Below are 144,179 nucleotides of genomic sequence, written 5' to 3' on the forward strand. Positions count from 1 at the left end.
CAACCTCTTATCCCTGTGACTCAACCACAATCGCCAACTAGTGGAATGACACAGGCCCAAACGGGTACAATTACCCCTCATCTTGGTCAAACAACCAGTATTGGACAACAGCACATGGCTTCACAACCATGGCTGGTGTAATATCAACAACCACAATTCCAACAAGTTTACCAAGGATCTGAGCAAAAAATCTTTGCAAATAATGGGCAGCCGTATATTCAAAACGGTCAAAATCAACCATTCTATAATGGTTATGCCCATCAACCTTACCAAAGTTACCAACATCAAATGCATTATGCTGGTATGCAAAGACCAACTACTCAGGCAATTCCATCTTATCCTGGGTATGCTTCGCCAAACCTGAATCAACAGTTACCCTTCGTGGTGACTTTAGAGTTACCGGAGCTAAATCGGCTAACAAACGATCTAATTGCTCAAGCCCCTTGGTGGCCAGTGATTCCGCATAAACTTCCGTCAGATATTCCTAAATTTAATGGGAATCCAGGTGAAGACCCTTCGAATCATGTGATGACCTTTCATCTGTGGTGCTCATCAAACACCCTAAATGATGATTCGATTAGGCTTCGCCTTTTTCAGAGAACGTTAACTGGTCCAACAGCAAAATGGTATATCGAATTACCTAGAGCTTCGTTTGATAACTTCAGTACCCTAGCCACAACCTTTTTAACCCATTTTTAGTTACCCATAAGGTACGAAATGGGAATAGAACTTCTTACCAATTTTAAGCAAACGACAGCCACTCACATATCCGATCATATTCATGAGTGGCGACGTCGTAGTAGAATGGTAAAAACTTACGTTCCTGATCACATTTTAGCTGAATGGTTTATTAAGTCATTATTACCTTCCATTATAGAAGATGTGGCAAAGGGAGGAGTCGTCACTGAAGAGCAAGTTATTGCTCGTGCGCAATATTTAGACTTGATTTATACTCAGTCTGGTACGCTCTACGATAAAATCCCTGACACTCCCAGACAGGAATTTTCCATTCCTCCTCCTCCTAAATCGAACAATGACTCTCATGCCGGCGATGGCGTGATTGGTACTACAAACACGAAATCAACAAAGGCTACACCTAAAAAGGCCCGTAAGATTTCTAGTCAAAATGAAAATGAGGAAATTCTCGCCTCGGAAGTAAATTCCGTCTCAACTGACAAAGGCAAAGAAACCAAGAAACCAGGAGGCAAGAAGAAAAACAAAGGGAAGAAGAAGAAACAGGAGGAACCATCACCTGAAAAATCTTCTGCAAACCCTTCTGGAGATAAGAAACCAAATCATCCATGTCTTATATGTGATGAGGATCATTGGATAAGAGATTGTCCATATAAAGCTGAGCTTAAAAAATTCTTCAAGAATTCAAAAACCTCGGTGGTATTAACTGATCCGTTTCCAAATCCAAGAACAAATCTGGTTGCCAGTGACAATGCTTCCCCATCCCAAGTGCTGATGTTGTCGGTTTCGAAGCAGCAAAATGATGCTTTGATAATGACAAGGAATAAAGATTACGGGAATCCATAACTGTTGAACAACAAGGATAAAGATCAACCTAGTAGTTCGACAACAACTTCGACAGAAGTTATGCCACCCATCATTCCAGAGCTAACCATAAAACCGCCAAAGGGAGTAGTACACAAGTCGACATTTAATCCTCGTGCCAGAGCAGCACAACATTATAATATAGTGGAAGATCTGGCCCAATCACCATCCACTATGTCGACACTTGAGGTACTGCAAAATTGCCCCTCCCAAAAGCAGGATTTATTATCAGAAATAGGTGGGATTGAACCAAAGGATTCTAATCTTGTGTCCTTTAATCACAAAGGATATGATCCTCAGTTACCAGCTCAACTAGCTTTCCTCATTCAAGTGAAAGCCCTCAACAAAACTGTTCATCGAACAATTATTGATGAGGGGGCATCTACATGTATTATGTCGATGAGTTGCTGGAAGACTTTAGGATCTCCAACCTTATTGTGATCTTCGACGACATTAAAAGAATTTGATGGACGAACATATACGCCATATGGGATTTTAAGTAACTTGCAAGTTGAACTGGGGGGGAAAACAGTAGAAATAGATGTTGAAGTAATCGACGAAAACCTCGATTACAACATCCTACTGGGAAGGCCCTGGATATATGCTATGGCTGTAGTTGTGTCGACCTACTTCAGGAAGATTGCATTTCCCTTTCAAGGGGGAATTACAATCGTCGACCAACAAACATTTCTCCCCAATAGTTCCCAAGTTACAGGAAGCATTCCGAAGGTCCACGGAAGCCCCCATTCTCTTCAAAATATTGGAGTAGGCCTACTAAAAGACCCTATATTAATGGGGACTTTTGCCCTCCCACCTCCAATCAATATGGCGGAAGTGGCGAAGGTAGGAACCTGCAATATGATATCTTCTATTCAAAAGATCTCAGAAAACGATATTAGCATGGATCATCTGCAGGTATTGCCTCCAAGCCCAGTAGAAATATTGTAGCAATCAACGTTTTTGGCATGGGAGGCAAACCCAAATCAACGCTCATCAAGCGTTTGGATAGATAGGTCTAAGAAATATGACACCCCTTCAGGTCCTTGGTCGCAAGTACATTACACAGACGAAGGAATTGTTCAGTCAATGATAATTGATGGGGCACCATGGGAAGATTACCATCGTCGTTCCCATCTTCTGGATTGTCAAGAAGATACTCCTGATGACCTTCATCATCCTTCAGTTTTTGGTTTCCTATCAAATATTGTAAACACGGTGGATTCTGAGAGAAACTTGTCTAATATTGAAGAGACTATCGCCATAAATATCTCGACCAAAACAGATGTTCTAGAGAATATTTATGTTGGCAAATGTTGTTCTCCTTCAGAACTGGAAGTATACAAATTTCTTTTTCGCGAATTTAGAGATGTATTTTCTTGGTCATATGATGAAATGCTAGGCATTGACTCGAGTATAGTTGAACAGGAAATAAAGATGTATCCAGATGTCAAACCAGTACGACAACAACTACGGCAGGTGCACCCCAAGAAAGCCGCTGCCATCAAGGCAGAAGTTGAAAAACTTCTCCATGCTGGTTTTATTTACCGGGTTCCTCTAACCGATTGGGTATCGAACATTGTTCCTGTAATGAAAAAACAAGGAACGATTAGAGTGTGCGTCGATTATAGGGATGTAAATTAAGCTTGTCCAAAAGACAACTACCCTACACCCTTTATGGACCAGATAATTGATGAATGCGTCAGATGTGAAATATTTTCATTTATGGATGGATTCTCAGGGTATAATCAAATAAATATCCGCCCACAAGACCAGTCAAAGACTGCATTTATTTGTCCATGGGGCACATTTTCATATCGCAAGTTACCCTTTGGTTTAAAGAACACAGGAGCAACCTTTTAGAGGCAATGAATTATGCCTTCCATGACATCAAAAACATCATTCAACCATATCTCAACGATCTTTCGACTCATTCGTGAAAGCGGACCGATCATCCATAGCATTTGAGAGCGATATTTCTACGTTTCTAACACTAAAAATACGACTCAATCCACACAAATGTGTGTTCTGTGTTAGTTCTGGTCGTTTGCTTGGATTTGTAGTCTCAAAGGATGGGATTCGTCTCGACCCATGTAAGGTTCAGGCAATCATAAATTTTCCTCCACCTTCAAATTTGCTTCAAATTCAGAAACTCCAAGGGAAAGCAAAATTTCTGAGGAGGTTCATTCCAAATTACGCCGAACTTGCTAAAGGTTATACACGCCTATTAAAAAAAGAAGTACCCTTCATCTGGGATCAGGTTGCACAAGCTTCCTTTGATGCTTTAAAAGAATCCCTAATAAAAGCATCATTAATGTACGCTCCGGATTATCAAAAAGACTTTAACTTGTATCTGGCTGCAGCGGACACAACCATCGCAATGGTTTTAGTTCAAGAGGACAATGGAATTGAACATCCTATATATTATTTGAGTAGAAACTTAAATGATACAGAAAGCAAGTATTCCTACATTGAAAAGCTGGCTCTCGCAACTATTCAAGCAATACAGAGATTTCGACACTATGTCCTCTTTCGAAAAACTACCATTTTGTTAGATTGCAACCCCATGACTTATATATTGTCGCGACAATTGCTAGGGGGCAAATATTCAAAATGGATAGCAATTCTTCAAGAGTTTGATATGGAATTTGTAAAATCCAAATCGAAGAAATCCCTGGTTTTCGCGGAATTACTATGCGATCTCGCATCGTCGTCCAACAATGAAACATCCGAAGAAACCATCATGGATGAATCTTTGTTTCTGATATCTTCAAGCAATCCGTGGTATGGAGATATAATCATCTATTTCCAAACCCAAAAATATAGGTCTAATACCTCTCGCTCGGAACAAAGACGTATTCGATACCAATCAAAAGACTACATGATCGTTAGTGATACGCTTTACCGTTGTGGTGTCGATACAGTTCTGAGGAGGTGCCTCACACATGAGGAGGTCGAAAAAGTCCTGAATGATTGCCATTCAGGCATGTGTGGGGGGCATCAATCTGGTTACGCTACAACGAATTTTTTATTATGAGTAGGATACTTCTGGCCAACAATGTTTAAAGATTGCATGACCGCAGTCAGAAGTTTCCATGCATGTAAAATTTTTGATAGCAAAACCAGAAGACCACCCACATCCCTGCAACCAGTAGTTGTTGTTGGGCCATTCGCCAAATGGGGCATAGATTTCATGACATGTAACCCCACCTTGACCGGGGGGCATGGGTATATCATAGTTGCGGTAGACTATTTTACCAAATGGGCCAAGGCGATGCCTACATTAAACAACACTGGCGAAACGGCTGCCCTTTTCTTTTTCAATCATGTAGTCACCAGATTCAGCGTTCCACGGGCCATAGTCACAGATCATGGATTGCATTTTTGCAATCACATGATGGTTGAATTTGCTGCCAAATGAGGGTTGTCCCACGACAGCTCTACTCCATATTACCCGGAGGCCAATGGACAAGTTGAAGCAATCAACAAGGTCCTGAAGCGGATGCTGCAAAGGATGATTGGAGTCCACAAAAGGAGTTGGCACTTGATCCTGTACTCAGCCTTGTGGGCATACCGAACATCGGTAAGGAATGCAACCGGGTTTACACCCTTTCAACTGGTGTATGGCCTAGAAGCAATCTTACCAGTTCAGTGTGAAATCTCGTCCCTCAAACTCGCAGTCGACCTTCTCCTCGGAACTTCAGAAGAGGAGGCTCGTTTCTTGGAACTAATCCAATTGGATGAAACCCGTCGTGATGCCGCTTTGGCTAATGAAGCCCATAAGAAACGAGTCAAGGCGCAGTTTGACAAGAATGTCAAACCCCGTGTCTTCTCAGAAGGTGACTTGGTCTTACTTTATGACCAGGAATCCGATAAATTGGGAGCAGGTAAATTCAAGTCTTTGTGGATGGGCCCCTATATTGTTAAACATGTATTAGCAAAAGGGGCCTATGAGTTAGTGGATTATGATGGGATTCCACTGGCGCAACCCCGTAACGGGTTGTATCTTAAGCGTTACTATGCACGATTCAGTGTGGTAACCCCTATGCTTTTGTTAAATTTTTGTTTTCGCTAAGGGTAATTGTTTTGGTCAGGTAATCCATTTTTTTACATTTGTTGCAGATGTCAAACCTATTGGAATAATTTTTTGGATATGCCGACGGAGCGAGTCGTAGTTCGCGGAACCTATCTTCTACGGCCTGGGCCATTTTTGATCCAAGCAGCGAGTTAGTAAGTTTCAGAGGGGTATGTATTGGTCGGTCAACAAATAACATCGCTGAATATAGCGCGTTGATAGAAATCCTCTCTGATGCCATCACACATGGCATACACCAACTTGTAGTCAGGCTAGACTCACAACTCGTCATCCTACAACTCACTGGTATCTACTCCGTCCGAAATCCAGCTATCTATCGCATGTTCCTAAGGGTCAAGATTTTGGAAAGATAGTTTGATTCTATTCAATATCAGCATATTTCCAGAAGCTTAAACACATTAACGAACTCATTGGAAAATTATGTGTTAGATAGACATTTGCAACATTTATAAAAGAAGCATTTCATCAATATTTGCATCAGGATCATGAAACTTAACCAAAATAAAACTCCGAAAATAAAAAAAGATATAATATATATATATATATATATATATATATATATATATATATATATATATATATATATATATATATATATATATATAATTGTTTGTGGTTTACACATGATGTTCTGTAACCAAGACAAAATTGGTTAGATGACCCAAAACTCAAAATGCTAGGGGGCACCTAAGTCTAATGGTGCTGATGATAACAAGTCACTGCCTGTGCAATCATGCGTAAAAGACGAGTCCATCGACTTGGCACGCTAGTAGTATGTCACTGCAGCCTAAGAGGCAGCTCGTCGGTCCTCACATCCGAAATGCCAAGAGTGAGACCCTCGACCTGATCCTGCAATGCTGAAAGAGTCTCGGCCACATCAAGGTCATGAAGTATAGCCCTCCCCACAGCCTCTCCTGCCAGAGCGACAGCTGGCGCTCTCGGACGTACTGCTGGTCGGACTAGTCCAATGTTTGCATGAGCACATGAGTTTTGATTAGTCTTGAGTAAAGAAAATATAAGAACATTATGAAAAGAAATAAATAGGAATTTGGTCAGAGAATTTACCTATGGCACCCCACTGCTCACCAGCCGGCAGTGCCAAATCCGAATCACCCCGGAAATCCATACCAGCATATGGACACTCGGCAAAAACCATCTGCTGACGGTTGAACCACTCAAAGAAGGTATCAGAGAAAGAAATCCGGGACTGACCCGCATGTCGGGCCATGAAGTCAACCCATCTCTGCATCCGTGGCTCAGTCGGTGGAGGTAAACCAAGTGGAATATACTGTGGCTGCATCAGTGGGATCTTTTCCAAGGCAAAAGCGGTCAAAATAGAACCATAACCAAAGTTCTTCAATCTTCCGTTTTTTACCTTGGTCAGTTGTTCTTTCATCACAGAGAGTACTGCATCACACCAGTTGAACACCTTTGGTTCAAGGCATTCCAAGGCATACTGCATATAAGACCTGTTGGCCACATGAAGAGCCGCACTACCAGCCAGTCTAGCAAAAGTGAACAGAATGGTCCTCAAGGACCTATCAGTGACGTCTCGAATATTGATCTTTCCGTCCTTACTCGGTTGAGATCCTTCTCTGCAATAACAGCGAATGTAATCTCTCATGGATTCACCCCCACAGGCCGAACCTGATAATGAGATAGGGGCACCACACCTCGATAAACCGGTCAAAAAATAGATGTCCACGATGGTCAAGGGGATGGATTTGCCCCTAATCTGGAACACCTGGTCAGTAGGATCCCATGCATCGAGAAAATATTGCAACAAGTTGATTTTTTGCCTCATGCTAGAGATGCAAAAAAACTTCAGTAGGCCACAGTTCCGCAGTGCAGTTACCGTACCCGGATCATGTAAAGCAAGTATGTCCTCTTCTTCATGCTCACGTTCTCGCCATGTAACAGGCATTTTTCTCTGATGAATCTCTGAAAACAAACAAGAGAAGAGTCAGGATCTTGATTTGGTGAAAAACAGGCAAAAAATTCCATGAAAAACTGTGCACAAGTTTCCCTCCTTGCGCCCATCGCACCCCCAATAGTGTATTGGGTGGGATGCATGCTGACTGGCTAATGGCCAGGCCAGTATGCATCGCACTTTTCTATATAGGAAAGGTGCAATGGAGCCAGGGCGAATTCTTCAAACCCCAGGGGCTCAGAAAAACCAAGAAACTTGCTCAGAATTCAAAAAGGAAAGAATGAAACTGAAGAGCTTGGGTTTAGCTCTTACTTGGTCTAGACGGCGCCAAGAATCGTCCATAGAATCTCCTGGAATCAGCTAGTGAAAATCAAGGGGGAAAGCACCTCCAAAGCTCCAACAAACCAAAGTTCAAATGAAATGGTAAAATGAGAGGTAAAAACCACTTTTAAATTACTTTTCACGTAATTCAAGTAAAATATTAGTGTTTTGACTCATTTTTCAAGCATATATTATTCATTTCTAACTAATTTGATGAAGAAATTGAGTAGGTAGTAGAACCTTTGAAGGAACAAAGTTGTCAATGGTAAAATCAAGGTAATCAATGACCATTGTATCGAGCATTTTTTATGTGGAGTTCAAGCTCGTTAAAAATTAAACATAAGCAATGAGCAGATGTTTCCCCCAGAGTTTAAGCTCATTCATTAAAAAATGAACCAATTTCCAGTAAATAACCATCGTGAATGTAAATAACCATCGTGAATGCATTATCATCAAACTTTGAGCCTTGGTCGTGTTCTCATCATCACCTCCACTTTGTTTTGGCCGATCATTCACCTCCATTTGATTGTTTACCCCTTTTTGAGGAACAGCTGCGAAGAGTGATCTTGTTAGCCATCCTTGTGACACTGTCGTGATTGGAAAATTCCAAACCTTACCTGGAATTAGCTGCTACCCGAATTTATCACTCGTTCCTCGAAAAACGAGTCTCCTTTAAGCTCTTTTCGTCTGACTCGTAAAATATGAAAAGATTGTCGAGTAATTGGCCTCTCCAGCTCGTTAAAGTGACCGGAAGTGCTATCCCTCCTTTAGATTTTAATCTTTTTGGACCTGAGGGATTATTACACAAAAAGATCGAGTGCTTGTTTTGTTCGGCTCGTTAAAATTACCAAAAATTCATCCATTTTGTATTATTTTATACTTTTTCGGACTTAAGGGATTATATGACGAAAAAGGATTGTTGGAGTTTTCTTTACGTCCCTTTCAAACTCTCTAAAATTGAAAAGGACTGAGTTATCTTTGTCGTTAAACTCATTAAAACCAAATAGCGACAAACTTGTCCATACAAACAAGAACGAGTTTCACTATCGCTAGGCTCGTTAAAACATAGCGATGGGTTTGCCCGAAGGGAAAATTATAGAACAAGCATATGTTATCCTCCTCAAGCTTGAAAAAAATAAAGAGCTACTGGTAAGCAATGACTGGGGAAAATTTGGGAAGAAAACTTGAAGAAACTTTATTGGTAGCAAGTCACTCTTGAACATGACACTTTCACTCCGCATCCAAGTCGGGTTGGGTTGTTCCGTTCACTGGTCATATCACCATTGGTCCATCACACCATCCACATTTGGGGATAACGCTACCAATCTGTCATGTCAGTGTCACCGATATGTTCAAGAGAGTCGCTCAGAGAATTCACCTGTGTCTCATCCATTGGAATACATTTACGCTCCATTCTTTCATGACCGCCACCCTGAACCTTATATAATCAGATCGCTTTCACCTCCATTAAAATCATTTTCTCCAGTATGTGTCATAGATGTGGGATTCATTAAGGCCCTCCTACGACGGATCGCTTCTTGTCGACATCAGCTCATTATCCAGGAATTCAATCTAGGAACAACCCTTTCAGTACTTTGAAGCTTGCATGCCTCAATGGCAAGTTTCTCACTTCCGGCGACAGGTTTACATCAATGGCCTTCGACCGAAAGATTTTGTGTGGTGTTCGACACCAAGTCCCTTTTTCACACCACGTGAATTGTACTATCGTACCTTGAGGGTCATCATCATTATCGGTGATTCCTCTCGTGCCTGTTAACAGATTACATCACTGACTGGTAATCAGGCGATGTCATTCCATGTTCGACTCCAGAACATCTCTCACATGGATTGACTTGTACTTTGAGTAAAGATCGAACGAGATTGAAGACCCCAGATCTAGTTTCATCCATCCAGGCTACGATATATATTCAGGAAAATAAAGACATCAAATGTACATCATTGCTGCACAGATAATCATCCAATCTAAGGGATGATGGCTCTACCAGAATCATCAGTCTGCACACAGACGATTGTTTGTCTTATGTACATGAAAATGAATTTATAAAGCTAAGCATGGGAATGCCCACCTCAACTAGATCATGAAAATATTATGAAGATAATGTATTGTATTGTATCTTATTACAGGTCGCCTTCTAGCTTAAAAAAACTTTAGATCCTCATGATAAAGAATTTCACCCGACATCAAAAGATTAACGACCTCATGCTTTAGGGGGCAGCTGTTATAGACATTTTTGGGCATTGCAACCCCAATCAAACATTTCCATAAACCAAGGACTCCTAAGTCCCTAAAATTGTTGTTCCATCCCCTAAAAGAACAAGGTCAACTAATTACATCATCTCCCAGAATTTCTCCATGAAAAACTACTCAGAACTGGTCAAAGTTGGACCATCTCACCTACTCCATGGTTAAAGTGCGATGCATCCCACCTAAATGCACACGGGAGGTGCGATGCATACTGAAAATCCCTTTTATGGGGTGCGATGGGTGAGAGTGGACAAATGGAAGAGTCAATTTTCGAGGTGGATGATCATGGAATCTTCTAGAAACTTCTCCTGTGACACTTGCCTCTCTGAATTCGCCCAGGGATGAGTAAGAGATCATAAATCTCTAAGTGGAATCAAGAACTATCAGAGAGAGGACACTAATCAAATCTCAGAAGCTGACTCACCTCCCTGCAATCATCTATATATGGATCCCTCATCCCAGAGATCCAGGGGCTGGAATTTTGTATCTTGCAAGGAAGTGTTGCTGGTTTCTTGGTGTGACATCATAGTGTTGGGTGATCTAAGATTTTCATGAGGTGAAGAAGGGCTTTCTTGGTGAGAGGATGACGCTGGGTCAGATTAATTGGTTGTAATCCTCTTTGCTATTCTTGATATTAATAAAGCTATTCAAGTTTTCCTCCACATTCTTGTATGATTGATAATATATGCATTTGTGTGGTCAATATATATCTGGTCCTATATTGTTTGTGATAGTAGATCTCTGTTCTTGGATAGTGTTATGCTACTTTGATTCCATAGGTGCTCTTTGAAGCTGGGTAGACGAGGAAGCGAGTGGTAAATATCTATCAGAAGGGAGAGGAATCAAGCAAGGAACCAAGCGCAAGACAGAGGTTGGTCTCTTTTGTTCCCCTCTTATCTACTTCTCATAAAGGAAAATGAAAGTAGTTTTAGTTTGTTTGTTTCTAAGATAGCTACCAGTCTTAGTGGGACTAGCAGCTCTACATAGACACTAGATTTCCCGATAACATTGAGTGACTGCAGGTACAGGTGCACCCACAAACATGTCAAGATGATGAATGACATGAATGAAGGGAGAACATGCAGATGGACAGGTTCACCAACAAAAAAATGAACGAAGCATGTGAAGCGGATGAACGCGATGAACATGCACCTTCGGAAACAAGTGAGCTTGTCAAGCCTTCCAGCATGAAAGCAAGGAACAACATGCTAAAGCTTCATCAAGTGAATCGAGGACCATCGAAGACTCTGCGCACTTTGCCATGCGGAGTTGAAGCTATGATACACCATGAAGACATCGATCACTTAGCAGCATTGAAGCTCGACATGCACTCCAACAACAGCACAAATGTACTAGCATTGTCATGTCAAGTCATGTTGAGTCACGTCATGAGTCACGTTGCCCACATCTCTACTATGGGCTTGTTGTCAATCAATGTGATGTAATGTGGAAGTCCAAGAGACCCACTTGTTGAACATAGAGTCATGTAAGTCGAAAAGTCATGGAAGTCAATGGTCATGAGGGTAGTCGAACAACCACAAGGGTCAGTTTCACCCTTGGCTATAAATACCCCCCTCATTTGTACATGAAAGGACTTTTCACCTCAACTCCTCCCACATAACCAAGAGAGTCTATAATATTTTCTTTTAGGAGTGAGTAGTGGCTCCAACACCCCACTAATGGGGTTAGTGATGTATGGTGTAACGATGTGTATTGGAACTTTTAATTAATTCAGAAGCCTGTTAACAGGTCGACACGTTTTCACACATGTATTGTATTTGTTGTAAGACTGATATTTAACACTTGTAATGCATGTTTCTTTAACCCATGTTCTACATCTGAATTGCATAATCTATTAATGGAAATGTGTTGTATATGCTATTAATGTTGTCCCATCTGTGTCGATTGCTCTACTAGATATCGGGCAAACCTTTCACATGAACCTTGTTTTCACAACCGTTGCACTCGTTCGAACTGATCCATGAGTGTTATACGTGTTATCTTACCTTGTATGTTGTGACTACCACATCCGAGTGGACTGATCCACCAGAAGCTATGTATTTCCTTTGTGTTGTGTCTTCCTAGCCAAGTTGGGGCTGATCCCTTTCAACTTGGAACTCACCTTCACCTTTTCCCCTCACAGTGAAAGAACAATTGACGCAAGTACACTTACACTCACCAGGCACGTGAACCTCACTTCTCGAAGAAAAAGAGAACCACTCTCCTGTGCTGACAAGCAAGATTTGAGGCAAATCCTTAAGAAAATGGAAACCAGGTCATCATACCAGATGGGACTCCCACACAAAACAGTGTGAGATCTAGTTGGGACTTCATACTGGGGTGATCCCTTAAATGTTGGTGGGTCCTGCACCGTCAACATTTCTGGTGCTAGAAGGAGGGAAACTAGTTGTACATGGCTGAAATTCCCCTCACACTCACTCATCAATCATCTGGTCAAGGAAATAACTCGAAGTCCCTCTCTCATGACTCAACAGTTGGTTACTCCTCACCTCCCAGGATTGAACACAAAATTTCATATGAACACCTTCGCTCCATCTGTCCCATCACTCTCTATTTCGCGAAAGCAGTTAGACTGATCCCAAGCATACAATACCTTCCACATGCATCTAAGAAGCCAAAAGCCACTCCCATAGGGGTTGTTGTATCATGGGTGGAAGAAGCAGTCCTTGCTACACTTGAAGGTTTGGAAGAATCTATTGAAGACGGAGAGGAACCTCCAATCTTAATTTAAGACAAACAAGGCACTCTTGTGATCTTGGGATCAAACGTCAGTATAGGAGGTGGAGGGGAAGGAAGGAGAGGAAGTGGAGGCGAAGACGAACCAACAGACTTTGATCTAGAACCATCAGATTCTGAATGATAGGAAGAAGAAAAAGAGGACGAAGAGGATGAAGAGATAGCTGACCCAAATCTTGGATGGATGAATCAGGGTTCATTGACTCTCCCTGCTGTTCTGCACAAGATTTCAAAGCAACAGGAGATAATGAACTTCAAGTTCAACCCTGATAGCGTGGTGAAGGAAAAAGAGAATTTTAACAACTTCTACCTACAATTGTAGACCCTTGCAGTACGTTATCATGACATAGCATGTAGATTGTTTCCATGTACCTTAGACGACTGGGAAACTGCTTGGTATCACAACCTTCCACCCAACTCTATACAAAACTGGGGTTCTTTCAAACTTATGTTCCTTGAAAATTTTGCTGATGACAAGAGCCTAGCCATGTTACTCAAAGAATTGGGAAGCCTCAAGATTAAGGTAAAATGGAAAGTAAAATATTTCAATAAGAGGTTTACGCATCTATTGAACAAGTTTGCAGCAGACACTAAACGTCATGACTCCATCACTATCGACTATTACACATCTGCACTGCCAACCACCATTGCGCAGTTCGTCAAGCGAGCTGCGAAGCTAACACTGGTAGAAAGCTATGAAGAGGCTATTTCTGTTGAGAAAGATATGTGCACCATTAGAGTCATCAAGAATGACAAATCAATGAAGGACTCCAAGGATGCAATTAGAAATCCCCAAGCAACGACGAGCATAGGCAGAGACAAGGAAGCAACTGACATTGAGACCCTCACTCGCCTTGTCAAGAACTTGACCACCGAAATGTCTAAACTCAAGCAATGGAAGATGGACACATTCGCGAACAGTCAACTGTAACTGACTCATCAAGCAACAACCGGTATGGTTCCAAATCTCTGCAGAAGCCTATGTTCCAACTCGACCAATGCGCTAATCCTAAGTATTGTTCCTTTCATGAAGAATTTCATCTTGAGAACTCTTATTCAGATTGGAAGCGAGTTGTTACCTATGTCTGTACCCATACACTCGATGCAGATGGCGACATATAGGAGCAACCGGAAGACATTGATGATAACGAAGAGGTTGCATCGGATGAAGCACCAAGTTTTGGGCATGTGGTGAACACATATCAGTGCTCACAAGTAGTCTCGAAGATGAACACCGAGAAGCAGCCCCAAAAGAAAAATGATCGCTACAATCTTAGGAGTAAAGGGGATCCCCTGACACTTGAGGAGATGCAAGAGAAAGTGAGACGGCTGATAAAGAAGGCTGATACACCAGCTGCCTCAAAGAAAAAACACAAAGCAAGTTTCGGAAGACAATGGTGGATAAGAACACATCCGTGAGAAACAAATTGCAGAATAGTCCGCCAGACAACATGAGCATCCGTTCCACCCCGAACACCTCAGTGAGTCTACCACCTCTGGATTACAACATAGTTGATGACATGAATAAAACTCGAGCAAATGTCAGTTTTTCGAGTTAGCCAAAGTCCAGAGCTAGCGAGATATCCTGTTGCGCACATTAGGACAAATGGAAACAGACAGCGCGACCTCTACCAGCAAGGGATCATGCACACCTCCTAGATCATTATCCATTGTGCTCAATACACTCTGAATGGAAGAAGCAAACTCAGGTTTCCCCCCATTCTTGCTTTCATTCGAAGTTTTCAACTACAATGTCCACAACTGTTTGTTTGATTTTGGTATGACAGCGAATGTCATGTCGCTCTCCATTGCTAAGAAGATCAATGCACGATGGAGCAAAACATCTGCGAGAATCATCCAACTTGATAGAACATCATTACCAGCCATTAGTGAACTATGAGATGTGATCGTCTGACTATCCCATGATAGTTGAGTCCACCAGTGCATCAACATAATTGTTGTGGACATACTAAGAGCATATGGTCTGCTGCTCAGTAGAGACTGGTCCAATAAGCTCGAAGGATACTTTGCTACAGACTGGTCTCACTTGTGGCTTCTGTACAAGGTAAAATTCAACCAAATCTGGGTGTTATCCGAGAGGTATATGAAACACAATGTCACTCCCCTTGATGAAGAAAATGAACCATTGGCCTTCATATAACTCATGTTTGGCAACTGCTTCCTTGAAAAGGCATTGGAGTGTTATATCACATGGCCAACCCCAACCTCATCAGACAAGTAGTTGGGACTCCTTCCTCACCCAATTGATGATAATAAAACTTGTACAACTTGTTGTTCTGTTAGTAGTAGTAGTAGCGACAACAGTAGTAGCAACAATACTAGCACGCCAAACAGTCCATGTACATACAAGTTGTGGACCACGAGTCTTGATAAGTCATGAATGCATGATGACTCAAGGATCGAGTGCACCTCAGTCAGCCAAAACAATGAACTATGCATGATTTCGAGCTATTTGAAGTTCGGAGTCACAAACAATGATGTTGAAGCACTCATGTTGAACACACGAAAGGCCAAAACTATGAACAAACAAAGAAACTTGGGGATCCACCATTATCCGAAGATGGCTAATCTCAGTACAAGTTACACACTGCAGTAACGACCAATCGTCGACCTCTTGATTGAATAGTACCAGGCTGGGCCTGCATGAGTAGATGATGACCTGAGTACCCACTACATGCGAACAATCCAACACGAGATTCTAGGTAAAGGAGAAGACAAGCCATTACAACAAAGAACAGGTAACACATGCATGTTGTTTGTACTCCTTTCACCGAATAGATTGATTAACATTTTAAGTGTTTGGATTACTTGAAAAATTCATCATCACACTTGGTTTTCTGATTTAAATCCTCCACATAAGAAATCTGGGAAGATCCACTTACGCATTGACTTTAGAAACTTGAACCCTTCCCAGAGTAAAAACAATTACCCTGTGCCATCATCCGAGCCCATGTTGCACACAGTACTTGAGACAATAGTGTTGTCTTCACTTGAAGGTTTTCTGGAATGCCACCAGGTTCTGGTAGCGGAGCCCAGTGGACTGGCACTCGTCCACGAGAAATTTGGCTCACATACCTATCATTTACAATCACTCGATGTGAGGATTGATAATCTTCCTGTCAAATGGCCAAGTCCTCAAACATTGGTTCAGTAGGTCAGGCCACGCCTATGCCTTGTACATAGTCTACTTGTTTCTTGTTGTTTCATTTGGTTTGTTTTTCTTATTATCTTTGCTTTTGCCTTGTTTTATTCTGATTACTATTTTTGTTCATGTGCATTTTTTTTGTTTGATATATTACTATTTTTGTTTCCGGAAATAGTGTTTCCAACTACTACATTCTGACTTTTGAATAGAGTATGTGGCTGAAATTCAAAGAGACTTGTGACACTGCAACACTTGGCTAGCCTTGTGTCCATTTTCTCTGCGCTCAGTTACAACCTTCGGTCGATGAAGTCCTGATGGAAAATACAAACTGTTTGTAAGGGAAGCTTTGGTCCAATCGTGAACTTGTGTCCAAGCTAGGAAACCCCATGCCTGTACTAAGCCTTTTTCTCTATGTGTTGAAGCTAATCCAATTAGTAGAAATAGAGAAGGGGAAAAATATAAACGAGCAAACCTATGTCAGAGGTCTTCCATGCTTCTCTAAAGGAACAACCTCTTCTGCTCTCAATAAGTTGGGACCCCTCTTTTGCCCCAAAAATAAATAAGTTTCTATGCACATTTCTCTTAAAAAATACAAAGGCGAAAGAAAAGAAAGGCTTCCGGCACAGAGAGGTGAAGCATGCGACTCCATCGGGATACTGACCATGCTCGCTGGCAGTGGAGCAATGTGTGTGATCCTGTGTGACTTCGCCGGGGTACTATCGAGGCTTGCTGGCAATGGAGAAACACCAAAGATGAAAACTTATACTCTGAAAATCTTCAACTCATGAACTAAACTACCCTTCCTGGATTCAAAACACTGAGATATAAGCTAAAATTTTGATTACGTTTGACTGATTTGGCAAAGGGTGAACCATGTATATCCATGGGGTAAGTGGGGAAACTGAAGTAACCTTCATAACGATTCAATAGTTCCTAAAAGAAAAAGGCCCTGTGCTAGCAATGAACCGAAACAGAGAAACTGGAATTCTACCAGTGTGTCACCAAGTGTTGTAGCGGCTACAACCACCCTCCAAAATTTTTCCCTGCACCAATTTTGGAGACTCCCTTGGAGAGTTTCACTTGATGACTACACACACTCGGGTTCACTCTGTGAGCTCATGTGAGTCTTTAAATTTACCTTTCTTGTTTATTGCACTCAAGTCTCCGCATGTTGATGTCTAAGTCATGCTTGTGATCGTTTTCTGGTCATGCTCAAAGTATTTGCTTCGTATTTGTTTGATCGCACTCACACACAAAGTCACATTCACTATCACACAAGCGTCGTCTCAATTATGACCGATCAATCACGAGTGTCTCACTTGTCGCTCGCATCGTCGGTTAGTCATATTTAACATATGTATCTAGATGGGTTGGTCATTTTGTCATCAAGTCATGCGAGTGTGTGTCCGTATGATCAGCTATGCATCTTTCGACTATTCACACACTTAGTTATTTTGCTGAAGTTCTGACGACCAAACTCTTCATTGACAGCCGGACCATGACCCTACTTTCGACTTGATCGACTGTCAACCCGAGCAGTTTTGAAGCACCAAGCTAGTTCTTTCAAGTTGTGTTGCCTGCAAGCATTCTAATTGGCACTCATGCTGGCCACTCGGATAGTCGACCGGCTGTTCATCTCAGAAATTGCACAGTGCTCATGAGCAGGCCTCCTGCTGCCCATCAGCCAACTCATCTCAAAAATTGCACAAAGATGATAAGCAGGTCGGCCTCCTCACCTTAATACAGTTTTCCCAGCCAACAACTGCGAGCAGCAGACTCCCTGTTCCCTCTAGGAATTGCGTAGTTTCTGCTGCTAGTGACTGAGCAACCAACTAGTAGTTCCCTCTAGGAACTGCGCAGATATGGCTGTTAATGACCCTAACAACCAACTAGCAGTTCCCTTTGGTAATTGTGCAGATCTAGCTGCTAGTGACCCCAACATCCAATTGGTAGTGTCCTCTGGGAATTGCGCAGATTTGGCTGCCAGTGACCCCAATAGCCAACTAGGAGTTCCCTCTGGGAATTGCGCAGATTTGGCTACCAGTCTCCTGGGAAGTTCCCCAGAAAAATTACCCAATCCCTGCCTGTTGACCCTCATGAAGCCCAACCCGTTCCTATGGAAAATTGCTAAAATTTGGCTGTCTAGCCCCTGCTGAATGTTCGTCCCTGAAAATTCGTAGAGCATGCCTTCCTTGCCTTCCACCAGCCTGGACTATTCCTCCCAAACTTTGTGTAATCTTACCTCCCAGCCGAGCTAGACCTTGAAGTCAGTCATTGTCGACTTAGATCTCATGTCTCCATCTATCAGTGACTCTTTCATAGTTTTCATTAGTAGTTTCCCGGAGCCATCATCCCGCATCACGACCCTACTGCCTCTCTCGGTCACCCACATCTAAATGGTCATGTGTCGTGGTAGACTAGGAGGTTTTGGATTTGATGTCGTCTTGTCATGAGTGACTGCAAGTATAGGTACACCCACAAACATGCCAATATGAAGAATGGGACGAACGAAGGGAGCACATGCAGATGGACAAGTTCACCAATGGACGAACGAACGAATCATGTGAAGCGGATGAATGCGACGAACATGCACCTTCGCGAACAAGTGAGCCTGTCAAGCCTTCCAGCATGAAATCAAGGAACAACATGTTAAAGCTTCATCAAGTGAACCAAGTACCATTGAAGACTCTACACACTTTGCCATGCGAAGGTGAAGCTATGATACACCATGAAGGCATCCATCACTTAGCAGCACTGAAGCTCGACATGCACTCCAGCAACAACACGAATGTACTAGCACTGTCATGTCAAGTCATGTCGAGTCAAGTCATGAGTCATGTTTTCCACATCTGCACTATGGGCTTGTTTTCAATCAATGTGATGTAACATGGTAGTCCAAGAGATGCACTTGTTGAACATAAAGTCATGTAAGTCGAAAAGTTGTGGAAGTCGAACGATCATGAGGGTAGTCGAACAACCACAAGGGTTAGTTTCACCCTTGGCTATAAATATCCCCCTCATTTGTACATGAAAGGACTTTTCACCTCAGCTCCTCCCACATAGCCAAGAAAGTTTGTAATCTTTTCTTTGAGGAGTAAGTAGCGGCTCCAACACCCCACTAACGGGGTTAGTGATGTATGGTGTAACGATGTGTCTTGGAACTTTCGCTTAATTTAGAATCATGTTAACATGCCAACACATTTTCACACATGTATTGTATTTGTTGAAAGTTTTATCTTTAAAACTTGTAATGCATGTTGTTTTAACCCGTGTTCTACATCTAAACTAATACATTTGTTGTAATGCATAATCTATTAATGGAAATGTGTTGTATATGTTGTTAATGTTGTCCCATTCATGTCGACTTCTCTGCCGGACATCAGACAGACCTTTCACATGAACCTTGCTGTAATAACCGTTGCACTTGTTCAGACTGATCCATGAGTGTTGTATGTGTTATCTTACCTTGTATGTTGTGACTATCGCATCCAAGTGGACTACTCCGCTGGAAGTTGTGTATGTCCTTTGTGTTGTGTGTTCATAGCCGAGTTGGGACTAATCCCTTTCAACCTGGAACTCACCTTCACCTTCTTCCCCTCACAGTGAAAGAACCATTGATACAAGTACACTTACACTCACTAGGCACGCGAACCTCACTTCTCGAAGTAGCGAACCACTCTCCTATGCTGATAAGCAAGAGTTGAGGCAAATCCTTAAGGCAATTACAACCGGGCCACCATATTGGATGAGACTCCCACACCAAATGGTGTGAGGTCTAGTTGGGAATTCATACCAAGGTGATCCCATGAATGTTGGCAAGTCCATCACAGTCAACAGTTACAAAAAAATTTGGTTGTAGATCAGAGAAACAATCAATTTGCAGGTTTCAAGATTGGGAACAACCCAATGGTCAGGCACATGGTCTACGATGTTCTTGGCACCTCACAGGGAGGATGCCATCCCCATTTGAGCCAATGTTATGGTCCTATATTATAGGGATCTTAGTCATTTTAGTCTTTCTATGAACTTGAGGTCAATTTGTAAATGTTAATCTTGGTTTCATAAGTATTAGAGTTTAAAGGGGAATTTTGTAAATAATAGGTCTAAGTTTTAGGTATCAAATGTCATGTAAATTCTCTAAAGTCAAAAGGGATCATTTGGCATGATGAGATGAAGGTTCATGTGGTGTCATCATTAAAGGTCATGTCATGAAAGATTTTGGTCATCATGAGTTAGTTAGCTGAGTCGTGTCAGTTATGACAAGTCATGTCATGTTGCCATTATTTCAAAAACACCACTTACCATTATTTCACATCTAGAAGTGGGTCATCATTACTTCAAAAGAAGATCTTTGAAGTGTATGAAGGCTACAAAAGTCCATTTTCACTTTTATTTTAGCCATTCAAAGTTATCATCTACTCTGAAACACTTTGGATGACGAGAAGAGGAATGCTCTTATTTTCCATTGGGAGCTATTGCGTAACTGAGAATTGCTGCACATTTCAAGGAATCACCAAGCCAGTCACGAGTAAGGGTTTCTCTCGTTTCCCTGAAGATTTTTTTATGTTGTATGTGCCATATTTCATCTTGCATTAGGATATGATTGAGGTCTAAAATGGGCCTTCTAAGAAAAATGTACAACCAAAATAAACTTTATAATAACCAATAGGATTCAAGATGATGATGTCAACCATGGGGGATGATTCACCATTTTTGGAGTAAAAAAGTAAAAAGATGAAAAAATAATAAAATAATAAAACTATTTTTTTAACTCTTATTTTCAACTTATATCCCTAATGTTTTACTCAAATTTCAAGCGGGAGTACTTTTTGGATGAAAAAATTAATTCCCATTCAAGGAGTACCCATGTTACATACTTTTGATGGACCCTGCTACATGAAAAATGAGAAATACATGAAAACACGTGATTGCAATCACATTTTTAATGTATTTATCATTTTTCGTGTAGTGGGGTCTATCAAAACTATACAACATGGCTGCTCCTTGGATAAGGAATCAAATTTTGTATCCAACGAGTGTTGTCACTCTAAATTTGAGTAAACCCATAAGAAGATAAGTTGAAAATACGAGTTGAAAAAATAGTTTTTTCTTTTTCCCTCAAAAATTTGATGATGCAATCTAATTTTACTTTATTATTTCCACTATTATTTTATAATTTCCTTAGGAGGCCCATTTTAGACCTCAAAATTCCCATAATGTCAAACTGATCAGAGGCCTTCAGATTCCCTCCAACCATCCTAAGCTATGTCTGTTGTGTGTGTTGATGTGAAAAGCTCTTGCTACCTCCTGTTGTGCATAAACCCATTCTTCTATTGTGTTTAGTATTGCTGTGAGCCATACATGCCTCTTTCCATGAATTTCAGTTGAATAACACTGATCAGATCCTTGTTGTTGCTTCTCAAAGAAAAACCCTAGCTACATTTGATGCACATTTGTTGCCAAAGGGAGATAGTGTTTCAGAGGCATGTTTTCAGTTTCGAAGTTGTTTTATGAGTTCATAAGCTTATCATGGATATTTCAAGCCAATCCACATGCTCCAGAATGTAAGAAAGCTGTCGGAGATATGCAGAGCTTGGAGCACTGCGCTTTTGCACAATGCGTTCACAAAATAACCATATTTTCATCATATCTCTTTAACCCTGTACCCATTTTCCCTGAAATTTTTACAGTAGATGCATGGGGGTGAGATGAATAAACTCAGTTAATTTTAGCCTAAAATGCTTCACGGTTTTCAAGAAACAAGCTACTGTCACCTACAACCATTTTTTGAATTACTCGAGATCCATGAGTTGGATTTGGCTCAACAAATTTGTCAAGATGAGGTATGAGGATAGTAACTTGTTGTCAAAATTTCATCTCATTCAGTCTCATCATTTGGGAGATACAATTAAAATACAGTCTGTTGCGCAAGTTGTTGCAAAACTGACAAACATGTTGCGCTTTTAAACAATCAACCTTTTGACCAATGAATCTGACTCCAAAAATTCTATAGATAGCTTTTATGATTGTGAAAATAGTTCTTACCAATTTAGACATTCATTAATCATATTTTGGGAATGATTTAATGCATTTTGTTAAAAAAAATCCCATGTAATTAATGAGTCAAAACATTTTTTTTTGTTTTTTAGGGAAGTAGTTTGTTATCATTTCCATTTTGATGTAAACAATTCTATCTCTTGAGTATGGTTGAGCTCGACCCCCCAAGCCTAAAGAATGAGATTTTAGTATATATTTTATGAATCTAGATGAAAAAAGGGTTGGTCAGCGTGTGAGTGAAAGAAGTTGGTGCTCTATACATTTTGATTAATTTGTAGTGAATGAAAGAAGGTCGAAGTGACTTGCTGCAGGAATTCAAGTGTTAGTCCTCTACAGTCATGTGATCTCTTGTATTGTTTAATTTTCTTATGTAATTCCCATGCTTGAGTGTTAAGTATTCAAATGTTTAATTGAAAATAAATCTTTCATAATTCACTATATTTTCTCTCTTATGGTCAATTAAGCATTTTAATGTTTACTCCTCATTAGAACATCTGAAATTCACCCTTGGATAGGTGCTTTAGGTGTTGTTAAGTTCAATATTCCTCGGCTCACCCTCCTACAGCTCACCCTCCTACAATGATTTTTTCTTTAAACACTGTAAGACTACCTATCTTGCTCTTGTTGCAAGAACTCTTCATTATCCCACTTATTCACTGAATTTCAAGGGGAAAGAAGTAAAATGTTCCATCTTCCTTGGGAAATATCACCAAAGTTTCATATTTGATTGCTAATGGTAGACAACATTTAGACACATGAAGGTTGTACCATTGACCTGGCGACTCCATTCAAGTTTCAACCTGATCCAAAGACTCCATTGGCAGCATCATCTAGAAATCAGGGTTTTACTGGCAACTCTACGAGCTCAAGAAGAGTTCTATATATTCAAGGTATGCTCTTTTAAAACGAGACCATATTCCACGTTTTCTGAATCACATGCATGTGCGTAAGCTAAAGGTTGATTTTCATGAACATTGTCTCAAGAAGATATTCATGGTATCCTTAGAGGGAAATGCACAATCATGGTATGAAATCTTGCCAAATGCTTGTCTATATTCTCTTAGATATTTTAATATATTATTTTATGAGAGATATAAAGAACATCATCCTTCCTTTTTGCTCGTCAAAGACTATTACACACATTTTTACAATTTTATTGAGAATTTGGAAAGTTTTTATGAATATGATGAATTTATGGATGAAAAGATTATGGAGGCTATTCATTGGAATCCTTTTAACCTTAAGGAAGAATAATTAGAGACTAGTTTCCATCATATTCAAGAAAACTTCTAGCAAATAATAACTTTTCTCTTGCCTGAAAATTAAGTAAATCAACATCCTCATGTAGACAATTATGATTCATCTTCTAAGTTTGAAGAAAATTTGTAGCAACCTTGTCAAATGTTAAGTCACAAAGAGAAAGAATAGGATAGACAATCAGATTTTTCATCAACCCTTTTATTTCCTGGGTCTTTATTCCAAGAAAAATCTTACCAAATTCTGAGTTTTGAAATTCCATGTATAGAATCTCAAAACAATGAGCTCACTTTAAATGAAGATGAAGGTGTTATTTATAAAATAAGTCAACTAAATAATGACAAGTATACTCCACATTTACAAGAGAATAATGAAGAAGAGCAGGTTATTCTAGACCCCGTGGATGTAGACATTTTTGTTATCCAGGATGTGGCTGCCTCAATTGAAGATTTTCAAGAGCACAATATTCTTTTCCTTGATGCAAATGATAAGCCTGATGAATAGATTGTTTTCTTTCATTCTGACAAAGATATTGCATTGGATGACATAGATCAACTAGCGACTGAAAAATAAGGGAGTGCTTGTCTTTTTTTTTTACCTTCAAGACAGGGTAATGTTTCAGATTATTGAATCCCCCTTTTGCCAATTTGTTGTAGTCATCAAGGAAGATGAATTTTCTTATATTTATGGATTGTGATTATCAATTTCAATTAAATTTTGAGTTTCCAATTGTAAAAATATTCTTTGTATTTTAAAAAATGAAAGCAAAGTCTAGTCATCAAGCCATTTTCATTCATGGTTATACTAGTTTTTTGACTTCACTTGATCAAGCAACTTGTGGATCAGTTAGAGTGCGTAGGAGTGTGAATAAGCTCATCATTTTGAGCAAATTTTTCAACAATGTGATAGTTTCCAACAGTTTGTTTCAGAAGATGTTATGAAACCAACTCACAAAAAGATAGAAAAGATAGATAAATGCCTTCAAAATAAGCCTCTTCGAGGGGGAAACCTCCTTTACATTACACAAATGAACAATTCTTGGATGATACAAATGACAAGACCTTCTTTTTATATATAGAAGTCTAAGGGGTCATAATATAATCAAAGCCGACATAACAATAATAATGTAAGGGAACAATAATAACAATAGTGGGCTTCTATGGGGCACAATAATAACATTATGGGGACTACCTGGGCACAAAAATATAATTAGGGGTTTGTACTAATAACAATAAGGGGTTACACTAGTAGTATAGGGACCTAACATGCCCCTCTCCTTCAAAAAGTGTTGTCCTCAACGCTTGAGTAGTTCTTGATGCTTCTGTATAAAATTCGTGTCCTCCCATGTGGAATCTTCAGCAGGTAAGTTCTTCCACTTGATGAGATACTCTGAAATTGATTGATTTCGTAACTGTCGGGTTATTGTTTCTATGACTGCTCCAGGTTCCAATATGATTTTTCCTTCCTCGTCAAGTTCTGGCAATATTGTTTGAATTGGGATCTTCTGCAACTTTTGAATGAGTGGACACACTTCTTTGTCCTTCTTCCATTCATCCTTTGCTTCGTTTATCCAATCTGGTTGGATAATAAATTAGCACAAAACAATGCTTCCACATCCTCATACTTTCTTAAGAGTGCATCTGCAACAACATTTTGCTTCCTTTTTTTGTAGATGATTCAAAGTCATAACCCAACATATTTATGACCCATTTTTTTTTGTTCTTCTAAAGATAATCTTTGTTCTAAAAAGTATTTAAGACTATCATGATCCATCTTTACCTTGAAGTGTCTTCCCATTATGTAAGGTTGCCATTTCTTAAGTGCATGTAGTATTGCCAACATTTCCTTCTCATAAATAGCTTGCTTGAGATATAGTCGTAAAAGTACCCAATCACCTACATCAAAACTTATTTCACTGCGATGTTGATCTGCCTGTTGTTTCATTTGATTCTGCACCAAAGTGGCGTTATCCTTTAAAAGTTGGAGAATTTGTTGTTGATGCTTGATGTGATCATTCACTGCTTGAATCTTTTCCTTCTTGATATGTCCTTCAATATTGAGAGTTTGAGGAGTGGTAATTTCTTCCAATGCGTTACAAGATATGGTCGGATTCATTTCTTGATGCTCGATGTGATCTTTCACTTCTTGAACATTTTTATCCTTGATATGTCCTTCTATCTTGATAGTTTGAGGAGTGGTAATTCTGGCCAATGCATTACAAGATATGGTTGGATTGATTTATTCTTTATCAATGTGATTTTTCACTTCTTGAACCTTTTTCTTCTTGATATGTCCTTTTATCTTGAGAGTTTGAGGAGTGGTAATTCTTGCCAATGATTTACAAGATATGATCAGATTCATTTCTTCTTTCTCTGGGGTTGGTTTCTGGTGTATATCCTCTTCTTTTGATGTTTCTTGATCCTTTTCTTCCTCCTCTTCATAATCTATGTAAAATAATTTCTTCTCAACACACTTATGATCTTTAGTGTATTTGCCATCACAATTGCACCAAAGCTCTTTTTCTCTTTTTTCTTCCAATTGTTGTGGTGTAAACCTTGTAGGTTGTGGAAGGCTAGGATAAAAAACACTTCCATAATTATAGTCGTGAATGGTGGGATTCCTTGTTTCCATAATTTCGCTTTCAATTTTTCTTGCCAACCTGAATGAATTCTCTAATGAATTGGGTTCCCAAAGACAAACCTCATGTTGAATGTTATCCTTTAAAGTCCCTATGAAGACATCAATCCTTTGCTTTTCTAGAATATCGTTTACCCTTATATTCAATTTTTGAAAGTCCTCAATGTGCTTTTCCATTGAACCCTTTTGTTTGAGATTTATCAATTGGCTAAAGAAGGTGTTTCTCTTTGTGTCCTCATAATGTGCTATCATTTCCTGCGTGTAACTTGACCATGTGACAAGTGGTTTACAAGAACAAAGCTTTTCATACCATAAAAATTGATTCGGTTCTAAATATAAAGATTCAATACATACCTTTTGTAATTGTTACACCTCATGTAGATCAAAATATTGCTCCATATTTAGTACCCAATTTAACGGATCCTTGCCATCAAACTTCTTCATATCGCCTTTTCTTGAATTTAGGAGCTCAATCTTGAAACGACTATAAATTTGTAATTTAAGATCTCCAAGTTCTAAAATTGCATCCTGCAATAGCCCTCTGAGTCCTATTTCTAACCCCACAAGTCTAATCAGGATTGGATCCTACAAGGAAGAGTTATGTTAAATCTCCCACAATGTTCTACTTATAGAATGGTTCAGAAGAGCGAACTTGTATGAAGTGCCACGTGTCACTGTTTCAACCTTAATACTTGAAACCAATACACAAAAAACTTTAATCAGTCCTCTTTCTGTAACTTCTTATGAAATTTCAATCTAGTACTCAAAGGTAAAGTTATGACGAATTTCACAAGGTCACCTATTTGGGATGGAATTCGGGATCCTGCAGAAACCCTAAATATCTTGGATTGTATCTCTGAAAATATAACAAAACAAGATCTGAAATTCGAGCCCAAGCTTCACCAAGTTTTCGACTCAAATGAGTTTTAATTTTAGAGTTTGAAACTTTGTAGAAAAACAATTATAGTGAAAATTCCACGATGACCTATTTGAGATGGAATTCTGGAGCTTGCCAAAACCCTAACTTCCTCAGATCATATCTCCGACAATATAGTGAGACAAGATCTGAAATTTGGACCGGAGGTTTAGTACGATTTCATCTCAAATGGGTCTTTTTTTAGCTTTGGAAACATCACATAAAAAACATTATAGCAAAAATTCCACAACGACCTGTTTGGAGCAACGAAACCCTAGAATCCAAATCTCTGATACCAAATGTTATGAAACTAGCTCACAAAAAGATAGAAAATATAGATAAACACCTTCAAAATAAGCCTCTTCGAGGGGGCAACCTCCTTTACATTACACAAATGAACAATTCTTGGATGATAGAAATGACAAGACCTCCTTTCTATATATAGAGGTCTAAGGGGTCATAATATAATCAGAGCCGACATAACAATAATAATGTAAGGGCACAATAATAACAATAGTGGGCTTCTATGGGGCACAATAATAACAATATGGGGACTACATGGGCACAACAATATAATAAGGGGGTTGTACTAATAACAATAAGGGATTACATTAGTAGTATAGGGACCTAACAGAAGATTGGTACTTTTCAACATTCATTTTTAGTTTGTATAGTGATTTTGGTTTCAATGGATTTGATTACAGAATAAATTGGTTGGAGATTAAAGCAAAAATCAATTTGTAGGTTTCATGATTGGGAAACCCCCAATTGTCAGGCACATGGTCTATGGTGGTCTTGGCACCTCACAGGGAGGATGCCATCCCCACTGGAACCAATGTTAGGGTCCTATATTATAGGGACCTTAGTCATTTTAGTCTTTCTATGGACTCGAGGTAAATTAGTAAATGTGAGTCTTGATTTCATGAGTATTAGAGTTTAAAGGGGATTTTTGTAAATAATAGGTCTAAGCTTTAGGTATCAAATGTCATGTAAAGTCTCTAAAGTCAAAAGGGATTATTTGGCAAGATGAGATGAAAGGTCATGTGGTGTAACCATTAAAGGTCATGTCATGAAAGATTTTGGTCATCATGAGTCAGTTAGTTGAGTCATGTCAGTTATGGGAATCAGTTATGGCCAATCATGTCATGTTGTCATTATTTCAAAAACACCACTTATCCATATTTCACATCTAGAAGTGGGTCATAATTACTTCAAAAGAAGATCTTTGAAGTGTAAGAAGGCTACATAAGTCCCTTTTCACTTTTATTTTAGCCATTCAAAGCTATCATCTACTCTGAAACACTTTAGAGGTCGAGAAGAGGAACACTACTATTTTCCATTGGGAGTTATTGCAAAACTAAGAATTGTTGCACATTTCAAGGAATCATCAAGCCAGTCACAAGTAAGGGTTTCTCTCATTTCCCTGAATATTTTTTTATGTTGTAGGTGTCGTAGTTCATCTTATCAAACTGATTAGATGCCTTCAGATTCCTTCCAACCATCCTAATCTATGATTGTTATGTGTTTTTTCTGTGCAAAGCTCTTGATACCTCCTGCCGTGCATAAAACCCATTCTTCTACTATGTCCAGGATTCTTGTGAGCCATATATACCTCTTGCGATGAATTTCAGTTGAGTAACACTGATTAGATCCTTGTTGTTGCTTCCCAAAGAAAAAACTTGGCTACATTTGCTATACATTTGCTTCCAAAGGGAGATAGTGTTTCAAAGGCATGTCTTTAGTGTCAAAGTTGTTTTATGAGTTCATAAGCTTCTCAAGGATATTTCAAGTCAACGCACATGCTTCAAAATGTCAGAAATAGGTCGAAGATATGCAAATCTTGGAGCATTGCACTTTTTCGTTGCATGTTCACACAATCACCATATTTTCATCATATATCTTAAAAAATGTACCCATTTTCCCTGAAATGTTCATAGTATATGCATGGGGGTGAGATGAATAAACTAAGTTAATTTTAGCCCAAAATGCTTCACGGTTTCCAAGAAACAATCTACTATCACCTACAATCATTTTTTGATTTTCGTTAGATCCTTGAGTTGGATTTGGCTCAAAATATTTGTGGAGATTATGGATGATGATAGTAACATCCTGTCAAAATTTCAGCTCAATCGGACTCGTCGTTTGGGAGATACACAGAAAATACAGTTTGTTGCGCAAGTTGCTGCGAAACTAGCAAACATGCTACGTTTTTGGATAGTTAAACTTTTAACAAATGAAGTCGACTCCAAAACTTCTATAGATGATTTTTATGACTGTGAAAATTGTTCTTACCAATTTAGACATTCATGAATCATCTTTTAGGAGTGATTTAATGCATTTTGTTTTAAAAATCCCATGCAATTAATGAGTTAAAACAATTTTCTGTTTTTAGGGAAGTAGTTTGTTATCATTTCTATTTTGATGTAATCAGATCTATTTCTTGGGGATGGTTGAGTTCGATCCCTTGAGCCTAAGGAATAATCTTTTAGTATATATTCTATGAATCTACATGAACAAAGGGTTGGTCAACATGCGAGTGAATGAACTTGGTGCTTTGTACATTTTGATTAATTTCCAGTGAATGAAAGAGGGCCGAAGTGACTTGTTGCAAGAATTCAAGTGTTAGTTCTCTATGGTGATGTGATCTCTTGTACTGTTTAATTTTATTATGTAACTCCAATGCTTGAGTGTTAAATCTTCAAATGTTTAATTGAAAATAAATCTTTCGGAATTCACTATATGTACTATGTTATGGTCAATTAAGAATTTTAATGTTTACTCCTCATTAGAACATCTAAAATTCACCCTTGGATAGGTGCTTTAGGTGTTGTTAAATTCACCATTCCTCGGCTCACCCTCCTACAATGAATTTTATTTAAACATTGTAAGACCACCTATCTTTCTCCCGTTGCAAGAACTCTTCATTATACCACGTATTCACTGAAAATATCAATTGAGAGTGACTCCATTCCCAATGGATCTGTCTTCACACCTACCATCAAAACATAAAACAAACCCTTTCCTTTTGATCCTCATAACTAGCCTAAGATCAGAAATCATTCAGTCGTCTAATTGATTGAGAAAACCTTAGTAAGAGTGTTGAAAAATGTGTAACTAGGTTTGTTCTTCCTACTTCATAAGTATGAAATGTATTCTTGTAAGAAAAATTATTATTGTTGGAAAATGGATTTCATGCTCAGTTCTTTTATTTTATAGTTCAAGCACCTATTGAGTGCTTTTAGTGTTTTTCCTAGTTCTGAGAGTCATCTTCATATATTTAAGACCCTAATGGGCACATTGTATCTTGTAAAGAAAAAATATTTTTGTCTTTAAAGTGTCGAAATGCCCTCCAATATCAATTTGTCCTAAATGAAGAGCCACGTCTACCCTTGAAGGGGCCTATATAAATGGAGGAACTCATCCTCAAAAGGATCACTCACTCATCTCTCATTCTATGCGAAGACAAGGACCAAGAAGAGGTCGAAGGAAGTCAAAGCATTTGGGCTAGTTCTCTCTCCCATGTGTAAGACAAAGCTAGGGTTTCTGCGCAAGGGTAATCTTTGGTTCGATCTTGGAAGGAGGAGAATAAATAAGTCAAGAGAAGGTCACATAGGGTATATCTCTAGCCCTAAGTCTTAAGGAAAAGAAATCAAAGGGAAGAAGAGGATATAAGAAGAAGATCAAAGTCTTCTAGTGAGGCAACAATAGTTATAGTAGTTGTCAGGCAGTCAAAATTTCAGATCTACAGTAGGAGTTCAAAGTTCTTGTAGCAGGAGGCCAAGTTGATCTTGATCTTGGATGGTATTTGTCTGAGTCACTAGGTCATGGTATTCGTCAATTAAAGGACTTATAAGAAGAGAAGATATTTAAGGGTTTTCCCCTCAAGAGGAGGGGTTTTGCCCTGGCTTGCAGCCTATATACTGTGTCATTTTTCTTATCATTTTTTGTAGTTGTTTGACGTATCTAACATTATAATAACAAGGAACAAAGCTAATAAAGAAAAAGGTAACACAAACAATTATCAATTTAAAGAGAATTAACATATTCATTGCCCTATTGAATTCTCAACATGGTATCAAAATTAAGGTTGGAAAAGGGCATCATGAAGATCTCCTCTACAATGAAGAAGTTCATCAAGAAGTGTTCCAAGGTAGAAAGCCATCTCAAGAAAGGTATCAAGAAAGCATGGAGTCTCTTATTTTCTTCAAAGAAGGCATCAATTAAGGAAAATGATGAAGGTCTCTTCTCGGCTCTCTTTGGCACATTCTGTTGGACACCTAATCCTAAAGGGTTAGTGTGGAAGCCGAAAAGACTAAGCAGTCCAAGAGACCTTGGGATCTGAAACCCAAGAGTCACAACATTGTATTATAAATGTACACCTTCTGTTAATAAAAATGCACTCACTGATTTATCTTTCCTATTGTTTTTACTGTCCATGTGTGTTTAACATGGTATCAGAGCCACTTGTGTTTCTGTGGCCTGTTATGTGCACGTCAGTCCTGCACCTCTGCCCATAATTCTGTGTCTGAGCTGCTCATATCTGAGTGCTGCCTCTCTGTCATGCGTTTCATTCTCTGGGCTGTATACTTGAGTGTTTTTACCTCTGTCGCTGGACTGACATATCAGAGATGCGTTGGTTAATTCTCTGCGCATCTGTTTTGAACGCAGGGGTTATTCGAAACAGGGAGGCCGAGGACCGAGTCAGCGTTGAAGCGTTTGGGATTTCGTACGTCTGTGCCTACGCTGTAAGCGATATTGTTCACGGTGGAAACGTTGTTTGAGAAAGCAACTGAGGTAGTCTGCTTTGGGAGTGTTGATCCTTTTCAAAGCATCACATTACTAACGGGTAAAATAAACTATGAAAATAGAAATGGAGCGAAGACCCTGTTGCAGCATAACCGCTATCAATCCAAAAGCCTCATGACCTGGCCTGACAGTTGAGCTGGCGCCGTCGTGCAAAGAGGAATCGGTAGGGATTGATGATTTTGCTAATTTCGGCGGGAGAAAGAAATTCGGCAAAATTTGCGACACTGGCCACAACTCAGCGACTTCTGGTGTTCTCAATCTGTGTTCACGGGCATTTTCTTGGCCCTTTTTATACTTGCATAAACTGTGAACTAAAGTTTGTCACTCGTGGATGAGCTCCCTGTAGCTGTCAAAGATCTAGTTTCTACCAAGATATGTGCAAACTTTGTCATCACGGACGACCTTGAAACGGGCTATGGCGGAGGGGGAGTCCTCTATCCCGGTCTCAGCCTCGAAGACAACGCAATGCGATGGGATTTCCTGAGGAAAGCGTATTCAATCTTGAGCACGCAATTGTTTTTGACCGTAATTGTTGCTGCAGCCGTGGTTTTGTATTCACCCATCAATCTTTTCCTGGTTCAAACCCCGGGCCTCTTGTTGGGCATCTCCATCTTGCCTTTAATCTTGATGTGCCCTCTTTATGCCTATCATCAGAAGCATCCGGTTAATCTTGCATTGTTGGGAGTGTTTACTGTTGTTCTGAGCCTCACTGTTGGCATATCCTGTGCATACACAAAAGGAAGGATAGTTCTGGAGGCATTGATATTAACAGCAGCTGTGGTGTTCTCACTAACTGGTTACACATTCTGGGTGGCAAAGAAGGGCAAAGATTTCAGTTTCTTGGGTCCAATTCTATTTTCCAGCCTCATTGCCCTCATCCTATTTAGTTTTATCCAGATGAATGGTTTGTGTTCCGACGCAAAACAATATATGCACAGTAAATATCGATTCCAGACTGCGTAAAGTTCTACAAGAAGAAGCCGTGCAAGAAAGTCATTTGAACGTTGTCCAGATTTGATACCCGGGTGTACGAGATAATCTTCTCTGACAAGTGAGAGAATGTGTCAAGATCTTCCTGCACGTTGAAGGCCTAGTGCACTCCAGGATTAACAGACATAAAAGACTTGTATTGCGGTATTCAACGACATTTTTAACAGCTAAGTCTCAATGTTGAATAGTGTGAATGGGAACTATGAGCAACAAACAGTGGCATAATATTATACCAGAAGTGTTGATGGTTCTTTGCAACTAGAAGAAAATCAGAATAGCTTCTGAAGATTATAATTGGTCTCTACAGTGTGAAATTTCGATTCTATTTGTATTATGTTCTACTTTGCTGCGATAAAGAATAAAGTACACGGGTTCAGCTTACAGTCATTGTGTGTAAATATTCTGATATATTTGGTACATTTGAGTCTTTGACGGCATGACTAATTTCTCAAGCACAAAATGTGTAAACCAGAGAACTGTAAACGTGAATGATGTTCTCATCTAAAGGGTGCCAATATGTAGCCTTGGTAGTTTTACCAGTGAAAACTTGATAATTGAAAAATCTGTTAGTGATTGGCTAAATTCTTAGCTGGAATTAGTTGAGTGCCTTTTTCAAACTGATTTTTTGAAATCTTCAATAGCTGGGGTTTGTCTAGACTTGCTGAGTGTTCATTTCTTTGTTGAGACAATGGCTAGATTTCATGATGTATTAGAGTTACTGAATACACTAATACACTCCACTATTGGTGGGAAGGTAAATGTTAGCAAAGACACTCTTTGTGACATTCAGACCTGCCTGCATGATGCACAAGAAAAGATCGATTTTTTGCAGCTTGAATCACAGCTACAGCAAGAAGAGCTACATCAAAATAGACACCATTCTAAACCTGTTTCTGTTCAGAACATTGAGACAACCACCCATCAGCAGCATGTCAATAATGTTACTGTTCATTCAAGTAAAGCAGCAATTGTAAATGCAGATGCAGAAAATCAGTCTGCACTTCCCAAGCCCATCATCAGACCTTGGGAACAGCTTGTCCACAACAAGCACAAAACTGGTCTTGGATATGACAAGGACTTGTCCTTTCATATTCCAGACTACTCAAAGCCCATTCAGTTTCAGAGTGCTGGATTCATTGATGACAGTTCACCTGCTTCTCATGACAGTTCAGCTTCAGCTGTTCCAGAATCTGCCCCTCTTCTGCAACAACAAAAACAACAACAACAACAACAACAACAGATCGAGAAATGCCAACACTGTGACCGAGTTGGCCATCTGAAAGATCATTGTTTTGATCTTCATCCATGTAAGCACTGTCATAAAACCACTCATTCTTCAAACAGATGCTTCAGAAACAAATGTCCTGCAAGAACAAAGATTCATCTTGGATGGATCGCTTCTTGGCAATGGGCATCAACAGCCAAGAAGATATTCCAAACACATGTCAGAACTTGTTCCAGAGTATTGAACAGTCTTGCAGCTGAGTTTTCTCCATCTTCTCACCTTGTACCTGACAGGGGGGGATCTGATGGTCATCTACAAGCTTCAAAGTCACATCAAGCGAGCCTGAGCCACAACCTGCCACACTAGTTTCAGAGTTGTAGCCAGAGACAAGATGCCTGAACATGCCTTCAGTTGGCAATCTGGGACTTCCTCTAGCAGAAGACTCCAGCTTCTTGCCAGTTTTGGAAGAGTTCCAGCAGAGTTGTTGGTCATCCTTAAACCACCACAGATTGAGAACACTTCCTCTAGCAGAAGACACCAGCTTCTTGCCAGTTTTGGAAGAGTTCCAGGAATTGCATTAAGCATTCCAGAGTTGTTGGTCATCCTTAAACCATCACAGATTGAGAACACTTCCTCTAGCAGAAAACTTCAGTTTCTTGCCAGTGTTGGAAGAGTTCCGGGAACTGCACTAAGCGTTCCAGTGTTGGTGGTCATCCTTAAACCACCGCCCTTTTTACCAACATTTCATAGAGCACATTCAGCCTAGTGCTGCCATGTATTTTTTGCACATTTTGTATTACAGCTCTCTTCTTGGACTCATACATAACCCTTCGGATTAAGGGGGGGAATGTTGGACACCTAATCCTAAAGGGTTAGTGTGGAAGCCGAAAAGACTAAGCAGTCCAAGAGACCTTGGGATCTGAAACCCAAGAGTCACAACATTGTATTATAAATGTACACCTTCTGTTAATAAAAATGCACTCACTGATTTATCTTTCCTATTGTTTTTACTGTCCATGTGTGTTTAACACATTCCAAGATGAAGATATTTGGGTAATTGATATTGGTGCATCAAGACACTTGACTGGCCATTCCAAACAATTAAAAACCTTATCAAAAGAAAAATCCACCTATTCATTGGAATTTGGAGATAGCAAGATCTATCCCGTAAAGGGTATTGGATCAACATCCATAAAGCTGGAGAATGGAAGAAACATCCACCTCAACAACATTCTATTTGTTCCAGGTTTGCATAAGAATTTACTTTCCATTTCAAGCTTAGAAGATAAGGGTGATAAAGTAGCTTTCATTGATGGAAGGGTTGTTGTATGGAATAAATAATCAAGTATAGAACAAGCTAAAGTCATTGGCATTCGATAAGGAACACTCTACAGACTAATATCTCCTGTGGCCCAAGCCCTAGTTCACATTGAAATTGGCCCACGTGAACTCTGGCATACAATATTTGGTCATCTACATTTCAAGATCCTTCCAAATCTAAGCTCCATAGTAGATTTAATACCTTAACTAAAGGAAGATCATGGAGTATGTAAGGGATGTGCACCAACAGACCATTTGGAAGCAATGCTTCATGGTCAAAACAAATATTGGATCTCATTCACTCTGATGTATGTGGCCCCATAAATCCTAAATCACTTGGAGGTTATCTATATTATGTCACATGTATAGATGATCATTCAAGAAAGACCTAGGTTTACTTAATGAAAACCAAGGACAAAGTATTCACAAAATTTCAATAATTCAAAGTTGAAGTGGAGAACCTACAGAAAGAAGAATCGTGATACTAAGATCTGATAATGGAGGAGAATATACATCCAAAGAGATTATGGAATTCTGTAAGGAGTTTGGGATTAATTGGGAGTTGATAGTCCCATATAATCTCAAGCAAATGGAGTTTTAGAACAGAAGAACATATCCATTGAAGAAAGTGTAAAAGCAATGTTACACAGTCAAGATCTAACTAAGTTTATGCGGGGAGAAGCCACGAAGACAACTGTTTATATTCAAAATCGAAGTCGCCACAGGTCCCTAGGCAACAAAACTATAGAGGAAGTGTTCACTAGAAATAGGCCATATGTAGATCATCTTCGGATATTTGGGTGTCCTGTATCCACATGCCAAAGGACAAAAGAAAGAAGTTGGATTCATCAGGCATGAAGGGAACATTTGTTGGGTATATCAACTCATCAAAACCCTATAGGATCTACATAAAAGAAGGACATCACATAGAAGTCGGTTGTGATGTCATATTTGATGAAATCATATCATTCAAGAAATCAAAGGAACTTTCCATAGACTCTGATGATGAAGAACTTACGATATTTGAGGAAGATGTTGAAAAGGGAGAAGAAGAATCACACCATGAAGAAGAAGGTCCTAGTGATCCTGTTCAACATGTGGTCATCCCTAAAACAACGAAAAGACCTAATTGGTTGAAATATACACTACTTGATGTAGAAGGTCATGCGGCAACAAAAGGATCGTTTAGAGAAAGAAAGAAACCCAAGAGATATTTTGGGTATGTTGCATACGTGAAAAAACTAATAGAAGAAAAACAATCCACTTTTGAAGAGGGTTTAAATAAATAGGATTGGAAATATGCCATGAATGAAGAGTATCAATATATAATAAAGAATGGAGCCTCGGAGATCGTACCTAGGCCCGAAGAAAATTTGTGGCTACTTCCAAGTGGATATACAAGATCAAACATGTGGCAAATGCAAGTATATATAATATAAATAAATATTTGTGGCTAGAGGATTCTCTCAACTAGAAGGCATCAACTATGAAGAGACATTTTCTCCAACAACAAGATATACAACGATTCAATCATTAGCCTCTCTGGCAGCACCGATGGGATGGAACATTCACCAAATGGGTGTCAAGACTACTTTTCTGAATGGAACAATTGATGAATAATTCTATATAGAGAAACCCTTGGGATTCAAAGTTAAAGATAGGAAGGAACATGTTTTCATATTGAAGAAAGAATTATATGGCCTCAGACAAGCACCAAGGGAATGGTATGCTATAATGGATGCATACCTACAAAGAATAGGCTTCACAAAAAGTTCTGTTGATTTGAACCTTTATATTAATGTTGTAGATGGAGAACATGTAATCATTGTTCTGTATGTAGATGATCTTCTCTTGACATGTGTAGAAGGTCAAATTAAAGAATGCAAGAAGTAACTAACAACATAATTTGACATGAAGCATCTTGGGTTGATGCATTACTATTTGGGACTATAAGTCTGGCAAGAACGTGATGAAGTCTATTTGGGTCAAGGAAAGTACACAATCAAGATGTTGAAGAGGTTTGATATGATGGATTCCAAACCTATGACCACTACGATGATCAAAAACTTGAAGAGACTAAGGAATTATGAATCAAGCCCTGTGGATATTTCCAAGTATAGGCAACATATTAGCTCATTGATGTACTTGGTGAATACTTGATCATACATATGATTTGCAGTAAATGATCTCTGTCAATTCCAAGTGGAGCTGAAGCATGATCATTGGGTAGAAACAAAACATATTCTGAGATATCTGCAAGGAACCATCCACTATTGTATGAAGTATGATAAAAGGAATGATGTCCAACTGATTGGATATACAGATTCTAGCTAGGGAGGTAGTGAGCACGATGGAGGGATAACTATAGGAGGATGTTTCAATTTGGGATCCTCCATGGTCTCATGGATGAACAGAAAGCAAGACACAACTTATTTTAATAGTGTTGAGGTTGAATATGTTGTGGCCCGTGAAGTAAGCAAGGAAGAAATACGGTTAAAGAAGATGATATCTTCCCTATTTGAAGGACAGATGAACCCTACAGTGATACTTTGTGATAACACTAGTTGTATACGTTTGTATGAAGATCCAATGTTTCATGGAAAGGAAAAGCATATAAACAACAAGTATCACTATATTCGAGAGCTAGTGCAAATTAGTGTCCTGGAGCTACAATATATCTCCACTGACGAGTAGGTAGTTGACATATTGACAAAGTCACTTCCAATCAAGAAGCTTGTGTACTTGAGAGACAAGCTTGGTTTGGTTGATGCATCCTTCCTAATTGAGAGGGAGAGATAGACACTACATTCTTGTCTTCACTTGGGAAGAAAGAATGGAGGATTGTGTAACCATCTGGCATTCAATACTCTTTGAGAATGTGGTAGGGAATTCAAGACAAGAGTAGTCGTGGACCAATATTCTTTGAGGACTAGCTATCCAAGATAAGAATATTCCAAAGGAATTCCATACTTGATGAATACCCGAGTCGAGTATGTACCTTGAGAGACAACAATGATGGTGTCTATAAATCATTGGTCTCGCCAACATTGTGCTCTGATCTTGTGGATATATGGAGATGTTAGTCAAGGCCTTGCTATGTGACAATTATGGTTAAATATGATGCTAGATAGATGGGTTACTAATCCCACTCTTTTTATGAGATCTCTTCAGATTGAGAATGACCATGTACCTCTTATGAATACCTCCCTAGTTAATAGGGAGTGTTGAAAAATGTGTAACTAGGTTCGGTCTTCATAAGAATGAAATGTATTCTTGTAAATTATAAAATTAAAAAGAAATATTATTATTGGAGCATGGGTTTCATGCTGAAGTTATTTTATTTTATAGGTCAAGCACCCATTGAGTGCTTATAGGGTTTGTCCTAGGTCTAAGAGTCATTTCCATAGATTGAATACCCCAATGGGCACATTGCATCTTTTAAAGAAAAAATATTTGTCTTTGAAGTGTCGAAATTCCCTCCAAGATCAAGCCAGCCTAAATGAAGAGCCACATCTACCCTTGAAGAGGCCTATATAAAGAGAGGAACTCATCCTCCAAAGGATCACTCACTCATCTCTCATTCTATGCGAAGAAGAGGACAAAGAAGAGGTCGAAGGAAGTAGAAGTGTTTGGGCTAGTTCTCTCTCCCACATGCAAAACGAAGCTAGGGTTTTTGGGAAAGGGTCACCTATGGTTTGATCCTAGAAGGAGGAGAACGAAGAAATCACTCTAGCCCTAAGTCTCAAGGAAAGGAAATCAAAGGGAAGAAGAGGCTATAAGAAGAAGATCAAACTCTTCTAGTGAGGTCGCATTAGTTGCCGAGCAATCAAAATTTCAGATCTAGAGTAGGAGGTCAAAGTTCTTGCAGCAGGAGGCCAAGTTGATCTTAATCTTGGAGGGTATTTGTCTAAGTCACTAGGTCATGGTATTCATTAATTGAAGGATCTATAAGAAGAGAAGAGATTTAATGGCTTTCCCCTCAAGAGGAGGGGTTTTGGCCCTAGTTTGCAGCCTATATAATGTGTCACTGATCTTATTGTTTTTGGTAGCTATTTGATGTATCTAACATTATAATAAGGAGGAACAAAGCTAATAAAGAAAGGTAACACAAATAGTTATCAAGTTAAAGAGAATTAACATATTCATTACCCTATTGAATTCTCAACAGAGAGAGTCATATTCAAGGCTAGAAGGGCTAGATTCTAGCCTAAAAGTGGTATGCGGTTACCTTTGTAATGTTTTTTTCAACCTAAAGGAAATTACGGATTGCTAACGCAAGGGACCCCAGCCATAATGTGGCATGTTGGCTTGGCTAGAATTCAGAACAACAATGTGTGCCTTGGCCCCTAGATAAATTGATTTGGAAGCGTGAAAATCGTCAAGTAAAACACTAAATTTAACCAATTGAGTTCAAGTGACGCCCTGGATTCTCCTATCCAATTCTAAACCTCTTCATGCTGGTAAGATGCTCAACTATGATTCTAGTATAATATCCCTTTTATTTATTTAACTAATTTTCAAAGGGAAATAATTTTAGAAATTATACCAGAATTTTTTGCCAATAATATCAATGAAAGATGTGACTTAGGATCACAAAAATTCTAAAGAATAATTACTGGCATTTCTCAGCCTCTAACTTCCTGATTTTACAATTCGATCCTTACACAAATAAATCGTCCTCCTTGAAGTTGTTTCATTGTGGCCAATTAAATAAACCTCTGTAATGAAATTTCTCTTGTTAGAATAATCTCGAACTGTTGCAAGTACATTGATCTCTCAAACCTTAGTTTCTAGCGATTCACAAACCTCCTTCCTCATTAAACACCAATGAAGAACTTCAAGTGATTCTCTATCTTGACTAGCTAGTTTAGATGTCTCACCACTGAAACTAATCACCACTACAAGGGAATTATACAAGGGTTTCCTCTCACACAGTAAATTACTAGACCTCCAAATCCGATTCACAATATTCCCAATCCTCTCCTCCAAATGATCTCCTTCTTCTCTTTATTGTGGTAATTGGCAAAATAACATGGGTGAATTTTCTTCTTTTATTAAAGTGACTTTTATAAGGTTTATTTCTTAACTAATTGAAGTCACTTAATAATATAATTACTTAATCACTTTAGAAGTGACATTGAATAATTAAATTATTGAGACCTTTTTGCTTGTCCCCAAGCAATTTGACCATGGCACCATTCATAGGTCCTCCTCCTTAGTAAGGAACATCACAATATTACTTCTATACTTGAGCATTGGGAAGGTTCCAAGAAAAAATGGCTTTTGTTAAACAAGATAGACTTTATTACATAATCAAAATAGATATAATTAAAAAATGATTGATGTTATCATACTCTTGTGCCAAAGGTTTACTAGGATGACATGTCTCCTTGGAGTTTTATCCTCCTATATCAAGTAATATGAAGATTTGTTTTCTTAAAGAAAGGGGTTTTGAGTGCATATTTGCATAGGATCCCTTGATTGTGACATTGATTTATAAATCACGAGGCTCAACATGATTTGTGTAGTTTGAGGCATGTATTTTCCTTTAAGATCCTTAAGGGCAAAGACGTGTGAGGACCATGATAATGTCAACGCAACATTTTTTTTGTTAAGTCACTTCTCGATGATGCTGCATATTTCTAGATAACTATTTTTTCTCATTGACACGTCTGACATTTCAAGTGAACACTTCACCCATTTTCAGGGGATGAAAGCTTAATTTTATAATACGAAGGGTGCCAAACCATCAATAAATAGGGATATAATATGACTGTTAAATATAGGATATAAGCGTAAGGGATACCGAAAATCATTTGAATGTTGATATAATAATAAAATGATTTTATTTTATCATTAATTATTGAATATTTGGGGAATAGAAGAAATATAATACAATTAAATAAAAATGAAATCAAGTAATAAATAATAAATAATTTTTTTTTATGGTCAAATTCATATTATTGTTACAAAGAGTATAATTTTATTTGGAATCCAGAATGAGATGTATAATTTAGTGTCAAACAATACATTTAAAATAATATTATTTTTCTAATGGATTAGAGTGTTTTCAGATCTTGGTGGTCTATGTCAAATTCCAATTTAAAAGAAATTGCAAGATTCGAAATCCCGAAATTATAAAGTAGCTATAGTTTTTTTTAATTCAGTTAACATAATAAGTGGTTGTGGTTGATACAAAGGAGGGAGGGTCACAATCCATGTGGCCCTCCTCTCCTCCTTTCCCCCTCACCAAAATCACTACCCTATATCTCTTTTCAGAGTTTTTCATTCTCATAAATTCATTCTAATTTACACTCTGTAACAAATCTTCTGAAACCTCTCCCTCATTCCATCAGACCTTGGAACATTTATATATCGTAACTTTTTTTTTAAACAAACCTCTGATGCCCAATGCCTCCCGATCCTCCAATGCTATCATCGGAACAATTTATCAGGGCCTTTTAAATATGACCTCTAAAGTATAAAACTTCTGATGCCTGATGTCCTTCATACATTCTATGGGCTTGTATAAAATCTTGATTATTAGTTTTGTTGCATGAGGATGGTTCATATGTTGAACCTCAGAACTTTTATAATATGAGAGCTATTTTAAAAGAACCTTCAATGTCACTATACCCCCAATGCCCGATTTTCTTCAAACTCTGATGGGTTTGGTTATTCAACACTTAACATATATAAGGTTTGGTCATATAACATTTTAACATATATAGTGTTGGGTTGTTTTATATTCTTTCCATGGCTAGCCATCCTAGTTAACCGGGGCGTTAGAGGGGGGCGGAGCCCCCCTTTCGTTGTACCGATTGCACAGCAGGGGGTTCACAGGGGGGTGATTAGCCCCCCTCTACTAGGTCTTGGGCAACGCCCCGAAGACATTTTTTTTGGACCCTATATTAGGTGGCCGGACCTACCTATGGTTTTGAGCATGGTTTTCACACATGATTTTGGACGCGATGGTTTTCGGTCCATGGTATTGGATGCTTTGGCATGTATATATATGTATTGTAAACATAATGAAAAATCAAGCTGGTAGTCCCGGTTTGGGATCCAGGGGAAAATCTCTGTGTATATGTGTTTTATGTGTTATCCTCTCGCATTGTTTATTTTCTGTGTTTTAGAATTGATATGTAGGTAATTTCTGTACGGGGTTAAAACCTACATTTGGTATCAGAGTTGTTTTGGCTTCTAGGGGATGCGTTTGTTGCTGAGGGGTTTCGCTTGGGCCTGTGGTAGACCCTGTTCAATGGGAGATCTACAGGATCAATTCTGGTGGTGAAAGAAGATGGTGAGCAGTGGAAATATAGAGATCAGGAAATTTAATGGTCAGAGTTTTGAGTTACGGAAACTCAAGATGGAGGATCTGTTGGTGGATAAAGATCAGTGGATCATGGTAGATCCATGGACTAAACCAACAGGAGTGTCCGATGAAGAATGAAAGAAGTTGGATCGAAAGGCAAAGAGCACAATACGATTGTGTGTTTCAGATTCAGTATTTCTAAATGTATCAGGGGAAGCTACGACAAAGGCTTTGTGGGACAAGTTAGGAACTTTGTACCTGTTAGCACTTGAAATTTCACCTCAGGCTGAAAAGGCAAATCTCAAAGCTACATCAAACCATTCAGCCTCGTAGCTAGCCCTACGGGGCAGGAGAAGGCTCTCTCCGGTCAATCTCGGTAAATCTTCAATGGGATGAGATGACCAACAAGATAACACTGATATTAGGCTAGTAAACTGATCAGAAAGATTGATTTTGTGGTTTTTGGGTTTTTTGGTGGCAAATTGAGGAGCTGCAATTTTAGGGTGCGGGGATTTGACACAGTTTCTGCAGGGAGGTCTTTGGGGCGAGGTAGGAGCCTGTATTGATGCCTTTAACTGAAATGAATGGTCAGGAATGAAAGATGAGGAGCTAAAGAGAGCAAACAATCACTTTGAATTCTCTTTAGACAGAAGAAAACATTGAAATTAAACAAATTTAAAAGCAGAGCATGGCTAGCATGAATTCATACTTTATCACTTCATTTGTTTAATGTGCAGCAGTAAAGAAAGGAAATGAATCACATAAAAAAGCTTACAAGAACATGAAGAAACACACCATCAACACATGAGTCCACAAGAATCCCAAAGATGACTGCAAAACCCTGGTCTTCCTTAGCCAAAAATTGTAGAGATACAAGTGATAATACAATGATAGCTTCTCCCTCAAGAGTCCAACCATGAAAATGAGCAAGAAAGTACATAATATAGATGATCTAACCTCTTTCCCTGCCTCCATGGGTCGAGCTCACTATCCTAGGAGCTGTTTGAACCACTTCTAAACTAAGCACTACAAAATAGGCAGTCAAAACAACTTGCCTCTATAAACTTGGAAACCAGTTCATACATTCAATTTTTACCCTTTACATGCAAGAATCTTCTAGAAGAGTTAAACAAGAGTAAAAGTATCCAAAAAGTGTCACAATTACATCCAAGAGGACCACCATTAACCTCAAAAAGTCAAACTGGAGCCAAACTGCGTTTTCTGGGCTGAACTGGTCAAATCTGGCACAATTTCCTCAACGGGTCGCGCACATTTCCTCAACGGGTCGCGCACTTTGGAGCTCTGTTTGGAGGCCTTCCCGGTGTCAGAATGAGGTGTAGGATAGATTTTTGGAAAGGTCTCTGAGTCTAGTTTCCAACCCAACTGGAATGTTTGGATTTGGAGGTCATTTGCCTAGTAAAAAGTCAATTTTCCCAAGACTGCTTCTGCAACTCAAAAAAGGGGCAGAAAGTCAAATTTTGCCTGTATTTTGACCTTCTGGAGGCCCAAATCCCCATAAAAACTCAAGTCCATCCATAGGCACGTGTAACTTTGCATGAAAAATCTAGAAATGTTGAGTTTTTGCAAAAAGGAGCTACGATGACAAAGGGTCTCACCGGGGTGAGACCCGTTGAGGAGCCAAAACCTGTAAATTTCCAAAAAATGCCAAAATTACCCAAAACTTCTCAAAATTTTTTGGGATTTGTGCTATGGCTGAGCTAGTGAGTGCCATGATCCTTGAGTGAAGCCTCATCCAAGATACGGAGGGGATTTGGCCTCTTTCTCCGTTTTAGTGCCTCGGTCAACCGCCTTTGAAACATTTTCATTTTCGCCTTGTAAAATCCACCCCTGCAAATCGGTCAAGGAGGTGGGCTCCTCTCTCCTATGATGGTCACCTTTACCACCCTTATGAGGCCTCCTCTATACCTCAACCTCTGAAGATGATGACTGGTCATCACTTTGCTCATAAGTCTCGGTTTCTGACATTGTTTAGGAGCAAAGTGGACAAAATGTACTGCTGTTTCTGCCTTTAAATGCTGATTTCTTTGTTGTTTCAAGGGGATAAGGGAACACGAAGGGAATGTTAGGGGAGGGACATTTTTACAAGGAGAATGGGAATACATGTATATAACAGGGATTATAGGGAAAACATTTGCAAAAATTACTGTATATACATTATCAAATTCATGTGTTTACATGGGCATATGGAGAAGTAGGATTAGGGTTTGAGTTTTTAGTGCTTAGGGAGAGGGGTAGGGTTTATATTTATTTTACAATTTAGCAGGGGAAAATGCATGAAAATACAAGGGAAGTGAAAAGGGAAATAGGGAAACAATTACAAGGGAAAAATATGAAACAGCAATAACCCTAGCACATTTTAACAATCAAACATTGCAGCCATATGGAGTCTCTTTTCTTGCACAATTTGATCTTCAAAACAAATTCATGATGTCTTATAAACATGACCAGCAACCATTTCCAAGTTGGGGGACCCTACCTCAAGCGATTTGATGATTTGGAGGGTGTTTGAGCAAATTTGAAATAAGTTTGCGGGGAGACAGCTCAACGGGTCGCGCAGGCCGCCCAACGGGTCGCGCACGTTGAATTTTTGAACTGCAGAAAGGCTCTGGACGGGTCGCGCACCACCCAACAGGTCGCACACCTCTCTTGACGGGTCGCGCTTTTGCAGGAGGCTTTTGGAGGCCTTCTCGGTGTCGGAATTGGGCGTATGATAGCTCGTTGGAAAGGTCTTTGAGTCTAATTATCATTTTAGCCATCAAGAAAATCATTTGGCAAACCAAGCTAGGAGAAAACTTGATTTTCCCAGGGTCACTTCAGAGGTGTCTTTGATTCTCCTGAGGCAACGATATTCTTGACATTTCTCTCAAACCATGACACCTGTGCAAAAAGTGAAGGAGGTTTTTCTTCCTTGGCATGTTGTGGACAAAAAACTCTCTCAGTTTCCCAAAGTTCATCTTTGATTGCTCTGAAACATCATTTGAGTGAAACTTGCCTTGATGTGTGAAACAAGGAATTTTGTCGAAATGAAGCGAAATGAAGGGGATAGGGGTCTTCTAAATTCTTGGGGAAATTTTTGGAAGTAGGGAGGGATGTTAGGAAGCAGGGGAAAGTGGAATCTCAGGGATTGAGTGAGGGGCAGGGGTCCAAAAGGGCAAAACACAGGCCCAACCTAGAAAATTGCCAAGTTGTAGCTAGAAACTAGGGTTTGTGCAAAAATGAGGAATTTGGCGGATCTAAGGGATGGGAAGTGTTTGATAAGGTACTTTAAGGATAGGGGAAGGTGTATGAACATCAGGAAACAAGTTTTGCCGGTGATTTGACCATCCAAGAGAAATTGCCTTCAAAACCCTAGGAGAGGGAAATGAGCTTGCCTAGGCACAACTGAAGCATGAACAAGATGTAAAATGACTCATTAGATACAGACATGATAATGACAACCCTCTGAATGATGATAGGCTCAGCTGAATGATGACATGGACTGACATTTGGGCAAACCCTAGACCTAATGCCTAGTGACCAAATTTTGCTTGAAGACTCACTGAAATGACAAAATTTGACCTTGACACTTCAAAATCACTTTGTAAGAGCACATTTGATCACTGGAGGAAGGCTGGAAAGACTGACACTAACAGTACCAATCTAAGTCTGGTGAATAAAATTTTCCTACCGAAAAAGCTGTATAACCTGAGGATGAAAGATTGAGACTCGGTGACAGAGCATCTGAACACATTTAATATTGTGGTAAGTTAGTTATTATATGTTGATATTAAAATTTTAGATGAAGATAAGTGCATCGGTTTGTTGTGTTCTCTACTAGATTCGTGGATATTTTGGTTATTGAAATAGGTAGTGTTATCACCCCAAGAAACTCTCCTAGGTTGTATCTTAGAGATGCTTGGGAACATTACAAACTCAACAAAAATGTTGAAAATGGGTGGATGAATGGAAGGAATGATGCATATTCAAGCCAGATAACCACTTCTACTATGCTTAACCCCAGACATGGGTGAATACCCCCAGACTACAAGGATTTAGACCACCAATTACTCACAGTTTGAGGATTAAGTGGACATGGAGAATACTGACCACACCAGCAGATGCACAAGACCATGTGATGGCCAGCTGCAACCAGTAAACAGGTCTACAAATCTATTTCCTAACGCACAGACAGGATGGCAGCTCTCTAGCACTAAGTAAACAAAAACCTGCATAGCACATTCAATGATACATACTAGATTCTAACACAGAGGTGGGATGACAGCCCCTCTAATGCTAAAAATCAAGAGCACATGAACAAATGTACAATAGGCACATCCTAGAATAGAGCAGAAATGGAAAGTGAGTAATTAACATCAAAAGAAGCTTGTATTAGCTGAAAATGAAGACCAGACGCTGCAGGTATCACAGTAGTTACAGTCTCCAGAAGTTTAATCTTACATCAAAGCAACAACCATCAGCCCCCATTGCATCTATGGTTTGGGTATATATAGAGTTTGTTTACAAAACGCTCTGCTATTCTATGCATGGAGGGGTCATAATGGACTACCAACCACATTAACTATCTAAATGGGCCTCTGCTACAATCTACTGCTTCAATGAATGAATTTGACATTATTTGGTGCTCGGTTGTCCTTCCTGAATAGGTGGAGTGTTGTACAGAAGAAGTTTCATAACTGATAAATGCTTAACGTGCTCGAGGCTGGTCCTTTTTTCGCTCGGCCATTCTGTTTCTTGAATGCAGTAGTTGAGGATCTGCCACAAATGGTACCGGGGACTGATTAAGCTCATCCTTTGGGTGCACAGAGAAGTTAAGGAGCATGGACTTCATGGCGGGTGGATAGAGTGAATGGAGGAATGAGGCTATCTGTCAGATTGCACAGATCGACGGCGAAGACAGCACAATAAGAGCTATCGGGAAGGTGAGGCGGAAGACAATCGCAGGTTGTTGGATGAAACAGATGAACAGCGGCGATTGATTTGCAGTGGATATCGGGAGACATGAGATCGGTATAGACGAGGGTTGTTGAATCTCATATGGTTTGATCCAACAGTGATCAGGGTCAGAAGTTACGTGAATGATAGCGAGCGGGGGACGGTCGAATGGCAGTAAGCGGTATTCCCCGCACTGCTTTTAGAAGTGGGTGGTAAATGTACACAACCGAGCGATCACAATAGGAGGACGATGCTTGGTGGATGTGACAGCCAAAAAACCACTTTCCCCGTTGGTTAATGTGCGGGCAACTTATGGGTGTGGGAGGTATGAATGTTGTCCGATCGCAGTAGGGTAGATTGGATGGTACGGAGGAAATGGGCAAGTTTTGTTGCGGCGGGGACTGTTAGATTGGGTGATGGGTGATCGAATGGCTGGAACTTAATTGTACGGTTTTGACTGATGTGACAGAAAGGGCTTGTGAACAAGGCACGGTTATGGTATCGCGGTTACATAACAGTTCAAACATAGTGCCCACGAGCTAAGGAAATATAGGTTTATGCTAAGTTTTGGAGGAGAACAGGGAAAGAGGGGAGGTTATGGGAGTGTGAGCAGAGTGAGGGGAGTGAGGAGGATGACCGATACAGGCTTTCCTTGAACAGCAGCAGCACGGACAGATCTGCATTTGGCCCTCAAAATTTTCAAACATGTAGCAGAGCTAACACTGGCTCCTTCTGGGGATGAGATCCTCCCTGTGAGGTCTCAAGAACCTGCAGATCAATGCCTTCCTGATGAAAACAAATTAGAAAAATTCCTGGTGTTCCATTTGGCATGGAGTTTGACTAAAACTGATAAAACAACATATTTACAACTTTAAGGCCCAAAGACCTTAAATCACATAGATTTTCAGAAAATGCCCATTAACTGGGCCATCAAAAACTGCTTCTCCTCCCATGCTTTTCAGCATGAAGGAATTGTTCCCTTGGATCTGTGAAATAATAAAAGGGCCTGTCCAAAAAGCATCAAACTTCCCATGGTTTCCTTTCTTTTCCTTTAGTGCATCCCATTTTAGAACCAAGTCTCCAACTTGAAAATTATCTGCTTTTTTCCCTTTGTCAAAAGCTTGATTGATCTTTTTCTGATGTGTTGCAACCTTTTCAACCATCTATTCTCTAATTTGATGTACCTCTGCTGAATCAATGATCCTTCGTGCCATGTTTTCTTCCTCATTACATTCATCTTGCAGGAGCTTTGCCACAAGGAGAGTTAACTGGATTGGGAATACAGCTTCAGTGCCATATACTAGCTTGAATGGAGAATTGCCTGTGGATTTCTTAATGGTCACTCTGTCAGCCCACAATGCATACTTGAGCTTAGAATCCCAATTCTTTTTATTGTCTTCTAACAACTTCTTAATTATCCTTATCAGGCTTTTATTAGAGGATTATGCTAGACCATTGCCTTGAGGGTAATATGAGGTGGAATGAACTAGCTTAATGCCCATTGAATCACACATTTCCACCAATTCTTTTTCCCTGAAGGCTGCTGCATTATATGTGACTAATTTATGTGGACAACCAAATCTGGTAAAGATATTTTCAATTAAAAACTTCATGACCACATTATGATCAGCTTTCCTAGTAGGGATTGCTTCAATCCACTTAGTAAAATAATCAGTGGCCACTAATATCCATCTGTGCTGGCCACTGGAATGTGGATTGATTTATCCAATGAAATCCAAGCCCCACTGCTGAAAAGGTCCTTTTGCATGTATTGGTTTTAAGGGCAGGGACTTCAACTGCTGCTTTCCTTTAAATCTTTGGCACGTGTCACAAGATTTAACAAATGAAAATACATCAGAAAATAAGGAGGGCCAGTAATATCTAGCTCTGAGGATTTTATGGGCTGTAGTCTTCCAATAATGGTGCCCTCCACACATGCTGGAATGAAACTGCTACATAACTTCTATTGACTTTTCTTTGTCCAGACACCTCAGAAGGATCCCAGATGGGTCCCTCCAGTAAAGCAGATTTTCATGGATACAGTATTTTGCTGCCCTGAATTTAACAGTTCTGGCTTGACTTTGAGTAGGGCCTGGAGGGATTTATAGCTTCAACAAGAATATAACTATTGCAGAATACCAATCACAAAAAGCTAGATTTTTGGCCACTGACTGCTTTCTCTCTGGTTCAACTGCTTTCTCTTCTTCTGTTTGACCATTTTCTGCAATTGTGCACATGAAATCAATATCCAATGATCTGCAATTTTCTTTAGCCAATAACTTGGCAAGACCCTGACCTCTGACCAGCTTGGTGGACTTTAATTCTATATTAAATTCAATCAACTTTGCAATCCATTTAGCCCTTCTTCCATCAACATCAGATTGTGTTAAGACATCCTTTATTGCAGCAGAGGGTACATATGCAATTATCTTGGAATGCAGAATGTAAACCTTGAAAGCTTTCAAAGAATTGATAAGAGCATATGCTTGTTTCTCAATAATGTCATACCTCAATTCAACATCCCTTAATGTTTTGCTGAAAAGTGCCACCAGATGCTCTGAACCTTCTTCATCTGCTTGCAATAAAACTGCTGCAAGGGTGTCTTCAGAGGCAAATGAAAATATATGGAACTCCTTGCTGTAATTTGGACTGCTTAGAGTGGGAGCTTCCATAATGGCTTTTTTAGTAGACTCAAATGATTTTCTTGCTGCATCAGTCCACCTGACCTCTGACCCTTTCTTCAACATGGAGGTAATATGCTTCACCAGTTTTGCAAAATTTGGTATAAACCTCCTTACAAAATTAATTTTGCCCAGAAAGGATTGGATATCCTTCTTTGATCTTGGGACAGACAAAGTCTATATTACTTTTACTCTTTCTGGGTCAATTTGGACACCTGTAGCAGAAACAACATGTCCTAACAACTTGCCTTCTTCTAAAGCAAATTGTGATTTTTTAGGATTGACTGAAATCCCAAACCTTCTGCACTTCAGAAAAACTTTCTTTAAATGCTGCAAATGGTAATGATGGCTGCTGGAGTATACTGTTATGCCATCAACGTAGATAAGGAAAAATTTATCCTTCTCTCCCACAAATTCTATATCCATAGCTCTCTAAGAGGTAGCTCCAACATTCATCAACCCAAAAGGCATCTTGGCATACATAAAAGTACCCCAAGGAGTGGTGAATGCAGTCTTCTCTTGGTCATCTAGATGCACAACAATTTGATTAAACCCTGAAAATCCATCCAAGAAAGACATTACTTTGGCTCCTGAGACTTTTTGCAGAAAATGCTCCATCTTGGGTAGAGGATAGTTGTATTTCTTAGAGCATTTGTTTAAGTTTTTGAAATCAACACACAGTCTGATTTCTCTACTTTTCTTCCTTACTACCACCAAGTTGGCTATCCATTTCAAATATCTGAGAGGGACTATGATTTTGGCAGCCAGCAAATTTTTAATTTCTTTTTTAATCAGAGGAAGGAGCACAGGATTAATTGGTCTCAGCTTCTGTTTGAAAGGTATGGTGTCTTTCTCTAGAGGGATTTTATGCTGAATAATATTTTTATCATAGGTTTTCAAGTCACTATATTCCCAGGAAAACACATCATCGAATTGCTTCATTAAATAGCAGTATTCAGAACATTGATCAGCAGACAGATGAGTGGACATATTTATGTATCTAGGCTGACTTGGACTCCCTATGTCATGCTTACAGACTGCAGATTGATCTTCTTTTTGGGCAGCCTTGTAAGGCACATCATTCTGGTCAACCAGTCTTTCTAGAGGAATTAAACCCTTAGGTATATGATTGTTGGGAAGCTGGACAATGCTATCTTTAACAATTTTGTTTGTAAGATGGGATTGGGGACTCTCTTGCAAGGCTTCATTCTCTTGGTCAATTTGCATTTCAGAAAATTCATCAATGACTTGAAGGAACCTATTTAATTCATCATCATCTTCAAAAACTTTCCAATGGTGGACATTTTCAGGCAAGGATGGTCTGTATTTCATTTGGACTTCATAAACTAGTCTGGGAGGTATGGGAGGGATAAACATGCTAGAAGACATCGCAAGGGAATCAGCAAGATGATTTTTGGCTCTAGGGACATATGAAATACAAAAATGATCAAAAGAATCTCTAAGTCTCCATACCTCATCTCTGTATGCTTTCAACCTTGGGTGCTTTGCCTGAAATGTTTTATTTACTTGCTGAATGATCAGACCAGCATCTCCAAACACCTTTATGTTCTTAATTCCTCTGTCTTTAGCTACATTAAGGCCCAATAGCAGAGCCTCATACTCTGCTATATTGTTTGTGACTTGAAAAGCCAGCTTGAAATACAGATGTGTGCTTTCTTGCTCTGAAGATACCAGCACCACCCCTGCTCCTGCAGTCTCCCTAGAACATGCTCCATCAAAGAACATCTCCCAAACTTGACTTCCTTGCTCTCCCTCGGCCTGATTTGTTGGTTTCTTGAGCTACATTAGGGCCTTCTGGGATTGTTCTATTTGGAGGATACATGCTCCAAAATCAGTGTCCACAGCATATATGGGATGATTAGTAGGGTTCTTCTCATCACTAATGATGTATGCCAGCTGTGCTTCTCTGTACAATCTCCTTCTTTCTCCTCCAAAAACTGGGACAGTGGCATAAGATAGATCATTCTGTAATGTCCCACCTAGTCTCTTAATCCATCCTCTCAACAACAACATGCCAAACTTAGGAGGGACATCTGCTACCACAATATCCATCATCATACTCTTCATGGGCAACTAAGTTAAGGTAATGGCCAGGTCTTTGATTAATCCTAGGCATTTCACTTTCTTTGAATCAAAAGAGAATAAATCATGATATGGTCTAGTGATATCAAGGCCTAACTCTTCCATGACAGCTTTAGGCATCAGATTGTGGCTGGCCCCTGTGTCTAGCAAGCAATTGTGGAGGATTTTGTCATGAATGGTCAAGAAGACATAAAATGATGGAGAATTATTATCAGCAGCTTCAATCATGGGGCTAAGCACAACGATAGGCTTGTCATCTTGCAAATTGACAGAATCAGTGGAGGTCTATGTGGTTTCCAACTCAAGAGCTTCAAGGACAGGCTTTCTAAATACTTCACTCTTTACCAACTCTACCAGAGGCACATATATTTTTAATTTTTGGACTTTTGAATCAAGGCTGAAAGAGGAAGGTAACTTATCAGAACCTCTTACCTCTTGAACTGGAGCTTTGAGGATGACTGGGTCAGCTGCTGATCTTCTCTGTCTGCTATTCTATGACTCTGTTTAGACAACAGCTCTTTGGGTAGGATTCTCCTTGACATTTTTTGCATTTGACCTCAAATTGTATCTTTACTGTTCACCAGTCTGCAGAACAGCCTCTCTATCCCACTCCTGACTGTCTTGTTCCTACATCAATGATTCTTCATATGCAGCCAATGTAAAAAAGGCAGCACTACTTTTATCTTCCATGCAATGGATTTCATCCTCATTTTCAAACTATTCCTCCTCCATGACTACATTCTGAAAAGGAGCTTTACCCCTCTAATGATTTGCAACTGTTCATTTGCTCTTTTGAATGGATTTGGATTTCTTGGAGCAAATGTGTTCTTCTGCCTTGTCTTTCCTGAATTCTGCTCAACCTTCAGCGTAGATATTTCAGCAACCAATGACTCTATCATCTTAGTCATTTTGTCTAATTTGGGTTCTGAAGATGAAGCAGAGGAAGAAGAAGCCTCACCTCTTTGCCTCCTTCTATCAGCATGACTCTTTAGCTTTTCTGCAGCCATAATATTGGATTCCACCTCTAGTGCTGCATCCTGCATGTCAGCTAGAGTGGCACATCTTCTTTCTCTCAATAATAGGCAGAAATCAAAGTCAAAAGCATTGGCATAGGTGAGTTTGGTAGAGGTGGGGGTAGGCTTTACCTCAGCTGGTATCTTACTATACATACGATTGAATCTTTTATTAAAATCAGGCAATGATTCCCCATTTTCCCTCTTCAGGTTACCAAACTCAGTATGGTAATATAGCAAGTCCTTTTTATCTCCCCAGTGCTTCAAAAATGCTTCATCTAAGGCTTCAATATCAGCAATAGATCCAAGGGGCAATTCTCTGAACCACTTCCTAGCCTCTCCATCAAGGCGCTGCACAAAAACTCTTATCCAAACATCATTTTCACTTATATCTATGTTATCAACATAACTATAGAAAGCCTCAAGGTGTTCTTCGGCTGTTACTCCCTCTGTGCCAGTGAAATTGGGCATATACTTCTGATATTCTCCTGCAGGCATAGCGTTCAAAGGAACGGGCAAGACCAGAGGTCCATACCTGGCAGCTACAATTCCTTCTATCTTTGTAGGTGCTTGTTGTCCTGCCATAACTGGGGTATGTGGAAGAATACTAGCAGATTGAGCAGTATGAAACAATGAAATGGATGACAGAGACAAAGGGATGTTATGGACTGTATGGGAAGCTTTCTTTGGACTGAGATTCAAAGGGGAACTATTTGAACAAGGAGTTGTATGAATCTATGAAGGAAGTTTCTCACTAACAACACTAGGCTCAATATCTTCAAATTGTATATTATCAACTATGACCTTATCTTTCAGAGATGCATAATTTTTCTTAGGCTTACCTGATCCTGATGCTCCTTTCCGTGATGTTTTCTTCAACTTGACAATCTTCTCAGGGTCAGGCACTGGGTCAGCTGGTGATTTCTGAGGATTTCTTCGAGTGTGTCTAACAAACTGAGCCAGAACTGCAATGTGGAGTCGCCAAAGGTTGGTCTTCCTTCAGTGGAGTCGCCAGATAGATGATTACAACTAGAAATGTGCCTAGACCTTGTCTATCATCAAAATATGGAACCATGTCATCTCCCAGGGAAGCTGAGCTTCAATCTCCTTCCCTGGCAATGACGCTAATTAATGTTATCACCCCAAGAAACTCTCCTAGGTTGTATCTCAGAGATGCTCGGGAACATTACAAACTCAACAAAAATGTTGGAAATGGGTGGATGAATGGAAGGAATGATGCATATTCAAGCCAGATAACCACTTCTACTATACTTAACCCAGACATGGGTGAACACCCCCAGACTACAAGGCTTTAGACCACCAATTACTCACGGTTTGAGGATTAAGTGGACATGGAGAATACTGACCACACCAGCAAATGCACAAGACCATGTGATGTCCGACTGCAACCAGTAAAGAGGTCTGTAGATCTATTTCCTAACGCACAGACAGGATGGCAACTCTCTGGCACTAAGTAAACAGAAACCTGCATAGCACATTCAATGATACATACTAGATTCTAACACAGAGGTGGGATGACAGCCCCTCTAATGCTAACAATTAGGAGCACATGAACAAATGTATAACATGCACAACCTAGAATAGAGCAGAAATGGAAAGTGAGCAATTAACAGTAAAAGAAGCTTGTATTAGCTGAAAATGAAGATCAGACGCTGCAGGTATCATAGTAGTTACAGTCTCCAGAAGTTGAACCTTACATCAAAGCAACAACCATCAACCGCCATTACATATGTGGACTGGGTATATATAGAGTTTTTTTACAAAATTCTCTATTATTCTATGCGTGGAGGGGTCATAATGGACTACCAACCACATTAACTATCTAAATGGGCCTCTGCTACAATCTGCTACTTCAATGAATGAATTTGAAATTCTCTGGTGCTCGGTTGTCCTTCCTGAATAGGTGGAGTGTTGTACAGAAGAAGTTTCATAACTGATAAATGCTTTAACTGCTCGAGGCTGGTCCTTTTTTCGGTCGGCCATTCCGCTTCTTGAATGCAGTGGTTGAGGATCTGCCACAAACGGTACCGGGGACTGATTAAGCTCATCCTTTGGGTGCACAAAGCAGTTAAGAAGTGTGGACTTCATGGCAGGTGGATAGAGTGAATGGAGGAATGAGGCTGTCCATCGGATTGCGCAGATCGATGGCAGAGATAGCACGATAGGAGTTATCGGGAAGGTGAGGTGGAAGATGATCATAGGCTATTGGATGAAACAGATGAACGACGGTGATTGATTTGCAGTGGCTATCGGGAGACATGAGATCGGGATAGACGACGGCCATTGGATCTCATATGGTTTGATCCAACGGTGATCAGGGTCAAAAGTTACGCAGATGATAACGAGCAGGGGATGGGCGAATGGCGGTAAGCAGTATTCCATGCACCGCTTTTGGAAGTGGGTGGTAAACGTACACAGCCGAGTGATCACAATAGGAGGACGATGCATGGCGGATGGAATAGCCAAAAAACCACTTTCCCCGCTGGTTAACGTGCGGGCAACTTATGGGCGCGGGAGGTGCGAATGCCGTCTGATCGCAGCAGGGTAGATCGGACGGTATGGAGGAAACGGGCAAGTTTTGTTGTGGTGGGGACCGTTGGATCGGGTAATGGGTGATCGAATGGAAGGAACATACTTGTACGGTTTTGACTAATGTGACGGAAAGGGCTTGTGAACAACGCACGGTTATGGGATCACAGTTACATAACAGTTCAAACTTAGCACCCGGGAGCTAAGGAAATACAGGTTTATGCTAAGTTTTGGAGGAGAACAGGGAAAGCAGGGAGGTTATGGGAGTGTGAGAAGAGTGAGGGGAGCGAGGAGGATGACTGATACAGGCTTTCCTTGAATAGCAGCAGCACGGATAGGTCTGCATTTGGCCCTCAAAATGTTCAGACATGTAACAGAGCTAACAGGTAGCAATGCAACTACCTTGCAGTTTGATGAAATAATCTCATCCTTACTAATGGAAGAGATGAGACGGAAAAATATGGAAAGAAAAAATGGTGATGCCTTGTCTGTACAATGAAGGTCTCAGAACAGAAACAAAAATAAGTCATCGAGTGGGAGATCTAAATCTATAGGGAGATCTAAATCTCCAGGAAAACCTGTAAAGGTGTGTTGGAAATGCGAAAAGGAAGGGCACTACAAAAGGGACTGTAAATCTGAAGCTCTTGACAAAGAAAAGGGATCTGATGATGCTCTTTCTACAGAGGCGAAAACCACCTCAGATGAAGGTGGGGATGTGTACTTGGCTTCTTAAAGTACACATGTAGATGATGAGGCATGGTTGATTGAATCAAGTGCATCCTTTCACTTCACTCCCATGGAGAGTGGTTCTGCGAGTATGAGAAATACAATGGTGGTGATGTCTTCTTATGGGATGATAGGAAGGCTAGAATCGTTGGTCACGGAAAAGTCAAGTTGAAGTTGCAAGGTGGAAGGATTGGAACACTTCCGAGTGTTCTGCATATTCCTGCATTGGCTAGAAATCTAATTTTTGTAAGCAAGCTGAATGATGTAGGTGTAAAAACGGTGTTCGAGAAGGATACCTGCAAGATGGTTCAGGGAGCACTAGTATTGATGTGGGGAGTTCAGATTGGAGCTCTATATAAGCTATAAGGTAGCACTGTTGTTGATGGGTGCAACAATTTTGTGGTTCCTAAGAGTGGAGCAAAAAATCTAGTGGTCTCTGGAGAAAAGACCATGCTATGGCATTAGAGGCTTGGACATATTGGAGAGAAGGGCCTTAGAATACTTCATGGTAAAGGTATGGTATAAGGTATGACTAATAGTTCTCTGGATTTTGATTTCAGTGAGAATTGTGTATATGGGAAGCAGGATCGGGTGAGTTTCCCCTCTGGTGGTAAGAAGGCGAAACAAATATTAAAGCTTGTGCATAGTCATGTGTTTGGACCTGTAAAGGTTCCATAACTGGGTAAGTCTATGTACTATGTATCATTTATAGATGACTTATCAAGGAATACATGGATATATTTCCTTAAGAATAAATCTAAAGTCTTTGACAGGTTTAAAGAATTGAAGGCTCTGGCAGAAAACCAGACAGAGAAGAAGATAAAGGTGTTGAGGACATATAATGGTGGAGAGTTTTGGAAGAAGGAATTTGAAGAAGTCTATAAGAAGTGTGTTATAACATGACAGAAAACAACTCTATACACACCTGAGAAAAATGGAGTTGCAGAAAGAATGAACAAGACATTAATGGAAAGGGCAAGAAGCATGCTCAGTGGTGTTGGGTTAGGACAAGAATTCTGCGCAAAGGAGGTGGAGACTACATGTTACCTGGTCAACAGATCACCTTCATTAGTGTTGGAGGATAAGACTCCCCAAGAGGTATGGACTGGTAAAAAACCCTCTCTTTCACATCTTAGGGTATTTGGATGTGATGCATATGTACATGTTCCAAAGGAGAAAATAACAAAGTTGGATAGTAAATCTGAAAAGTGCATCTTTATTGGGTATAAAGATGGTTTAAAGGGTTATAAGATTTGGAACCTAGTAACAAGGAAGGTTGTGTACAACCGAGATGTGGTGTTCAAAGAGGTGAAATATGTTATTAAACATGAAGTCCCTTCAAAGGAGTCTGAGAAGATAGAGTTTGAGCTAAAGGAGAAAGAATCAGACTCTACAGCAGAAGAGGAATCAAAAGATGAAGAGCCACAAACTCTGGTTGTGAGAAGATTAGTTCAAGAAAGAAGGCAGCCAGAAAGGTATAGCCCATATGCTTTCTATTCAAAATTTTCTTTATCTATTACTGATGATGATCCCAGAACTGTGAAGGAAGAAGTAGATTCAGAGGATGGAAAACTCTAGAAAGAGGCCATGGTTGATGAATTTTCATCTTTGCACAAAAATGAGGCTTGGGATCTGGTGGAGTTGCCGACTGGAAGGAAATCCATTGGCAGAAAATGGATGTTTAAGAAGAAGACAAATGCAGAAGTAAATGTGGAGAAATACAAAGCTCAGTTGGTAGTAAAAGGTTATTCCCAGGTGCCGGGAATTGATTTTGGTGATATTTTTTCTCTTGTTTCCAAGGTAGCTTTTATTAGATTACTGTTATCTGTTGCTGCTGTTTTTGATTTTGAGGTAGAACAGATGGATGTGAAGACAACATTTCTTCATGGGGATCTGGGAGAAGAGATCTATGTGAAGCAACCTGAAGGCTCTACAGTGAAGGGTAAGAAAGAACCGGTATGCAAGTTAAAAAAAGCCTCTGTATGGGTTAAAATAGTCGCAAAGGATGTGGTATCAGAAATTTGATACATTTATACGGGGACTTGGCTTCATCAGAAGCAAAGCATATCACTGTGTGTATTTTAAATTAATTGATGACACTATTATTTATCTGGTCTTGTATGTGGATGATATGTTGCTGGTTGGAAATGAAAAAGAAATTATCCAGGATTTGAATACCCAATTGTCCTCCAAATTTGACATGAAAGATCTTGATGCTGCAAACTATATTTTGGGCATGGAAATTAAAAGAGACCAAGCAAAGAGGAAGCTTTGATTAAACCAGAGGAAGTATGTTGAGACAATACTACAGAGGTTTAATATGTAGGATAGTAAATAGGTGAAGGTTCCTATTCCTGTAGGTGTGAAGTTATATGCTGAACATTGTCCCAAGATACATGAAGAGGAAGAGGTCCTGTGTTCCATATGAGAGTGCAGTCGGTAGTCTGATGTATGCGATGATTTGTACTAGACCAAACATTGCACATGCAGTGGGAGTATCGAGCAGGTTTATGTCAAAAGCAGGGAAGGAGCATTGGACAACAGTGAATCAAGTTTACAGGTATTTGCGTGGCACCAGTGATTATGGTTTGTGCTACCAAGGAAGATCATGATTGGACAGAGTGTTGGATATTCATGGCTTTGTTGATGTAGACTGGGTTGGAGATCTAGATCAGATAAGATCTACAAGTGGGTATGTGTTTAACCTATTTGGAGGTGCAGTCAGTTGGATGAGTAAGAAACAATCTATAGTGGCACTATTAACTACAGAGGCAGAATACATGGCAACCACTCATGCAAGCAAGGAAGTAGTTTGGTTGTAGAGATTGTGTTTAAGTATGGAGTTAGTACAAGGAGCTATAAGGATAGACTGTGATAGCCAAAGTGCAATTTTCTTAGAAAAGAACATTGCTTATCATTCAAAGACAAAGCACATTGATGTTCAATATCACTTTGTGAGGGATATGATAAAAGACAAAAAGGTGTTTCTGGTAAAGGTGGACACTTTGAAAAATACTGCAGATGCATTGACAAAATTTATGAGCTCTAAGAAGTTCTCTTGGTGTAGCGAAACAATGGGCATTGCAGGGCTAGATAAATGACTAAGCTCTCATGTGGAAAGAAAACAATAAGTGGGAGAATGTTGGGTTGTGTTCTATTCTTTCCACAACTAGCCATCCTAGTTAACAGGTGGGTTACGGGGGGGCAGTTAGCCCCCCTCTATGGGGTCTGGGGAAGCGCCCTGAGGAAATTTTTTTTGGACCCTATATTAAGTGGGTGAACCTACCTATGGTTTTGTGCATGGTTTTCGCAAATGGTTTTTGGCATGATGGTTTTCGGTCCATGGTATTGGATGCTTCGGCATGCATATATATGTATTGTAACATTGAAAGGAACATAATGAAAAATCAAGCTGGTAGTCTCGGTTTTGGGATCCAGGGAAAAATCTCTGTGTATATGTGTTGTATGTGTTATGCTCTCGCATTGTTTATTTTCTATGTTTTAGAATTCATATGCAGGTAGTTTTTGTACGGGGTTAAAACCTGCATATAGACTTGTTTTTGTTTTATTGTATTGAATATAGTATGGCTATAATATTTAATAATGTATATTATTGCTTAATAATTTAATTTAATTAATATTTTTATTTAATTCATTTGTAAATTATATTGTATTTTGTAATTTAATTTAATGATTTTAAATAAAATATATATAATTAATTTAACAATTGTAATTAATTAGTTTTAATTGTACAATTAATTAAGATTAGATTTTTAATTAAATTTTCTGAATTTTAGCCGAGGCATGCATTTTTCGAGAATTCTAATAATTTTGGTATCCCAACTTCAAAGAGACATATCTCAAGATTTACTCAATCCAATGAAGCTTGCAATAGCTCATTGGACAGCTAAGATAGAGGAGAATAATATGCGAAGGTTAATTTTAGTAGATTTAATCATTTAATGACCCAGAAATCCAATAGAAGACCAAGTGACGAATTTACAACAAAAAATAGTTTTTCCAAATTTTGAATTGGGAAAATTTTATTGGATTTGGAAAACTGCCTTCAATAATTCATTCCCAACAATACTCAAAGGATGATATAATATATTGGAAGAAACCATAGCATGAGAATTTATTTGGATTTTAATTTAACAATTTGTTGAGAAGTGGTTTTATTTTTAGTTTTATTTTGTGCACCAAATTTGTTTTAATTTTTGAACTTTGATTGGTTTTTCATAGGAGAGAAATTGGGAATATGATGAAAAGAAGACTTGGAACAACAAGAGAGAAAGAAGAATTTTGGCCAATTAAAATTTGTTGCAACAAATTTATTCTCCAACAACTCTCTCATCCTAATTTTTTTTTGTAATTATAAATATTGCTTTTGTAGAATTGATAGGGGTTTCTAGATTTGAAATTTGGGGAGAAAATTCTCTGCAAAGAGAGAGATTTTTGCACTACTGTAGGGGGCAATATTTTTTTAGAGAATTAACTAGTTTGGAATAAGATTGTAGAGATAAAGAGATGTATTTTAGCTCTGAAAATTTCATGCTATAAGGAGATAAAGAGATGTATTTTATGCTATCATGAAAATTCTGAGAATTTCATGTACTCAATGGCTTTGATCAAATATTTAATTCTTGTACACTATTTCTGGAGATAGAGGTTGATTGATGGCTTGCATTTAATAAAATTTGAAGCAATTCTTGATCCAGATAAGTATGTGTTTTTTGAAGTTTTTCACTATTGTAAATTCATTCAATACATCCTTGTTTTAATCATTTGAAAGTTATCTTTAAATGATAAATATAATTACTATCAAGTTAAATTACGAATTCAAATAGATAAACATGACATACTTGTTAACTATTTAGAAAATTCATGTCACGTTTATCTTAGTTTTAATAATAATTGTTTTATGAGAACTATTACCTTAATCCAATCATATATCTTTAGTTTGAATTCATTTTATTTGAATTTGGATGTATGTGCACTAGGGATTTGATGACTAGTCATCAGATAGTTGAATACATAAACATGCTCAAATTAATAATAAATCCTGGAACTATATCCTTAGCTTATTGACTTCATTTTTATTCCAAACTCAACGCTGGTCCAGATCCCCTTTTACCTTGCTCTTGGTTCAAAGGGGGACTAATCCTTCTTTTAATGGAGATAGACTTAGGATTTATTTTATGTTACATAGAGTAGATTTGCATTTAGTTTTAAAATATTTCATTCTAGAAGTCCTCTTACGCAGGGGAAAACTTTAGAGTGCCTTGGTTGAGCCGTTAATTTAGCTTAAGGATCACTTTCTTGCATGAGCTCCACAAGAGGGAAAATCTAATTTCTCTTTTCTATTGGCAAGTAGTATACATACTATAAGCCAATAGAGAAAGAGAGAGGGTAACTTAACCCAATTGAACCAATCAGAACCACCATTCCAAACAAAAAAGGAGCTTCTTTAAGTTCCCGACCGGGTGGTCTCCCTTACACGCTGATAAGGTCATTTTGGACCATCAATAGGTCCTTCAGGATCAAACTATTTGATCCTTTTTAGAAAAGTCATTACATAGTGGTTCATTTAACCATTTGTGAGTTGGTGATTCCTATGCAAGCTGTTACAAATCACTCAACATTTAGTCTTCAGTTCATAATTCACCTTGCATTATAAATCAACTTTTGTACACTCAAGTCTATTAGACCGCAACCTTCCAAAACTAAGTGGGATTACTAATTATCAACCTAAAATCCATCATATTTGTGTTTAATGATCTTGCAATCCTAATAGTAATCTTATATTTGTTACACTCAAAATATTCTTGAGTAATTTTTAATTTGGCTTCCTTCTAAGCTCTTCTAGTGATTGATTCCTCATTGATTGGCAACACCATTGGTGTTCTTCCCTTTTGTTCACTGAAGTAACAAAACAATAGCTTGTTGAATTTAAATGTAAAATACACAAATGTATTTCCAAATAATATTTTTATTAATATTATGAAATGTACAAAGATGATATAATGTTACAATGAGGGCTTGCTTATATACCTAGGCAGGTGCCCCTTGATGATTGACCATGCCTTTGTAGACATGTCTTTTCATTAAACTAATGAATATTAAAATAATCACTATGATTTTTATTATTTTTATTTATTTTATTTGTTATGAATTACATTCATAACATTGCCCCTTTCTTCGAAAACTTTGTCTTCAAAGCTTAATTGCCAATAATTTTTTTCACCTTGCACTTGTCATCTCGACATATGTAATTCATCACTAGTACATCAACATGTATAATTTTTTGGTAATGATGTCTTGAAACTAGGGTTTATCTATTTCCCATTTTTTTATATTCCCTTTTCATTTTTTTCAAACTCTTTTTTTTAATTAAATAATAATATTTTTTTCCTCTTAATTAAATTATCTCTCTCTCTCTCTCTCTCTCTCTATATATATATATATATATATATATATATATAATTTTAACTGAATCATTTTTTAAACTATATATATATATATATTTTAATATATTAAAATTATATAAATATTATATAACTTATAATTATAATTGTAATTTCGAACCACATGATGGGGACAACGTGAAAGTCTATGTAGATTTGGAAAATACAAAACCAGATAGGGTCTGTAGGTTTTAACCCCATACATAAATTACCTGCATACGAATTCTAAGACACAGAAAATAAACAATGTGAGAGCATAACACATAAAACACATATACACAGAGATTTTCCCCTAGATCCAAAAACCAGGACTACCAGCTTGATTTTTCATTATGTTCCTTTCAATGTTAAAATACATATTTATACATGCCGAAGCATCCAATACCATGGACCGAAAACCATCACGTCCAAAACCATGTGCAAAAAACATGCACAAAACCATAGGTAGGTCCGCCCAACCTAACATAGTGTCCAAAACCAAAATTTTCCAGGGCGCTGCCCCAGACCCCATAGAGTGGGTTTACCTGCACCCCTCAAACCCCCTGTGACTCCCCCGCTACGCAATTGGTGCAACGAAGGGGAGGCTCTGCCCCCCTTCTAACCCCCCGGTTTACTACGTGGGCTAGTCGTGGAAAGAATATAACACAACCCAACAGGGTCAAGGCAGCATTTGTCAATGGGTTATGAAACTTTGGCAGGAAATAAGGCGTCGGGGAATGGTGAAGGATTGGAGGTAAGCACAACGAACTAGCAGGGAATGTTTGGTTGACACACACAAAGGAACTATTTGGAGAAGCAAAGTCGAGACAATGGAAAAGGGTAGCAGATGGTGCAGACAAAACAATAGTGGAATAGTCATGGTGGACAGTGAAACACTCTATGGTGGGAAACAACCGGATAGCTGATAGGATGAATAGAAACAAAGAACGGATAGTGGTAAGCAGATGCGGGGAAGACTCACGTAAGAGAATGGAGACACGGTCGGGTTCGACGGTGGCTTGGATGGCGATGGAAAATGAAAATCCAAGTGCATATTTACTCCTCAAGAGATCATGCGTTAGGCTCTTATAGTCAGACAATGATCTCAAAAGACTTAATTTCAGTATTATTGTTGTCATTAAAAAACATTCAGTAACTAAAGAATATATGGTCTGTCTTTCATTACTCGAGGATTTATGGATGGATTTAGAGATAACAGAATCAGAAGCATGGTTACTGCCAAAACTTGTGGCTCCTTTAGATCGTAAGACACAACGTTCCTCTTGTTCCCTCTGTTGTTGAAACTTCTTGAAACTTTTAGTACGTGAATAGTTTCATCCATCCACCCGAGCTGCAATCTCTTCAAATGATGCATGAAGTGTTGTCAAACTTTGAAAATCAAGATGACTGCTGTGCATGATATAATTTTGATCAATCAAGGTCAATTTTTTCAAATCTTCTAGAAATGGTGCAAAAACATTTAGCATGACCACATTGAGATTCACAAACATGCCAGTGCTAGCACATTTAAGAGAATGTATATTGATTCCTGCCCTTGCTGTATTTTTATAGATGACTTCTGCCAAGTATTCAATAATTTTTCACATGTATTTGAATTCTTTAAGAGATTATACAAAACATTATAGAATACTTCATATAATTGATGCATAACCGTCTTTATTGTAGTGAATGTGGACTACAAATCTTCTTGATATCGAGTCTCTGCTTGAGAAAAGAACTGGTGCCCAACATCATGTTCTTCTCTTGTAAACACATCAGGTAAATCACTATACTTTCAACTTCAATGAGTTATTTGTTCACTACATTTCCTTTGCATATCCAAGATGGATGATTGACCAAATATTTTTCACAAACAGGAATATTAATTAGTTTTTTTAGGGCTCTCAAGGGCTTATGAAAGCCTTGAAGAGGTGAAGCCACTTCCCTCATGGTTAATTTCAAATCTTCATATTGTTAATTTAATATAGGATCCAAACTATATTTTTCAAAATCCCTAAAAAAACATCTATAAACCTAGGAGGGGTTGTAATTACACGAACACTGCTCCCACCAAATGAAGCAAAATCAATAGAAGCTTCAAAAAGCAAGAGATCTAATAGAGGTGACTTTTGCTCTGCAGGTTGAGGAAACACATCTGGGTTTCCCAAAACAATTCTATTGTATGAAAGAGACAACTGCCTTGCATGCTTTACAATTTCTTCCATTTTCGGGATTAATGCTTTATCCTTCATTGAAGGCAATCGCCATAGCTCTTCCTGTGCTCTTCTATAACATTGGACAAGGTATTGGAAAGGGGGCTCAAGGCTAGGAGTGGATAACCTTTGTATCAAAACTCTCTATATTATGTCCATGGACAAAAAGAAGGGTCTAGCTTCACTAATTTCTGAGTGTTGGGCCCAGAGTTCCTGCACTGCATTCTTTGTAACTTTCTAAAAAATGGAATCTCCAATCAAGTGACCTGAAATCCCATACTCTATGCTAAGAATTCCACCTCTGGCAGTGGAAGTGAATTTTGTTTCATTTTCATCAGCACCATATAGTAGGTTCACAGAACCATAAGGACTCCCTTTAGGAGTTTCAAATGAAGGTAACATCCATCGAGTCAAATCTCGCTCCTTGATATTCATGTGCTTAGAGACTCTGATCCATAATGCATGAACTTCAACAAGAGCCTACTCATTACTTTGGTAATCTCCATTTGGATCATAGTACACTTGTTTCATGACATAACAACAACCTTCTACTATGTTCACAATCCAATCGCTCTCAATTTTGTCGTTTGGCATGGAGGGGCGCAAAGTTTTAAGCTTCAGAGGAGATTGTTGATCAACCAATGAATCCATAGCGTTGATATATCCTCATGTGGAATATTACCTGACATAAAAGCTAAAGGAACATCCACTTCTACACTGATTTTTTCAACCAAAGACATTCCATTCTCAACAACATTAGGTGGGGTAGGTTTCTTTTACTAGGAATACTTGGGTGTGTGGGAGGATTTGGCGTGAATCACTGCAAAACCTTTGAGACTATCTTCTCTGGTCATTGGGGGGGAATTTCATTTGCATCCAAATGGAAAATCACGCAATACTAATATGGGTGTGGAGGAAATTTAACGGGTACTAGCATTGGAGGAAATTCAATGAGTAGCGTTGAAGGAGAAGATGCTTATTTTAGTAGAAGGAAAATATTCATCTCAACATCAGAAGCAGCAGGAGGAGAATATGGAGATGAAGATAACTTGGTAATATTAATTATAGCAGTACTAGTACGAGGAGGATGCGCTGGAGATGCAAATTCCTTGGGGTTATCACCTTTAGTATCATTTACAATGAGAGACAGAGGGGGAACAGGAGGAGAATGAGATGAAGATGACACTGAACACACTTTTGTTTTATCACTTAGTGCAACAACAACAACATGAGAAGATGGGGATGAACATACCTAGGTATTTTGATTTACCGTAATGAAAGAAATAAGAGATGGGATTCAAGGCACCTTGGTAAGATCATTTTCATTATCAAAAATTGACATAACTTCTTCTTGATTTTCTGCAGAATGTAGTGGTTCTTCATGAATAATTTCTGTAGATTCATTTTTTCCTCCCTACTTTCATCCTCAACTGTCATATACCTACTTAGATTATCATTCTCATTCATGTCAATGTTCTCTCCCTTTAAACATGTTGAATATTATGAAAATGACTTTTTTAATTGCTAAAATGATTCTCTAATTTCACTCAACTGCTCAATGAATTTAGGACATAAACTTAATGACATATTGTGCGACGGATAGTGTCCATAGGCTCACATGGCTCTAATACCACTGAAGCAACAAAATAGTAGCTTGTTGACTTTAAATGTAAAATACAAAAATGTATTTGTAAACAATATTTTTATTAATAATATGAAATTTACAAGGATGATTGAATGTTACAATGAGGGAATGCTTATATACCTAGGCAGGTGCCCCTTGATGACTGGACATGTCTTTGTAGACATGTCTTTTCATTAAAATAATGAATATTAAAATAATCACTACTTTAATAGGTGAGAATTTAGAAGAATATTCACAATAGTCATTTTTGAATATCTACGTTTTGAGCCTCAAACATGACTCATCATCAGGAAATGATGTGAGAGAAGGAAAAAAGGAAAAAATAACCAAATAAATTAAAATTAAAATTAAAAATCCAAAAATCAAGGAAAGGTTGACATAACAAATCAAAGAGAAAAAATATAAGGAGAAAATTTTTGAAGAATAAGAAGAAATAAATAAATAAAAATAAAATAATAAAGAATAAGACAAAAAATATAGAACGAATAAAGGAAATAAGAAGAAGAAATAAAATGAAGAATGACAAAAAAAAAGGAATAAAAGAAATAAATAAATAAAAAGGAAGCAAAGAAACAATAAAATAATAATAATAATAATAAAATAAAAATATAATAATAATGAAAATAGAATAATAAAATAGGAGAGGGAAGGTAGAATAAAAGAAGAAATTAGAATAGTGATAAGGAAAAAGGAAAATGATAAGAGAGAGAAAATCCAAGAAGAATGAGAGGTTTGAAGGGATGAAAGAGCCCTAATGAAATAAGAAGAGGAATAAGATAAGAGAAGAATAAATGAATAAAATAAGAAAAGAAATGGATAAAAGGAAGGGAAAGAGGAGGGAAAAAGGAATATAAACAAGATAAAATAATAAATAATAAATAATAATAGAATAAAATAGGACTAAAACAAATAAAAAAATAAAATAAAATACCAAAATTTTTATAAAGAAAAACAAAGGAGAGAGTGAGGGAAGAAAGTAATGAAAGAAAACAATCATTAGATATGTGAGATTAAAGGGATACAACTAGTGCTCACCTCATAACTGCCATCTCTGTTTAAATTGTTAGGGTGCTTGATCTCCAATGCTTCTCTAATTTTGTGTTTGAAATAATGATTCTCTTTATTGATGATGTTAGAATCTTCAATGCATAGGTGGTGCTTAGTTTTGGAGGAATGCTCAACAAGTGCTGAGGAGCGTATCCTTTCATTCTTGATGTCAACCCCATGTTCTTTGAATCTGATCTTGAATGATTAACCAGTCTCCCCAATGTAGCACTTTCTGAAAGAACAATTGATCTTGTAGACACCCTTGAACTGAAGCTGATCAACCTTATCTTTAACTGATCTCATTTTTTGTCTTATGGTCTCAAGGGGTTTAAATGATGTACTACTTTGATTATTTATTATTTACATTTATTTTTATTTATTTTATTTGTTATAAATTATATTCATAACATTCACTGATTGTGTAACAAGAGAGAAATATTCATTGCCACTTTTATTATGGTTTCCACTCTTAAATTGTACACAAGATACACCACCAAATTGTTCCAAGTTTGACCTTGGATAAAACACTAGGAATAGACTAAGATACAGGATCTTGATGGTCCCTGCATTGGCTAGAATACGTATTACTCATATTTGAAACTAGAATCCCTAAAATAGATAAAAAACTACTAATGTTCAATCTAGATATAAAGCAAGACCTACATAGAGATCACTTCCTTCTAAACAAATATCTACACATAATATGGCCTTCATGGGTACAATATATTGAAGAGATTCTATGGTGGTCATTGTGATCTTCTGGCAGATTGTGCCTCTCATTTACATGCAACTTTGTAGATCGTTTACTCTAGAAGTGGATCATAACCTTGAAATCTAGAATTCTCATTGAGCATATGCTACTACTAGAAGATCTATTTTATATGACTTCCTTTATCATTTATGTGAAGTGACTGATTGTCATCACTAATATAAATATCTATTGAATATGTTGGTTTATTGGTTTATATTTCCATCGAATCTCTACATAATCTAATAGTAACATAACCATAGGGCTCACATAATTTTGTGGGCATTAAGATCCATGGCTCTTTGCAAGGTTCACTAATGGCCTTCAAAAGAAAATTGCAGCACATGCCAATAGAAGATATGTTGTCTAATAACCTCTGATACATATGTATATATTCATATGTGTATTGCTTTCCATCAACTCATATGCCAAAGTTGTGCTAATTATAGCCTCCCACACAAGCCACCAACAATAATAGATCACCATTATTGAATGAAGGAATGATATTTTAACATCCACAAGACTAAAAATAACTTATTGGACCATTGTCCTAAATCCCTTTTTCCTTTTGCAATTCAATCCTTTTCTTATTCAAATTGATGATGATTGGGCCCCATTAGAGAACTTTTGAGGTCTAAAATGTTCCTCCTAAGAAAAATGTATAACCAAAATAAAATTTATAAGAACCAAATATTCAAGATGATGATGTCAATCATGGGGGATGATTCACCATTTTTGGGGTAAAAAAGAAAAAGATTAAAAAATAATAAAACTATTTTTTCAACTCGTATTTTCAACCTATCTCCCTAATGTTTTCCTCAAATTTCAAGAGGGAGTAATCGTTGGATGAAATATTTAATTCCTCATCCAAGGAATACCCATGTTTCATACTTTCGATGGACCTTGCTACACGAAAAATGAGAAATGCACGAAAAAATGTGATCGCAATCACATTTTTCATGTATTTCTCATTTTTTGCATAGCAAGGTCCATCGAAAGTATGCAACATGGGTAATCCTTGGATGAGGAATCAAATTCTACATCAAACAAGTGTTCCCGCTAGAAATTTGAGTAAGCCCACAGGGAGATAGATTGAAAATACGAGTTGAAAAAGTAGTTTTTTCTTTTTTCCCTCTGAAATTTGATGATGTAATCTAATATTATTTTATTATTTACACTGTTATTTTATAATTTCATTAGGAGGCCCATTTTAGACCTCAAAATTCCCCTAATGCATCCTTCTAATAGTCCCCTCACTGAAAAGACAATGCCAAGAAACCATTGCTAACATATTGTCATAATTGTCCCTGAAAGCATGACGTTCCAAAATGAAATGTTTTTTCAATTCCACTGCCCCGGAAGTGAAAAGAATACACACATTTTCTTCCCAAGATTCTTTCGGTCTTTTCCACCATCTCGTTTCACATCAAAGTTGATGCAAGTTAGTTCTTAATTGATTAATAAGAGTCTTTACTCTCCATAGAATGTTAGCTTCAATGTACTCTTTTTGTTGCAGATCACAAGTAAGGTTGAATTCCTTAACATAAAGCTTCTTCTTTCTAACCAACTCTTTTCCCCACATACACTTGCAGGAGTTTCTAAAATACAAAATTATTTAACTCCTTGCTATTGGTGGGATAATCATTGAGGTAGATATTCCATTTATGCATCCATTCGTTGTTTGGTCTCATCCATGTTTTCTTTCTTTCACTCATGTCTTCATTGAATACAATTTTAGGTCATCTAATTGCTACCATTTGCTCAATTCTTTCTAGATATCTTATGAGACACATCATAGAAATTGCTTTGATGGGAGTTGCCACTATTTTACTCAGCATTATATCATAAAGAAACATAATTCTTATTTTGAACTTGCTCATGATCAAGTGTTTTTGTATTTTCTCAATTTGTTTCAACTTTGACACGGGGGTGCTTCTAGCCCATACTTCACACCCATAGAGATTGGATGAACTAGGAGCCCAAAAATCACTTTAGTAGTTTTCTAATTCCATAGCTCTACATCTCTACATCTATTTTGAAGAGCATATAATTTTTTCTTCCCTCCTAAAATTCTCTTCTTTCTACAATCCTCCCAATTAAGCTTGTTATTGAAATCAATCCTGAGGTTCTTATACTCATTTACTTCTTGAAGAGTATTTCCATCAAAGAATAATGTATGTTGACCCTGGTTACTTTTATTAGAGAAAATAATTATTTTGGTCTTGTTGGTTTTGACTTGCATCCCCACTACTCTACAAAAATGCTTAAGGGCATACAGGTGCATCTGCAATCCATGGGCTAATTTAGAAATCAACAATAGGTCATTAGCATATAAAAGAATCCTAATAACAAACTCCCCAAAGTGGACACCATTTCCACATTGCAGATTTAGCCACTCTTCTAGTTTGTCAATATATAAACCAAAAAGAGTAGGGGATAAAGGGAAGCCTTGCTTGAATTTAATGTCACTTCTAAATCTTTCTAAAATTCCTTCTAAAGTTATAATTTTGACTTTCACCTCTTGATAGGGCCTATGGACAATAACTCTATAATGCAAAGGAATTTCAAGTTATTCCATTCTATGCCACAACTCATCCCTAGAGACCATGTCAAATGCTTTTTGAAATCAACAAAGCAACAAAATACTTTTTCTCCATCCTCCCAAATATTTTCAATAATGTGTCTCAACATGATACTGTGATCCACCACATAATGTTTTGGCCTAAAACCTACTTTCCCATTTTCCCTCTTTTCTTCTACTTTTCCCACTTACTGATTTTGTTTACTACCATGTTGCTAAAAAGATTTGAAAACATAGGATCAATAATAATGGTTCTATAATTAGAAGGATTATCAATGTCTCCAATTTCGTTTGTCATGTCTTCTCTCTAGATCTCTCTATGAGCCCTAGAGATCTCATCGTTGAAGATTTGCTAAGGGAGAGGTTGGTTAGTTAGTTCTTGGATTAGAAGATTTGTTGTCCAACAATCTCAGTAGAGTATTGGGATCTGTAACTTGCACTTTAATTCATATTTGTAGCTCCTTCCATCAAATCATATTTCAAAGTAGTGCTAATTAGATCTTCCCACAAAAGCCAACAACAATAATAGATCACAATGTTGCTTTCGTTGGTCATATCTTCTTCATGGATCTCTCTACGAGCCACAACATGTCATCATTAAGGATTTTCTTAAAGGAGAGGTTGGTTTACTAGTTCTTGGCTTAACTTCTTGTGAATTATTACATTGGCTTTTTTAAAAAATTATATGGATGTGAGTATAAACCCAATAATAATGATGATGGAAGGTGAACTTGAAATTATTTTGGTCTATTAGTGATGATAGGGCATAATCAATGTTCAAAAATTTCAATTGTACACAATTTCTATAGTTTTCATATTGAGTTATTTATGTACACATTTCTTATTGGATGATTTTTGTTTTGCTTAGATCTATGGAAATATCCTAGGTATTTTTGGACCAACATGTTAGGGTCTTATATTATAGGTATTTTAGTCATTTTAGTCTTTCTATGCACTTGAGGTCAATACGTAAATGTCAGCCTTGATTTGATGAGTATTGGAGTTTAAAGGGGACTTTTGTAAATAATACGTGTAAGTTTTAGGAATCAAATGTCATGTAAAGTCTCAAAATTCAAAAGGGATTAATTGGCAGAATGAGATGAAAGGTCGTGTGGTGTCATCATTAAAAGCTCATGTCATGAAATATTTTGGTCATCATGAGTTAGTTAGTTGAGCCATGCCAGTTATGGGAATCAATTATGGTAGGTCATGTCATGTTGGCATTATTTCAAAAACACCACTTATCCATATTTCACATCTAGAAGTGGGTCATCATTACTTCAAAAGAAGATTTTTTAAGTGTATGAAGGCTACAAAAGTCCCTTTTCACTTTCATTTTGGTCATTTGAAGCTATTATCCACTCTGAAACACTTTGGAGGACGAGAAGAGGAACACTCATATTTTCCATTGGGAGTTACAACCAAAATTGGAAGTTGTTGCGTAACTGAGAATCATTGTGCATTTCAAGGAATCATCAAGTTAGTCATGAGTATGGGTTTCTCTCATTTCCCTAAATATTTTTTATGTTGTTTGTGCCCTAGTTCATCTTGTCAAATTGATGAGATGCCTTTAGATTCCCTCCAACCATCCTAAGCTATGACTGTTGCGTGTTTTCTTGAGCAAAGATATTGCTACCTCCCGCTATGCATAAAACTCATTCCTCTATTGTGTTAAGTACTGTTGCGAGTCATACGTACCTCTTTCCATGAATTTCAGTTGAGTAACACTGATCAGATCCTTGTTGATTCTTCCCAAAGAAAAACCCTAGCTACAGTATCTACACATTTTTTGCCAAAACGAGATAGTGTTTCAAAGGCATGTTTTCAGTTTCAAAGTTGTTTTATGAGTTCATAATATTATCAAGGATATTACAAGCCAACCCATATGCTTTAGAATGTGAGAAAGAGGTCGAAGATATGCAGAGCTTGGAGCGCTGCACGTTCACATAGTCACCGTATTTTCATCATATCTCTTAAACCCTGTAGCCATTTTCCATGAATTCTTTACAATAGATGCTGTTAGCATTTGAATCTACCTCAGGCTGAATGAAGGCAAGGTTCAAGGCAACATCAAACCAAGCTCAGTCTCGTAGCTAGCCCTACAAGAGCAGGAGAGGGCTCTCTCCAAGTCACACTCAACGAATGGATAAGCAAATTGGTCTGAGAGGACTTACAATACGATGTTTACCTTAGGCTAGTAAGTGAAAAAGGATTTTGGAAAATATTTTCGAAGTGACTGAACTTCTGAGATGTATATGGGACTGGCGCTTAGCAAAGAACAGAGAATTGAGAATGAAGGCACAGATTATTCCGTGAGGCAAGGTAGGCGGGAAGCGCAGCAATTTCAACTTAAGGTGACGCGGAATGGAAAGATTGCCGAAGATAGTGAAAAGGGCATGGTCGCATGAATCCTTTTCAACAGAAGAATAACACTGCACATGAAATTTTCCCACAGGCATAGCAATATAAATTGAATTCTACCTAATCTCACTTAGAAAATTTCACTAAAATGAAACATGAAATGAATTATGAAACATAACAAGATACATATGGAACATAAGAACACATTTTATACACTCACAACCACAAGAATCTCATGAAACAGAGCCGCTGCCTTTCATTAAACTCTCTGTCAAAAATACACAGTGCAGAAACAGAGTTTCTTTCCCATAGTCTCTCAGAAGTTACAAGCCAGCCAACCCTTTGCAAATAACTTTGCTTACAATATATAGAAAGTGTAGAGAAGAGATGGAACGCCCAGGGGTTGGGAAGTTACTCAAATCATTTCGAAAAGGAGATGGAGAGCCAACCATCAGCTACAGGTGCAGCGCTCTCAAGCATGACATTTGGCTGTGGTGACCCTTTTCATTCTTTGACACTTGGATAGATGCCCACCTAGAGAGAAAACTCTTTAAAAGCCGCCTTTGGTGCCAAAAAACTGAAGAGTGGATGACCGGGCCCACTTGGAGAAGTCGCGACCTGAAATTTCATGAAACGGGAGCAAACTGGGCAAAATTTCCTCTGTGCGCCGCGCGCTTTTCTCTGTGCATCGCGCTAATTTGGGGCCTATTTAGGGGCACTTGCAGGTGTCCAAAATGTGCCCAAGTGGGCTTGTTGGAAATCTTGGCCTGTGTAATTTCCAACCCAACTAGAATTTCTAAATTTGAAGCTCATTTTCCCCTCCAAAACTTCATTCTCCCAAGACTTCTTTCTGTGTATCCAAAAAGTGGCAGAGAGGCCATTTTTGGGTTTTTTTTTTACCTTTAGGAGACCCAAAACTTGTCAAAATTTCTAGCCCGGACACGAGTAGACGTATTTTTCGATGCTGAATCCAAATATGCAAGCCATTCCTAATTTGGAGTTCTAGAATTTTAGCGCCGCGCGGGTGTGCGACGCACAGGGAGAAAAACCCTGTTTTTTGACCAAAAATTTTCCAAAAACACAAAATTGCCCCAAATTTTTTGAAATTTGGGTTGGGGGCTCTCTATGGAGTGCCATGCTGAGCCAAGGAAGCCTCAGCCAAGATTCTAAGCCTGTCTTTCTCTTTTTCCCATTTTTCCCTTCTTGTGGCTTTCCTCAATTTTGCTTTCAAACTCCTTATTCGGGCTCTCAAACTCAAGTTCCGTGCCCTGTAATGACGAGCCATGTGTCTCAGCAGTGTGTTGTCTTCATTGGCCTTGTTCAACATGTTGTCCAGGTGCATGTTAACTCTCTCGAGAACAGACTCACGATCATCAATAACCTGTTGCTCCAATGAAGTGAATTCAATCCTCCTCTGCTGGGCAGTTAGGCGATCCTCATGGATGTTCTGCAGCTCCATGATCACATGCTGGTCTTCCAGCTGTTTTTTCCTCTGCTCCAAATACCTGATGTTCCATTTGGCCATCTCCAACTTGACTGTCAAGGAGTGAATCTCCGTCTCTTGCTCCTGGAAGATCTCTTTCAGCTGTGCACTTTGCGGACGTGTAACTGTATCATCATCATCACGAAGGAGAATGAATTCAGTCTCTCGTTTACCTGGTGGCACACCTGAAGGCCCCTCCTCATGCTTGGGTTTCTTGCCCTTGTCCTGTACCTGTATTGCTGATGTAGGAAGCGAGGCCCCTTCCACCCCGGGTGGAGATAACACTCACTTTGCTGCTGCAAACAAAGGCCTGGTGCCTTTCGGATAGCCTCTCTGATATGTGATGGAAAATGGCACCACAGTTGTCTCGTGGTGCTCATGCTGATGAGAAAGACCACCTATCTCATGTTTTGCCTCTGATACTACCTGTGGAGCGCTGAAGAAGTCACGGGAGATGAAGTCCTCCCAAGCAATGCCCTGTAATCCCAACTGATGATCCACCAAAATCTGGATAAGAGCGAAGTGATATACACTGTTGAGCTGCTGCCGAGGGGTCTTGTGCTGCATGAACTTTTTCATTTTCTCTATGTTCCCGCAGATGAAAAATGGGAGGTTCATCATACGCACCCTGGTAAAGTGCATGAGCAACCTGATGTGATAGGCATAAAGGCGAGAAAACCTCCCCTCACAACTGAAGTATTTCATGATCAATTTCATGAGCGGAGCATACTCATCTCTTAGAAATTTGAATGGGAAAACTCTAGTGAGCTGACTCAAACAATTGGCCTTATTGTAAGGCTCATAAAGTTCCCTCTCCACCTTCATCTTCTTGTGCCACTGTTCTCCAACATTTGGTATGCCTGTTGCTGCTGATATGGTTTCGGGTGTCAATGTGAAAGTGAGCCCTGCCAAGATAGACTGACCTCCATGTAGGTGAAGTGCAAAAAGACAGGCCAACTCATGATGAATTCTGACATTTTCCACCCTTTGACAAAATTCGAAACATGCTAAGTGTTGGAAACAAGACATAGCGAGAGGGCATGCCTGCAACTCAGTGAGGGTGTTTGGTTCATCCCTGACATATCTGCCACTCCTAGGTATCCGGGGAGCCTGTTCTCCTGAAGCTGTGTCACTGTGTGTATCCCCCTCATAATCCGATGAATTTTCTGATGCCATCACTACTGCTTGTACCCTCAGTTTAGTGCTGACCTTTGAATTCAATGACACTGATGAATGCTCTGAAAATCTGTTACCAAGGGGACAATAAAACAGGGGAGTGTTAGGAGGGGAATGATGAAAATGGGAATAGGGGTTTAAAGGGGAAATTTATCAGGGATTTGGGAGTGTTTGGGTATGGTGTTGATGGGGTAGGGTTAAGGAAATTTTGAGCTATATGAGGAAAGGGGAGAAAGGGATATGATTGCAATGTAGCTAGGGTAACTATTAGGGGAAAATGCTCCCAGGAAATCAGCTGATCAAGGTAAGGTAGGAGCTTATTTAGCAATTGTGTTACTGTAGCAAAAACCCTAGTTTTTTTACCCTTTTGTGTCATTTGTGTGTTTGCTTAAAAAAAAATTGTTTTTGGTCTCATGGTCACCAACATCATATGTTTCTTTAAGCTTAGGATTAGTGGTGAAAATAATTATGGGCACTTTTGCAATTTTAAGAGCCAATTCCAAAATTTTTGGGCGATTCGGTGCATTCTTAGGCTCACAGGCTTGTGTGCTGCGCGCTTTGCCTAGTGCGTCACGCGCAGGGTATGCGCCGCACCAGTGTAAAGTTAACATTGTGGTTGGGCTCCCAGTGCGCCGCGCCACCATGTGTGTGTGCCGCGCACTGTAAAGGTCGCCCAAATTCACTTGAAAGACAAGGGAGAGGGTTTGAGGGCGGTTTCTTTAGGAGACAAGGTGGAATGGGGGTGGAAATGATGAGGAGTGAGGGGACAAGGGGAAGGGAGCAAAACCTTGGTGGCATCATCGCAAACTTGCAACCCCATCCATTGTTTTTCATGGTGAATTTTTGATGGCTGGCCATTGTGCTTTGTATATCATTCAACCTCTTCACAAATACCATATTCTTGACAAAACTTGATGAGCAGGTGATGTTACAAGGCTTACCTTTCAATTTGATCGCTTTTTCCAAGTTTTGAAGTGGTTTGGCACCGTTTTGGGTTGCTAGAGTATGTGCGCCGCATGGAATCCCCAGTGCGCCGCACCCGTGTAATCTTTCAACGGCGGGCTGGCTACGTGTGCGTCGCGCCCGATGAGTGCGTCGCGCTCTTGCCTGTGTGCGCCGCACTTCCCAAATTGCCTCCCAACTCACTCAAACGCTCACCATATCAACTTCACACCTTTGCAAATGTCTTCTCCAAGTCATTTAGCAACACAATACCTCTACTTTGGGTCAAAACATGTATATATAGGCTTGAGAGAAACTGGTTTGATTTTTTCTTCCTTGAAAACCCACTTTCTAATGTTTTTGTTTTGCACTTTTCATTGACTTTTAAAACACTCTGTTTTTCCTTTTTTCTTTGAAATTTTGGCTCTCATGATAAAATTTTCGGCGTTTCTTTGCGGGAACTGTGTGACTAGGCCTTTGGCTTTGAAATCCATGTCTGCATCTGAAAATGTCAACTGGCGATTTTTTGGAAAATTTTGTCATAGTTGACCTTGTTTGACTTTTCTTCAAAACAGAGTTTTGAAGAAGAGTCGATGTCTATTGCGGTGATGATGAAGCTTTCTGCACTGTAGGTATATAAGGTCTCCTTCTGGCCTGCATAACTTGTTTTGGACATGGTTTTTCAAAGACCTTATTGATGATTTCCTAGACCCAACAACAAAAATGACTTTGTCCTGCCATATGACCAGACCTTGACTATCATGAACTTCAATGATTATGGACCAAGAACTGAACCAGCAGGGGCCAGACATGAGGGGAAATGAGTAGCATGACTTTCTCCGTCAGATCATGGCATGTCCCTAGCGAAATGCAGCTTCGTGGATGGAGTGGGACACCTAAAATTGAAATGCACAAAGAGCTTTGATCTCTAACGGAGGGCTGACTAGACCGACTCTAACAGATGCATGGGGGTAAGATGCATAAACTCAATGAATCTCAACCCAAAATGCTTCACGGTTTTTGACAAACAAGCTACTGTCACCTACAACCATTTTTGGATTTTCTCAAGAGCCATGAGTCAGATTTTGCTCAACAGTTTTTTGGAGAGGAGGTATGATGATAGTAACTTGTTGTTTTCATTTGAATCAAACTCAATCTTTGGGAGATACGCAAAAAATACAGTCTGTTGCACAAGTTGCTTCAAAACTGGCAGACATGTTGCATTTTTAGACAATAAACCTTTTGGCCAATGAATTCAACTCCAAAAATTCTACAGATGGTTTTTATCACTGTGACAAATGTTCTTACCAATTTAGACATTCATTAATCATCTTTTGGGATCGATTTAATGCAATTTGTTCAAAAAATCCCATGTAATTAATGAGTCAAAATAACTTTTTATTTTTTAGGCAAGTAGTTTGTTATCATTTCCATTTTGATGTAATCAGTTCTGTATCTTGGGGATGGTTGAGCTCGACCCCCTGAGTCTAAGGAATGATATTTTAGTATATATTCTATGAATCTACATGAAAACAGGGTTGGTCAGTGTGTGAGTGAAAGAACATGGTGCTCTATACGTTTTGATTAATTTCTAGTGAATGAAAGAAGGCCAAAGTGACTTGTTGTAGGTATTCAAGTGTTATTCCTATATGGTGATGTGATCTCTTGTACTGTTAAATTTTCTTATGTAATTCCCATGCTTGACTGTTAAGTATTCAAAAGTTTAATTGAAAAAAAATATTTCATAATTCACTATATTTGCTGTGTTATGTTCAATTAAGCATTTTAATGTTTATTCCTCATTATAACATCTGAAATTCACCCTTGGATAGGTGCTTTAGGTTTTATTAAGTTCATTGTTCCTCGACTCACCCTCCTCAAATGAATTTTTCTTTAAACATTGTAATACTGCCTATCTTGCTCCTTTTGTAAGAACTCTTCATTATCCCACTTATTCACTGAATTTCGAGGGGAAGTAAAATGTTCCATCTTCCTCGATAAAGATCATCAAAGTTTCAAATCTGAATGTTCATGGTGGACAACATTCAAACACATGAAGGTTGTACCATTCACCTAGTGACTCCAATCAAGTTTCAACCTGATCCAAAGACTCCATTGGCAGCATGCTCGAGAAATCACGGTTTTACTGGCAACTCTACCAGCTCAAGATGAGTTCTATATCTACAAGGTATGATTTTTTAAAACGAGATCACAATCTAGGTTTTTTGAATCACATGCCTTATGTAGATTAGTAGACTTATTTTCCAAGATTCAAAGATCGGGTAGGAGATGATGTGGAAATTCACTTGGTTAAATTTCACATCATCCTTCCTTGTTGCTAGTCAAAGACTATTGCACACATTTTGACAATTTTATTGAGCATTTGGAAAGTTTTTATGAAGATGATCAATTTATGGATGATGAGATTATAGAGGCTATTCATGAGAACCCTTTTAACCATCAGGAAGAATAAGTAGAGACTAGTTGGCACCATATCCAAGAAAACTTCCAACAAATAGTAGCTTTTCTCTTGCCTAAAAATGAAGTAAATCAACATCTTGATGTAGATAGTTATGATTCATCTTTTGAGTTTGAAGAAATTTGCAGCAGTCTTGTCAAATGTTAAGTCACCAAGAGGAATAACAGGATAGACAATCAATTTTTTCATTAGTCCTTTTATTTCCTAGGTCTTTATTCCAAGAACAATCTTACCAAATTTTGAGTTTTGAAATTACATGCATAGAAACTCGGAACAATGAGCTCACTTTAAATGAAGATGAAGGTGTTGTTTATGAAAATAATGAGATGAATAATGACAGTTACACTCCACAGTTACATGAGGATAATGAAGAAGAGCATGTTGTTCTAGACCCCGTGGATGTAGAATTTTTTGTTATTGAGGATGTGGCTACCTCAATTGAAGATTTTAAAGAGAACACTATTATTTTACTTGATGCAAATGATAAACTTGATGAATAGATTGTTTTTTTTCATTCTGACAAAGATATTGCATTGGACATCATAGAACAACTAGCGACCAAAAAAGAACATAGTGCTTGTCTTTTTCCTGACCTTCAAGACAAGGTAATGTTTCATATTCTTGATGACCCTTTTGCCAATTTGTTGTAGTCATCAAGGAAGATGGATTTTATTATATTTATGGATTATGATTATTATTTTCAATTGAAGGTTTAGTTTCCAATTGAAAAAAAATTCTTTTTATTTGAAAAAAATGAAAGCAAAGTCTAGTCATCAAGCCATTTTATTTCATGGTTACATTGGCTTTCTGACTTCACTTGATCAAGTAGCTTTTGGATCAGTTAGAGTGCATAGGAGTGTGAATAAGCTCATCACTCTGAGCAAATTTTTAAGCAATGCGATAGTTTCCAGCAATTTGTTTCGGAAGATTGGTACTTTTCAACATTCATTTTCAGTTTGTACAGTGATTTTGGTTTCAATGGATTTGGTTACAGAATAAATTGGTTGCAGATCAGAGCAATAATCAATTTGTAGTTTTCAAGATTGGGAACAACCCAATGGTCAAGCACATGGTCTACGGTGTTCTTGGCACCTCACAGGGAGGATGCCATCCCCATTGGAGCCAATGTTAGGGTAATGTATTATAGGGATCTTAGTCATTTTAGTCTTTCTATCCACTTGAGGTAAATTTGTAAATGCCAGTCTTCATTTCATGAGTATTAGAGTTTAAAGGGGAGTTTTGTTAATAATAGGTCTAAGTTTTAGGTATCAAATGTCATGTAAAGTCTCTAAAGTCGAAAGGGCTTATTTGGAAGGATGAGATGAAAGGTCATGTGGTGTCATCATTAAAGGTCATGTCATGGAAGATTTTAGTCATCATTGGTTTGTTCGCTAAGTCATGCCAGTTATGGGAATCAACTATGGCCAGTCATGTCATGTTGCCATTATTTCAAAAACACCACTTATCCATCTTTCACATCTAGAAGTGGGTCATCATTACTTCAAAAGAAGATCTTTGAAGTGTATGAAGCCTACAAAAGTCCCTTTTCACTTTTATTTCAGCCATTTGAAGCTACCATCTACTCTGAAACACTTTGGAGGATGAGAAGAGGAATGCTCCTATTTGCCATAGGGAGATGTTGTGTAACTAAGAATTGTTTCACATTTCAAGGAATCATCAAGCCTATCATGAGTAAGGGTTTCTCTTATTTTCCTAAATATTTTTTATGTTGTATGTGCCCTAGTTCATATTGTCAAACTGATCAGATGCCTTCAGATTCCCTCCAACCATTCGAAGCTATGACAATAGTGTATTTTTCTGCGCAAAGCTCTTGTGACCTCCCGCTATGTATAAATTCTTTCTTCTAATGCGTTCAGTATTATTGTGATCCATATGTCTCTTTCCTTGAATTTCAGTTGAGTAACACTAACCGGATCCTTTTTGCTGCTTCCAAAATAAAAACCCCAACTACAGTTGTTGCACATTTGTTGTCAAAGAGAGATAGTGTTTCAGATGCAAGTTTTCAATTCTGAAGTTGTTTTATGAGATCATAAGCTTATCAGGGATATTTCAAGCCAACCCACATGCTTTAGAATGTCAGAAAGAGGTCGAAGATATGCAGATCTTAGAGTGTTATGCTTTCCATTGTGCGTTAACACAGTCACCATATTTTCATAATATCTCTTATACCCTGTACTCATTTTCCCTAAATTTTTTACAGTAGATGGATGGGGGTGAGATGAATAAACTCAGTTAATTTCAGCCCAAAATGCTTCACGATTTTTGAGAAACAAGCTACTGTCACCTACAACCATTTTTGGATTTTCTTGAGATCCGTGAGTTAGATTTGGCTCAAACATTTTGAGGAGATGAGGTATGATGATAGTAACTTGTTGTCAGGATTTCATCTCAATCGAACTCACCGTTTTGGAGATATGCACAAAATACAGTATGTTGCATAAGTTGTTGCAAAACTGGAAAACATGCTTTGTTTTTAGACAGTCAACCTTTTGACCAATGAATTCGACTCCAAAAATTCTACATATGGTTTTTATGACTGTGAAAATTGTTCTTACCAATTTAGACATTCATTAATCATCTTTTGGGAGTGATTTAATGCATTTTGTTCAAAAAATCCCATCTAATTAATGAGTCAAAACTATTTTTTGTTTTTTAGGGAAGTAGTTTGTTATCATTTCTATTTTGATGTAATCAATTCTATCTCTTGGGGATGGTTGATCTTGACCCCCTGAGCCTAAGAAATGAGATTTTAGTATATAATGAAAAAAGGGTTGGTCAATGTGTGAGGGAAAGAACTTGGTGCTCTGTAAATTTTGATTAATTTCCATTGAAAGAAAGAAGGCCGAAGTGACTTATTTCGGGAATTCAAGTGTTATTCGTGTATGGTGATGTGATCTCTTGTACTGTTTAATTTTCTTATGTAATTCCCATGCTTGAGTATTAAGTATTCAAATTTTTAACTGAAAATAAATCTTCCAGAATTCATTATATTTTCTTTGTTACAGTCAATTAAGCATTTTAATGTTTACTCCTCAATATAACATCTAAAATTTACCCTTGGATAGGTTCTTTAGGTGTTGTTAATTTCACTATTCCTTGGCTCGCCCTCCTACAAAGAAATTTTTGTTTAAACACTGTAAGACTTCCTATCTTGTTGTTGTTGCAAGAACTCTTCATTATCCCACTTATTTACTGAATTTCAACGGGAAGGACGTAAAATGTTCCATCTTCCTTGGGAAAGATCATCAAAGTTTTAGATCTAATTGCTGATGGTGGATAACATTCAGACACATGAAGGTTGTACCATTCAACTGGCGACTCCAATCAAGTTTCAACCTAGTCCAAAGACTCCATTGGCAACATGATCCAGAAATCAAGGTTTACTAGCAACTCCACCGGCTGAAGATGAGTTCTATATCTGCAAGGTATGCTCTTTTAAAAAGAGATCACATTCTAGGTTTTTTGAATCGCATGCCTTGTGTAGATTGGTAGACTTATTTTCCAAGATTCAAAGATCAGGTAGGCGATGATGCTACAATTCACTTGGTTAAATTTCACATGCATGTGTGTACACTAAAGGTTGATTTTCATGAAGATTGTCTCATGAAGATGTTCATGGTATCCTTGGAGGAAAATGCATAATCATGGTATGAAAGCTTTCCAAATGCTTATTTATTTATATTCTCTTAGAGATTTTCATACAATATTTTATGAGAGATATAAAGAACAACATCCTTCCTTGTTGCTCGTCAAAGGCTGTTGCATACATTTTGACAATTTTATTGAGAATTTGGAAATTTTTTATGAATATCATCAATTTATGGATGATAAGATTAAAGAGGCTATTCATGAGAACCTTTTTAACCATCATGAAGAAGAAGTAGAGACTAGCAGCCTTCATATTCAAGAAAATTTCCAATAAATAGTTTCTTTTCTCTTCCCTGAAAATGAAGTAAATCAACATCATGTTGTAGACAGTTATGATTCATCTTCTGAGTTTGAAGAAAATTTGCAATAGTCTTGTCAAATATTAAGTCACCAAGAGAAAGAATAGGTTAGACAATCAATTTTTTCATCAACCCTTTTATTTCCCCAGTCTTTATTCCAAGAACAATCTTACCAAATTTTGAGTTCTGAAATACCATATATAGAAACTCAAAACAATGAGATCACTTTAAATGAAGATGCAGACATTACTTATAAAAGCATTGAGCTAAATAATGACATCTATACTTAAAAATTACAAGAGGATAATGAAGAAGAGCATGTTGTTCTAGACCCCGTGGATGTAGAGATTTTTGTTATTCATGATGTGGTTGCCTCAATTAAATATTTTCAAGAGCACACTATTATTTTCCTTGATGCACATGATAATCCTGATGAATAGATTATTTTCTTTCATTCTGACAAAGATCTTGCATTGGACGACATAGAACAACTAGTGACTAAAAAAGAAGGGAGTGTTTGTCTTTTTTCTGACCTTCAAGATAGGGTAATGTTTCAAATTATTGAAGACCCTTTTGCCAATTTGTTGCAATCATCAAGGAAGATGGATTTTCTCGTATTTATGGATTATTATTATCAATTTCAATTGAATTTTGAGTTTCCAATTGTAAAAAATTTCTTTCTATTTGAAAAAAATGAAATCAAAGTCTAGTCATCAAGCCAGTTTCTTTCATGGTTACACCAATTTTTTGACTTCACTTGATCAAGTAGCTTGTGGATCAATTAGAGTGGGTAGGAGTGTGAATAAGCATAACACTTTGAGAAACTTTTTCAACAATGTGACACTTTCCAACAGTTTGTTTTGGAAGATTAGTACTTTTCAACATTCATTTTCAGTTTGTATAGTGATTTTGGTTTCAATGGTTTTAGTTACAAAATAATTTTCTTGCAGATCATAGAAACTATCAATTTGCAGGTTTCAAGATTGGGAACAACCCAATGGCCAGGCACATGGTCTATGGTGTTCTTGGCACCACACGGGAATATGACATCCCCATTGGAGCCAATGTTAGGGTCCTATATCATAGGGATCTTAGTCATTTTAGTCTTTCTATGCACTTGAGGTCAATTTGTAAATTCCAGTCTTGATTTCATGAGTATTAGAGTTTAAAGGGGACTTTTGTAAATAATAGGTCTAAGTTTTAGGTATCAAAAGTCATGTAAAGCCTCTAAAGTCAAAAGGTCTTATTTAGTAGGATGAGATGAAAGGTCATGTGGTGTCATCATTAAAGGTCATGTCATGAAATATTTTGGTCATCATGAGTTAGTTAGTTGAGTCATGTCAGTTATGGGAATCAGTTATGGCCAGTCATGTCATGTTTCCATTACCACAAAAACACCACTTATCCATATTTCACATCTAGAAGTGGTTCATCATTACTTCAAAAGAAGATCTTTGAAGTGTACGAAGGCTAAAAAAGTCCCTTTTTGACTTTTATTTCAGCGATTCGAAGCTATCATCTAATCTGAAACACTGTGGAGGACGAGAATAGGAACGATTCTATCTTCCATTGGGAGCTGCTGCGTAACTGAGAATTGCTGCACATTTGAAGGAATTGTCAAGCCAGTCATGAAAAAGGGTTTCTCTAGTTTCCTTGAATATTTTTTTATGTTGTATGTGCCCTAGTTCATCTTGTCAAACTGATCAGAGGCCTTCAGATTCCCTCCAACCATCCTAAGCTATGTCTATTATGTGTTTTGATGTGAAAAGCTCTTGCTACCTCTCGTTGTGCATAAAACTTGTTCTTCTGCCATGTTCAGTATTGATGTGATCCATACTTACCTCTTTCCATGAACTTCAATTAAGTAACACTGATTGAATCCTTGTTGATGTTTCCCAAAGAAAAAACCTAGCTACATTTGCTGCACATTTGTTGCCAAAGGGAGATAGTGTTTCAGAGGCATGTTTTCAATTTCTAATTTGTTTTATGAGTTCATAAGCTTATTAGGGATATTTCAAGCCAACTCACATGCTTCAAAATGTCAGAAAGAGGTCGACAATATCCAGAGATTAAAGCGCCACACTTTTGCGCTATGCGTTGACACAGACACTATATTTTCATCATATCTCTTAAAATCTATACCCATTTTCCTAGAAATTGTTACAGTACATGGACAGGGGTGAGATGAATAAACTCAGTTAATTTCAGCCCAAAATGCTTCACAGTTTTCGAGAAACAAACTACTGTCAGCTACAACCATTTTTCGAATTTCTCGATATCTGTGAGTCAGATTTGGCTCAAACTTTTTACGGAGATGATGTATGAAGATAGCAACTTGTAAAAATTTCATCTCAATCAAACTCGTCATTTGGGAGATACACACAAAATACAGTCTGTTGTGCAAGTTGCTACAAAACTGGCAGACATGCTGCATTTTTAGACAGTTAAGCTTTTGACCAATGAATTTGACTCCAAAAATTCTACAGACGCTTTTTATGACTGTGACAACTGTTCTTACCAATTTATACATTCATTAAACCATAAACAACTTATGGATCAAAGAAGATTTAGTATGCACGAATTTTGGGGTGGAATCCGTTGGAATGATGAGAGATTGGCCCAGTTGAGGAAGGTGACAGACCAAATCCATTCTCATCCTTACAATAGAGGCACTAGTGGTGCGCAGGTCGTGGGGGTACAACCATCTGCATTATGCGGGGAAAGTCGACAAAATTAGGCCATCAGATCTCCTCAAAAGGAGCAGACAAGACAGGGACAGTTAGAGGGTGAGACCAGGGGGCGCTTTTGCTGGTGGAGACCTGGTTTTAGATATTAGGAGCCTAAGAAGGAGGTTGTTTTGGGCACACCAAAGTGTGAGGAGCATGTCAATGTGTCCAGTGTGACGCAGGAGTCACCCTTGTTGGAGATTCCTTTGATAGCTCTGGCTGACACCTTGGGGGAGAGAGTAGAGCACACAACTATAGGGCCTTCCATTGACGAGGTGCCAAGAGACACGGAGGTGCCATCCGTTGTTGAGTTATCTGTTAGCACCTAAATCTGCCTTAGGCTGAAGGAAGGCAAAAATTAGGGTAACCACAAACCACGCTCAGTCTAGTAGCTAGCCCTACCAGAACAAGAGAGGGCTCTATCCGAGTCACACTCAGTGAATAGATAATCGAAAACGGTCTGAGATGACTTACAATGAAATATTTACCTTAGGCTAGTAAGTGAATAGGGATTCGGGAAACAATTTTCATGAATGACCGAGCTTTTGGGATGTTATGGGACCAACGCTCAGCAAAGAACAGAGAATTTAATACAAAGGCACAGATTATTCCGTGAGGCAAGGTAGGCGGAAAATGTAACAATTTAGTTTGAGGTACCACGGCATGAATAGAATGCTGAAGAAAGTGAAAAGGTTATAGTGATATGAATCCTTTTCAACATAAGAATAACACTAAACATGAAATTTTCCCACAGGCAGAGCAATAAAATTGAATTCTACCTAATCTCACTCAGAAAATTTCACTGGAAATGAACATGAATTGAATTATGAAACATAACGAAATACATATGAAAACATAAGAGACACATTTGCTACACTCACAACCACAAGAATCTCATGAAACAGAGCCACTGCCTTTCATTAATTCTCTGTCAAAAATACACAGTGAAGAAACAAAGTTTCTTTCCCACAGCCTCCCAGAAGTTACAAGCCAACGAACCCTTGCAAATGGTTTATATACAATATATAGAATGTGCCATGAAGAGATAGAACGCCCAAGGGTTGGGGAATGACTCAAATCATTACAAAATGGAGATGAAGAGCCAACCATCAACTACAGGTGCAGCGCTACAAACATGACATTTGGCTTGGGTGACCGTTTGCCTTCCTTCGCCACTTGGATAGAAGCCAATCTGGAGGAAAAACACTTTAAATTCCGCCTTTGGTGCCAAAAAACTGAAGTGTAAATGAGCGGGCCCACTTGGAGAAGTCGAGAATCGAAAATTCGCGAAAAGGAAGCAAATTTGACAATTTTTCCTCTGTGCATCGTGCTACTTTGGGGCCTTTTTTGGGGCACTTGTAGGTGTCCAAAATATGCCCAAGTGGGCTTGTTGGAAATCCTGTCATGTCTACTTTCTAACCCCACTGGAATTTTTGAATTTGGTGCTCATTTGCCCCTCCAAATCTCCATTCTCCCAAGACTGCTTCATGTGTGTCAAAAAAGGGGCAGAGAGGCCATTTTTGGGTGTTTTTTGACCTTTTGGAGACTCATACCTTGCCAAAATTTCTTGTCCGGGCACCAGTAGTCGTGATTTTCTATGCTAAATTCAAAAATGCAAACCATTCCTCATTTGGAGCTCTAGAATTTTAGCGCGCCAGTGGCGCGGCGCACAGGGAGAAAAAACCTGTGTTTTGCCCAAAAATTTGTCAAATGACCCAAAATGCCCCAAAAATGCTCCAAATTTCTTGTCCATGCACCAGTAGTCATGATTTTTCATGCTGAATCCAAAAATGTAAACCTTTATTCATTTGGAGCTCTAGATTTTTAGTGTCGCGCACTGGGAAGTGGCGCAGCGCACTGGCCTTGAGGCACGACGCATATAGCCTGTGCGTAGCGGTTTTTGCAGGAGACTTTTGGAGGAATCCCGGTGTCCAAATTGGGCGCAGGATAGCTCGTTGGAAAGTTTGTTGCGTATAATTTCCAAACCAACTGGAATTTTTCAATTTGGAGTACATTTCCCTGTCAAAATTCAAATCTCCCAAGACTGGTCAAAATGTGCCAAATGAGGCTGCCTAAAGGCAGAGTGCTGTTACAGTCAATGTTTGAATGCCTTCCTCAACTACAAATTGAGCTCATGATAGCTCAATGGAAATATCTTCGTCTCTAGTTATCTTTTGACTTATCAAGCAAGTCATTTGGCCAACTGAGCTAGGAGAAAATTTTATTTTCCCAAAGTCACTTCAAAGGTGCATCAATTCTCCCGAGGCAACTATATTTTTGACGTTTCTCCAAAACCATGACACCTGTGTAAACATTGAAGGAGTTTTTTCTTCCTTGGCATGTTTTGGACAAAAACCTCTCTCATTTTTCCCAAATTCATCTTTTATTTCTCAAAAGCCTCATTTGAGTGAAACCTATCCCGATGTGTGGAACAAGGGATTTGTCAAAATGAAGCGAAATGAAGGGGATAAGGAGTTTCCAAATTCTTGAGGAAATTTTGGGAAGTAGGGAGGGATGTTAGGAAGTAGGGGAAAGTATAATCTCAGAGATTGAGTGAGGGGAAGGGGTCCAAAAAGGCAAAACACAGGTCCAACCTAGAAAATTGCCAGTTGTAGCAAGAAACTAGGGTTTGTGCGAACATGAGGAATTTGGGGGACCTCAGTGATGAGAAGTGTTTGATAAGGTACTTTAAGGATAGGGGAAGGTGTATGCACATCAGGATACAAGTTTTGCCAATGATTTGACCGTCCAAGAGAAATTGCCTTTAAAACCCTAGGAGAGGGAAATGACCGTAGCTAGGCGCAACTGAAGCATGAACAAGGTGTAAAATGACCCAGTGGGACTTGACATGATAATGATAACTCTCTGAATGATGGTACACTCAGCTGAACGGTGACATGGACCGACATTTGGACAACTTTGACAAGGGTAAAATGAAACCCTAGACCTAATGCTTAGTGACCAAATTTTGCTTGAAGACTCACTGAAATGACAAAATTTGACCTTGACACTTTAAAATCACTTTGTAAGAGCATGTTTGATCACTGGAGGAAGGCTGCAAAGACTGACACTAACATTGGCTCCAATAGGGATGGAAGCTCCGACTCCTTGGAGGTTCCAAGAACTGCAGATCTTTGGGTGAGCAGACAGTGCCTTTGTCCATTGGGCTATGGAGTCAAAACACGGAAACTGACATTATGTAGACGAAATCTAACTGAAGACTCAAACTGAAAACCATAATAAAACTAGACATGACTAAATCCTAACCAAAAAACTGGAAAGATGCTTATATTTGAGCTTATTTAGAAACCTACCCTAATTACTCTTTCCACCACTCGGTCAAGTGAGATGGAACAACCAATGCAACCAGGTAAGCATTATGGATGATATTTGATTTCTTCCCAAATGCTTTCTGATGCACAGGAAAAGGGAAGAATCGAAAGGCAACTCCCATGGAAACTTGGAATCAATTTCACTGTTGACAAACTTGTCAAGCATGAATTGGCTGGATGACTTCAAGAATACTGCAAAAGGACCTTCATAAGCATCGCCATTGATTTCCATTAACACATTACTACTCTGGTCCAAGTAATCTTCACAGCTGGATATTAAACTTTTCCTCACATCTGCACTGTCTTTCTTTGATGATTTCAGCAAGCGGTCAAAAGGATCTTGAATTTCGTGAAGAACCAAACTCTTTTGTTGATTCCAAACAGAACCAAAGCCTCCTTTATCAATCTCCTCATATGACTGCAAACTTTGGTATGGGCTATGAAATGAACAATCTATTAAACAAGACAATGAAGGTGACCCTTGAAACAGATGATTATCAACATTCTCTTTTGTCTCCTGGTTGGCTAATGGAGAAAGTTTTACAACAAACAAAATCTAACACATGAGCAAAAGGATCATCAAAAACTTGAGGAGATTGTTGCGATGTATCTATTGAAACTGTATGACATCCTATTGGCTGTTCATCCTTTTCTTTAGAGATATTACGAAGATTTTGCCTTATAAACTGAAATGCTTCGTAACACAAGGGTACAAAATCCTCTTGCATCATTAAATCATGTATTTCGGCTGCCTCACCTTCATTTGTAATCTGACCTTGAATTGTGTTTGGTGGTTGCAAATCTAGTTTTGTATCCAAAATGACTTCATCAATCATTTCAGGGGAAGATTTCTTATTAACGCCCTGCTCAAAAATTTCGCCATCTATCTCATCCTCAACTTTAAAACTGAGAGATTGTTGATTTCCTACAAAATTTTCATTTGGAGATTTACTATGCAATTTACCCCGTAAAAACTGAAATGATTCAAAATAGAGAGGTAAGGAATCTTCTTGTATCGTTTGATCATATATGCCAGCTTCTACGTCTTCATGTGCAACCTGATTATTAATGGCATTTGGGGGCTGGAACTCTGAATATAAGAAGTATGGAACAAAGTTTTCATCACCCTCAAGAGGATCCAAATCAAGATTTGTCGGTAGCTGATGTCTGATTGCATGGAAATTATCTCTAATGAACTGACATGAATCAAAGCACAAAGGCAAAGATCCTTCACTTACTTCAAAATCTGCTGCACTTTCCTCATCGTTTCCATAGCTGATATGCCTCGTTTGATCACTGTACTCAAGCTGCTGTAAGCGAACTTCCTCATCCCACAAACTAGCTGCTGATTTTTCTGCAAGATTAGCTTCTGTTTGGTGAGCATAATCATCATCATCATACTGATCAAACTGAGGCAAATCATCAGTATAAAACACGTCATCAAGCATACATGTCGTATCAACAGGTCTTTCTTCTCCAATATGATCTACAAAACGATCCTTATGATTACTGAGATAAGAAACAAATTTTTTTGGATCAGCCACTTGTTCATGAACGTCATTTACATCTTTTGCAGTCATTTTCCTCACCATCTCTTCTACTGCACTCACCAAAATGTCAAGCTTTTACCCTAAAGGTGTAGTTTTCTCTGGATCCACATTTTTCATCTCTTCTTCTTTCAACCTTGCCCTTCTGATCAGCAAATGAGCCTCTACATTTACTACATTGTTCTGCATCTCTTCAAGTGTTACAACATTCTTTTCTCTCAGCTGAAACTCCATTTTTGGATCAAAGGAACCCAGGTAGTGCAAGAGAGCAGATCCAGGAGTGGGTCTTATATCAACCGGCATTGAATAATAAACTTGATTAAATCTGGCTGAAAAATGTTGTACTGTCTCCCCTGGCAGTCTGTTCAACTGATTATACTCTTCTATGATAAGGAAAAGGCTTTGTCCGATCCTCCACCTGTCAAGAAAAACTTTGATGAACTGTTGTAAATTTGTGATGCTCGCATCAGGCAGGGCTTTGAACCAACTCTTGACTTTGCCTTGCAAAGAAAGAGCAAAACGCCTTATACTGACATCTTCTTCATCAATTTCAAAAAGGTCTAGAAAAGTCTCAACATTCTGCACATGTTGCTCAACATTGACACTCTTACATTCACCGTCAAATCTTGGCAAGTATAGATCATAGTTTTTGGCGAAAGCATGAAGAACAAAAGGTAAAACAAGAGGTTTATACCTATCTGAGATTATAACAGCTATAGGGATATGTACAAGAGCTATGGGATCAGTTTTGTTTTCTTTAGGCTCATCACTTTGCAGAGGATCATCATAAGATGTAGGAAAAGCAAGGAGGCCAGGATCAAAGGGAAACTCACTATTTACACTTTTTGAATAGATCGAGTGAAGATTTTGATCACCTTTATCATACAACAAGTTCTGAAAAACTTTTAGGGCAGCTTCAAGAACAACGAAGAAGTAATTTACAAGAAAGAAGAGTAGAACCTGAATACCATTCCACTTTGGATACCCGAACTTTGTGTAATATCCTTCCATTTTTGCAGAGAAAGAGTTAGTCCTCTAGTGGAGTCACCATGAAGCATCGATTGCTAGGTTCTTTAGTGAATGGAGTCGCCAGGTGAATGATTTCAGCCATCTTTTTATGTCTGATCGTTGTTCACCATCAACCATCATATTTGAGCTTGATAGATGTACTGGGACAAAACAATCTTCAAGCAAACCATTTTGTCCCCAGTGGAGTCGCCACTATGTTAGCACCTAAATCTGCCTTAGGCTGAAGGAAGGCAAAAATTAGGGTAACCACAAACCACGCTCAGTCTAGTAGCTAGCCCTACCACAACAGGAGAGGGCTCTCTCCGAGTCAAACTCAAAGAATAGATAATCGAAAAGGGTCTGACATGACTTACAATGAAATATTTACCTTAGGCTAGTAAGTGAATAGGGATTCGGGAAACAATTTTCATGAATGACCGAGCTTCTGGGATGTTATGGAACCAACGCTTCGCAAAGAACAGAGAATTTAATACAAAGGCACAGATTATTCCGTGAGGCAAGGTAGGCGGAAAATATAACAATTTAGTTTGAGGTACCACGACATGAATAGAATGCTGAAGAAAGTGAAAAGGGCATAGTGATATGAATCCTTTTCAACAGAAGAATAACACTGAACATGAAATTTTCCCACAGGCAGAGCAATAAAAAATAATTCTACCTAATCTCACTCAGAAAATTTCACTGGAAATGAACATGAATTGAATTATGAAACATAACGAAATACATATGAAAACATAAGAGACACATTTGCTACACTCACAACCACAAGAATCTCATGAAACAGAGCCACTGCCTTTCATTAATTCTCTGTCAAAAATACACAGTGAAGATAAAAAGTTTCTTTCCCACAATCTCCCAGAAGTTACAAGCCAACCAACCCTTTGCAAATGGTTTATATACAATATATAGAATGTGACATGAAGAGATAGAATGCCCAAGGGTTGGGGAGTTACTCGAATCATTACAAAATGGAGATGAAGAGCCAACCATCAGCTATAGGTGCAGCGCTACAAACATGACATTTGGCTTGGGTGACCGTTTGCCTTCCTTCGCCACTTGGATAGAAGCCACTCTGGAGGAAAAAAACTTTAAATGCCGCCTTTTGTTCCAAAAAACTGAAGTGTAAATGAGTGGGCCCACTTGGAGAAGTCTCGAATCGAAAATTCGTGAAACGGAAACAAATTTGGCAATTTTTCCTCTGTGCACCGCGCCATTTTCTCTGTGCATCGCGCTACTTTTGGGCTTGTTTTGGGGCACTTTCAGGTGTCCAAAATGTGCCCAAGTGGGCTTTTTGGAAAGCCTGTCCTGTCTACTTTCTAACTCCACTATAATATTTTAATTTGGTGCTCATTTGCCCCTCCAAATATCCATTCTCCCAAGCCTGCTTTTGTGTGTCAAAAAAGGAGAAGAGAGGCCATTTTTGGGTGTTTTTTGACCTTTTGGAGACTCATATCTTGCCAAAATTTCTTGTACGGGTACCATTAGTCGTGATTTTCCATGATGAATCCAAAAATGCAAACCATTCCTCATTTGGAGCTCTAGAATTTTAGCGAGAAAAAACCTGTGTTTTGCCCAAAAATTTGTCAAATGACCCAAAATGCCCCAAAAATGCTCCAAATTTCTTGTCCATGCACCAATAGTCATAATTTTTCATGCTGAATCCAAAAATATAAACTTTTATTCATTTGGAGCTCTAGATTTTTAGCGCCGTGCCAGTGCGCGGTGCACAGGGAAGTGGTGCGGCACACTGGGCTTGAGGCGTGGCGCATATAGCCTGTGCATAGTTGTTTTTGCAGGAGACTTTTGGAGGCCTTCCTGGTGTCCAAATTGGACGCAGGATAGCTCGTTGGAAAGGTATTTGAGTCTAATTTCCAAGCCAACTATAATTTTTCAATTTGGTGTTCATTTTCCCTGTCAAAAATCAAATCTCCAAATACTGGTCAAAATGTGCCAAATGAGGCTGCCTAAAGGAAAAGTGTTGTTACAGTCAACGTTTGAATGCCTTCCTCAACTAAACATTGAGCTCATGATAGCTCATTGGAAATATATTTGTGTCTAGTTATCATTTGACTCATCAAGCAAGTCATTTGGTCAACTGAGCTAGGAGAAAATTTTATTTTCCCAAGGTCACTTTAGAGGTGCATCAATTCTCCCGAGGCAACTATATTTTTGACATTTCTCCAAAACCATGATACCTGCGTAAAAATTGAAGGAGGGTTTTCTTCCTTGGCATGTTTTGGACAAAAAAATCTCTCATTTGTCCAAAATTCATCTTTTATTGTTCAGAAGCCTCATTTGAGTGAAACCTATCCCAATGTGCGGAACAAGGGATTTGTCGAAATGAAGCGAAATGAAGGGGATAGGGAGTTTCCAAATTCTTGAGGAAATTTTGGGAAGTAGGGAGGGATGTTAGGAAGTAGGGGAAAGTGTAATCTCAGAGATTGAGTGAGGGGAAGGGGTCCAAAAAGGCAAAACACAGGTCCAACCTAGAAAATTGCCAGGTTGTAGCAAGAAACTATGGTTTGTGCGAAAATGAGGAATTTGGGGGACCATAGTGATGGGAAGTGTTTGATAAGGTACTTTAAGGATAGGGGAAGGTGTATGCACATCAGGATACAAGTTTTGCCGATGATTTGACCGTCCAAGAGAAATTGCCTTCAAAACCCTAGGAGAGGGAAATGACCGTAGCTAGGAGCAACTGAAGCATGAACAAGGTGTAAAATGACCTAGTGGGACTTGACATGATAATGAAAACTCTCTGAATGATGGTACACTCAGCTGAACGGTGACATGGACCGACATTTGGACAACTTTGACAAGGGTAAAATCAAACCCTAGACCTAATGCCTAGTGACCAAATTTTGCTTGAAGACTCACTAAAATGACAAAATTTGACCTTGACACTTTAAAATCACTTTGTAAGAGCATGTTTGATCACTGGAGTAAGGCTGCAAATACTGACACTAACATTGGCTCCAATAGGGATGGCAGCTCCAGCTCCTTGGAGGTGCCAAGAACTGCAGATCTTTGGGTGAGCAGACAGTGCCTTCGTCCATTGGGCTATGGAGTCAAAACATGGAAACTGACATTATGCAGACGAACTATGACTGAAGACTCAAACTGAAAACCATAATAAAACCAGACATGACTAAATCCTAACCAACAAACTGGAAAGATGCTCATATTTGAGCTTATTCAGCAACCTACCCTAATTACTCTTTCCACCACTTGGTCAAGTGAGATGGAACAGCCAATGCAACTAGGTAAGCATTATGGCTGATATTTGATTTCTTCCCAAATGCTTTCTGATGCGCAGGAAAAGGGAAGAACCGAAAGGCAACTCCCATGGAAACTTGGAATCAAGTTCACTGCTGACAAACTTGCAAAGCATGAATTGGCTGGATGAATTCAAGAATACTGCAAAAGGATCTTCATAAGCATCGCTATTGATTTCCATTAACACATTACTGCTCTGGTCCAAGTAATCTTCACAGCTGGATATTAAACTTTTCCTCACATCTGCACTATCTTTCTTTGATGATTTTAGCAAGCGGTCAAAAGAATCTTGAATTTCGTGAAGAAACAAACTCTGTTGTTGATTCCAAACAGAACCAAAGCCTCCTTTATCAATCTCCTCATATGACTGCAAACTTTGGTATGGGCTATGAAATGAACAATCTGTTAAACAAGACAATGAAGGTGACCCTTGAAACAGATGATTATCAACATTCTCTTTTGTCTCCTAGTTGGCTTATGGAGAAGAAGTTTTACAGCAAACAAAATCTAACAAATGAGCAAAAGGATCATCAAAAACTTGAGGAGACTACTGCGATGTATCTATTGAAACTGTATGACATCCTATTGGCTGTTCATCCTTTTCTTTAGAGATATTACGAAGATTCTTCCTTATAAACTAAAATGCTTTGTAACACAAGGGTACAGAATCCTCTTGCATCATTAAATCATGTATTTCGGCTGCCTCACCTTCATCTGTAATCTGACCTTCAATTGTGTTTGGTGGCTGCGAATCTGGTACTGTATCCAAAATGACTTCATCATCATTTCAAGGGAATATTTCTTATTAACGACCTTCTCAAAAATTTCGCCATCTGTCTCATCCTCAACTTTAAAACTGAGAGATTGTTGATTTCCTACAAACTTTTCATTTGGAGATTTACTATGCAATTTACCCCGCAAAAACTGAAATGATTCAAAACAGAGAGGTAAGGAATCTTCTTGTATCGTTTGATCATATATGCCAGCTTCTACGTCTTCATGTGCAACCTGATTATTAATGGCATTTGGGGGCTGGAACTCTGAATATAAGAAGTCTGGAACAAAGTTTTCATCACCCTCAAGAGGATCCAAATCAAGATTTGTCGGTAGCTGATGTCTGATTGCATGGAAATTATCTCTAATGAATTGACATGAATCAAAGCACAAAGGCAAAGATCCTTCAGTTACTTCAAAATCTGCTACACTTTCCTCATTGTTTCCATAGCTGATATGCCTCGTTTGACCATTGTACTCGAGCTGCTGTAAGCGAAATTCCTCATCCCACAAACTAGCTACTGATTTGTCTGCAAGATTAGCTTCTGTTTGGCGAGCATAATCATCATCATCATACTGATCAAACTGAGGCAAATCATCAGTATAAACACGTCATCAAGCATACATGTCATATCAACAGGTATTTTTTCTCCAATATGATCTACAAAACAATCCTTATGACTACTGAGATAAGAAACAAAATGTTTTGGATCAGCCACTTGTTCATGAACGTCATTTACATCTTTTGCAGTCATTTTCCTCACCATCTCTTCTACTGCACTCACCAAAATGTCAAGCTTTTCCTTTAAAGGTGTAGTTTTCTCTGGATCCACGTTTTTCATCTCTTCTTCTTTCAACCTTGCCCTTCTGATCAGAAAATGAGCCTCTACATATATTGCATTGTTCTGCATCTCTTCAAGTGTTGCGACATTCTTTTCTCTCAGCTGAAACTCCATTTCTGGATCAAAGGCACCAGGGTAGTGCAAGAGAGCAGATCCAGGAGTGGGTCTTATATCAATCGGCATTGAATAATAAACTTGATTAAATCTGGCTGAAAACTGTTGTACTGTCTCCCCTGGCAGTCTTTTCAGCTGATTATACTCTTCTATGATAAGGAAAAGGTTTTGTCCAATCCTCCACCTGTCAAGAAAAGCTTTGATGAACTGTTGTAAATTTGTGATGCTCGCATCAAGCAGGGCTTTGAACCAACTCTTGACTTTGCCTTGCAAAGAAAGAGTAAAAATCCTTATACTGACATCTTCTTCATCAATTTCAAAAAGGTCTAGAAAAGTCTCAACATTCTACACATGTTGCTCGGCATTGACACTCGTACATTCACCGTCAAATCTTGGCAAGTATAGATCATAGTTTTTGGGGAAAGCATGAAGAACAGAAGGTAAAACAAGAGGTTTATGCCTATCTGCGATTATAACCGTTGTAGGGATATGTACAAGAGCTATGGGATCAATTTTGTTTTCTTTAGGCTCATCACTTTGTAGAGAATCGTCATAAGATGTAGGAAAAATAAGGAGGCCAGGATCAAAGGGAAACTCACTATTTACACTTTTTGAATAGATCGAGTGAAGATTTTGATCACCTTTATCATACAACAAGTTCTGAAAAACTTTTAGGGCAGCTTCAAGAACAACGAAGAAGTAATTTACAAGAAAGCAGAGTAGAACCTGAATACCATTCCACTTTGGATACCCGAACTTTGTGTAAGATCCTTCCATTTTCGCAGTGAAAGAGTTAGTCCTCCAGTGGAGTCACCATGAAGCATCGATTGCTGGGTTCTTCAGTGAATGGAGTCACCAGGTGAATGATTTCAGTCGTCTTTTTATGTCTGATTGTTGTTCACCATCAACCATCAGATCTGAGCTTGATAGATGTACTGGGGAAAAACAATCTTCAAGCAAACCATTTTGTCCCCAGTGGAGTCACCACTATGTTAGCACCTAAATCTGCCTTAGGCTGAAGGAAGGCAAAAATTAGGGTAACCACAAACCATGCTCAGTCTGGTAGCTAGCCCTACCACAACAGGAGAGGGCTCTCTCTGAGTCACACTCAGTGAATAGATAATCGAAAATGGTCTGAGATGACTTACAATGAAATATTCACCTTAGGCTAGTAAGTGAATAGGGATTCAGGAAACAATTTTCATGAATGACCAAGCTTCTGGGATGTTATGGGACCAATGCTCAGCAAAGAACAGAGAATTTAATACAAAGGCATAGATTATTCCATGAGGCAAAGTAGGCAAAAAATGTAACAATTTAGTTTGAGGTACCACGGCATGAATAGATTGCTGAAGAAAGTGAAAAGAGCATAGTGATATGAATCCTTTTCAACAGAAGAATAACACTGAACATGAAATTTTCCCACAGGCAGAGCAATAAAATTGAATTCTACCTAATCTCACTCAGAAAATTTCACTAGAAATGAACATGAATTGAATTATGAAACATAACGAAATACATATGAAAACATAAGAGACACATTTGTTACACTCACAACCACAAGAATCTCATGAAACAGAGCTGCTACCTTTCATTAATTCTCTGTCAAAAATACACAGTGAAGAAACGAAGTTTCTTTCCCACAGTCTCCCAGAAGTTACAAGCCAACCAACCCTTTGCAAATGGTTTACATACAATATATAGAATGTGCCATGAAGAGATAGAACACCCAAGGGTTGAAGAGTTACTCGAATCATTACAAAATGGAGATGAAGAGCCAACCATCAGCTACAGGTGTAGCGCTACAAACATGACATTTGGCTTGGGTGACCATTTGCCTTCCTTCGCCACTTGGATAGAAGCCAATCTAGAGGAAAAACACTTTAAATGCTGCCTTTGGTGCCAAAAAACCGAAGTGTAAATGAGCGGGCCCACTTGGAGAAGTCACGAATCGAAAATTCGTGAAACAGAAGCAAATTTGGCAATTTTTCCTCTGTGTGCCGCGCCATTTTCTCTATGCGTCGTGCTACTTTGGGGCCTGTTTTGGGGCACTTTCAGGTGTCCAAAATGTACCCAAGTGGGCTTGTTGGAAAGCCTATCCTATCTACTTTATAACCCCACTAGAGTTTTGAATTTGGTGCTCATTTTGCCCTCCAAATCTCCATTCTCCCAAGACTGCTTCCTGTGTGTCAAAAAGGGGCAGAGAGGCCATTTTTGGGTGTTTTTTGACCTTTTGGAGACTCATATCTTGCAAAAATTTCTTTTCCGGGCACCAGTAGTTGTGATTTTCCATGCTGAATCCAAAAATGCAAACCATTCCTCATTTGGAGCTCTAGAATTTTAGCGCCGCGCCTCTGAAAAACCTGTGTTTTGCCCAAAAATTTGTCAAATGACCCAAAATGCCCCAAAAATGATCCAAATTTCTTGTCCATGCACCAGTAGTTATGATTTTTCATGATGAATCCAAAAATATAAACCTTTCTTCATTTGGAGCTCTAGATTTTTAGCATCACACAGGGAAGTGGCGCGGTGCACTAGGCTTGAGGCGCGACGCATATAGACAGTGCGTAGCGGTTTTTACAGGAGACTTTTGGAGGCCTTCCCGGTGTCCAAATTGGGCGCAGGATAGCTCGTTGGAAAGGTCTTTGAGTATACTTGCCAACCCACCTATAATTTTTTAATTTAGTGTTCATTGTCACTGTCAAAAATCAAATCTCCCAAGACTGGTCAAAATGTTCCAAATGAGGTTACCTAAAGGCAGAGTGTTGTTACAGTCAAATTTTGAATGCCTTCTTCAACTAAAAATTGAGCTCATGATAGCTCATTGGAAATATATTTGTGTCTAGTTATCATTTGACTCATCAAGCAAGTAATTTGGCCAACTGAGCTAGGAGAAAATTTTATTTTCCCAAGGTCACTTCAGAGGTGCATCAATTCTCCCGATGCAACTATATTTTTGACATTTCTCCAAAACCATGACACCTGTGTAAAAATTGAAGGAAATTTTTCTTCCTTGGAATGTTTTGGACAAAAACCTCTCTCATTTTTCCCAAATTCATCTTTTATTGCTCAGAAGCCTCATTTGAGTGAAACCTATCCCGATGTGTGGAACAAGGGATTTGTCGAAATGAAGCGAAATGAAGGGGATAGGGAGTTTCCAAATTCTTGAGGAAATTTTGGGAAGTAGGGAGAGATGTTAGGAAGTAGGGGAAAGTGTAATCTCAGAGATTGAGTGAGGGGAAGGGGTCGAAAAAGGAAAAACATAAGTCCAACCTAGAAAATTGCCAGGTTGTAGCAAGAAACTAGGGTTTGTGCGAAAATGTGAAATTTGGGGGACCTCAATGATGGGAAGTGTTTGATAAGGTACATCAAGATACAAGTTTTGCCGATGATTTGACCGTCCAAGAGAAATTTCCTTCAAAACCCTAGGAGAGGGAAATGGCCGTAGCTAGGCACAACTGAAGCATGAACAAGGTGTAAAATGACCCAGTGGGACTTGACATGATAATGACAACTCTCTGAATGATGGTACACTCACTGAATGGTGGCATGGAACGAAATTTGGACAACTTTGACAAGGGTAAAATCAAACCCTAGACCTAATGCCTAGTGACCAAATTTTTCTTGAAGACTCACTGAAATGACAAAATTTGACCTTGACACTTTAAAATCACTTTGTAAGAGCATGTTTGATCACTGGAGGAAGGCTGCAAAGACTGACACTAACAGTATCCATTTATGAGGTATCTACGGTTGTGACTAAGTACTCAGGTGATAGTAGCACACCACAAGTTGATGAGGTGTCGGTAGACATCTCCACCATTGATGAGGAGTAGATAGGTACAGGCATCTAGATCTATGCCAGAGTTATTGGACGATAGTCATCTGTAGCTGATTGGAGAGCATGTCTTGCGTGTTAGATTTTCTATGGAGGAGAAGTTGGAGGCTCATGTTGAGTCCATGATGGAGGAGGATGTGCAACCATCCTTTGGGCTAGCCATTGATGAGGGGCAACATAGAGACCGCACGTTGGGATTTCAACACAGTTCGTTTCAGAGGCACATTGACGGGATCTAAAACACTATTAGCCCACCCTTATGCATTGGATTGAGGGAGCCAGTGTTGTTTAGACATACCCTAGGGGATGGTTAGGTTAACAAGATTGAGCGACATGAGCTGAGTATGAAAATGCATCAACTTGGAGGGTTTGCTTCTTCCACAAGGAATTGTACATTCGATCCCTCCCTTGGGATTGGGTGGCGAGAGGTACTAAGTTGGTACCCAATGGAGAAGGCTAGGCGGTTGGATACATCCATGGCCACATTTCAACGGAGGCCATAGATTAACATAGGGACTCGAGGGCGAGACTGTTGTTGGGATCTAGGTGGGATTTCCCATCACATCATAGAGCCGTTAGGTGATGGTAGTAGTTGCGTGATGGATTTGACGTTTGGGCGCACAAACATTTTCAGGTCTCCATAAGAGCCTGGGACAACATTAGTGACAATATGGTTTGATAGGGGATCAAACCAATTTCATGAGTTGTCTTGGCATATTGATTGTGCATGGAGTCACGGGGTGATTAGCCTACTCTAGAAAGAGCTGGTAGGAGGACGTGGAATCGGCAGACCACCAGACAGGGAATTACATGGAGACGGTGCTCTCTCATTGGTATATTGGACACTGGAGCTAATGAGGATAAGCACAATAGTGTCATTCCTATTGGCATGTGAGGAGTCAGACCACTCAGGTCTTTTAGGGTAGATGGGGAGATGTAGCCCACATTGTGGAGGGATTACTAGCATAGTGGTGGATGCGTTGGCACATGCAGGATGGCATATGATACAGGGTGGTATGATAGTAGATAGTGGTACCCAGCGATGCACAAGGATATGCCGAAGAGTCTAGTATTTTGCAAAGGGATGTGACCTGATGCATACTGACCCAATTTTAGAACCTAGCATCCAGTGTTGTATAGAGGTATGCAATGATGAGAAGTGGCCTGCAAAGGAGCATGGAGATGCGTGGTTGTTTGATGTAGCATGTTGGTTTGCATTGAGTGACTCACATGGCATCGAGTACACGTGCGGACATCCAGGTACAATGACACAGGTAGGATACGAGATGGTATAGGATGGTACAACAGTAGCACAGGGTATCGAGTCATGTACAAGGATAAGTTGCAGGGTACAGTGCCAGGTCGAGGAATACAGGGATACTCGGTGGGATGCAGGGGCATATGGTGCTGCATAGTGAGGTCTTGGAGGGTTGCCTCCAAGGAGACATATGGATGGAGACACCGGACATACCTTTGGGTGTAGTTCACTCAGGATCGATAGGGATGTAGATGAGCAATACTCGATGGTATCCATGGGGACTCACATGCTTGTCCCTCTTATACATCACTTACATGCACTAACAATTTTGCTATTGTCCTTTGACACTTTGGGCACGAGTAGCTAGGGACAGGGATCTCACCTGATATATTGGGATGACACTCAATGCACTAGGGGAGAGACTTCTCAGTGGTGGCATTGGGTTGGTGCACAAGTTGAAAACCACAGGTTGGGGAATGAGGTGATCATCTGCAGCGGTGGCATATCGTTCATCAATGAGCCTACACTTGGGGAGTAGGTCACGAGGGAGACATGTGTCACTCTTTCTGCAGGGAATGTCAGGACCATGCATGAGCAGAGGATACCATGTACGAGTGAGGCAACTTTCCAGTATGTGTTTGACCTCTTGACATTGTATTGGCACACTATCGAGAGGGCGGATGGCAAACTTAGTGGTGATGGTTAGCATGAGTGGAATGGGTCCACATACACTGAGTCGATTGTGAGTACCAGATACCCATCTATTGGCTGCTTTCAAGGGGTATTTATTTGGTACATGTGGCTTCCAACAATCATCGATACTACGTAGTGGCAAACATAGGGAAGTTTAGCATGCATCAGATTAGTTTATGATATATGGGGCCTATATGTCGGTTTCATGTAGGGATTAGGGACAAGGAATAGATAGATTCCAACAGTTGTTAGAGCTATGTCGCAGCAGGTCTGGCTATGGGATCCAGGGATTGAGTTGATTGATAGGACACTCTATTTTATGATGAGTAGGTCCATGGGAGAGAGTGATCTATGTTCACCTTAGGCATGACGCATGGGAGATTGTTGAAACTTCCATTGTATGGTGAGGTAGATTTACTCTGTTGCTGCTCAGGATTGAGATTGACAATGGATGGGTAGACATTGACATCATGGAGATGCTCGGGCAAGATAAGCTTGGCCTTCACAAATATCCCACCATCAGGTTTCAGGAGGGGAGGATAGAGTCTGAGCATGATGGGAAGTTTTTCATAGTCAGAGTGGTGCAACGTCAACATGGTGGCACCCTTCTGAGACTAGCATGGGATCTGGGTAAAACAAAATTTTGCGGTTCATCTACCCTTAGGGGTGAGCTAATTTCTACAGGGGGAGATCATTCAAATATTCCATTGGAATCTGGTGATTCGCTCTTGACATGGGGATAGTCACTAGTATGGCAGGATGTTCAAAAATGAGGAGTGCTTGAGTGGCACATTTGGGACCCTAGCATTGGCTAGGCCAACATTTGGAGTAGCAGGATATTGCTTGAGGACAAGCAATTTTTGGTAGGAAGAACTGTAATGTTCCCAGCTTTTGTGAGTACAAAATTCACTAAGGAGTTTTGCCAATTTTTGGTGATATTAAATAAAAAGAAGAAAATATTATTTTGTGGGAGGAAAGTGGAAATTATTATTTTAATGAAGAATGGTGGAAAAGTAATATTTTATTAGTGGAAGGTGGGGACCACCAAGGGAGAGGACTAGCAATTATAAATAGAGCTTGCAGGCATCCATTTGGTATCTTTGATCATTTGACAATTCAACATTAGTTCTCATGCAGGAGCATCCAATTAGGGAGGCGACAACTGGACAAGCTGTTAAAATTAAATTCACTTTTAGTTTAATTTTATTTTATGTTTAAAGAAGGCTGTCACAACCAATGTTTTCCTTTAATTTGAACAATAGTTAGATTAGAAATTAGTTTTAAATAAGTTAGGAAACAAACTGCCAGAAATTGGACTGTAACTACATTGTAACTGTAGGTAGTTCCTCAACAGAATGAGGCTACCAACAACTTAAATAGGCAACCCAAAGGCAAAGGTGGGGTTGTTGCCATCCAAAAGAAAAGAGACCAGCAAGTGTAGCTCTAAAATACATTTTTAAAAAGTAAATTGAAGCTTACAGGTATCCATTATTGTTTTCCATAAATGACAAGAATTATGTACTGTGCATCAAAATTAATGACAAAATGGAATGACTGTTAATCAAATTGTGCATCAAACTGAAGGAGCCAAACACAGCAAAAGAAACCATCTAGGTATTTCACAAAAGCATGCTATTGATTTCATAGCGAAAATTTACAATATATATGTGTATAAACATTGGTCAAAGTCCACGGTAGCACAAAAAGATAGCATTCTGTAACCCCACGTAGGTCCGAGGCACAAAGCCTTCAAAAATCATCCATAATAGTCCTCATACAATCGACATAGGAAAAGGAGGGTTCCACACAACCCAAAACAAACCAAACTTAGCAGAGACCGAAGCATTACCAACAGCCAGAGACGGGATATATAAATTTTTTTCCCAAATTCATAAATAAAAGTTACAACAGAGGACACGGTGCACAGGAGGTCACCTATCGACAGAACAACTAAGATCGAGAACAGACAGAGGCATAGCCTAACTGCTACCAACAAAATATATATGACCACATAGTGTAAACAAGAAGGACCCTACTCGGTTTGAGTAAAGCCGGACCAGAAGGATGAAGACCCCAACATTTTCCCCAAAGACCAAACCCTTGCAACCACCGTGACAAGGGCCGAGTACCTGCACAGTAAAACATAGAATTAGTGAGGCAGCATAACCATAAACCCATGATATAGAACAGAGAGAGGGTAGGATGAATACCCACAACGGATACCTGAAGAGGAGGCCGAGCTCCATAGCCAAGCCAGAAAATTGAGACCAATAGAGCATAGCCAACGACACCAGAGCCAAGGAAAGCTAAGACACAATAGAGTGCAACCAACAACTAGAGGGAAAGCAAATATTGAGACCCAACAGAGCATAAACCATGACTACAGAGCCACAAGATCACCATCTGCTCACCAAGAGAAAAACTGTTAGCAAAAGTAAAAGGAAATGAAGAATTGAAACCAGAGCAAAGGAATTACCTCGAGTAGAAGCCATCAAGCCATCACTGGGAGAGTTGGGTAGAGGGCCTAGTAAAACAATGCAACCACTAAAACAATTAAAAATAGTGTCGTCAACCTGGTAAAATCAAATATCCATGAACAAATACAGAGAAGCCAAGGTGTACCCAGGGCAACCATAGAGCCCAAAACCTCCTCAAAAAACCATGCAAGAAGCAACCACCAGGTCCAACGAAACACCATCACACAGTTAACAAACGACAGAGGACCAAAACCGAAGAAGGACCTAGAAGAAACGGGAGGCAGAGCGCCATCCTTTCCTTGCAGAATGAACCAGGTAAGAATGCAGGGGAGCAGAACCAAAACCGGTGGAAACATAACCAACTCAATCACAACAAACCACGCCATAGAGCTGTGTCACATAGACTGAGACCACCTCAGGATGGAGGAGAATTAATTTCCCATTAAAACCTTACCTAAAACCCCAAGAAAATATGATCGCGTGAAAGGTTGAACACAGACCAACTGCCACGTAGGCTTGCCACCTCAGCATCTCAAGGATTGTCACCAAAATTTTAGTATCAGAGCAAGTTCTTTCCTTAAGGAACAAAAAATATGGAAGTAGGAAGAAGAGGTTGAGGTAGATCTATTCGGAGAATAGCCGACGAAGGATTGCGTGACGAAATCAGGATCCTAAGTGCCAGATTGGCAGTAGTAGAAGAAGGGAGGCGTAGGGATCCAGAAGGTGGTGACAACAGTGAAGAGGAAGTTGCAGCTACGATGGATGGATTTGATGAACAAGGGCCAAAGATAAAATTATTGAGGTTTTTTTTGTTAGCAAGCAGCAAACCAAAGCCAGAGTTTTCGAACTATGATGGCAGTTTATCTATAGAAGTATTGTTGGACTGAATTAGCGAGTTGGATAAATACTTTGAATGTGAAGAAATCAGTGAGGATAAGAAGGTCAGGTTTGTAGCCACCAAACTGAAGGGACATGCAGCACTGTGGTGGGATAGTGTGCAGGAAAAAAGGAGAAGGTCAAATAAGCCACCAATTAAAAAATGAAACAAGATGATCGCCAAGATGAAAAGTAAGTTTTTACCCAAATACTATTAGAGTGCTCTATATAGACAGGTACAGAACCTGAAACAAAGGGCAATGACTGTGAAGAAATATACAGAAGAATTCTACAGAGTGAATCTGCGAGTGAGTTATGTTTAAGAAACCCCAGAAAAGACAGCGAGGTTTGTGAACGGATTACGAATGGAGATACTGGATGAGATTAGTATTCTCTCCCCCAAGTCTATAGAGGAAGCCTATCAAAGTGCTTTAAAAGTAGAAGAGAAGATCACCAGGAAGCAAAATGCCAAAAGAGGATGTGGATCTGGCCGAGGAAGAGGACAGTCTTTTGGCAGAGGCAGAACTGCCAACAACAATGAAGAAGGCAACAGTTCAAAAACTGCATCAGCAACTGATAAATTAGGTAACACTAGAGGAGGAAGGCCTTACCAGCGAGGAAGAGGTAATGGCAGAGGTAGAGGAAATGCCTATCAGTGTTACAAGTGTCACAAGTGGGGACACCGATCTTTTGAATGTCCTGAAAGTGATCAAGCAGGACAAAGAGGAGCATATGTTGCTCAACCGGAGGAAGCTGAGGCACCACCTCAAGAAGTGGAGAACATGCCTAAGACAAGAGAGGCCTTGGTGTTGAACAAGGTATTGTTGAAACCAGCTAAAGAATTAGCTGACCAGACACAGTGGAAAGCACTGTTTTGAACTGTGTGTAAATCACATGGGAAATGTTGTAAATTGATTATTGATAGCAGAAGCACTAACAACCTGGTAGCCATTGAAATGGTAGAGAAACTAGGTTTAAAAATATTGAAGCACCCAACCCCATATCGGGTGTCTTGGTTACAAAAGGACATCAACTGCTGGTTGATGAGTAGTGCGAAGTGGAGTTTCATATTGGTAGGTATAAGGATAAGGTAACTTGTGATATTATGCCGATGGATGTGTGCCATATACTGCTGGGTAGACCATGGCAGTATGACAGGAAAGTAGTCCACGATGGGAAGACAAACTGTTATAAGTTTATGAAAGATGGGATCAAGCATACGCTGGTACCCATGGAAGGGGAGGATACAGCAGAAAACGGTGGAACAAAAGTGTTATTGTTAGGAGGAAAAGAGTTCCTACAATAGATTGGAGGTGATGAAATAAATTTTGCAATTGTGCGAAGGCCAAGAGCAGTGTTAATCCACACTGAGATTACTGATTTGCCTGAGGAGATACAAGATATGCTACAGGAGTTTAGCGACATTGTAGTGGATGATTTACCGGATAAATTACCACCAAGAAGGAGTATCAATCACCATATTGATTTCATTCCAGGAGCTAGTTTACCAAACAAAGTTGCTTACCGAATGAGTCCAAAGGAAAATGAGGAGATTAGGAAGCAGGTATAGGAGTTGTTGGACAAAGGGTTGATTTGAGAGATTTTAAGTCCTTGTGTGGTTCCAACAGTCTTAGCCCCCAAGAAAGGAGGAGAGTGGTGGATGTGTACTGATTCTCGAGCAATAAATAAGATTACCATCAGGTACAGGTTTCCCTTACCACGGATGGATGATATGATGGAATTTTTGAGTGGAGCGGCGTATTTTTCGAAGATTGATTTAAAAAGTAGATATCATCAAATTCGGATTCAAGAAGGAGACGAGTGGAAGACCGCTTTCAAGACCAATGAAGGCCTGTATGAATAGCTAGTCATGCCATTTGGATTGAGCAACACACCCAATGCATTCATGCACTTGATGAATGAGATGCTAAAGGAATATATTGGAAAGTTCATGATTGTGTATTTAGATGATATCCTTATTTTTATTAAGACAAGGGAAGAACATTTTTGACACGTTAGGTGTGTCTTGGAAAAATTGCAACAGAATAAGTTGCTATTAAATTTGAAAAAGTGTACGTTTTTATGGAGTTAATTTATTTGGGGTCCGTGATTTCAGAAAAAGAATTAAAGATGGATCCGGAAAAGGTTGCAACCATAGTTAGCTGGCCATCCACCAAGAGTTTGTTTGAAGTACGAATTTTTCATGGGTTGGCGAGCTTTTATCAGAAATTTATAAAAGATTTCAGTGGGATTTGTGCACCCATGGTAGATACCATTAAAAAAGCAAATCAAACTTTTCATTGGACGGAGTTGGCTGAAAAGAGCTTTCAAATGCTGAAAAAGAATATCACCGAAAGGCCCATTTTGAGGTTACCAGATTTCAACAAACTTTGTCAAGTTCGTCGCGATTCCAATGGGACAACCATTGGAGTAGTACTCAACCAAGTGGACAAACCAGTGATCTATTTCAATGAGAAGTTGAATGAGAGTAGACAGAAATATACGTCCTATGACAAGGATTTTTATGCAGTGGTACAAGCGTTGAAACATTGGAGGCATTACTTAATGGGAAATGAATTTGTTCTGTTTTCTGACAATTCCGCTTTGCAATATATCATGCAACAGCATAAGCTGAACCATAAACATGCGAAGTGGGTGGAATACTTCCAGAGTTTTACGTTTGTGCTGAAACACATCACAAGCCAATAAAGTGGTAGATGCGTTAAGTAGGAGGAGTTTGATTTTACAGGAAAGCAGAGTGCAGGTGTTAGGCTTTGAGCATCTCAAGGAGCTGTATGAAACAGATGCAGACTTTAAGGAAAAATATGAAGCTTGGCAGAATCCACTGTTGAGGGACAACAATTCGTGGATAGACTATAATATACAGGAAGGATTGATGTTCAGGAGAGGACAGTTGTGTATCCCAGAATGTTCAACGAGGGAAAACTTAATTCAGGAGAAACATAGTGGGGTTCTAGCTGAACATTTTTGCATATACAAGACTTTGGACCAAGTAAGTCACTTCTGTTATTGGCCAAAGATGCGGCGAGATGTACAGAGATATGTGGCTGATGTAAGATGTGTCAATTGGCAAAGGGACATAGTGAAAATATGGGATTGTATACGCCCGTACCTATTCCAGACAGACCAAGGGACTCAGTCAGTTTAGACTTTGTCTTAGGCTTGCCAAGGACATAGAAGGGGTATGATTCAATCATGGTAGTAGTGGATCGCTTTACTAAGATGGCGCATTTTATTCCCTGTAAAAAGACCAGCGATGCTATTAGGTTCCTATACCAATAGGTGTCAGATTTCATGATACACTGTGGAAATGCCAAATATGGTCATCCTTTCCATGCTGCAAAGATTCCATATTTTCAATAAACCAAAAAATTTAAAAAATATAAAGAGGGTATGCCCTAAAAGAAAAATTAAACGGAAAAAAGAATGAATTGGTCAAGAAAGAAAGAAAATGAACACCAAAGAAAAGACCAGGAAAGTGTGCTAGTCAAAATGCCACTACTATCCTATTTTTGCAAACAAGTTCAAATTATGCAATCAGTGACTTCTTTCACACTTGATGGATGGCCCAACAGCTCAATCTTGGCCTCTCCATATTTGAATTTACTTATGTTAGAGATAGAGAATAAAGTCCGTTCAAACAGTTCAAGCTTGGCAGACAAATAGTTAGGTAGAGAAGCAAAGGGTCTCAACAGCTGAATCTGAGCCCTTGGAAGAAATAAGGGCAGACTTAGATAGGGTGGCAGCTAAAAGAAATGAAGAGAATCAGGGTTTGCTAGTTCAAATGCACCCAAACAAAATGAAGAAAAAATGTTAGGTGTAGCAGAATGGGTAGGTAATTTTGGTGTTGCAGAAGCAGGTTCATAAATATTATTGTCTTTTAAAAGATGATTCATCTCAAGGGTATCATAACTACCTTGGCAAAATATGGTGATAAATCAGATGTTGCATTTCTAACTCCCCCTCATTCCTCTCACAGCAATTACTCACTAACCTCCCCTAAAGAGATTGAGATCTGCTCAATACTCTCAAATACCCTCCATCTTCATGTAAAGATTTAAGTAAAATGATATTTTGCTTAAAGAATAAAGCCACATTTCTTGTGTAAAACATTTATCTTCTCTTAAGCCTAATTTATCCAACTTTGCTGCTTAAAAACCCTCTCATTCCCCTAGGCCTACGTTCTTAACTCTACAACTTAGCGCTTCCTCTCAAAACCCATATTAATTCCTAACATATATTATATAAATCCCTAAACTAAACTCCTCCCCCTATTATATAAAATAACATAAAAGTCCCTAAAAATCTAAATATCCCAACCCCCGGTTTAATATAGCCATATACTAAGATTTACAGGGATTATTGGTTCAACTGGAACCATATAACAACCCGCCGCGCTCAAAAATAAGGGATTTATTTAACACCTAGTTAAATAAATAACCGCACCCGCAAAACCCACTAAACAAAGGTTATAACCCAAAAACATTACAAAACATTGAATATTATATGGGCAGGACCCACGCCGTACCTCCCTGCCAACTCCTCATCCCATAATCGTCGGATCCAATCCCGCAGATCGGACGGCTCATGTCCATATCGGAACCCCTCCGATTTCTGAAAGATAGCGCCCGATGAAAAGCGGTATTTCCGGCGTACTGCGGGACGCGTGTCGTTCACCCGCTACCATCGTATCCCCTCCACCCGAAACCACCTTTGTTCAAAAGTGGTGCGGGGAATACCATAAACCGCCTTCACTCCCCGCCACTGATGTCATCGTCCACGTCAACTGCCGCCTCACCACTGTGTCGTCTGCCCTGTCCACCACGTCACCTCCACGTCATCTGCCATGTCATCTAACACGTCACCTTCTGTACCACGCTACAAGACAAAAAATTTACTTCATGATGACATCATCACAAAAAAGCGCCAAAAGCCCGTAAAGCCCAAATTTTGTTAAAAAACCTGTGAAAGTGATTGTTTTCGTCCATTTCTATTGGACCGTTAATTTGCGGAACCTGTGCATGCAAATTACGACGAATTTACCACTAAAACTCCAATCCGTCACGTTGACCACCATAATCTGGCATCCTGCTCTACAAACCATCGTCCAACTGGTCGGTTACTCTCGAGCGCGTCGCTAAAACATAGGTATTTCTCCGTTCCTCCCAAACCTTGAGTATTTCTGGTTTTTTCTCTGCATTCCACTCGAAGAACCAATAATCCAACAAATTCAGTCCATAACCCTTGAAAAATACACCTCAACCATACCTCTTTTGCCCAATTTTTTCCGCAAAAAACTCGACTGCCACATCCAAAAACACAGTGAGCTGATAAAAATAGGTATTTACCAAAGTCTTGTTCCCAAGCCCCCTGTTTTTAACTTTCCTCTGCAAAACCTCCAAAAATTCCCAAATATTGAGTTAAATTTGTCAAAATACCTGCAAAAGGCACACCATTACCACTGTTTTTGTCCAGCTTTCCGACTAAACTCTGCAAACTTGGTTTTTTACTATGAATTTTACCCAGTGAGGTGATTTCTAATTAAAACTCAGTCTGCAATTTCCTGAGAAAAACCCCAGAGCCAGTATTCTGTTTTCTACTGCTGCACAGACCCAAATTCCAATTAAAAACACAAATAGTTGAGCAATGGAGGCTCCAGTGGCCCTCAATATTGCCCCTCTCAATGCTCCACATAAGGAATTGGAATGGATGCCCCTAGCTGACAGGGATTTCCAAATTAAGGATATGATGGGTGACAAGCCTTACTTGCAAGCCTTTTGTGAGATCAAGAACAGCTGCAGGATCAAAGCTGATGTATTTGGAATCTGGGAGTCTAATATACCCATGTATTACCTCCCTTCAGTGAATGTATTCCTTGACCTCATTCACCAATGTCATGCCAATTATGAGCCCACTCAAAGAGCAGTTATGGCTCCATCTGGGACTGTCCTATTTTATATTACTCCTCAATCCATAAATGAGATGCTGCACTTTAAGCCAACTCAGCCTCTGGCCCCTCTCTCCATGAAATTCTTGCTTGACCAAGGTGCCAAACTGCCTAGTTCAGAGATAACCAGAATTTCTCAGTTATTCATTAAACCAAATTGCCAGCCCTAGCAGCCTCCTCCTTATCTACATTCTTGGTTCAATGAGGCATGGAGATTAATTGTAGACATGATATCCTACATCTTAGGATTCAAAACCAGTGAGTATGTTGATGAGACTACCTTAGTTCTGATGTCCATTTTTGCTCCAAGACAGCCCCTTGCTATCAAGTATGATTTTGCTAACTTCATAGCTAATCAAATCCATGAGCAATTCATGAGCCTGGATAGAGAGAGAGTGTTTAAATACACATCATACATATATCATTTGTTGTTTTATAATCAACTAGACAGTTTTCAAATCTCCCTCAAAAAATTGGATTGCAAAGGAGAGCCTAGGTTAGTAATCTTTTGGACCTTAGTTTTCCACCGTGTTAATGATTCCCCTTATTCTTACTGTGAATTCATTAACCTATTCATACATCCAGCCTCCTCTTTACTAATGACAAGTCCTCCAGATAGACTTTCTGGTGAAATGCAAAGAATTTTACAGCTCTCTAAAAGCTACAGCATAGGTGACTGGTACTTTTACCAGAATCACACTGAAATAAGAATATATGGCTCTGAACTATGCCCATACAAGTTACCCAAATTTGCACCCATGAGGCTGTTTGCACTAGAGTACTTCAGGCAGTTTATCTGTGCAGACATAATCCACTTTTGCAACGCTAAGGAAAAGTCACAGCTCAAAATAAAAAATCATTTGGGCCCTTTTATCTTTAATAAAAGGGAAGCCTGGGAGGAGGCAGATAAGATTCTAGGGGAGCAACTTATGCTGAAACAAAGCTTTTATTGGGCACCATATGACCCTGGTCATTTTATAAGTTATAGAAAAGTCAAAACAACCTGGCACCATACGTTCATTGCAAGATCCCTGAAATCCAACAGTATGCTAACCAACAAGAATGGTTAGAGGGAACATTAGTTGAAGAGATTACTGAAGAAGAAAAACTGGAAAAGGCTATGAAAGGGCTTCAAAAAACGCTTGAACTGGACTCTTTTGGACAGGTATCTTTCGAGTTGCCCCAGCACATAGGAGGTGACACATCTTTTGCCGGGACTTCTCAACAACCATTATAAAAGGCCAGCACAGCATAAACTAAAGGCAAGGAGGTAATAGGTAGGGAACAGAAAACAATGGCAGACTAGCCAAATACATCAAGGGAGCAAAGCCAAGGGCAAGGTCCTTCAACACAGACAAAGGTGCCTGAAATCCCTGTATTACAAACTCCTCTATATGAGGAAAGAGGCAAGAAAAGAGACAGGCAGGAAGACACACCTATAGGTGGATCAACAGAACAGCAAGGGGAAAAGAGGCAAATGTTAAATCCTTAATCTGAAGAGGAACTCTCGGAAGAGGCAACATGCAACCTGAAAGGTGATGGAAGAACTGAACAACAAACTCCTCCAATTTTGGAAACATCAACTAGCTCATATCAGCAGGAGCTAGAGAGGCAGAATGGTGTGGAGGTTACATCCACCAGGCCACACAGCAAACAACAGAGCAAGTAAGGCTCAGATATCAAGAAAGCATTTACTGAAATAAAGGCTAGAAATGAGCCAATAAGGATCCAACTTTATAATCAATTGCTGAGAATGGCCCCCACAAATCAACAAAGGTTAATGGCAGCATACGATATACAAGAAGGAAAAATGACCCTTAGTCACTTCAATCCCACAATGCAGCAGCCACAATCAGTTGCTGATTATATCAGGACCAATATGGAAGTTCTCTCTAAAGACATCCACCCAGTGGACCAGATTGAATTACATAAACAAACTGGAGAAATGGTGTACTCCACCCTAGCAGACAAAGCATTATTAGCTCACAAATTGCAAAATTCATTACATAATACTTCTACCCAATTAGAATTGGAAAATTCTTCTTCTTTGGCTAATGATAATAGAATTAAATCCTTAGAAGAAATTATCGTAGAGCTGGGACATGATCCCAAGGATCCCAAAGGCATCCAAGCATTAAAAAGAAAGAAGGAGGAAGACATTGTAGCCCTCAAAAGGCAATTAAAGCTGCCAATTACAATGCATCCACAAACCACAGAAGTTGAACAGCAGAAAGCAAAGGATGACATGATGGGTTTACTAATGAGGATGAATGATAGGTTGGCAGAAACAGAGAAGGCATTGGAGGAATCACTACAAGGAAAACAGGGAGAGTTGGCCTCTCAGCCATCTCAAACAACTTCGTTTGTTACAACTACTCCTTCTATAGTCACAATAGCAGTCCTTCCTACTAATCTGACATCAACAACAGCAGCAACAACAACAGTGCCAGATACTAGCATGAGCATGGAAAAGATGATGAAGGAAATAAAATAATTAGAACTACAAATGGCAGAGCTAAAGGAAGCCAAAGAAAAACTGGCCAAGTTAGAGGTAAGCTATGATAAATCAAAAATAATTGTGGCTGAAAAAACAAGAGAGGTGAAGGCCCTGGAAAATAAGGTTAAATCCCTGGAGAAAGACCTTACTCTTCATAAAACTCTATTAGAAATCAAGACGATTTTGTGCACTAAAATTGGCCAGCCCATCACTGATCAATGGAGATCAATTCAAACAATCCATAAGCAAATTAATTTGATAGAAATGGCCCAAACAGAGATTCAAAAGGCTAGGACATTATTGGGAAACATGCCTGAGCAGGCCAATAGACTAATTCATTTTTTGAATACTCATACCAGGGAACAACTAGCAGCTCTGGATATCAGGGACAGAACATGCACCATTTTGACAATGAAAAAGGTGCTGACCACGAGGAATTTTATACAAAATCTGGAAAGAAAGCGCCAAGAAATGCAGACATAAATAAATGCCTTTACAGAGAAGTTCACAATCTTGCAGAGCAAAGGGTTACCCAGCTTATTGACCAGCAATCAGAGACTGTTGACACATGAACAATATGCTCACAGGGTGAATACATATGTTACCAATAAGATCACATCATCATCAAGCACTTCAGAAGACATAGTACCTCCCTCTGGATAGAGCTTATATGACAAGTTGGAAAATTTGTTCTATATCGAGCATGAAATAACACATCTTTTTGAAGTCCAACCAAATTACTACAGGTATACTGAAGCTGATGAAACATTAATAAAACTACAAAGACACCAGTTGCCAACAGATCAATGGTGGCAGAGCATGTTACAAGTTTTACCAAGGTAGTGTTAATTCTCTTTTGATCATTTGCATTTAATCAAATTCAATACACGTGCCACATATCATAAAAATGAAAACAACAAAGGAAGGAAGTCACACTAGAACGCATTAAAGCGGAGTCAGGTGCAAATGAAAAGGTCGGGACATCAACGCAGGAACGCAAATTAAAGAGACATCTACCAGCCGACTTGTTGAGTTTAAAAAGTCAAATATATCAGACCACCTAAGGCAGCCAGTATAGCGGAAGTTACTTCTACATTCATTGCGCTCTGTTTTCAATGTCATTTACTTCCTTTGAAGAAGTAGATGGATAAAGTTATTGCTTGATATTTTCTCTATGAGATATTTTGTAACTCTTTTTGTATAAATAGCTCCTCTAGAGATGTATTGAGGGTTGGTTGGTGAATATCATTCTGGACTTGCACTGTAAATTTTGAGAACTCTTTTGAATAAAGATTGCTGGAATGCTTTGCTGATGAACTTTCTGGTTATGGAATTGATGGCTGAAGCCCATGTTGCAGAATTCTTGGATTATCGCATGGATCAATAAGTCTTTTTTTTTTAACTCTTGTTTTACTATATCTATGTTTTACATATCATCTAAGTATCATGTTCTAAATTGTAGGAAAAAAGAATAGCCTAGAATTTACTTTGATGTAGTTTGTGTTCAATTCCTATCATTTTTATGTTTTCTTCAGGATCAGCATAGGTAGGAATTCTTGACTGCTCCTGTCTCCCTGGTTCTTACACTCTGAATATAATCAAGGAATTCTTAACTGCTCCTTGGTAATGTTTACACACTTTCCCTTTGTTATCATAATGAAAGATTCTTAACTGCATTTCATTCCCTGACTCCATTTCATCTTATTCCAGCTTGAAAATTGTTCCATGGCTAATTATCTTGCTCTGTAGTTCCTCCTCTTGCCTAAGAAACCATACCCAAAAATTCATTTTTATTAACTCCATTAACCCAGTGGTCTGAACTTCTCATACTTTGCAGCTCCGTTTTATTGAATGTCACCTTCCAAACATCAAACAAATACTTGTGCCTCATAACTAGCCTAACATATAGCAAAACAAAGCTAAATCATAAAGAGAGAGCCCTCTCTGGTTGCAGATTGGCTAGAATCTGCAGCTAAAAGACTAGTTAGTGGTTACCTCGACAGTATTCCCTTTTCTTAGATCTTTTGGGGAACAACTTGAGTGATAACATCATTGGCGACTCCACTGGGGAACTGAATGACTGTGTTTGTTACTACTTTTTATTTCCTAAAGCTACAGATGGAGCCTGAAGTTAGCCAAGTAGCCTTCGAAACTGTTTTTGCTTTGCATTTTCAGGAGTAAATAAAAGCTGCTTCAGTCTATCTCCAGTCTAGCTTTAGGCTTTAAATAGTTGTCTCCAAAATTTGATCAGTTTCCTTTGGTTTCAAAAAGATCTTCAGGAAATTTCAAAGTTCCTATAATTCATAATTTCCTAGGAAAATATCTTCAAAACTTGTGTTCTTAAAATATTTTCAGAAAATACCAAAACAGATTTAGAAGCTGGCTCCAAAGAAGAAAGTTCATTACACCAGATCAAATCTAGATCCCAATCCTCCAACTATTTTTGAAAATCCCAACTTGATCCATAAAAATCTTAAAAGACAAGAAAGTCTAGAAAATTCTGTTGATTTAAATCTTGATATACTTCACCAAAACCTTACCCAATCGTCTCCTGGAAAAGCCGCAGTCCTTTCTACTGTTGCTGCGGATTCTTCTAGTTCACCATCATCACTTCAAAGCACCTTTTCCACTCCCCCATCCACTCCGTTTATCTCAGCTGTTATCCCTGTGCTTCCAGCTGTCCCATTTATACCTGTAAATATGGAAAATCGATATGCTCCTTTGCAGTTGCCTGCAAATCCAGGGGCTATGCCTCATGATTATCAAAGAAAAATTACATATTGTGATGGTACTGGCTCCTACACAACACAATAACATACTAAGAAAATTATGGACTACTTTGAGAACTATGAAATTGATGATAACGATGTTAGGATGAAAATTTTTGTTCAAAGTTTAACAGGTGATGTAAGGACCTAGTTTAGGGCACTTGATGCAAACACAATTGTTGATCCGGATGCCCTTTACCAAACCTTTTTGAACAGATGGGAAAAGAAAAAGGACCCATTGCATATCCTATCAGAATATGAGAGTTTGAAAAGAGGCCCACAAGAAACGGTCCAAGACTACTGTGCTAGATTCAATAACGTGTACAATGTTATCCTTCAAAACCTTAGACCTCCACCTGACTTAGCCTTGATCAAGTTCCCTGATGGATTTGACTTTGATATGGCATATCAACTAAGGGAGAGAGCTCCTCCGAGTTTAGAAGACATGCAGAGCATAGCTATTAGTGTAGAGGCCAATCTAATCTCTAAAAGAGCTCGAGCTAGAGCTGAAAGAAGGACTCCCTTCAAAGAAGAGCCTTCTGCATTTGAGCAAAAAATAGATGCAATTATCAAAGGAATGGATAGATAGGGTGATAGAGTGGAAACCATTGAAAGGAAATCTTCTTGGGAAGGTCAACCAAGTAACACCACAAGAAATCCCAAATTTAGAAAAAATCAAAATCCTAACACCGGGAAAGCTGGTCCTAACCAGAATATCAGACCTCCATTCCAAGAAAACTATGTCGAAGCCTCAACCTCTAGTGAACCAACAGAGGATGCTCAAATCAACCTAATGGGTCTAAATAGTGAACAACAAATCTTTTTAACACAAGATGACCAAGAAGCTCATAATTTCAACCAATTTCAAACCAAATCTAGAGAATCATTTGATTTCAGAGAGGGGTATGATGCAGCTGTCTATGAGGTTCATAAACAATACAAATTGAGAAGCATAATGGTAGATGTGCCTGAACCTAGCAAGCTGGAAGATAGAAAGCAGCCTAAGAAAGCAAAAAATAAAACTTCCCTGACAGAACTCCCTGCTACAACAGACCTCAACCCAAAATAACCTATGGTTGAGGACATATCAGACTTATAGCCCTTAAAAAATCAGCCATCCACATCCTTTCCTCCAAAAGAAAATGTAAACAGCCCTTCTGAAAATAATTTCAAAGCAGATCCAGTTTCAAACAACAATTCTGATAGAGAAAAAATCACTGAGAACACAGCAGAAAAGGAAAACCTTGCTGCCCGGAATACAAAAATTCAAGTGGAAAAACCTTTCAATCTAGAAACAGAAATAGGCAAGTTAAAAATAGCCATTCCACTGTCCGAATTGGCTAAACATGAGGTTTACAGAGAACAAATCAGCAGGTCACTTCAAATATCAGAGAATAGAGATGTAGTGAATGTTTTAGATGACCAACCAGAACTAATTTTTGGTCCTGAGGTAAATGGTAAAATAGTAGATGGAGGAGTCCCTCCATTCTATGTAAGCTTAAACATTCATGACAAAGTACTACATAATGCAATGTTTGATTCGGGAGCTTCCCATAATCTGATGCCTAAATTTGTGATGGAAATATTGGACCTAGATATCACAAGGCCATACAAAGAATTGTTTTCATTCGATTCTAGCCAGGTCAGGTGTCTAGGCCTAATCAAAGATTTGTGTGTATCTCTAGTGCAATACCCTGCCAAGACTATTTTAATGGATGTAGTGGTAACGAATATCCCTCCAAAGTATTGAATGCTTTTATCCGTATCTTGGAGTGCAAAGCTCCAAGGATCTTTGTAGCTAGACACGTCCTATGCCACCATTTTAGTCTTTGGCCAGCCAAAGAGATTGTACAGGCAAACATTGATGAAATATGTGGTTAGTAGTCAAGAAAAACCCCAAAGCTTTCCCATTTATTCCATGCATTCGGATATGGATTCATTCATCTTATACAATGCTGAAATGTGCCCCAAAACGGATCACAAGCTCCTAGAATCAACACAAGCAAGAAGCATAAATGAAGAATCCACTGCTCAGGATCTAAAAGTTATTGAAGTGGTTGATGCAACAAACAAACAAGCCAAACCATTTGAGTCACAAAATCCAAACCTGCCCACTAAGACAGTTTCTAAAACTCCTCATCATAGTGGTAATCAAGAAATATTATGGTACTTAGAGTTTGATGGGTCAATAAATAAACTAGGAGCAGGGGTAGGGATTTGGATACATAATATGCAAAATGATCATGCTGAAGGACATGCATATAGGCTGAATTTCAGATGTACAAACAATATGGCCGAATATGAAGCCCTTTTGCTAGGTCTCAAACTGATTAGAAGTCTAGGGGCAACTAAGATTTCAATTCTAGGGGACTCAAACTTGATTATCCAACAGATAAAGAGAAACTTTGTTACAAATGATCTCAGGCTAAGAGCTTATAGAGTGGCAGGAATTGAAATACTTAACACCTTCTTAGAATCTCAGCTAACCAAAATTCCGAGAAACCACAATCTACATGCTCACAGTTTGGCAACATTTTCCAGCACTTGTAAGCTGCCATTTGAGCCCAACCATCACTTTACTGCTGAGATTAAACACAGACCTGCTGTTCCAGACAATGTTAAAAATTGGCAAGTGTTTGAAAATGACACACAAATCAATAATTTCTTGACTTTGAAAGAGGAATTCTCAGGCACAAACATAGATACAAGCACCATTTGTGAAGAAAAGCAAATAGACAAAATTGAAAAACACACATCAGTTGAAACAACAAATCAGATTTTGCACCCAACAAATTTTACCAGCAAAAATTTACAAGAGCTGAAGCAAATGGATCTTGATGAAATTGCTGAGGGAGAGTCTGAAGTAATTGATTTAAAAGATAAATTTTTCCCCACAGGCCTGAGTCCTTTGGAAGATATATTTGATTCAAATGATATACCAAGAAAGCCAAAAATGCAGCCCTTAAATGCAGAAATTGAGGACTGTAATATTGGAACTACAGAAAATCCTAAAATGGTAAAATTGTCCCAAAGCCTTGCCTCCAGACCAAAAACTGAAATACATTGAGCTGTTTAAAGAGTTTCAAGATGTCTTTGCATGGAGCTATGAGGACCTCAAGTCCTATGATACTTCGGTCATCTAGCATATGATACCCTTGAAAGAAAATCAAAAGCCTTTTAAAGAAAAGTTGAGAAGGGTGAATCCTGTCCTCCTTCCCCTCATTGAAAAGGAAATCAAAAGAATGTACCAAGTTGGAATAATTGCACCTATTAGATTCTCAGAATGGATTTCAAATTTAGTTCCCACTAGAAAGAAAACGGGAGAGATAAGACTATGTGTTGACTTAAGAAACCTGGATAAAGTTTCTCTCAAAGATCACTACCCTTTACCCAAGATGGATCACATTTTACAAAGGGTAGTGGGTGCTTCTAGGATTTCATTGTTAGATGGATTCTCAATATTTAACCAGATCTTAGTTCACCTGGATGATCAAGATAAAACTGCCTTTACAACACCTTGGGGAACCTTCAAATATGTAAAAATGCCTTTCGGACTTAAAAATGCAGGGGCCACATTTCAACGAGCAATGGATATAGCCTTTGCAAAAGAGATTCATGATTTTTTAGTCATATATCTTGATGACCTCACTGCCTTTTCCAAATCAGATCAAGAACATTTAGGACATCTCAGACAAGTGTTCCTAATTTGCAGAAAATAAGACATATCATTGAACCCAAAGAAATCATTATTTGGCCTAGAAGAAGGCAAACTTTTAGGTCACATAATCTCAAAAGATGGCATTAGAATTGACCTGGACAGAATACAAGCTATCCTCCAAGTGCCTCACCCAAGAAACATCAAAGAATTACAAGCTTTCCTAGGAAAGATCAATTTCCTAAGAAGATTCATACCCAACTTGGCTGAGCTAATAAGATTGTTGAATAACATGCTGAAGAAAGACTCCAAAGTCAAATGGACAATAGAAGCTAAGCAAGCCTTTGAGGAAATCAAAATGGCTTTAACCAAAACACCAGTCCTCACAAGCCCAAAGTTTGATAGAGACTTCATAATCTTTTCCTTTGCATCTGAGCATACTATTGTTGTTGTCCTATTACAAAAAGATGACCAAGGATGTGGGAAGCCCATTTCTTTCTTCAGCAAAGCACTTAGAGATGCGCCTTTAAAATATCAAATCATGGAGAAACAAGCTTATGCCCTTGTAAAAGCCATCAAGGATTTCAGAGTTTATATATTGTACTCTCATGTGATAGCTTATGTCCCAAATGCCGTGGTTAAAGACATTCTAACTCAAGAGGGACTTGAAGGTAAAAGAGGCAAATGGATAGCTAACATTTTGAAATATAATATTGAAATTAAACCAACAAAGCTGATAAAAGGCCAAGGATTAGCTAAACTTATGACTGAAACCAATTTTCAAGCCCTTGACATCAATGAACTGGATAACGAACAGGAGATGGCAACTCCACAGATCAATCAAGCCTTTTTACAATCACCTTGGTATGCTGATATAATTTATGTATTGTTAAACCTGCAAGCTCCTCCAGGGTTATCCAGAACTAAAAAGAGATTCTTGAAAATGAAAGCTTCAAAGTTTTGTATTCTAGACAATGTTTTATTTTGGAAAAATCATGAAGGTATTTTGCTGAATTGCCTAACATAGGATGAAACTGACAAAGTACTCAAGGAATTTCATGCAGGGGACTGTGGTGGACATTTGTATTGGAAGTCAACAGCTGATAAAATCCTAAGAGCTGGTTTTTATTGGCCCTCCCTGTTTGCTGATGTAAAGAAATTTGTGATTTCTTGCCATAAATGTCAAATCTTTGAAGGCAAGAGAAAATTGTTACCCCTACCCCTAAAACCCATTTCCACCGAAAGACCATTTCAACAATGGGGTTTAGATTTCATTGGAGAAATTCACCCTTCCTCTTCTGGCCAACATAAGTGGATTTTAACTGCCACAGATTACTTCACCAAGTGGATAGAAGCCATCCCTTGTAGGCAAGCCAATGACTCAATCATAATGCAATTCTTAGAAACCAATATTCTTTCTAGATTTGGCTATCTAGAAAAGATAATAACTGACAATGCTGCTGCCTTTAAATCCAAAAGAATGATCAATTTTTGCCACAAGTACCATATTACCTTAGGCCAATCCACAGCCTATTACCCTCAAGGTAATGGCTTAGCTGAATCATCCAATAAAAGCTTGATCAACATCATAAAGAAAGTATTGGAGGAAAATAAGAAGAATTGGCACAAAAAGCTCATTAATGCACTATGGGCAAACAGGTTGACCACAAAGAGATCTATTGGAACAAGCCCCTATGAGTTGGTTTATGGTATGGAGGCTGCATTCCCTTCATCCTTGGGAATCCCTGTGATAAAATTAATGCAAGAAATACACGCAGAACCCAATGATATTCAGAGAAGAATTAATCATACAATTCATTTACAGCAGACCAGAGAAGAAGTGTATCACAGATCTCAGATCCTACAAGAGAAACTGAAGAAGATTTTTGAAAAAAGGACAAAGGCAGAGGATTTTTTCATAGGAGACAAAGTGTTGAAGTGGGATTCTAGGAGGGAAGACAAAGGAAAACATGGCAAATTTGATTTCCTATGGAAAGGACCTTTTGCTATTTAGGCTGCACAAGGAAACAACACCTATTTTTTTAGAAGCCTGGATGGTACAGAAGCTGAGGATGGGCCAGTCAATGGGCGGATGCTCAAACATTATTTTGATCCACTTTGATTGAGATGACAGCACTGTAGTTTGTACATAATAGTGTCTATGTTCAGCAGTTTATTACAGCAATAAGATAGGGAACAAGATGCAGCAAATTTTGAGGAAAGGGAAGGAATTGTGCCACCCTTTTGCGTTATATTTTTAGTTTATCAGAAGAAGTGAAGAAGAAAACTTGGGAGCTATAAAAATGATGACAAATACTCAGACAAACTATCAAAGACAGAACTGTAATTCTGTTTAAACCAGTTCATGACAAATGTATATACACCACAGAGATACAATTTTGTTTGTTTCCAGCAGAAGGAAATTTTAGATTGCAGCAAGAGTTGAATATAAGGCCATCCAACCTACTGTTCTTGGCTTTTCACCTGGAAAATCCATCCCCAAGTGGAGCCACTGTTAGGTTCCTATACCAATAGGTGTCATATTTCATGATTGACTGTGGAAATGCCAAATATGGTCATCCTTTCCATGCTGCAAAGATTCCATATTTTCAATAAACCAAAAAATTTAAAAAATATAAAGAGGGTATGCCCTAAAAGAAAAATTAAACGGAAAAAAGAATGAATTGGTCAAGAAAGAAAGAAAATGAACCCCAAAGAAAAGACCAGGAAAGTGTGCTAGTCAAAATACCACTACTGTCCTATTTTTGCAAACAAGTTCAAATTATGCAATCAGTGACTTCTTTCACACTTGATGGATGGCCCAACAGCTCAATCTTGGCATCCCCATGTTTGAATTTACTTGTGTTAGAGATAGAGAATAAAGTCCGTCCAAATAGTTCAAGCTTGGCAGACAAATAGTTAGGTAGAGAAGCAAAGGGTCTCAACAGCTGAATCTGAGCCCGTGGAAGAAATAAGGGCAGACTTAGATAGGGTGGCAGCTAAAAGAAAAGAAGAGAATCAGGGTTTGCTAGTTCAAATGCACCCAAACAAAATGAAGAAAAAATGTTAGGTGTAGCAGAATGGGTAGGTAATTTTGGTGTTGCAGAAGCAGGTTCATAAATATTATTGTCTTTTAAAAGATGATTCATCTCAAGGGTATCATAACTACCTTGGCAAAATATGGTGACAAATCAGATGTTGCATTTCTAACTCCCCCTCATTCCTCTCACAGCAATTACTCACTAACCTCCCCTAAAGAGATTGAGATCTGCTCAATACTCTCAAATACCCTCCATCTTCATGTAAAGATTTAAGTAAAATGATATTTTGCTTAAAGAATAAAGCCATATTTCTTGTGTAAAACATTTATCTTCTCTTAAGTCTAAGTTATCCAACTTTGCTGCTTAAAAACCCTCTCATTCCCCTAGGCCTAAGTTCTTAACTCTACAACTTAGCGCTTCCTCTCAAAACCCATATTAATTCCTAACATATATTATATAAATCCCTAAACTAAAATCCTCCCCCTATTATATAAAATAACATAAAAGTCCCTAAAAATCTAAATATCCCAACCCCCGGCTTAATATAGCCATATACTAAGATTTACGGGGATTATTGGTTCAACTGGAACGATATAACAACCCACTGCGCTAAAAAATAAGGGATTTATTTAACACCTGGTTAAATAAATAACCAAAACCCAATAACCAGAGAGTATAACCCAAAAACATTACAAAAAATTGAATATTATATGGGCGGGACCCGTGTCGTACCTCCTTGCCAACTCCTCGTCCCATCAACCATCAGATCTGATCCCACAGATCGGACAGCTCGTGTCCATATCGGAACCCCTCCGATGTTCGAAAGATAGCGCCTGATGAAAAGCAATATTTCCGCCGTACTGCGGGACGCGTGTCATTCACTCGCTACCATCGCATCCCCTCCACCCAAAACCACCTTTGTTCAAAATCGGTGTGGGGAATCCCATAAACCACCTTCACTCCCCACCGTTGACGTCATCGTCCACGTCAGCGCCCACGTCAGATGTCGCCTCACCACTGTGTCGTCCTCCCTGTCCACCACGTCACCTCCACATCATCTGCCATGTCATCCGACACGTCACCTTTCGTACCCTGCTACACGACAAAAAATTTACATCATGATGAAGTCATCACAAAAAAGCACCAAAAGCCCGTAAAGCCCAAATTTTGTTAAAAAACCCATGAAAGTGATTGTTTTCGTCCATTTCTATTGGTTGATTTGCGGAACCTGTGCATGAAAATTATGATGAATTCTAAAACTCCAGTCCGTCACCTTGACCACCATAATATGGCATCCTACTCTACAAATCATCATCCAACCGGCTGATTACTCTCAGGTGCGTCACTAAAACACAGGTATTTCTCCATTGCTCCCAAACCCTGAGTATTTCTAGTTTTTTCTCTGCATTCCACTCGAAGAACCAATAATCCAACAAATTCAGTCCATAACCTTTGAAAAATACGCCCCAACCATACCTCTTTTGTCCAATTTTTTCCGCAAAAAACTCAACTGCCGCAGCTAAAAACACAGTGAGCTGATAAAAATAGGTATTTACCAAAGTCTTGTTCCCAAGCCCCCTGTTTTTAACTTTCCTTTGCAAAACCTCTGAAAATGCCCAAATATTCATTTAAATTTGTCAAAATACCTGCAAAAGGCGCACCATTACCACTGTTTTTGTCCAACTTTCTGACTAAACTCTGCAAACTTGGTCTTTTACTATGAATTTTTCCTAGTGAGGCGATTTCTAATTAAAACTCAGTCTGCAATTTCCTAAGAAAAACCCCAGAGCCAGTATTTTGTTTTCTGCTGCTACACAGACTCAAATTCCAATTAAAAACACAAACAGTTGAGCAATGGAGGCTCCAGTGGCCCTCAATATTGCCCCTCCCAATGCTCCACATAAGGAATTGGAATGGATGCCCCTAGCTAACAGGGATTTCCAAATTAAGGATATGATGGGTGACAAGCCTCACCTGCAAGCCTTCTGCGAGATCAGGAACAGCTACAGGAACAAAGCTGATGTATTTGGAATCTATGAGTCTAATATGCCCATGTATTACCTCCCTTCAGTGAATGTATTCCCTGACCTTATTCACCAATGTCATGCCAATTATGAGACCACTCAAAGAGCAGTTATGGCTCCATCTGAGACTGTCCTCTTTTATATTACTCCTCAATGCATAAATGAGATGCTGCACTTTAAGCCAACTCAGCCTCTGGCCCCTCTCTCCATGAAATTCTTGCTTGACCAAGGTGCCAAACTGCCCAGTTCAGAGATAACCAGAATTTCTCAGTTATTCATGAAACCAAATTTCCAGCCCCAACAGCCTCCTCCTTATATGCATTCTTAGTTCAATGAGCTAGGGAGATTCATTGTAGACATGATATCCTACATCTTAGGATTCAAAACCAGTGAGTATGTTGATGAGACTACCTTAGTTCTGATGTCCTTTTTTGCTCCAAAACAGCCCCCTGCTGTCAAGTATGATTTTTCTACCTTCATAGCTAATAAAATCCATGAGCAATTCATGAGCCTAGATAGAGAGAGAGTGTTTAAATACAGATCATACATATATCATTTGTTGTTGTACAATCAACCAGACAGTTTTCAAATCTCCCTCAAAAAATTGGATTGCAAAGGAGAGCCTAGGTCAGTAATCTTCTGGACCTCAGTTTTCCACCGTGTTAATGATTCCCCTTATTCTTACTGTGAATTCATTGACCTAATCATACATCCAACCTCCTATTAACTGATGACAAGTCCTCCAAATAGAATTTCTGGTGAAATGCAGAGAATTTTACAGCTCTCTAAAAGATACAGCATAGGTGACTGGTACTTTTACCAGAATCACACTGAAATAAGAATATATGGCTCTGAGCTATGCCCATACAAGTTACCCAAATTTGTGCCCATGAGGCTATTTGCACTAGAGTACTTCAGGCAGTTTATCCGTGCAAACATAATCCACTTTTGCAACGCTAAGGAAAAGGCACAGCTCAAAATAAGAAATTATTTGGGCCCTTTTATCTTTAATAAAAGGGAAGCCTAGGAGGAGGCAAATAAGATTCTAGGGGAGCAACTTATGCTGAAACAAAGCTTTTATTGGGCACCATATGACCCTGGTCATTTTATAAGTTATAGAAAAGTCAAAAACAACCTGGCACCATACGTTCATTGCAAGATCCCTGAAATCCAACAGTATGCTAACCAACAAGAATGGTGAGAGGGCACATTAGTTGAAGAGATTAATGAAGAAGAAAAACTGGAAAAGGCTATGAAAGGGCTTCAAAAAACGCTTGACCTGGACTCTTTTGGACAGGTATCCTTTGAGCTGCCCCAGCACATAGGAGGTGACACATCTTTTGTCGGGACTTCTCAACAACCATTACAAAAGGCCAACACAACATCAACTAAAGGCAAGAAGGTAATAGGTAGGGAACAGAAAAGAATGGCAGACCAGCCAGATACATTAAGGGAACAAAGCCAAGGGCAAGGTCCTTCAACACAGACAAAGGTGCCTGAAATCCCTGTATTACAAACTCCTCTAAATAAGGAAAGAGGCAAGAAAAGAGACAGGCAGGAAGACACACCTATAGGTGGATCAACAGAACAGCAAGGGGAAAAGAGGCAAAGGTTAAATCCTTACTCTGAAGAGGAACTCTCGGAAGAGACAACAGGCAACCTGAAAGGTGAGGGAAGAACTGAACAGCAGACTCCTCCAATTTTGGAAACATCAACTCGCTCATATCAGCAAGAGCTAGAGAGGCAGCTTGGTGTGGACGTTACATCCACCAGGCCACACAGCAAACAACAGAGCAAGGCTCAGATATCAAGAAATAATTTACTAAAATAAAGGCTATAAATGAGCCAATAAGGATCCAACTTTATAATCAATTGCTGAGAATGGCCCCCACAAATCAACAAAGGTTAATGGCAACATACGATATACAAGAAGGAAAAATGACCCTTAGTCACTTCAAGCCCACAATGCAGCAGCCACAGTCAGCTGCTGATTATATCAGGACCAATATGGAAGTTCTCTCTAAAGACATCCACCCAATGGAGCAGATTGAATTTCATAAAGAAACCGAAGAAATGGTGTACTCCACCCTGGCAGACAAAGCATTATTAGCTCACAAATTGCAAAATTCATTACATAATACTTCTGCCCAATTAGAATTGGAAAAGGCTTCTTCTTTGGCTAAGGATAACAGAATTAAATCCTTAGAAGAAATTATTATAGAGCTGGGACATGATCCCAAGGATCCCAAAGGCATCCAAGCATTAAAAAGAAAGAAGGAGGAAGACATTGCAGCCCTCAAAAGGCAATTAAAGCTGCCAATTAAAATGCATCCACAAACCACAGAAGTTGCACAGCAAAAAGCAGAGGATGACATGATGGGTTTACTAATGAGGATGAATGAGAGGTTGGCAGCAACAGAGAAGGCATTGGAGGAATCACTACAAGGAAAACAGGGAGAATCGACCTCTCAACCATCTCAAACAGCTCTGATTGTTACAACTGCTCCTTCTACAGTCACAACAGAAGTCCCTCCTACTGATCCGACATCAACAACAGCAGCAACAACAACAGTGCCAGATACTAGCATGAGCATGGAAAAGATGATGAAGGAAATAAAATAATTAGAACTACAAATGGCAGAGCTAAAGGAAGCCAAATAAAAACTGGCCAAGTTAGAGGTAAGCTATGATAAATCAAAAATAACTGTGGCTGAAAAAACAAGAGAGGTGAAGGCCCTGGAAAATAAGGTAAAATCCCTAGAGAAAGACCTTACTCTTCGTAAAACTCTATTAGAAATCAAGACGATTTTGTGGACTAAAATTGGCCAGCCCATCAATGATCAATGGAGATCAATTCAAACAATCCATGAGCAAATTGAATTGATAGAAATGGCCCAAACAGAGATTCAAAAGGCTAGGACATTATTGGGAAACATGCCCGAGAAGGCCAATAGAATAATTCATTTTTTGAATACTCATATCAGGGAACAACTACCAGCTCTGGATATCAGGGATAGAACAGGCACCATTTTGATAGTGAAAAAGGTGCCGACCATGAGGAATTTTATACAGAATCTGGAAAGAAAGTGCCAAGAAATGCAGACAGAAATAAATGCCTTTACAGAGAAGTTCACAGTCTTGCAGAGCAAAGGGTTACCCAGCTTATTGACTAGCAATCAAAGACTGTTGACACATGAAAAATATGCTCACAGGGTGAATACATATGTTACCAATCAGATCACAGCATCATCAAGCACTTCTGAAGACATAGTACCTCCCTCTAGACAAAGCTTATATGACAAGTTGGAAAATCTGTTCTATATCGAGCATGAAATAACACATCTTTTTGAAGTCCAACCAAATTACTACAGGTATACTGAAGCTGATGAAACATTAATAAAACTACAAAGACACCAGTGCCAACAGATCAATGGTGGCAGAGCATGTTACAAGTTTTACCAAGGTAGTGTTAATTCTCTTTTGATCATTTGCATTTAATCAAATTCAATACACGTGCCACATATCATAAAAATGAAAACAACAGAGGAAGGAAGTCACTCCAAAACGCATTAAAGCAGAATCAGGCGCAGATGAAAAGGCCGGGACATCAACACAGGAACACAAATTAAATAGACAGCTACCAGTCGACTTGTTGAGTTTAAAAAGTCAAATATATCAGACCACCTAAGGCAGCCAGTATAACGGAAGTTACTCCTACATTCATTGCGCTCTGTTTTCAATGTCATTTACTTCCTTTGAAGAAGTAGATGGATAAAGTTATTGCTTGATATTTTCTCTATGAGATATTTTGTAACTCTTTTTGTATAAATAGCTCCTCTAGAGATGTATTGAGGGTTGGTTGGTGAATATCATTCTGGACTTCCGTTGTAAATTTTGAGAACTCTTCTGAATAAAGATTGTTGGAATGCTTTGTTGATGAACTTTCTGGTTATGGCATTGATGGCTGAAGCCCATGTTGTAGAATTCTTGGATTATCACATGGATCAATAAGTCTTTTTTTTTAACTCTTGTTTTACTATATCTGTGTTTGAAATATCATCTAAGTATCATGTTCTAAATTGCAAGAAAAAAGAATAGCCCAGAATTTACTTTGTTGTACTCTGTGTTCAATTCCTGTCATTTTTATGTTTTCTTCAGGATCAACATAGGCAGGAATTCTTGACTGCTCCTGTGTCCCTGGTTCTTACACTCTGAATATAATCAAGGAATTCTTAACTGCTCCTTGGTAATATTTACACACTTTCCCTCTGTTAGCATAATGAAAGATTCTTAACTGCCTTTCATTCCCTGACTCCATTTCATCTTATTCCAGCTTGAAAATTGTTCCATGGCTAATTATCTTGCTCTATAGTTCCTCCTTTTGCCTAAGAAACCATACCCAAAAATTCATTTTTATTGACTCCGTTAACCCAATGGTCTGAACTTCTCATACTTTGTAGCTCCGTTTTATTGAATGTCACCTTCCAAACATCAAACAAATACTTGTGCCTCATAACTAGCCTAACATATAGCAAAACAAAGCTAAATCATAAAGAGAGAGCCCTCTCTGGTTGCAGATTGGCTAGAATCTACAGCTAAAAGACTGGTTATTCGTTACCTCGGCCGTATTCCCTTTTCTTAGATCTTTTGGGGAACAACCTGAGTGATAACAGATGTCATGCATGTAGCCCACTTGTTCTTCACAGAAATTGTCAGACTACATGGCTTGCCAAAGTCTATTATTTCAGATAGGGACATGAAGTTCATGGGTCATTTTTTGCGGACTTTGTGGAAGAAGTTAGATACTAAATTAAATTTCAGCTTAGCTTATCATCCACAGACCGATGGGCAGACTGAGGTAGTGAACCGAAGTCTAGGGAATCTATTACGTAGTCTGGTTGGTGAAAATTCACGACAGTGGGATCGCGTACTCGCACAAGCAGAGTTCGCTTATAACGATTCATCCAACAGGAGTACGAGTAGAAGTCCTTTCCAAATCCTATATGGAATGCACCCCTGTGGTGTGCACGAGTTGCGGGATTTGGATCGTTGGAACAAAGGAGTGCTGATGGTGAATATTTCACAAAGGTTTTCAATGAACTTCATGAACAAGTGAAAACCAAATTGCAAGACAGTAGCCAAAGATATAAACAGAAGGCATACTTAAAACGACGGAAAGTGCAATTCAATGTAGGAGACCTGGTATTAGCACATCTATGGAAAGAGAGTTTCCCTAAAAGGGACTATAACAAGCTCAAACTGAAAAAAATAGGGCCTTGCTGGATACTACGAAAGTTCTCTGCCAATGCATATGAACTACAACTACCTCCGGGTATCAGGATCTCGCCCATTTTCAATGTGGAAGACCTGTACCCTTACATTCCTGCTAATGTGGAGGACAGTTCAATAGAATACACACGGGACACCCAGGAAGAAGGAGAGATAGAAACATGGGTCAGACAGATGCCCCCAGCCAAGCCTCTAGAGATCGAACAAATATTGGATACTCAGGTAGCTAGGCGGACACGACGGAAGGAGTACTTACAGTACCTGGTTAAATGGAAGAACCGTCAAAGTGAGGACAATTCCTCGTTGGATGTCGGACAGACTCAAAGCGTCGGGTATTCGATTGAAGAGCTCATGGACAGGAGCCATGAGATTCATTCACCCCGGGAGCCTGATGTAGGAGCATCCAATTAGGGAGGCAACAACTAGACAAGCTGTTAAAATTAAATTCAATTTTAGTTTAATTTTATTTTATGTTTAAAAGAAGGCTGTCACAGCCAATGTTTTCCTTTAATTTGAATAGTAGTTATATTAGAAATTAGTTTTAAATAAGTTAGGAAACAAACTGCCAGAAACTGGAACGTAATTACAATGTAACTGTAGGTAGTTCCTCAACAGAATGAGGCTGCCAGCAACTTAAATAGGCAACCCAAAGACAACAGTGGGGTTGCTTCCATCCAGAAAAAAAGAGACCAGAGAGCGTAGCTATGAAATACATTTTTAAAAAGTAAATTGAAGCTTATAGGTATCCATTATTGTTTTCCATAAATGACAAGAATTATGTATTGTGCATAGAAATTAATGACAGAATTGAATGATTGTTAATCAAATTTCGCATCAAACTGAAGAAGCCAAACACAACATAAGAAACCATTCAGGTATTTCACAAAAGCATGCTATTGATTTAACAGTGAAAATCTACAATATATGTGTGTGTGTGTGTGTGTGTGTGTGTGTGTGTGTATAAACATTTGTCAAAGTCCACAGTAGCATAAAAAGATAGCATTCTGTAACCCCACGCAAGTTCGAGGCACAGAGCCTTCAAAAACCATCCATAATAGTCCTCATACAATTGATACAGGCCAAGGAGAGTTTCACACAACCCAGAACAAACCAAACTAAGCAGAGACCGAAGCATTACCAACAGCCAGAGACGAGATACTTAAACTTTTTTTCCCAAATTCATAAATATAAGTTACAGTAGAGGATACGGTGCACAGGAGGTCACCTTTCGATAGACCAACTAAGATCGAGAACAGACAGAGGCATAGCCTAACTGCTACCAAAAAATATATACGACCGCATAGCGTAAATAGGAAGGACCCTACCCGGTTTACGTAAATCCGGACTAGAAGGACGAAGACCCCAGCATTTTCCCCAAATACTGAACCCTGGCAACCACCATGAGGGGGGCCGAGTACCTGCACAGACAAACAAAGAGTTAGTGAGGCAACATAACCATAAACCCATGATAAAGAACAGAGAGAGGGTAGGACGAATACCCATAGCAGATACCTGAAGAGGAGGTCGGGCTCCATAGCCGAGACACAAAACTGAGACTAACAGAGCATGGCCAATGGCACCAGAGCCAAGGAAATTCGAGACAAAACAGAGTGCAACCAATGGCCAGAGGGCCAAAAAATACCGAGACCCAATAGAACATAAACCACGACGCTCACTAGGAGCAAAGGTGTCATCGAAAGTAAAAGGAAACGGAGAATTGAAACCGGAGTAGAGGAATTACCTGGAATAGAAGTCGTCAAGCCATCGCCGGGAGAGTCAGGAAAAGGGCTTGGTAAAACAATGCAACCACTGAAACAGTTAAAAACAGTGCCGTCAACCTGGTAAAATCAAATATCCCTGAAAAATACAAAGAAGCCAAGGCGTACCCAGGGCGACCACAGAGCCCAAAACCTCCTCAAAAAACCATGCAAGAAGCAACCACCAGGTCCAACGAAACACCATCACATAGTTAACAAACGACAGAGGACCACAGCTGAAGAAGGACCCAAAAGATAGCAGGAGGTAGAGCGCCATCCTTTCCTTGTAGAACGAACCAGGTAAGAACGCAGGGGAACAGAACCAAAACCAACGGAAACATAACCAACTCAACCACAGCAGACCATGCCATAGAGTTGTGTCACATAGACTGAGACCACCTCGGGACGGAGGAGAATTAATTCCCATTAAAACCTTACCTAAAACCCCAAGCAAATACATGCACGGGAAAAGTTGAACGCAGGCCAACTGCCACGTAGGCTTGCCACTTCGGCATCTCGGGGATTGTCACCAAGTTCTCTTGAGCTACTTAGCCAAGACAACCATGTTGTTCAGCACAAGGAATTTCCGTGTGGGAATTCCACCCCTATTTCAGAGAACTTCGAGTGTCTCCCTAGTGAGGAAATTTGGGGAGCTCAATTCAGAGTTTCCATTGAGCATATTTGCAAGTTATTTCATCTGGCACGTTTTTCTTCTGTTAGTGCTTGAATTTGGCCTCAGGCTGAAAAAGACAAAATTCAAGGCAACATCAAACCACTTAGCCTCGTAGCTAGCCCTACGGGGACAGGAGAGGGCTCTCTCCGGGTCTATCTCGGCAAAAGGTCTTCAAAGGGCTAAGATGACCAATAAAGAACACTGATTTTAGGCTAGTAAACTGATAGGGAAAGTTTGATTTTAAATTTTTAGGATTTTGTTGGAAAACTGAGCACAACAATTTTGGGTGCGGGGATGAGACACAGTTTTTGCAGAGGTATTTTTGGGGCAAGGTAGGAGATTGTCTTGATGCCTTTGAATTAAGTGAATGGATAGAAATGACCGGTGAGGAGCTAAAGAGAGCAAGAAACCTTCGAGAGTTCTCCTTAGACAGATGAAAACATAGATATTAAGCAAACTTAAAGGCAGAGCATATAAATTATGAATTCTACCTTAACACTTCATTTACTTAATGTGCAGAAAAGAGGAGTAGGAAAATGATACACATAACAAACTTACAAGTACATGAGAGAAGCACACCATCAACACAAAACACCACAGGAATCCCAAATAGTGCTGCAAAACCCTGGTCTTTCCTTTGCCAAAATTGCAGAGATACAAAGAGTAAAACAGTCTAAGCTTATCCCTCAAGAGTCCAACCATGAAAATGACTAAGAAAGTACATAATATAGGCAAGCTAACACACTTCCTTGCCTCTAGGGGTTGAGCTCATCATCCTAGGAGCTGTTTCAACCAATTCTAAACTAAGCACTACAATCTAGGCAATCAAAACAACTTGCCTCTATAAGCTAGGAAACCAATTCATTCATTGATTTTTTGCCATTTTATGAATGAATCTTCTAGAATAGGTAAAAAGTGTCATGTCAATCATGAAATTACATCAAATACATCAAGGAGGATGAAAAATCCAACCAAAAAGTCAAAACTAGTCACTGCTGCATTTTCCTGTGCTGAAGATGCAAAACTGGCAAATTTTCCCAAGGCGTAGCGCGCCATTTCTCAACGCGTAGTGCGCCTTTCAGGCCACTTTTGAGGCACTTCCTGGCATTCAAATGAGGCACAAGTGGGCTTGTTGGAAAGGTCTGGATGTCTACTCTCCATCCCAAGTGGAATTTCTCAATTTGGTGGCCATTTGCCCCTCCAAAATTGCAATCTCCCAAGACTGCTTCCTATGTGTCCAAAAAGTGGCAGAAGGTCATTTTTTGCTTGTTTTTTGACCTTTTGGGGGCTCAAATCTCCATGAAACTTCTTGGAAGTGGCTGAGAAATTTTATTTTTCCATGAAAAATCCAAAAATGTTGAGTTTTCCTGAAATGGACCTCCCCAACTTAAGGGTAGTGCGCGGCGCGCTACGCGTTGAGGGCAAAAACCTTTTTTTGGCACAAAAAAGTCAAAATTGACCAAAATTGCTCAAAATTTCCTGAAATTTGAGTTGGAGGTGTGTCATTGAGCACCATGCTCCCTCAAGGTGGCTTCAGCCAAAATTTGAAGCGGATCGGGCCTTTTCCTCCGTTTTAGTGCCTTGGCCAAGCGTGCTTTAAGTACCTTCATTTTTGCTTTGCACACATGCATGCGGGCCCAATAATGGTTCTTCATGTGGCGGAGCATGTCTTTGTCCCTGTTTTCCTTTGCTATCAACCTCTCTAAATGTGTGTTCACCTGAATGAGCATAGAGCTTTGCTCCTTAGGTGTCAAATCACCGGGTCTCTTGCGAGCCAAGTTCCGGTCTTCTCGGATCCTCCGCAACTCATCAAGAGTGTGTTCATCCTCTAATTGCTTGTTGCGCTGCTCTAAGTATGTGATTGTCTAATTTTCCATTTCCAACTTTTGCTGCAACAAGTCATTTTCAGCCCTTAGTTGTTGGATGATCTCCTTTGGCTCTAGGCTAGGAGAATTGATATCAAGGTCAACAACATCTATGCCTGGATCACCTGATGGCCCCTCATCAATTTTGGGCTGCTTGCAGGAAAAATTTTAAGAACCCCCCCTAACTTTATAAATATAATAAATGGGCGAATCTCCATGGTATATAGGAAAAATGGAAGGCGATTTTATCAATAATATAATATGTATATATAATTTTTGGCGAATCTCTCACCAGGCATGGCGAATATTTTACTCAATTATAAAATCTTGTAAGATCTTGGCGAGTCTTTCACTAAATAATAAAACTTTGTAAAGTCCTAGTGAATCTTAGCATAGGCTACATGCTGGTTTAATTCCCCCATTTAAATACGCTACATTCCGAGTGAATACCATGGGTCAATACCATGTGCCATTTTGGTGAATACCATGGGTCAATACCATGTGCCATTTTTATTTTTATTAATTCTAATATTAGGGTTAATAATGGTTTTTTGCATGGTATTAATAACAATCTAGTCCATGGTATTTGTCCCATAGTATTTTGGCCATAGGTTTCACCTAAATATAACCCATTTTTTGAGTGTTCGTAAATATAAGGTGACTTATGGAGTAAATATAAAAAAATGTTTTATTTGTTTACCATACCTCTCGTTTATTTTTATTTTGTTAATTTACCATACCTCTTTTACAAATATGGTATTTGGCCCATAGGATTCACTTAAATAAAACCTCTTTCTTGAGCCTTGATAAATAGAACGAGGGTTATGGACTACATATAAAAAGAGGTTTTATTTATTTACGATACGTCTAGTTTATTTATATTTTTATTTATTTACCATACCTTTTGAGTAAGTATAAAAAGACGTTTTATTTATTTACCATACCTCCACTTTACTTATATTTTTATTTGTTTACACCCTTACATGTATATAAGGTGACTTATGGAGTAAATATAAAAAATGTTTTATTTATTTACCATACCTCTCATTTATTTATATTTTTATTAATTTACCATACCTCTTTTATAAATATGGTATTTGGCCCATAGGATTCACTTAAGTAAAACCTATTCTTGAAAATGGGCGAATGGATTCACTTAAATAAAACCTATTCTTGAAAATGGGCGAATGGAAGGTTGTAAGTCCTAATTTCAAGGGCTAAATTTACCTTTTTTACCCTCTCCCTTAAAATAAGGTGGGCTATTTGAGGTGATTTGTAAAAATGTACTATGATACAAAATATTCGCCCACTAAAAATTTAAAACCCCTTAATTTCACCAAAGGGCGAACATTCGCCCCTAAAATTATCCTTGGCTGCTTGCCTCTCTCTTGTACCTGTGCTGCTGTCGAAAGCGAGGCCCCTTCCACCTGATGTGGAGATAACACTCGCTGTGCTGATGAAAATAAGGCCCTGTGGCCTCTCTGATATGTCACATAAGGAGAAGTGCTGACATGCTCTGGCTCAGGAATATCAAACTGCTGTGAAGGCCCTCCCTCATCATGGACAACCTCTGGAGGTGGCTGTGGCACCATGAAGAAGTCACGAGAAATGAAATCCTCCCAAGCAATACCCTGTTGTGCCAACTGATGCATCACTATGATCTCGATCAGTGCATAATGATATATACTTTTGAGTTGCTGTGCGGGATTCTTCCTTTGCACTACGGGCACCATCTTCTCTATATTTCGGCACATGAAAAATGGAATGTTCATCATTCGTACCCGGGTGAAATGCATCAACAAACGGATATGGTACGAATATAAATGTGAAAATATGCCCTCACAAGTGAAATAACGCATAATGAGCCTCATCAAGGGTGCATACTCATCCCTTAGGAATCTGAAAGGAAAAACAGCAGTAAGGTGCCTCATGCATCTGGGTTTGATGTATGGTTGATAATGAAATTTATCTAGCAGCTTGCGCTTGGTCCACTCTTCCCCAACATTTGGTATCCCGGTGGCTTGAGCAACCATTTCAGGTGATAAGGTGAAATCCACTCCTGCAAGGTTCACATGGCCATTGTGCAAATGTAGGACAAACAAGCGGACCAACTCTCTATGGTGTTGAATTTGTGAGATCCTCTCACAATATCCAAAGCATGATTGATACCGAAAACATGACATTGCAAGTGGACAAGCTTGCAAATGAGCCAATGAAGTGGGCTCCTCTCTGACATGCCGACCACCCTTACCACCCTTATGATGCCTCCTTGGCACTTCTACCTCTGGTGTTGAATCACTGTCATAGCTCTGCTCATAATCTGATTCGGTTTCTAACATGGTTATGAAGGCAAGATGACTGAAATATATTGCTGACTTGGCACCCAATTAACTGTTTTTTGACTTTTTCAAATGCTGTCACCAAGGGGACATAAATACAAGGGAACTGTTAGAGATAGGGGAACATGTGGGAATTAGGGAGAATAAACAGAAAGAAGGAATTTAGGGAAGACAAGCATGGGAAATTACAAAATTGTGGGATTCTAAAGTGAAGTAGGGTTTAGGAATTAAGTATGCTTTTAGGAATTTTAAAGAGGAGAATGATGAAATTTCAAGGGAAAATTTGAGGGAGAAAGATGATGAAAATGAGGGTAAAAGGGATTTACAAATGGGCAACCTTGGACAACAAGAGAAATTTGAAACCCTAGTAGCATTGAAACTTTAAATTTTCCATAACAAGGGAGGGTTTTGATTTATCATTCACATAGCATTTGAGCATATCAATTCTCTTTTTCAATTTGCAAAACCAAATCTAGGCATAGAGGAGAAGCCTACCTGCACTTTGCCTGAGAGAAAAATCAATTTGATGACTTGCTGGCAGTTTATTGAGCTGAAACCCCAACGCATAGCGCGCCCTGCCCAATGCGTAGCGCCCCTCTGACGCGTAGCGCACTTGTAAAATAACACTGAAAAAGTCTGCCTGACGCGTAGCGCGCCTCTCCTGACGCGTAGCGCGCCCCTGAAACTGCTCAACTTGCTCAAGAACTCCTCAAATCGACTTTGCAAGGATTCACTTAGCTTGTAAAAGGCAAATGAGTTGTAAATGAGGAGTGATGTGCTTTTATAGGTTTCCTTTTGATTTTTACTTGCCCAAAACCCACTTTGTAATGTTTTGAGTGTTGACACTTTTTGAATTAATTGGCTCTGACCTTTGATTTCTTTTCTTTGAAAAATTGGTTGAAATGATGATTTCTTCTGAAAATTTTTGCAAGGATAGCTTCTAGGATGCTTTGGCAAAGGAGACCAAGGCTGCACTTCGACATTTGAAGAATTTGAAATTTTGAAATTTTTTACAAAAATGAGATAATGACCTTTGTTTTCAAAAACAGAGTTTTTGAGAACAAGGTGAAAATTTAGCTGTACAATGATGAGAATTTTTGAAATAATGTTTAATGAAGGACATCCCTCTGGCCTGCTGGTCCTTTATGACTTCTCAAGACAAAAATGGACTCAACCCTAGACCTAAGACCTTAAAACTTAAAGCAAGATGAATGAACCTTTGAGGATTTTATTTACTTGAACAAACCTGAACCAGCAGTGTCAAACAAGAGGGGAATAACGACACAAACTCCCTCCACCAGGATTATGGCATGCCTAACGGAATGCAACATGATCACACTGATGAGACACCTAATCATGAAATGCAAAGAGCTTTGATCTCTGGTGGAGGGCTACTAGACCGACTTTAACATTGGCTCCAATGGGGATGGTAGCTCCTTGGAGGTGCCAAGAACCACAGAACTTTGGGAGAGCAGACAGTGCCTCCATTGGGCGATGGAGTCATTATTTACTCATTTGACACAAAATCTGACAGCTTTAGTGACTGCAGATTTGATTGAAAATTGGACACAACTTTGACCCAAACCAACTCAATTTTGGACAGAAAATGGACTGATAAAAACACCTTGACAAACCTCAAACCAACCAATCTCCATCTTCAGAATTATAGCCTTCACCGTGGGCCCCAGACTGAGGATGAAAGATCAGCACACACATGTGATAAAACAAAAGTAAAACGGTATATACAATGATGGTGACAAGAACAGAAAATGCTCAGACATGGTACCTCTTAAGTAGTCGACCATTGATCGACCCTCCGGGATAATCATCTCCGTTCATTTCCTTGAGAAGAAAAGCATTTTGGCCACGATATGCTGCGATCTTATAGGGACCCTTCCATAAATTATCAAATTTGTCGTGCTTCCCTTTGTCTTCATTTCGAGCATCCCACTTCAAAACCACATCATCTATTTGAAAGTCATCTGATTTTGCTTTTCGGTCATAAATCTTCTTTATGCGCTCTTGCAACTTGAGAGTATTGTGAAGAACCTCCTCCCGTGTCTGTTGTAAATGAATCATTTGATTAATCCGCCTTTGCATGGGATCTTCCTCACTATCAGCTTCTTGAAGCAATTTGACTACTGGAATAGCAAGCGAAGTAGGAAACGCTGCATCTGTCCCGTACACCAACTCAAAAGGAGACATGCCAATTGACTTCTTATGACTTACCCTATCAGCCCACAGTGCATTCACTAACTTTTTATGCCAGCTCTTCTTATTGATTTCCAGCAACTTTTTAATGATATTTACCAAGGACTTATTTGAAGATTCTGCCAACCCATTTCCTTGCGGATGGTAGGCGGTAGAATGCCCCAAGCTGATATTATACTTGTAGCAAAAGTCAACCATTCTCTTTGATTTAAATGCTGCTGCATTATCTGTAATTAACTTACTTGGACAGCCAAAACGTGACAGTATATTATTTTCAAGGAAAGAAATAATTACCGCATTCGTGGCCTGCCGGGTGGGAATGGCTTCAATCCATTTTGTGAAGTAATCTGTAGCTGTCAATATCCATCTATGCTTTCCTGACGATGCCGGATGAATCTCACCGATAAAATCCAAGCCCCACTGCTGAAATGGTGCGCTGACTTCAATTGGTTTGAGAGGCAATGGCTGCAATTTCTGTTTCCCTTGAAAAATTTGGCACTCATGACAACTCCTAACAGCTTTATATACATCTGAAAACAATGAAGGCCAATAAAAACCTGCCCTTAGGATCTTATTTGTTGTAGTCTTCCAAAACAAATGACCCCCACAGTCACCTTTATGAAAATCTTCCACCACTGTTTTAGCTTCCTCCTCAACCAAACAATTCAGCAATATTCCACCAGGATCTTTCCAATATAGTGCAGATTTAAGGATGCAAAACTTGGCTACTTTCAACTTCAATGTCCTACTTTTATTTCGAGGCATCCCGGGAGGTGAAGACAAATTTTGAAGTACATATACAATATTAGCATACCAAGGAGAAGAAATAAAGATGTCAGATACCTGTTGTGCTGAATTCTCCTCATCTTCATCGGACATGGCAGCTATCAAATTGATGTCTAGGACATGTAGATTTGTTTCAGCCATCAACTTGGCAAGACCTTGCCCTTTGATCAACTTAGTAGGTTTAATTTCCACATCATACTCTAATAATGCAGCAATCCACTTTCCCCGCCTTCCTTCTGGTTCTGCCTGTACCAACACATCATTTACTGCCGCGTTAGGAACATATGCTATAATGTGGGAATGCAATATATACACACGAAAATCTTTCAAGGCCTTCACAAGCGCAAGTGCTTGTTTCTCAATGATGTTATACTTTAATGCTCCATCTCTAATAATACAGCTGAAAAAAGCAATAGGCTTTTCAACTCCATCTCTCTTTTGCATTAGTACAGCTGCCAATGTGTGCTCAGAAGCAAATGAAAACAGAATAAAATCTTGTGTGTAATCCGGACTGATTAAAGTAGGGGCTGAAGATAAAACCAACTTTACCAAATTGAAAGATTTTACCGCCTCTTCGGTCCACTTGAGTTGGCTGTCCTTTTTCAGCATGTTTGTGATTTCTCTAAGGTGCTCAGCAAGATTCGGAATGAAGCGATGCAGAAAATTCAACTTACCATTAAAGGACTGTATTTCTTTTTTGTTCTGGGGCTGCTCAAGTTGCTGAATAACTTCAACACGTGCAGGATCTATACGGATGCCATCTTTGGAAATGATGTGACCCAAGAGCTTGCCTTCACTCATGGCGAAAAGACTTTTCTTTGGATTCAGCGAAATACCATATTTTCTGCACTTTTGAAAAACAACTTTCAAGTGATATAAATGTTCTTCATCAGATTTTGAAAATATAGTCAAATCATCAAGGTAAACAACTAAAAATACATCTTTCTCATTGGCAAAGGCCATGTCCATTGCACGATGAAAAGTGGCACCTGCATTTTTCAAACCAAATGGCATTTTTGCATAATGAAATGTTCCCCATGGAGTAGTGAATGCGGTTTTGTCACGATCATCCTCATGCACCAAAATCTGATTGTACCCAGAATAGCCATCGAGTAGCGACATCCTTGATGCTCCAACTACTTGCTGCAATATATGATCCATTTTGGGCAGCGGATAATTGTCCTTTAAAGACACCTTATTCAAATTTCTAAAGTCAATGCATAAACGGATCTCACCGGTCTTCTTTCTTACGGGTACCAAATTGGATATCCAATTGGAAAATCTGATAGGTACTATGATTCCAGACTTGTACAACCTATTCACTTCTTTTTCTATCAATGGCAAAAATTTAGGATTGATTCTCCTCAACTTTTGGCGGAAAGGTTTTTGATTTGGATTTATAGGAATAATATGCTGAATGATATTAGTATCATATGTTTTCAGATCTGAATAATCCCATGCAAAGACATTAGAAAACGAAGACAACAATTTGGCATACTCCTTCTTTACCTTTGGTGACAATGACTTAGATAGCTTTACCATCTTGGGATTCTCAGCTGCTCCAATGTTTACCTCCTCAACACCTTCTTCAGTTGGTCTCAATGTCGGCTTGCGGGCCACATCATCTTGATCAAACAGCTCTTCCAAAGGAATCAATCCTTTAGGAATAAAATTATCCTTAAGTTGCAGCACATCCATTTGATTTACCTCATCTGGTTCAGTATCTATGGAGATGTCCTTAAACTCACCTTCAATCTGCAAAAAATCTTTGATTTCTTCATCATCCTGGAAGACTTGCCAACATCGTTGATTATCCGGAACTGTGGGGCGGTGTTTCACATAAATCTCAAATTTGTTGCTGGAATTCATTGGAATTTTTAAGTTACTTGCTACCTTGGCCAATGCATCAGCAACACCATTTTGTATGCGGGGCACACATGTCAAAGTATGCTCAGAAAATAATTTCAAAATATCTAGGACAACATTTCGATATGCTCTCATGCGAGGATGCTTGGCCTAAAACTCACCTTTAACTTGCTTTATCACCAACTCGGAGTCACCATAGACTGCAATCTTCTTTGCTTTCAACTTGCGAAGAATTTTAAGGCCAGCAATAAGAGCCTCGTATTCTGCCTCATTGTTTGAACAATCAAATGCTAGTTTATAAGAACACACTCTCACCTTGCTTGGGACTTTGTCTCGGGCAAAAAAGGGACTTCGAATCCACACACCAATACCAACACCATTGCTGCCCATAGCGCCATCGAAATCCATGGTCCAAAGACCATCTTCTTCTTCCTCCAACTGCTGAAACTGTGTTGCCTCTGTTTTTTCTGTTTGCTGCCCCTTAGCTTCAGCTGTTTGCCTCATGGCAGCTGACTTTTCTTCTCTTTCCTTTTGTAGAACTTCTCTAAAATTTTCAGTAATCTCTGGTATATCTTCTGCCTGAACTAACTGACTATCTATCTCATTAAAATTATCAGCAAACAAAACAAACGACTCCAAATCTGTATGTACATAATTTACAGGATGATTTATTGGCTTTTCTTTGCTAGTTATCATGTATTTCATCTTTTGCTCCCGATATAATTTTCTCATTTGACCGAAGACTGGAATTGTAGCATAAGAAAAATCTAGCTGAAGTGTACCTTTCAACTTAGCTCCCCAAGATCTTGAAAGCAACATACCAAAACGCGGAGGAATATCCACCACAACCACATCCATCAAGACATTCTTAGCTGGAATTTGATCTAGGCTTACCACCAAGTCCTTGATCAATCCAATACACTTTACCCGGCT

General features: G+C 39.0%; 1 pseudogene; it reads right to left on the reverse strand.

The window, feature by feature from the left end:
• Nucleotides 1–33,201: 33,201 nt before the first annotated feature.
• On the reverse strand, nt 33,202–106,017 carry LOC149228814 (putative ubiquitin conjugation factor E4; annotated as a pseudogene).
• Between the last annotated feature and the right edge of the window lie 38,162 nt (nt 106,018–144,179).

The sequence above is a fragment of the Pinus tabuliformis genome, chromosome J (assembly GCF_031772625.1).
Source record: "Pinus tabuliformis cultivar Carrire ecotype Pingquan chromosome J, CPIR1, whole genome shotgun sequence".
Lineage (NCBI taxonomy): Eukaryota > Viridiplantae > Streptophyta > Pinopsida > Pinales > Pinaceae > Pinus > Pinus tabuliformis.